Here is a 122655-nt window from a genome sequence, read left to right on the forward strand (position 1 = left end):
TTCTTTCTCTTGCCTGATTGCCCTGGCCAGAACTTCCAATACTATGTTGAATACAATTGGTGAGAGAGGGCATTCTTGTGCCAGTGTTCAAGGGGATTGCTTCCAGCTTTTGCCCATACAGTATGATGTTGGCTATGGGTTTGTCATAGATGGCTCTTACTATTTTGAGGTATGTTCCTTCAATACCTAATTTATTAAGAGTTTTAACATGAAATGGTGTTGAATTTTATTGAAAGCCTTTTCTCCACCTCTTGAGATAATCATGTGGTTTTTGTCTTTGGCTCTGTTTATGTGATGAATTGCATTTATTGATTTGAATAATATTGAACCAACCTTGCATCCCAGGGTAAAGCCTACTTGATTGTAGTAAATAAGCTTTTCGATGTGCTGCTGGATTCAGTTTGCCAGTATTTTGTTGAGGATTTTTGCATCAATATTCATCAAGGATATTGGCCTGAAGTTTTCTTTTTTTGTTGTGTCTCTGCTAGGTTTTGCTGTCAGGATGATGCTGGCCTCAAAGAATGAGTTAGGGAGGAGTCTCCCTTCTCAATTCTTTTTTTTTTTTTTTTTTTCTTCTTCTTTTGAGACAGAATCTCCCTCTGTCACTCAGGCTGGAGTACAGTGGCGCGATCTCAGCTCACTGCAACCTCCGCCTGCCAGGTTCAAGCAATTCTCCTGCCTCAGCCTCCCAAGTAGCTGGGACTACAGGCGTGTGCCACCAGGCCCAGCTAATTTTTGTGTTTTTAGTAGAGACGGGGTTTCACCATGCTGGCCAGGCTGGTCTTGAACTCCTGACCTTGCAATCTGCCCGCCTCGGCCTCCCAAAGTGCTGGGATTACAGGTATGAGCCACCGCACCTGGCCCTCAATTCTTTGGAATAGTTTCAGCAGGAATGGTACCAGCTCTTCTTTGTACAGCTGGTAGCATCTAGCTGTGAATCCATCTGGTCTGGGCTTTTTATGGTTGGTAGGCTATTCATTACTGACTCAGTTTCAGAGCTTGTTATTGGTCTGTTCAGGGATTCAGTTTCTTCCTGATTCAGTCGGGAAGCTGTATGTGTCCAGGAATTTATCCGTTTCTTCTAGAATTTCTAGTTTATGTGCACAGAGGTGTTCATCATATTCTCTGATGGTTATTTGTATTTCTGTGGGGTCAGTGGTAATATCCTCTTTGACATTTCTGATTGTGTTTGTTTGTTTGTTTTTTGAGACAGAGTCCCACTCTGTTGCCCAGGCTAGAGTGCAGTGGCATGACCTTGGCTCACTGCAACCTCCATCTCCCAGCTTCAAGTGATTCTCCTGCTTCAGCCTCCCAAGTAGCTGGGATTACAGGCACGTGCCACCACGCCCAGCTAATTTTTGTATTTTTATCAGAGATGGGGTTTCACCACATTAGCCAGGCTGGTCTGAACTCCTGACCTCAAGTGATCTGCCTGCCTCGGCCTCCCAAAGTGCTGGGATTACAGGCGTGAGCCACCATGCCTGGCCCTGATTGTGTTTATTTGAATCTTCTCTCTTTTCTTCTTTATTAGTCTAGCTAGTGGTCTGTTTTATTAATTTTTTCCAAAAAAAAAGCTCCTGGATTCATTGATCTTTTGAGTGTTTTTTCATGCCTCAATCTCATTCAGTTCAGCTCTGATTTTGGTTCTTTGTCTTCTGTTAGCTTCGGGATTGGTGTGCTCTTGGTCTCTTGTTCTTTTAGCTGTGATGTTAGGTTGTCAAATTGAGATATTTCTAACTTTTTGATATGGGCATTTAGTTCTTGTTTTGTTTATTTGTTTGTTTGTTTGTTTGTTTGTTTTGAGACAGAGTCTCTCACTCTGTTGCCCAGGCTAGAGTGTAGTACCGTAATCTCAGCTCACTGCAACCTCCCCCTGCCAGGTTCAAGTGATTCTCCTGCCTCAGCCTCCTGAGTAGCTGGGACTACAGGCACGCACCACCATGCCCAGCTAGTTTTTTGTATTTTTAGTAGAGACAGGGTTTGCCATGTTGGCCAGGCTGGTCTTGAGCTCAAGTGATCTGCCTGCCTCAGCCTCCCAAAGTGCTGGGATTATAAGTGTAAGCCACCATGCTCAGCCTGATTCGTTGTATAAATTTAGTTCTATAAATTTCCCTCTTAACGCTGCCTTAGCTGTGTCTCAGAGATTCTGGTATGTTGTATCTTTGTTCTCATTAGTTTCAAAGAACTTCTTGATGTCTGCCTTGATTTCATTCTTTACCCAAAAGTCATTCAGGAGCAGGTTATTCAAATACCATGGAATTGCATGGTTTTGAGTGAATTTCTCAGCCTTGATTTCTAATTCGATTGCACTGTGGTCTAAGAAATTGGTTATTATGATGTCAATTCTTTTTTATTTCCTGAGGAGTGTTTTACTTCTGATTATGTGATGATTTTAGAGTATGTGCCACGTGGTGATGAGAAGAATGTATATTCGGTTGGTTTTGGCAGAGAGTTCTGCAGATGTCTATCAACTCCATTTGGTCCAGTGCTGAGTTCAGGTCCTAAATATCTTTGTTAATTTTCTGTCTCAATGATCTGTCTGATATTGTCAGCAGGGTTTAAAGTCTCCTACTATTATTATGTGGAAGTTTAAGGCCCTTTGAAGGCTTCTGAGTACTTGTTTTATGAATCTGGCTGCTCCTGTGTTGGGTGCATATATATTTAGGATACTTAGATCTCCTTGTTGAACTGAACTTTTTACTGTTATGTAATGTCCTTCTTTGTCTTTTTTATCTTTGTTGGTTTAAAGTCTGTTTTGTCTGAAACTAGGATTGCAACCCCTGCTTTTTTCTGTTTTCCATTTGCTTGGTAGAGTTTTCTCCATCCTTTTATTTTGAGCCTATGCCGTCATTACATGTGAGATGGGTCTTTGATGACAGCATGCCAATGAGTCTTGATTCTTTATCCAGCTTGCCACTCTGTACCTTTTAATTGGGACATTTGGCCCATTTACATTCAAGGTTAATATTGATATGTGTGGATTTGATTCTATTATCATGATGTTAGCTGGTTATTTTGGAGACTTGTTTATGTGGTTCCTTTATAGTGTCACGGTCTGTGTACTTTAATGTGTTTTTTCTGGTGGCTGGTAATGGTCTTGCCATTCCATATTCAGTGCTTCCTTTAGGAGCTCTTGTAAGGCAAGTCTGGTGGTAACAAATTCCCTCAGCGTTTGCATGTCTGAAAAGGTGTCCAAAAAGGATCTTATTTCTCCTTTGCTTATGCAGCTTAGTTTTGCCAGATATGAAATTCTGGGTTGGAATTTCTTTTAAGAATGTTGCATATTGGCCCCCAGTCTCTTCTGGCTTGTAAGGTTTCTGCTGAGAGGTCTGCTGTTAATCTGATAGGCTTCCCCTCCTAGGTGACCTGGCCTTTCTGTCTACCTGCCTTTACCATTTTTTCTTTCATTCCAGCCTTGGAGAATCTGATGATTATGTGTCTTCAGGATGAACTTCTTGTGAAATATCTTACTGGGGTTTTCTGCATTTCCTAAGTTTGAATGTTGGCCTCTCTAGCTGGGTTGGGGAAGTTCTCATGGATGATATCTTGAAATACGTTTTCCAAGTTAGTTCTATTCTCCCCATCTCTTTCAGGGACAACAATGAGTCATAGATTTGGTCTCTTTTACATAATCTTATATCTCTCAGAGGTTTAGTTCATTCCTTTTCATTCTTTTTTCTCTATTCTTGTCTGACTGTCTTATTTCAGAAAGCCAGTCTTCAAGCTCTGAGATTCTTTCCTCTGCTCGGTCTATTCTGCTATTAATACTTGTGATTGCATTATGAAATTCTTATAGTATGTTTTTCAGTTCTATCAGATTGATTATTTTCTTTTCTATACTGGCTATTTTGTCTGTCAGCTCCTGCATTGTTTTATCATGATTTTTAGCTTTCTTGGATTGGGTTTCAACGTATTCCTGCAGCTCAATGATCTTCATTCTTATCCACATTCTGAATTCTATTTCTGACATTTCAGCCATCTCAGCCTTGTTTAGAACCTTGCTGAAGAGGGGATGCAGTCATTTGGAAGAAATAAAGTACTCTGGCTTTTTGAGCTGTCTCGCACTAATTCTTTCTCATATTTGTGGCCTCATCTTCATTCAATCTTTGAGGTTGCTGACCTTCGTATATATATTTTTCTTTTATCCTATTTGATGACCCTGAGGATTTGATTGTGGTATAAGGTGGATTCCGCTGACTGGCTTTGTTTCTGGAAGATTTTAGGGGCCCAGTGCTCAGCCTTCAACTCCTGGACTGTAGGCTCTAACTCTAGGGGACTTGTATTGGGCCCTGACTTTCTTCTCTGGCTCCTCAAGATTAGGAATTCCTCTGCACTGTAAGGGGGTGGGGTGAGGTGCTCTTGGACCACTGGTCACTACACTCTGATGGATGGTGTCAGCCAAAGCATTTAGTAGTGCAGTGACAGCAGATCCATCCTCATCTGCACATGCCGGTAGCAGTGGTAGCGGCAGCTGTGGCAAAGAGCTAGCAGATGCTAGGGTGTCTGCCTCCCCGCAGGCATTCACCACAGTGGTGGAGGCAACACAGCTGGGGATGTGCAGGGGGCCTCTGCTGGTGACTGTGCATGTGGTTGTGCTGGAGGTGGTGTTGGCTTGGGGGCAGAATGCTGGCAGGTGCAGGTCTGGGTACCTTCTCTGTGCCCCACAAACAGGAGTGGTCACTTAGGGTGAAGGAGGATCTGCTCTTCTCTACACGGTGTTAGTGCAAGGGTGAGGTGCTGACAGGGGCTGGGCTGGCTGGCTCTGTGTTCGCCAAGGCTCCGATTGCAATGGTGATCAGTGGGGGAATGGGAAGTGGCTGCATTCCCACACTGGCAGGGCGAGGAATGCAAAACCCACCCAGGCAGACACGTGCCAGCAAAGTGATGTGGGGAGCTGCCGCGGACCCCGGGGAAGCTGCAGTTTGTGTAGGGAGTGTGTGGGCTGGTGTGTGGCTGTAGGGGCCACCCCTCTGGAGCTCTCCACCAATCACACACAGTCCACCAGCACAGAATCTATGGTGTGGGCCCCCAGGGCACCTGAAGCTGACTTGCAAGCAGACGTAGCCAGGCTGGGGCCCATCAGACAGTGCCAGCAGATCAAGGAGTGCTCGGGTCCAACTGGCCCTGTCTGATGGACAAGACCGCCCTGCAGAATTCAGGTCCATCAGTTCCCCTAGGGCAGAAGTCTCTTATGGGAGCAAGTTGAATCTAGGGGGATGGACATCCTGGCCATGCTGTGCTACAGATGCTCCCACATGAAACCTTTTGGGCTCCACATCAGCTGGTGTGCTGCCCCTATCACTTCTCTAAGCAGCTCTCCCTGCCAAATTGAGTATCTGTGGTGGTCCAGGGGTCTCCTCCTGCCACGGTTCCAGAGGCCCACGGTGAGAGTGGATTGCTCCTTGCCAGTTCAACTCACCCATTCCCCCAGAGCTCTTGGGGGCCAGGAAGGAGCCCAGGTGTGCTTAGCCTTGTGTAGGGTTCCCAGCTTTCTCCTGCTTCAGCCCAGCTTTTGTATTTTCTTTCCACCCACTCAGTGCCTTCCCTCACAGCAAGGGTTTTCAGTTGCTATCATTGAGTGTCACAAAACATGACAAACGTCCATTGGTATCCTCTTCTTCAGGACCGTGTTTAGGGTCACAAAGTTGGGATGTTGACCCAGTTTAAATGTTCTAGGCTTAAAACATGGAGGGACAAAGGCAATGTGAAGGACAGCAAATACTTTGTGTGTAGATCTGCTCTCATCCCCCAAACACACAAAAGCAAGCTTTGCATACAGGCCCCCAGCAGCAAATTTCTAGTCATCGCTCTGCCACTTCCTTTTCCACATGAGCCTTCCAGATCACCTAGCTACCCCTCACCTGAAATATATACAGGGCACCAGAACCAGGCCCTCCAATCTGAACTACTCACCACTGCAATCTTGTCACCCAGGCCAGGGTGCAGTGGCACAGTAACAGCTCACTGCAGCCTCAAACTCCTGGGCTCAAGTGATCCTCACGCTTCAGCCTCCCAAGTAGCTGGGACTACAGGAACGCGCCCCTACTCCCAGCTAATTTTTAAATTGTCTGTAGAGATAGTGTCTCCCTAAGTTGCCCAGGATGGTCTTGAACTCCTGGGTCTTGAACTCCTCACTCAAGCAATCCTCCCACCTCAGCCTCCCAGAGTGCTGGGATTACGGGCATGAGCCATCATGCCCAGCCTCGCTCATGTTGCTTCTGGCTCGAAAAAGATTTCAGTGGTTGCTCATTGTCTATATCAGCCACTCTTTTTTTTCTCTTTTCTGAGATGGAGTTTCGCTCTTGTTGCCCAGGCTGGAGTGCAATGGCATGATCTTGGCTCGCTGCAACCTCTGCCTCCTGGGTTCAAGCAATTCTCCTGCCTCAGCCTCCCGAGTAGCTGGGATTACAGGCGTGCACCACCACGCCTGGCTAATTTTGTATTTTTAATAGAGATGCAGTTTCACCATGTTAGTCAGGCTGGTCTAGAACTCCTGACCTCAGGTGATCCACCCGCCTCGGCCTCCCAAAGTGCTGGGATTACAGGCGTGAGCCACTGTGCCAGGCCCAACCAAGCTCTTTAGCTTGATTTTCAGGAACTTTATAGTCTGGACGCAACTCGTGCTGGCTTGGAATGCATCTCAACTATATTTCCCTGTATTCCTTTTCTTGTATGTTTCCCATTAGGAAGGGCCATGAGGAAGATTCTTGGGAGATTTGAAGGGCACAAGGGAAGCAGCAGCCAAGCCTGAAATTTCTTTCCCTTGGATCTTCCTTTAGCTTCTCCAACTCTTAGGACAGGTTTAAGTGTTCAGTTATTTGACAAAGGGCCCTAGCTTCTGCAGAATAGCCTTGACACCAAGATCAGAGACAAGAAGAACTGACACATCTTTTAGTTAGTTCATCCTTGTAGGTTTCTCTCATCCAAGAGAATTCAGGATTTCACTGGCCTCTGAGGAAACTCATAAGATGAAACATTTCCGTTTTATTCCTAAATAAACATGGATTTTAAAGTTCAGGCAAGAGTCAAGCAATCACAGTTTTTCACTAACCAAACCATTGTCATTATGTCCCTTCCAGGTACACGCTTCTAAGAACCGCAGGGCAGATACTGAGACCCGCATAGAGGCAATGGAGGAAATGAGAGGCAGGCTTGCTGGGATCTTAAAGTTGAGAGAGCTTCAAATGGTGATGGCGAATCACTGAGGCTCCAGTAGTATTTAGTGTTTTCATTTCACAATGAAAGAAAGATTAAATAAGGTGTAATAATTTTTATGCTAAAAGTTTATAAACAAATGCAAAAGTAGACTGAATGGTCTCCTGTCCGTATACCCATCTCCCGACTTCTACAATTATCAACTCAAGGCCAGTCTCATCTCATCTATACCCTATTCATTCCCCATGATCTGCATGTTTTTTTTTGAGACAGGGTCTTGCTCTGTTGCCCAGGCTAGAATGCAGTGGCTTGATCACAGCTCACTACTGCCTCAACTTTCTGGGCTCAAGTGATCCTCCCACCTCAGCCTCCCCAAGTGCTGGGATTACAGGTGTGAGTCACGGCGCCCAGCCAATATGCATAATTTTGATGCAAATCTCAGATATCATAACATTTGATTTGTAATATTTCAGGATATGCCTCTAAAAGAAGGGGGCTCTAGGGGGAGAACTTATAATACCATTAACTCACCTACAAAATTAAGAATAATTCCTGAATATCTTCACATATCTAGTTTGTATTTACATTTCCCTGGATGTTTTATACATTTTTTTTAAGAACATAAACTTTATTCAGCAAGTTAATTGATTCCGGCTTATGTTTCCGATTTCCTAGTAAATTATTAACTGCTTGAGCCGAGGGACTGTTTGGTTTATGCCTCCTTCTGAGTGCTTTGCCCGTATGTATGCCCAGATTTCACAGCAAAGGTAATTAATTAAATGTATAATAAAATAGCTCTTTAATAACTTTTTATGAAACTACACATTCACAAATTAGGAAAAATTATCACACTACCTGTTCACATTTTGATATTGAAAACAGGGATAATATAGATCCTTAATTTCTTGAATTAAATTGGCATGAAAATGGCGCATGTAGTATAATTAGGTAATTGCAAATCTGAAAGATCTGGCTATTAAAAATCTCTCATGTGGCTATCCTAATTTCTGACTACTTGAGAAATTGATTTTCCAAAGAGTGACGTACTGTGTCAGTTTGGGCACAATATCTATCGTCATCAAAGAAAAGTAGGGGAACATTTCTTTTAGGAGAAAGATGAATTTTATAAATCGTAATACAAAAATTGAAGATTTGCCTTGGATTAACTCAAGATAAATAACTTCAAATATCTACACACATGCTGGATGTTCCCTTTTGTACCTCCCTCTACCTGTTTCTCTTGTCCATTTCTCCTCCAATCCTAGTTCTTTATTAGAGTGGACAAATACGGGTTTGTAGAAAAAAAAAATTGAGAGCCAGGCACAATGGCGCATTCCTGTAATCCCAGCACTTTGGGAGGCTAAGGTGGGGGATCACTTGAGCCCAGGGGCTCGAGACCAGCCTGGGCAATGTGGCGAAACCCCATGTCTACAAAAAATGCAAAAATTAGCCGGGTGGGGTGGCACACACCTGTAATAGTCCCAATTACTAGGGAGGCTAAAGTGGGAGGATCACCAACCCCAGGAGGCAGAGGTTGCAGTGAGCCATGATCACACCACTGCACTCCAGCCTGGGCGACAGAGACCCTGTCTCCAAAAAAAAAAAAAAGGCAAAAATGAAGTAAAATATAATTTTCTCTCATTAAATCTTACTTCTCTTTTTGCTTAAAATAATATACTATGCTATAATAATACTATAACTTTTTTTTTTTTGAGACATAGTTTCACTCTTGTCGCCCAGGCTGGAGTGCAACGGTGCTATCTCAGCTCACTGCAACCTCCAACTTCCGGGTTCAAGTGATTCTCCTGCCTCAGCCTCCCCAGTAGCTGGGATTACAGGTGAACGCCACCACACCCTGCTAATGTTTGTATTTTTAGAAGAGACCGGGTTTCACCATGTTTGCCAGGCTGGTCTCAAACTCCTGACCTCAGGTGATCTACTTTCCTCAGCCTCTCAAAGTCCTGGTATTACAGGTGTTAGCCACCACATCTGGCCACTATCACATATTTAATAACATGTCCTTAAACATTTAGGCCTTTACTATATATTTTCTGAATATATTTGAAAATCATTCATTCATTAGCTCATTCAACAATTATTTATTGAAGACCTATTTCATCCAATGAGTATTTTCCCTAACTTAGAAAAGGGCCAAATGATTTCTTAAATTATGAAATATAACAAGTATACATAAAAGTGCAAAAACTAGGCCAGGCACCATGGCTCATGCCTGTAATCCCAGCACTTTGGGAGGCCGAGGCAGGTGGACTACCTGAGGTCAGGAGTTCTAGAGCAGCCTGACCAACATGGTGAAACCCCATCTCTTCTAAAAATACCAAAAATTAGCCGGGTGTTAGTGGCGGGTGCTTGTAATCCCAGCTACTCAGGAGGCTGAGATTGGAGAATCACTTGAACCCGGGAGGTGGAAGTTGCAGTGAGCCGAGATTGTGCCATTGCACTCCACCTGGGCAACAAGAGCGAAACTCCATCTCAAAAAAAAAAAAAAAAAAAAAGCAAAAACCCAAGTGTGCAGCTTAACAGATTGTTGTGAAATAACCCCCTGCGTAGTCACCTTCCTACCTAGGTCAAGACACAGAACATCACCAGCTCCCCAGAGCACCAACACTTTCATTCCGGACACTACCCCTCCCAGCCCTCCAGTGGTCACCAGGACACAGGCCTATGTTCCATGATACTCAGGAACCTCCAGGACCCCTGCTTGTATGGGCCCCTTCCAAGGCCCTGGTCATCTGATTTTTGTAAAATTTTAAAAGTAAACATTCTACCACATTTGGCTAAGCCTGCCTTGTACTTTCAAAACTATTTTTCTATATGTCACTTCACACTCTTTTTCTTAAATAAGTTCTCCCCAAACTGTATAAGCTTCAGGACCTGCAAAACCTGGATGTGCCTCTGGAATTACTTTCCTGTTAAGTATTCTTTGCTTCTAGAGGGATTACACAATCTGAAACTTCATTTTCCAATATGAAGTGTTCCAACTATTTCCATGGGCGCTAACCTTTGGCTGATCAGGTTGCTACTTGGAGAGAAGAGCTGACTTACCTTTCATGGGGCATGGAAAGTAGTTGGTGGTTGAGTTTCCCAGCAGTGGACCACCAGAGCTGGGTGATACCTCAGCTTGGCTTGCTGCTTTGTTTTTATTTTCCCCATCTGCCCCTTCACCCTGTGCACCTTTCCCGTCCTTTCTGTGTAATTAATTGAGGAAGGGAAAGAGTGGTAGTCTCTGTAGAAACCTGTTTGGAGACTGTGGGTTCCACAGCATGTTAGATGACTGACATGAAATCTCAGATACTCCTCTGGATTTAATTTGACAGCAATGAAATACTCAATGGTGTTTTGAAAGCAAAGGACCTGCCGGGCGTGGCAGCTCACGTCTGTAATCCCAGCACTTTGAGAAGCCAAGGGGGGCGGATCACAAGGTCAAGAGATAGAGACCATCCTGCCCAACATTGTGAAACCGTGTCTCTACTAAAAATACAAAGATTAGCCAGGTGTGGTGGCGCACGCCTGTAGTCCCAGGCTACTTGGAAGGCTGAGGGAGGAGAATCGCTTGAACTCGGCAGGCAGAGGTTGTAGTGAGCGGAGATCTTGCCACTGCACTCCAGCCTGGGGGACAGAGGGACAGAGTGAGACTACGTCTCAAAAACAAAAACAAACAAAAAACAGAAAGCAAAGGACTCTTGGGGAAAGTGTCCAGGGGAGAGAAGGGAACTCTCATACATAAATTAATTCTTATGAAAACCCCAGAAGTAAGTAATAGTGTTATGGGAAAGGGGTTCCAATCCAGTCCCCAAGAGAGGGTTCTTGGATCTCGCACAAGGAAGAATTCAGGACGAATCTATAAAATGAAAGCAAGTTTATTAAGAAAGTAAAGAAACAAAAGAACCAGTACTCCATAGGCAGAGCAGCCTTGGCTTGCTCCTTTGTGAGGGTGGCCCACGGAGGGGCAGCAAGGCTGGTGAATCACCTCCCTGGCTAGTTCCTCCAAGGCAGAGCTGCCGACCAAGGCCAACTTGGTTCAGCACACAGAATATTTACCACGAATCTAAGAGTTTGCCAAAATTTCAAAATCAGGAGATTTCATGCAAAAAGTTGGAAGATGTGACCGCCCTGGGCCCACATTACCGCCTGGCCTGGCACTAGCTGGGTGAGGCTGAGGAGTAGCTGCTCTCCAAGAGCCCTGCTCGCCAAACCTCTCCTCCCCTTTCCCCCATGCTACCTCACTCACTGCTGTCTGTGTGCTTGTCCCTTTCACATTTGCATTTGCAAAGCCTGTTCTAACCTAACGTGGCTTCCGTAGTGATCTTTAAACATTAAATTTGAAGCTAACAAGGAACAGCTTCCCTCAAAACACCCCAAGATGAGTTTCTAGCCAATATTCCCTGAACTCTTTACAAAGTGGCCAGCAAGGCACCTCCCCAAGTGGAGTTAAACTATGTAAATGTACACAAAACAAGTAAGATTGGAAATATCCAAATGTTCATCTCCAGTGAAATAACTTTCCAGCCAGAATCAGTAAGAAGCAGCTAAGCCTAACTAACTACAGATCTGATCTGTGGTTCTTGATTTTTCATACGTATAAAAATCTCACCGGACGTCTTGCTGAGCCTCACCCCCAAGATTCTGATGCAGGAGATGTAGGGTGGGGCTGAGAATTTGCATTTCTAATAACTTTGCAGGTAGTGCTGCTGCTGCTGGCCCTGGACTACCTTTTGAGAATCACTGATGCATGCCACTCAAAATGCAGTCCTCAGGCTGGGCACGGTGGCTCACACCTGTAATCCTAGCACTTTTGGGAGGCCGAGGCGGGCAGATCACCTGAGGTTGGGAGTTTGAGACGAGCCTGACTAACATGGAGAAACCCCGTCTCTACTAAAAATACAAAATTTGCCGGGCATGGTGGTGCATACCTGTAATCCCAGCTACTCAGGAGGCTGAGGCAGGAGAATCGGTTGAACCTGGGAGGCAGAGGTTGCAGTGAGTCGAGATCATGCTACTTCACTCCAGCCTGGGCAACAAGAGTGAAACTCCGTCTCAAAAAAAAAAAAATTAAATTAAATTTTAAAAAAAGCAGTCATCGGGCTGCAAGCCTGGCGGCTTGTTAGAAATGGAGACTCTCTCAGCCCTTCTCTAGACCAGTGGAATCGGGGGGCTGCAGGTGATTAGTAAGGAATGTGAAATTTTCAGATGCACTAGACCAACTCATTGTTCCCAAACCTTCCTGTTCAAAACAACTTGGGGCATTTGTTGAGTCTACAGAACGCCAGGCCTTTCCCTTAGAGATTCTAATTCAGAAATCTACTTTTGGCAAGCACTCCAGGTAATTCCTGTCATCAGGGAATTTTAGGGAAAACAGGCTAATGGTATTAATACATCTAAAGAAAGAATATGTCAACAAAATGGAGATGAGCAAGTGAAGGAGAAAGATGGGAAATCTGAGGGGAGAGAACTCCTAGTGTGTGTCTTCAACCTGTAGCCCCCGTATGCGTTCCTTTTGCAGAGAGAGATGTTATCAAATTGTCGTATCCTCTGCAGAACCAAACCATACACCGTATTGCTTTTATTCGGGCCCCTTCTCATCAAGGAACCTCGTCATTATAATTTGGCTTCCATCCTCTTTTCACCCCAGGGGAAACACGCAAGTCAGAGCAATATAAATATTCTGATTTGAGTGAGAGGTACATTTCTCCCTGTGAATCAAAAAATCATAAAAAGGCCAGGCACAATGGCTCACGCCTGTAATCTCAACACTTTGGGAGTCCGAGGTGGGAGGATCGCTTGAGCCCAAGAGTTCAAGACCAGCCTGGGCAACAAAGGGAGACTACAAAAATAAATAATAAATACATAAAAATTAGCTAGGCATGGCAGTGCATGCCTGTGGTTTCAGCTACTTGTGGGGCTGAGGTGGGAGGGCCACTTGAGCCCAGGAGGCTGAGGCTGCCATAAACTGTGATGATGGCCACTGCACCCTAGCCTGGGTGACAGAGCAAGACCCTGTCTAAAAAAAAAAATAAAAGTAAAAAAGAAGAAATCATAATTAAATGTTACATTATACTGTTGATACATTATACTGTTTGTTTTATTGGTGTATCTAAGAAATCAAGCCACTTTTGTTTTAACAGCAACATAAAATTTCTGTTTGAGAAAGAGACAAATACTTTTGCCCATAAAGGGGTTTCTTAAATGTGCATTCCACTGTACAGTTTTTAACTTCTTTAAACATTCATTTAAGCAAGTCATTTAAGCATTTTTTTTGGAAAGGAGAATTACATTAGCAAATAATAAAAATGTGCAAAAAATGCAAGAATAAAAACATCTGAAAAAGCAGGGTTGATGATAAAAGTTTCTAAACTAGTATATTCTTTCAGTGTTTATAAATGTAATATTGCCCTTGGTGAGTCACATCTTTCCCATTAATCCATCTCCCTAATGTTCTAGGAGGAGGGTGAAATTTTGTCCTTGTGTATATAAGACCTAAACTGTTACTGACCCCACCTCCTAAGTACATTTCCCCAAATTTCAGATATTTCCAAAGTCCTTTCATGAAATGCAAATCTCTGAATGTTGGCCCTCACTGTCTGTTATTCTATTCACCACCTAATCCCAGAATTTTCGTCTGGGAAGTTAACAAATTCCTCAGCAACGTTGAAACATATTATTTCTATTAAGGTTTCAAGTGATTAGTCTTCTTCTGTAAGTTAAACAGAGGATCAGTTAGTCTGGAGAAATGTTTTAATAAAAGTCCCATTCTAAATAGATTTTTTTTTTTTTGAGACAGAGTTTTGCTCTGTCACTCAGTGGCACGATCACGGCTCACCGCAGCCTCAAACTCCTAGGTTCAGCCAATCCTCCCATTTCAGCTTCCCAAGTAGCTGGAACCACAGATGCCTGCCACTATGCCCAGTTAATTTTTTAAATTATTTGTAGAGATGGGGTCTCCCTGTGTTGCCCAGGCTGGTCTCAAACTCCTGAACTCCTGGGCTCAAGCAGTCCTCCCGCCTCGGCCTCCCAAAGAGCTGGGATTACAGGTGTGAGCCACTGCTCCCAGCCTGGCTGTTTCACCTTCTTATCATTTGTGTGTTCACTGGAGTAGCACTTTTAACTGCCTGCTTTCAATAATGGAAAAAACCATAATGCTTTTATGACATAGTTGGTCATGATGAAGGAATAACTGGGAAGAGGGAGAAGCCCCAAATTACCCTGTTTTTGTTAGTGGTTTTTTGTTTCTGTGGGAAGCTGGTTTTGGAATAAGAATTATATCTAATCTAATCTAACAGTTTAGCGAAATGGTAACGAGGGGTGGTAGATACAGAGAATGACGTCAGCCATTCTTAGCAGGGAGGGAGTTGACGTCTGTGCAGTGGCTTGGAGGTGGCAGAGGAGAGTGCACACTTCACTTGGAACTCGCTGCAGGAGACTGAGCCAGTTAGAGGCACCAAGGCATTCTGAGTCCCCAGGGATCCAGCAAATGGGAGACAAATATCAGGGTGACAAGGTAATCATTGGTATCAGGGTTATAATCTCCTAAAGGCCCAGGCACCCCTTGGTCCAGAAGGCATGGTGTCCCCAGGGACATTCCCAGGGGTTGGGGGAGGGTGGGCAGTGTTTCCACTCAGCCTGTGGCTTTGAGAGCTGACAGCTGTGGGCAGGGCCTCTTGTGATGCCCTATACTCCCAGTCTGGTGGGGAAAAACTACTAACCTCTAGGGGCAGCACCCTGGGGTCAGCCCTGAGGGAACAGTATGTTATTAGCAGGAGGGGACTGGTACCCTAAGGTTCTCCGCACTAGGCAAGGAGCAAAGCATTTGGGGACAGCCATCTCCTATTCTACTACACAGTTTAAATCACATTTTCCTCTTCTGGGGTATTTTGAAGCCTAGTGTGAATATCTAGAAGTGTTTTTTTTTTTTTTTTTTTTGAGACAGAGTCTTGCTCTGTCACCCAGGCTGGAGTGCAGTGGCACAACCTAGGTTCACGGCAACCTCCACCTCCCAGGATCAAGCAATTCTTCTGCCTCAGCCTCCCGAGTAGCCAGGACTACAGGCTCCTGCCACCACGCCCGGCCAATTTTTGTATTTTTTTTAAGTAGAGATGGGGTTTCATCATATCGGCCAGGCTGGTCTCGAACTCCTGACCTCAGGTGAACCACCTGCCTCGGCCTCCCAAAGTGCTGGAATTACAGGTGTGAGCCACCGCGCCTGGCCTAGAAGTGCTTTTTTGAGACCCTCTGATGAAAGATGCAATAGACGTGCAAACATGACTAACAACACTGTGAATATTTTAATGACAACAGCAGAAGAGCCCTGGCTAGGCAGGGCACAGATGCACATTTCACCTTCTAATATTCCTAAGAGGACTAGTTGAGGGTTAACAGTAAGTGTGCAGGAGTGAGAAGTTGATTGTGGAGGGGGAAAAGGGGGAAAGAGTTCAGCTAAATGAAAGACCACCCTACTCTGCTGTCCGGCAGCAGGTATGATGCCTGCCCACACTGAGGCGCAAGCCACACAGGCTTCCCCTCCAGCACCAGCTACACACGTGACAACTGATGTCAGCAGGTGGAGCAAGTCCGGACCCAGCCTTCATACAAGTGAGTTGTTCTAGGTGAGTTGTTCCAAGTGAGTTTTTCCAAGTTACCCAGCCTTCATGCAAGTGGGCGGGCCGCTGTCCCACCAGCACACAGCTCTAGCTACTGACGGAGGCTTCCCCCGACAGTCCGGCAGCAACACAGTCTGTTAAGTGGTTGACAGGTGCCTGGGTCACACCGGAGCAGGCTACAGCTGGGGAAGGGAGGGGAGAGAGGGGACAGGGTGATGCATATCCAGGCAGGATTTTTCACCATCCTGGGACCTGGGATTTTTCCTGGCAAGAGTAACCAGCTAGTCTGAATCTACAGCAGTTTCTTAATTGCTCCCTAGCAAGAACCAGAGTTGGCAATAACTACCAGGGAAGTATAAATGATTTTCCAGGTACAATGCTAAAGGCAACCTCTACATTTTCTCCTTTAATCTCCAAAACAAGCCTGTGAGGTAGTGCTGCCACCTCAATTTTACAGATAAAGCTCGGAGAGGTTAAATGACTTGCCCAAGGCAATACAGCTAATAAGTGACAAAGCTAGGGTCGGAATGCAAGAATTTTAACCGCTGTATTTCAGCTACAATGCTATGTGTTCTCCCCTGTGATCAAAAAGCAATCATTGGGGCTCTTAAATGTTGTTGTTCTCTTGGTTATTAAATACCTGAGCCATGCTGCTGTCAAAAAGAAGGTAGCAAGCTGCTTTTTCCCCAACTAATGACTGTTTTGGTCCATGCCTTTAATGGGTCTTATCCAACAGAGAAGTACTTTTAAGTCAAGATGTGCACCAAAGTCTGTTTTCCCCACTCTGACCTGTACTTTTTCTTGTCTATTTTTTTTTGAGACAGGGTCTCACTCTGTCGTCCAGGCTGGAGTGCAGTGGCATGTGATCACAGAGCAATGTAACCTCAAACTCCTGGGTTAAATCGATCCTCCCATCCCAGCCTCCCAAGTAGCTGGGACTACAGGGATGCACCACCATGCCTGGCTAATTTTTAAATGTTTTGTAGAGACATGGGGCAGGCGGCGTGGGGCTGGTCTCCAACTCTTGGCATCAAGTGACCCTCCAGACTCTGCCTCCCAAAGTGCTGGGATTATAGACTTGAGCCGCTGCAGCCAGCCTGGCCCACATATCTGGTGTCTGTTTGGGACTGTCTCCAGCCTCTCTCCACTTTCCGGCCTGTACTCCAGACTGTGGACATTATACAACGTGAAAAACTTAAGTTGGTTGAAAATCTCCAGCAGCTCCTCACTGCCTCCAGAATGAAGTCCTCTGGGACAAGAGAAGGCCTTTTATTGCTAGGCAGCTGCGTCCCTTGCTTGCCCTTCTCTGCCTAGTGGCCCAGGCCATCCACTCTGTGCCCTGAATACATTGCATGCCTTCATGCCTTACTGTTCTAGACCTTGCCAGTCCTTCTGCCTGCAGTGGCCTTGGACTCACCACCTTCTTTCTCCATCTGGCAAACAGCTATCCTCCAAAGCCCAGTTCAGACATCACTGCCTCTCCCTCTGCCTCCTGACCCAAAGCAGAATTTAGTACCTCACTCACCTCACCGCACATGGCACCTAGTAGACTGGTATATTATACCACTTACTGTCAATTATATTACCTTTTTTTTTTTTTGAGATGGAGTCTCGCTCTATTGCCCAGGCTGGAGTGCAGTGGCGCAATCTTAGCTCGCTGCAACCTCTGCCTCTGGGGTTCAAGCAATTCTCCTGCCTCAGCCTCCTGAGTAGCTGGGACCACAGGCATGTGCCACCATGCCCAATTAATTTTAGTAATTTTAGTAAGGATGGGGTTTCACCATGTTGGCCAGGCTGGTCTCGAACTCCTGACCTCAGGTGATCCACCTGCCTCGGCCTCCCAAAGTGCTGGGATTACAGACGTGAGCCACCACACCCGGCCTATATTACATTTTTCTATGCAGCTGGATCCTGTTTCCCATTAGATAGGGCAAGGGCAGAAATCATTTCTTACCATCTCTGTTCCAGAGGCCCTAGTGTAGAGCAAATGCTCTGTAAGTGTCTGTAGCACAAACAGATGCACTCATGTGCAAAATAACTCTGCTCACACAGCACCAGAACTGGCAAAGATCCTAAAGAAAGAATTCTACCAATATGTGGGTAATTGGGCTAGCTGGCTTCGAATTCCTTCAATACACATATCCCCAACACAGTCACTTAACAATGAAACAGTGAACTCAACCATGTTCCACTGAAGGATACAAACAGCATTCTCCGAAAGGGGGCAAACAGCAATGTGAAATTTCCATCACAGCACCTTTTGCTTTTCCCTCTTTTTTTTTTTTTTTTTTTTTTTTGGGAGACAGAGTCTCACTCTGTTACCAGGCTGGAGTGCAATGGCATGACCTCGGCTCACTGCAACTTCCGACTCCCTGGTTCAAGCGATTCTCCTGCCTCGGCTTCCCAAGTAGCTGGGACTGCAGGCACGCACCACCATGCCCAGCTAATCTTTTTATATGTAGTAGAGACAGGGTTTCACCACGTTGGCCAGGATGGTCTCCATCTCTTGACCTTGTGATCTGCCTGCCTCAGCTCCCAAAGTGCTGGGATTACAGGCGTGAGCCACCGCGCCCGGCTGCTTTTCCCTCTTTTAAACAGAGAAAGTTTTGTTTGGAAAGGGGAAACGGCACCCTTGCTAAAACTGTAACTTTCGACATTGTCATAGACTGTGTTGCATTGCTGAAAGAGTATCACAGACTGGATAATTTATGAAGTAATTTATTTCTTACAGTTCTGAAGTCTGGGAAGTTCAAGATCAAGGGGCCGGTGTCTGGTGAGGGCCTTTTTGCTGTGTCATAACATGGTGGAGGGCATCACATGGCAAGAGGGCAAGAGCGAGCCAGCTCAGGTCTCTCTTCCTCTTTTAAAGCCACCAGTCCCACCATGGGGGCCCCGCCCTTATGACCATATCCAATCCTAATTACCTCTCGAAAGTCCTACCTCTAATCAACACATGAACTTGGGGATTAAGTTTTTAACACGTGAAATATAGGGGACCCATTCTAATCATAGCAGACATGATTTATGTGTTACTTTTCCAATTATAGGCATCTTAAAGTACGGAGACCATCTTTTATATTTCTCTGTATTTTCCACAACATTTAGCATAGTCTTATGTATTCAGCAAGAACTCAATTCAACAAATATTTAACACTTCAATGAATATATAAAAATGCAAAGGGCTGCACATCTGTTAGTAAAAGTAACACAGAATCTAGACAAAAGTAAACTGAATGGTTTTTCTTCATAATGAAAAAAGTATTTCTAAAAAAAGCATTCAGCAGGTTCAGGCTTTTAACTCTTACCAACTTTTTCTGTAAAATTATGCTTTTCAAATTTACCAAAATGTTATATTAAATATTAATATATTTTAGCATGTAATAGATATATAATACATATATTTTTATAAGCTTAGAAAGTACAATAAAGGCAGAGGCAATCTAGTTAGAAACTTTCCAATCACAAACACTAGAAACAATATCCATGTCTTTACTTATTTATATTTATGTATTTGTTTTGAGATAGCGTCTCGCTCTGTCACCCAGGCTAGAGTGCAGTGGTGCGGTCTCGACTTACTGCAACCTCTGCCTCCCAGGTTCAAGCAATTCTCCTGCCTCAGCCTCCCAAGTTGCTGGGACTACAGATGTACACCACTACACCCAGCTTATTTTTTGTGGAGACGGGTTTCACTATATTGGCCAGACTGGTCTCGAACTCCTGAACTCAAGTGATCTGCCCGCCTTGGCCTCCCAAAGTGCTGGGATTACAGGCGTGAGCCACCATGCCCGACTAATATCCATGTCTTTTAAACTACCTAGCAAGTTGCTTTTTGGCCAGACAAAACCTTAGTTGTTGAACTCCAGGGCACCTGTCTCTGAAACATATTACTGCTCATTTTCATCATAACAGCAACTGGAAAGTAATTCATTTAATTAAATGTCCTTTTCTCTTCCCCCCTTCCTAAAAGAGACTACCTTGTAAAAAATTTGAGGCAGAAACAAACATTGGCTTCCAATAAAAAATAATTCAACTTTATTAGTATGAAATATTTTGAGATAATTAGTGACCCAAATGCATGATTCTCCAATATGAAAGGTGTTCAGCACAAGCATACAATCATTTAGTAAAACTGCTCTTTATGAGACCCCCAGAAAAGCTGGAGGCACTTCCTCTTTTTGGTGGAGAGAGAAGACACTACTTAATTGGCCATTTCCTTGCTGGAGTTTATTCCGATTCCCTTTTGTCTGATTCTTCCTCCTCAAACTCGACTAAAGGAGTGTGTCTGTTGGCCTGAGCACCTTCTCTGTAGAACACTTTCTTTACTGTGCCATCCTTTGGAGACTTTATGGTATGCTGCAGAGACACATGACAGGACAAATGATAGCTGCAATACTAATGAGGACTGAGTATACACCAAGTCAAGAAAGGGAGACCAAAAATGAAAACTGTAGCCAACTTTGATGTTTTGTCATCTCTCGGTGCTTTCCAACGCTTTGTTGTTGTTGTTGTTTTTATTTTTAACATCACAGCACACAGGGAGAACAGTAACAAGTTGAGAGGAATGAACACTGGGACACAGCAGTAACCTTTCAACGATATGACTGGGAAGCTCTGGTGTAGCTCACAGTTCTCAACTTGAGCTTCACATGAGAATTGCACCTAGGAAGCTTTCAACAGTTTTTTGTTTGTTTGTTTTTGTTTTGTTTTTTGTTTTTTGTTGTTGTTGCTGTTGAGACAGAGTCTCACTCTGTCACCCAGGCTGGAGTGCAACAGCATGGTCTCAGCTCACTGCAACCTCTGCCTCCCGGGTTCAAGCGGTTCTCCCACCTCAGCCTCCCAAGTAACTGGGACTACAGGTGTGTGCCACCACACCTGGCTAATTTTTGTATTTTTAGTAGAGACGGGGTTTCACTATGTTGGCCAGGCTGGTCTTGAACTCCTGACCTCATGATCCACCCACCTCGGCCTCCCAAAGTGCTGGGATTACAAGCGTGAGCCACTGCGCCTGGCCTTGTTGTTTGTTTTTTTAAATTGAGACAGAGTCTCGCTCTGTCACCCAGGCTGGAGTGCAGTGGCAAGATCTCGGCTCACTGCAACCTCTGCCTCCCAGGTTCAAGCAATTCTCCTGCCTCAGCCTCCTGAGTAGCTGGGATTACAGGCATGCACCACCATGCCTGGCTAATTTTTGTATTTTTAATAGAGATGGGGTCTCACCATGTTGGCCAAGCTGGTCATGAACTCCTGACCTCAAATGATCCGCCTGCCTCTGCCTCCCAAAGTGCTGGGATTACAGGCATGAGCCACTGCGCCCAGCCTTTCAAAAGTATTGATCCTTGGGCTCTACTCCTGGAGATTGCAATTCAATGGGTCTGGGGAAGAATTTTTTCAAATCTCCCCAGGTGATTGTACACATGCTCCTTGACTTACAATGGGGTCAGGTCCAGATAAATCCAATGTAAGCTGAGGAGCATATTCAACGTGTATGGTTTTGCACCATTGTCAAGCTGAAAAATCCTTAATTGAACCACTGTTAAGTTGAGGACTGCCTGCAATATTCAGCCAGTGCTAAGAATCACTGACCTACCATCTGAACCATCTAAAAACCTAAACAGCTAATTTAATTTGATTGAGGTTTTCACTTTGAAACTGATGCCTGGCATCCTTGGTTCGGCCTTAGAACCAAGATAATACCAACAGTTAACATTAGAAAATACCAACAGTTAACATTCCAGAAATACAAACAGTTAACATTCAGTTGGATTATCTTAGAAAATACCAACAGTTAACATTCAGTTGGATTATCGCCTGATTCCAAGCTATTGATAATTTCATTAATTTCAGAATCAGAAATGACAGGTGCAATTTCACAAAGTTAAAGTAAAACTCTTTTCTACAAGAATGATAGTTTGGTTTTGTTTCCTACAATTAATGCTTCGTCAATCATGGCTTTTCATATTTAAGGTGGTATTAACTTACAAAATAAGGCAAAAGAACCATTAGGTATGATTGCTCCCAAAGTCCTCATAGCAAATGAACTCATGATTTCCTTACCTCCATCTTCATGGCGATCATAACCATGAGGGAATCTCCCGCTTTTACTTTGTCTCCAGCTTTGACAAACACCTTGAGATTCAGTGTGACAGGTTAATATTTGAAAACACAGAGGTCCTAGATATGTTAATCTGCTTCATTATAGTAACCATTTTACTGTCTATATATACTCATAACATCATGTTGCAAACCATGAATATAAACAATAAAACATAAATTAAAAGAAAAAAAACAACACAGAGGTCCTTTGTGGTCCATAGATTTGGTATATAAACTTACAGAGCAGAAGTAGAGCCCATGTGGTTGTGCCATCTGCCAAATGCACTGGTCAAATCAGAGGCCTACAGCCCAAATGTACTGGTCAAATCAGAGGCCTACAGCCCAAATGCACTGGTCAAATCAGAGGCCTACAGGTCAAATGCACTGGTCAAATCAGAGGCCTACAGCCCAAATGTACAGGTCAAATCTGAGACCTACAGCCCAAATGTACTGGTTAAATCAGAGGCCTACAGCCCAAATGTACTGGTCAAATCAGAGGCCTACAGCCCAAATGCACTGGTCAAATCTGAGACCTACAGCCCAAATGTACTCGTCAAATAAGAGGCCTACAGTCCAAATGTACTGGTCAAATCAGAGGCCTACAGCCCAAATGCACTGGTCAAATGAGAGCCCTACAGGTCAATCTGGCATTGCTGGCACTGTCGTCCATGGGTAGCACTGCTTAGTCCCCTGTCCCCACCCCCAAAACCACTTAGTTTTGCTTGAATCACATGAATATACTCCATGTATTTTGAAATCCTTTCATTTTTTTCAAGAATGTAGAAACAAGACACATTGCCAGTAGGGAAGGACTAATATACTTAAATGTCTTCCCCAGAGAGGGAAGAGGGATGAGGGTCTTGACTGGTTTTCTTGTTTTGGGGTTGTCTAGGGCTAAGTATAGTAAGTGTGTTTGAAGTCTTCAGAGCCCTGTGTAGTAAATGTGAAGACAATCTTCATGCAACAGAATCAAACTTATTAGCAACCCCAGAAAGAGATTTCTATTTTCTTTTGTATACATATAAATGGACTCATAGATCCTATATGGTCTCACTTTCGTTTTGGTTAACATGGCTACTAAGTGGGAGACTAACGGAGTTGTGCAGAGATGCCTGCACTATGAGAGGCCTGTGGGAACTGAAATCAAATGAGCTAAAGGCAGATCCAGGTCTCCTAGCTCATACCCACTTCGGGTAAATATTTCCAAAGGAGAATAGTGGCTGAAATCACCCACACTATTTAAGTAGCTATTTTCTTCTTCTTCTTTTTTTGTTCCAAGCATATACAGTTGAGTTTTTATGACTTAAGTGTATTTGAGGAGACTCTACTGTATTCAAGTATATAAAAGGAGACTACGGATACTGATCTATCACCATTTGATGTTATATCAGTATGTGCTAGGGTCTAAATGTCTATATCCCTCCAGAATTCATTTGTTAAAATCCTGACCTCCAGGATGATGGTATTTGGAGGTGGGGCCTTTAGCAGGTGATTAGGTCATGAGGGATCTGGCCTCATGAATGAGATTAGTGCCCTTATGAAAGAGGCCTGAAGAGAGGTCCCTTGTCCCTTCCACCACGTGAGGACACAGAGAAAAAATGGCTGTTTATGAAATCGGTAAGTAGACTCTCAGCAGACACTTAATCTGCTGGTGATTTGATGGATTTCCCAGCCTCTAGAATCGTGAGAAATAAATTTCTATTGTTTAAAAGCCACCCAGTCTATGGTATTCTGTTCTAGCAGCCTGAACTGACTCAGACAGTATGGACTGCAACTGTGAATTATATACTGCATTCAACACCAAACCGTACTGTTCTTCACCGATACCAGCCTTTTACCTTAACACAGATGCAACTACATACACTAAAGAAAATATTATTTCATGAAAAATTTGCTGCTATTAAATTTAACATTCAAAACCAGTTTTTTTGAATAATGCTTAATGAATGCTCAGTTTTAATCATAAAAAGACAATTTAGATTATTTGTACTTTGATGCAAATGCCTGCCTTCAAAAACAGCAGTCTTTTTCATAAATTAGGTAAATGGGTATTTTCAGTGAGGACTGTAATAAACAATTTGAATCTGTAATAGATCCTCTTGTTTTTGTGAAGTGGATGCTTTCCAATGAGCAAGGTTTAGAAAGGGAAAAGGACATAAATGACAAGTTTAACAAAGCCACGTATTAAAACTTACTGAACATCATTCTACAGATGTCATGTGATTACCTTTTCAATGGTTCCAGTCATAGGAGCTAAGGGGCCGCCCTTAGTTTCTTGTGAGCTCACAGAAGATAAGTATTTGGGGACTGGAATGTCAATCTCAATACTTCCTTCCTAGAAACAGAAAACAAACTGAAAACCGAATCAACATCCTATCACTATATTTTTACTAATATACCTGAGGTAATAATTGTTTCCCAGCAATTTGTTAAATATTAGTCATCATGGCCAGGCCCAGTGGCTCACGCTTGTAAACCCAGCACTTTGGGAGGCTGAGGTAGGCAGATGGCTTGAGCCCAGGAGTTCAAGACCAGCCTGGGCAACATAGCGAAACCTCATCTCTACAAAAAATACAAAAATCAGCCCAGTGTAGTGGTACGCGCCTATAGTCCCAGCTACTTGGGAACTGAGACAGGAGGCTCTCTTGAGCCTGGGAGGTAGAGGCTGCAGTGAGCTAAGACTGCGCCACTGCACTCCAGCCTGGGTGACAGAGTGAGACTCTGACTCAAAAAAAAAATAAATTAGTCACCGTTAATACCAGGGTTCTAATCTAGCTTTATGACCTTGAGCAAATTATTAAACCTCTCTCAGCCTTGGTTTCCCATTGTAAAGGCGTAACGGTATACATGCCTCACAGTATATTAAAAGATTTAGGCTGGGCGCCGTGGCTCACGCCTGTAATCCCAGCACTTTAGGAGGCCAAGGTGGGCAGATCACGAGGTCAGGGGATCGAAACCATCCTGGCTAACATGGTGAAACCCCATCTCTACTAAAAAATACAAAAAATTAGCTGGGCATGGTGGTGGGCGCCTGCAGTCCCAGCTACTCGGGAGGCTGAGGCAGGAGAATGGAGTGAACCCGGGAGGCAGAGCTTGCAGTGAGCCGAGATGGCACCACTGCACTCCAACCTGGACAACAGAGCAAGACTCCATCTCAAAAAATAAAATAAGAATAAAGCATTCACTGTAGACAACAAGTAGCCACTGCCTGGAAGCCATTTTCAGTAGCATCCCCACTCTCAGATGCACAGTATGCTAGGAACTATCTTTAACACACACATCATGTCGTGAATCATCACAACTCTATGAGGAAGGTACTGTCATTATTATTATTTTTTAGAGGCAGGGTCTCACTCTGCCACCCAGGCTGGAGTGCAGTGGCACAATCATAGCTCACTGCAACCTTGAACTCCTGAGCCTATTAATCCTCCTGCATTAGCCTCCTGGGTAGCTAGGATTACAGGCAAACACCACCATGCCTGGCTAATGTTTAAAATTTTTTGTAGAGATGGGGTTATGTTACCCAGACTGGTCTCAAACTCCTGGTCTCAAGCAATCTGCCTGCCTTGGCCTCCCAAAGTGTTGGGACTACAGGCACAAGCCACTGCACCTATTATTATTACTGTTACTGCTGTTATTATTACTGTTTATAGATAGGAGAACTAAAGCCCAGAGAGTTTAACGGCCAAGGTCACATGGCTGTTAAGTGGCAAGGCAGAATTTGAACCAAAGCAGCTTCACATTTTAGAACTTGAGTTCTTCACCATTCCATTATACGGCCTCTATCATCATATTACTGTAGCGTAATTGGCTATGGAAAGGAATGCCTGGCAAAGTGGGATCATCCTCAACTCCATATATAGTAGTTTAATTACTAGATTACTAAAGGAATCACATCACAAAGCACTGTGAGGCCACAGCATATATGATAATGCATTATCCTCTTTCTGCCCAGGCAGAAGGTTAAGGACTCACTGGGCAGCAGGCTTCTAACCAAAACCATGCAAAGCCTGCCTCGGCTATCCTTTGACTGTCAAGAGACCACCAGTAATGCCATCCACCTTCCTACTGTCCACCTTCCCCACAAGGAACAACTGGTCCACAGACTCCTCTCTCAGTGGTCACCTCCTCCAAAATCACCAGGATTCCAGTTGTCAGGGGGATGGTGGGTGGGGAAAAGTGTTCAGACATCAAAGCCCTGAGATACCACCACCCACTGAGCAGGGAGATATGCTCTGACAAAGAAAATGGAAGGATTTGTTTCAGAATTCAGGAAGAAAATGGGTATGTGTCTATCAGTGAGCATCTGTGTGAACGAGAGAAGTGAATGGGAAACTACAGAGGGCAGGAATTTGGCAAAGAAACACAGAATGGTGCGGGAAACTGAGGGAAAAGGGTCACAGCAGTGGTCAAAGGAAGCTGGATCTTTCTAATCTCTTTCAGTGAAATGTCTCTGGTCAAACAGTTTTCTCCCATGCCCCAGGAGGGATATTATAAAGAAGAGACATTACCTTGGAAAATAGGTAAATAGTGTTTTCCAGGATAATCAGCTTCGCTTTACTAGCAACTCCATTAACAGAACATTTCAGGTAAGTGCAGTCTGCCTCTCTGTAAAGATTACCAAGGACTTGGAAAGTTTTATCTTCAATCTGAAAAAAATGAAAAATAAGATTTTTAAAATAAATGAACAACACTACAGAATTAATAAGATCAGAATCAATTCTTCACTATTGGTAGTTTTAAAACATAAAATATGTCTTAAACATATATAACATATATTTTTTAAAAAGTCATGGAACTTTTCCCCTATTCCTAACCAAGATACTTTACATAGAAATGACAGGAAGATAATTAAAAGGGAAAAAAAAGTTATATAACTTATCCATAGCACCATAATGCTATAGATAAAGGTTCACGTAAACATATAAAGATAGCATTAAAAATATGAAACAAAAATACAAACCAAGTTATGCAAAATTATTAAAATTCATTTGCATATATTACATGTTTGTAATATAAACTTATTTCTGAGTATTTGAAGTCAAATTTAGTTTTCCTGTGCCAAAGTCAGTCACCAAGAAAATGCCAGAATCACATAATTAGATGATATTCTTTTATCTTATCAACATGTAGGCCCAATTCATGGGTTTCAGTTATGATTTAAGAACATAAATTAGCTGGAGACTGGCCATAATTTTCTCACTCTCAGAGACCATATGCCAAAGAACAAAGTTCACAATGTTTCAAGGAAGCTGATAAAAGGACGTGGAACCTTTCTGTTTTAAAATTTCCCTGAGGTAAAAAATCCATTTACATCTTCTCTCTCTAGTCTTCCTTTCAATTCCCACAATGCTAGTGTAGAAGTCACATGGCTATTCTTTTCAAATATATTACGTAGACTAAGGTGAAATAGGTCACACTGCAATATTTACACATTGGTTCTCATCTATCCTAAGTTAAATATGACATTTTACTATGCTTTGTAACCTACTAAAACAGCCATTTGAATGTTTGTGGAATTCTTAGGACATAAAGGTTAGATTGAAAACAGTTTTGTTTAAAGATTCACGAAAACACATTTTAAAATTGTGAATGTAGTTCCATGAGCAGATTAGAACAAATTGGCAATCTACTTTACCAGCTAACAGGGACAAGAAATAATCTCAAACCAGAGGCATTAATATGTATTATAACCCTCAAACCCAAGTAGGCAGACTTTCCATGGTTTTTCTGAATCTCACAGAAAGAAAATCAATGTGTCTCAAAGTGTTGGGAGGTCTAATACATATCACTGACAAATCTGTTCTGCAGGATTTGACATCTCTTAGCTCATATTAAAAATGATTTATTCTATTCCCTGAAGTTGTACCTTACTATAGGAATTTGATTGAATTCCCACTTTTTAATAAACCATTTAAGCATTCCATTTTGCCAATGTAACGGTCTTCTTCTAATTGAGGATTACCATGAACTTTACACTAGAGGTTCTCAAAATATGGCCTATGTGTTCCTTGGGGTCCCTAATACCCTTTTAGGGCATCCACAAAGTCATAATAAGACTAAGAAGGCCAGGCGTGGTGGCTCACGCCTATAATCCCAGCACTTTGGGAGGCCAAGGTGGGCGGATCACCGGGGTCAGGAGTTCGAGGCCAGCCTGACCAACACGGTGAAACCCTGTCTTTACTGAAAACACAAAATTACCCGGGCATGGTGGTGCATGCCTGTAATCCCAGTTACTTGGGAGGCTGAGGCAGGAGAATCGCTTGAACCTGGGAGGTGGGGGTTGTGGTGAGCCAAGATCATGCCATTGCACTCCAGCCTGGGTGACAAGAGCATAACTCCTTCTCAAAAAAAAAAAAAGAAAAAAAAGATTAAGATATTATTTGTTTTTTATACTCTCATTCTCTCATAAGTACACAGTGGAATTTTCCAGAGGCTACTGAACGTGTGATAATGTTATCACTCTGATGGCTAATGGAATGTGTACTTGTGATTAGGTTTTACAATTTTTTCAATTTATCCTACAACTTAACAACAACAACAAAACAATTAGATTAAGAAATTGGCAGAGGACTCGAACAGAGATTTTTCTAACAAGATATACAAATGGCCAATAAGTAAATGAAAAGATGCTCAACATCATTAGTCATTATGGAAATGCAAGTCAAAGTCACAGTGAGATACTACTACCTCACACTCATTAGTATTGCTATTATAAAACAAAAAAAAAAAACCCCAGAAAATAATAAGTAGTGGCAAGGATGTGAAGAGATTGGAGCCATTGTGCACTGTTGATGGGACTGTAAACTGCTACAGCTGCAATGGAAAACAGTATGGCGGTTTTTCAAAGAATCAGAATCACTATATGATCTAGCAATTCCACTGCTGGATATATATCCAAAGGACAAAAAACAGGGTCTTAAAGAAGTATTTGTACACCCCTGTTCATAGCAGCATTATTCACAATAGCCAAAAGCTAGAAACAACCCGAATGTTCATTAATGGCTGAATGGATAAAGAATATGTGGTATATACATACAACAGAGTATTTTTCACCCTTAAAAAAAAAAAAAAAAAAAGGAAATTCTCACATATGCTACACCATGGAAGAACCTTGAAGACACTGTGCCAAGTGAAATAAGCCAATTACAGAAGGACAAATACTACATTATTCCGCTTATATCAGGTACCTAGAGTAGTCAAATTCATAGAGACAGAGAGTAGAATCGTGGTTCTCAGGGGATGGGGGAAGAAGGAACGGAGTGTTAACTGTTTAATCAGTGAGTAAGAATTTTAGTTTCACAAGAAGAAAGAAGTTCTGGAGATGGATGGTTGTGATGGTTACATATCAACTTGAATGCACTGAATGCAAATGGTTAAAATGGTAAATTCTACATTATGTGTATTTCACCACAATTAAAAAATTAGAAATTAAATTTTCTCAGTTAAATTGTCTAAATGGTAAATATCAAGAGATATAATTAACACAAACCAAAGTGCTCTGGTGGGTATTTTAAAGAGTGTACAGTTCCTGAGACAAAAAATTTGAAAACTGCTGCTTTTGATGTAAATACATGCACACACTTTAGGGGCTTGTGAATGTCTGATTTGAGCTTTTACTTTTTGCCAAGTTTTTATTCTTAAAGGAATCACAGCCCAACTGAGTAAACAATCAGTTAGAAACTGTATAGGGGGTAATTTCCCCAAATTGGGTCTGAAATAAAAGCATAAGATATTCTCTTAACTACAGTCATAATAGTCAAAGGCTTAAGGGAAACCAGAGAGTGAAAGACCCTATTCAGTATAAAAGCGGTCAGATTCAGCTCTGCACTGTAGAACAAAACCAGTAAGGCTTACCTGCATGCTATAAGACCCATCATGGTTATACGTTACAGCTATGGCTACATCTTTATGGAAAAAGGGAAAAAAATGAAGAAAAATTAGAAGACATTCATTTATTTAATAACCGAGATATAAAGAATCTCACTCTCAACCTAAAGACAACCAACTATTCAAAGGAAAATCAACAACTTTGAACTTCTTGGAAATGAAGTATTTTGTTAGAAAAGCATCTGTCAAGCTAGTACCAATAAAGATGAATTTCAAACTTTTCTTTTTTAAAATGGAATTTCAGGGGTTTTATTTTTATTTTGATTTATTTTTTAAGACAGGGTATCACTCTGTCACCCTGACTGGACTGCAGTGGTGCAATCACAGCTCACTGCAGCCTTAACCTCCTGGGGTCAGGTGATCCCCACACCTCAGCCTCCCAAGTAGCTGCGACTACAGGCGTGCCACCACGCCCGGCTAATTTTTTGATTTTTTGTAGAGATGAGGTTTCACCATATTGCCCAGGCTGGTCTTGAATTCCTGGACTCAAGTGATCCATCTGCCTGGGCCTCCCAAAGTGCTAGAATTACAGACATGAGTCACCACATCCAGGCTTGAGTTTTAGATATTTTAAGGTTGTCGAATATTTTACGTATTTTTCCCTCAACAAAAAGGCTGCAGTATTATAATTTTAAAAATGCAGGCCAGGTGCGGCGGCTCATGCCTGTAATCCCAGCACTTTGGGAGGCAGAGGAGCGGGGATCACGAAGTCAGGAGTTTGAGACCAGCCTGACCAACATGGTGAAACCCGGTCTCTACTAAAAATACAAAAATGAGCCAGGCATGGCGGCACGTGCCTGTAATCCCAGCTACTCAGGGGGCTGAGGTAGGAGAATAGCTTGAACCTGCGAGGTGGAGGTTGCAGTGAGCTGAGATCGCACCACTGCACTCCAGCCTGGGTGACAGAGTGAGGCTCCATCTCAAGAAAAAAAAAAAAATGCAATGAATTGGTAAAGAGAAGTTTTTGGTTGAGAATGGAATCTGCCACCTGATCACCTCTGTCATCTTGACTCACTAAATCTCCGAGCCTTGATTTTCTGAGCCATTAAATGGGTATAAAAATGTAACAATTATTAAACAAATATGAAAATGCTTTAGAAATGGTAAGACTATATACACCTAATAAATTATTCATGTTACAGGCACATCTCACTTTATTGCACATTCTGCAGATGCTATGTTTTTTACCTATTGAGTTTGTGGCAACACCATGTCAAGCATAATTTTCCAACAGCATGTGCTCACTTCATGTCTCTATGTCACATTTTTGTAATTCTTACAATATTTAAAACTTTTAAATTATTATATCTGTGATGGTCATCTGCGATCTCTGATATTACTACTATAATTGTTTTACGGTGCCTCAATCTGCGCCCATGTAAGATAGAGAACTTCCTCAATCAATATTGTGTGTGTTCTTACTGCTCCACTGACCAGCCATTCCCCTGTCTCTCTCCCTCTCTATGGGTCTCCCTATTCCCTGAGGCAATACAATATTGAAATTAGACTAATTAATAACCCTACAATGGCCTATAAGTGGTCAAATGAAGAGTTACATGTCTCCCACTTTAAATCAAAAGCTAGAAATGATTAAGTTTAGTGAGGAAGGAATGTCAAAAGCTGAGATAAGACAAAAGTTAGGCGTCTGATGCCAAACCACCAAGTTGTGAATGCAAAGGAAAAGTTCTTGAAGGAAGTTAAAAGTGCTACTCCAGTAAACACATGAAGGATAAAAAGGTGAAATAGCTGGGCTGGGAGCAGTGACTCACGCCTGTAATCCCAGTGCTTTGGGAGGCCAAAGCAGGACTGCTTGAGCCTGGGAGTTTGAGACCACCCTAGGAAACAAAGCAAGACCCCATCTCTAAAATAATAATAATGATAATAATAAATACTGTGAAACAGCCTTGTTGCTGATATGGAGAAGTTTTAGTGGTCTGGATAGAAGATCAAACCAGCCACAACATTCCCTCAAGCCAAAGTCAATCCAGAGCAAGGCACTAACTCTCTTCAATTCAATTAAGGCCAAGAGAAGTGAGGAAGCTGCAGAAAAAATATTTGAAGCTAGCAGAGACTGGTTCATGAGGTTCAAGATAAAGCAGAAAGTGCTGACAGAGGAGCTGCAGCAAATTATCCAGGAGATCTAGCTAAGATAATTGATAAATGTGGCTACAAAAAACAACAGACTTTTAATGGAGACAAAACAATCTTCTATTGGAGGAAGATGCCATCTAGGACTTTCATAGCTGGAGTGGAGAAGTCAATACCTGGTTTCGAAGCTTCAAAGGACAGGCTGACTCTCTTTCTAGGGGTTAATGCAGCCAGTGACTTTAAGTTGAATTAAATGCTCATTTACCATTCTGAAAATCCTAGGGCCTTTAAGAATGATGCTAAATCTACCTGTGCCCTATAAATGGAACAAAGCCTGGATGACAGCACTTCTGTTTACATCATGGTTTACTGAATATTTTAAGCCCACTGTTGAGACCTACTCAATAGTGCTCAGATAAAAAGATTCCTTTCAAAATATTATCACTCAATGACAATGCACATAGTCACCACCCAAGGGCTCTGATGGAGACATACAAGGAGATTAATGTTTTCATGCCTGCTAAGACAACATCCTTTCTGCAGCCCACGGATCAAGGAGTAATTTCAACTTTCAAGTCTTATTAAGAAATATATTTTGTAAGGCAATAGCTGCCATACATTGTGAGTCTTCTGATGGATCTAGGCAAAGTAAATTGAAAACCTTCTTCATGCCATTAAGAACATTTGTGATTCATGGAAGGAGGTCAAACTATCAACATTAACAAGAGTTTAGAAGACGTTAATGACTCATGGATGACTTTTAGGGGTTCAAAACTTTAGCAGAGGAAGTAACTGCAGATGTGGTAGAAATAGTAAGGGAGCTAGGACTAGAAGTGGAGCCTGAAGATGTGACTGAACTGCTGCATCTCAACAGCACTGCATGCTGCAGAGAAATCTTTCATGAAAGGAAGAGTCAGCGGATGCAGCAAACCTCCTTGGTGTCTTATTTTATGAAAACTGCTACAGTCACCCCAATCTTCAGCAACTGCCACTATAAATCAATCACAGCCATCAACATTGAGGCAAGACCCTTTGCCAGCAACAAGATTACATCTCACTGGAGGCTTAGATAATCATTAGCATTTTTTTTTTTAGCCATAAAGCATTTCTTAATTAAGGTATATACATTGTTTTTATTTAGACATAATGTTATTGGTACACAATAAAGTATAATATAAACACAACTTTTATATGCATGAGGAAACCAAAAACTTTGACTCACTTTATTGTAGTGGTCTGGAACCAAACCTGTAATAACTCCAGAGTATGCCTAGATTACATGAGTATGGAAATGGTTGATTATCCGAGGAGATGAAAACCTAAAGTTTTGTGGGGTAGAATATATAGGTCAAAATCAATTTGTCTGCTTCTGATACTTCAATGATCATTTTGATGCTGCCAGCTCAAATCTGTTTCCAGCCCTGACATTCCTTCTCCAGGTGACCTCCGATTATTATCGTTACCAGCTGGATGCTCCACTGGTGACTTAAGACGAACATGGTGGGGCCAACAAATCATCTCCCTCTACCTTCTTCTCCAGACCTGTGAGCTCCCTGACTGGCATCCCTATGCTCCTTGTCATCCAGGCTTGAAACCTGTCATCCTTGCCTCATCCTCCTTTGTTTTCCACATGCAATATCCATGCCTCGTACTCCTTCGCTTTTCACATGCAACAGTTTCCACTGCTGGGTTCTGTGAAACATGGCCTCTAGTAGCAAAGAATAGCTTGCAAGCCTTGAATACTTAAAATAGTTGGTCATTCTCACTGAGGTCACTAGAAGTTGCTTCTGCTTTAGACTCATAAATGCTTCTGGCATCTTATTTTTTTTTCCTTTTTAAAAATTTTTATTTTATAAATAGGGACAGTTACTACAAAGCTGCCAAATTCTTCCCTGTCCCATGCATCTCTTCCTTCCATTCCTACTGCTCTACCCTGCCTCAGGCCCCACTGCCTCAGGCCTGGCTGAATCTGAGGAGGTCCTCTGGGGTCTTCCTGCTTCTCATCTCAATAGTCAGAGCTGATGTTCCGACCCCATTCCAAATACTTGGCCTGATATTGGAGGCCCCACCCTCTCAGTCTTATTTCCTACCATTCTCCTCCATGGACGGCCTGATGCTCCACCCAAATAGGAAAGTGGGACAATTAACATTCTCTAGGCCCGGGGAGGTGGCTCACACCTGTAATCCCAGTACTTTGGGAGGCCGAGGTGGGCGGATAGCCTGAGGTCAGGAATTCGAGACCAGCCTGGCCAACATGGTGAAACCCCATCTCTACTAAAAACACAAAAATTAGCTGGGCATGGTGGCACACACCTGTAGTCCCAGCTACTTGGGAGGCTGAGGCAGGAGAATCGCTTGAACCCGGGAGGCAGAGGTTGCAGTGAGCCGAGATCATACCACGGCACTCCTGCCTGGGCAACAGAATGAGAGACTCCGTCTCAAAACAAAACACAAAAAACCAATACACACAAAAAAACATTCCCCATGTATGCCCCCAGCTTTCCCTGCACTATGGCTCTGTGCTCACGCTTCTCCTTCACTACGCTGCCGGTGCCCTGCCACAGCACAGAAACCCCATTGCCCATTCACATCAGCCTCACTGTCCTTGGGAAGAGTTGGCCTGGGCAGCTTAATTTCTCCCTCCTCTGAACATTTAGCCTTCTGCATACAAAACACCCACTATGATTCTCTCCTCATCCTGGTTTACAAAGAGTGATTTTCCTCTCTATCAGTTGTTTCAGAAAAATTATCAAAATAAAAATGTTCACAAAAGTCAAATACTAAAGTACAGGAACTCCAGGGCCCGCACTCTTGACCATTATGCTCTCCAGCTTCTCAACATACACACTTCCAAATGGCAAATTCCTTAACAGAAAAAAAGCAGGGACAAAGACATTTCCTTCTCTTCTCCACATCACTTGGCATATCTATTTTATCAAAAACTTTGTATTGAATGTATGAATGAATAAAACTCTCCACCCTATATCATGTCAACAGGCTTTTACTCTTCTTATCAGAAAGTGCCTCCAGTTACACCACAGCCATTTTCTTTGAATTTATAAAATACGACATGTATTTAACTGGCGCGAATGCCAACAGATCACAGTAAAGACACTACCAAAAAAACTCCTACCCTAGATATCTCTTGTCACGTACAAGAGGACCTTAAACATCCTCTCATGCATTTAAGAAGGTATCAAGTGTGGCACCTGCAGTATTAGGTCAGCACGTGTATCCTGGAGTGTGGGTTCAAACCCTGACTCCACCAATAACTTCTGGTGTGACTTTTGGACAATTACTAATCTCTCTGAGCCTTGACCTTGGCTCAGAGAGATTAGTAATTTATAAAGTTCACACTAACAATAACACCAATCTCATTGGCCTGTTCTGAAAATGCAAATGAAACAATCTTTGGAAAGTGTTTAATACAGTATCTGACATAAACCAAAAACTCAATAAATCTTAGCTATTATTATCATTGAGTTTGGGCAGGGTTCTGTGAAACGTGGCCTCTAGTAGCAAAGTAAGAATAGCTTGCAAGCCTTGAATACTTAAAATAGTTGGTCATTCTCACTGTGGTCACTATAAGTTGCTTCTGCTTTGGACTCATAAATGCTTCTGGCACCTTTTTTTTTTTTTTTTTTTGAGACAGGGTCCCGCTCTGTCGCCCAGGCTGGAGTGCAGTGGTGCGATCTCGGCTCACTGCAAGCTCCACCTCCCAGGTTCATGCCATTCTCCTGCCTCAGCCTCCTGAGTAGCTGGGACTACAGGCGCCCACCACCATGCCTGGCTAATTTTTTGTACTTTTTAGGAGAGACAGGGTTTCACCATGTTAGCCAGGATGGTCTCCATCTCCTGACCTCGTGATCCACCTGCCTCAGCCTCCCAAAGTGCTGGGATTACGGGCGGGAGATACCGTGCCTGGCACTTCTGGTATCTTATTTTTTTTTTTCCTTTTTAAAAATTTTTATTTTATAAATAGGGACAGGATCTCACTATGTCACCTAGGCTGATCTCAAACTCCTGCCCTCAAGCAATCCTCCCGCCTTGGCCTCCCAAAGTGCTGAGATTACAGGTGTGAGCCGCTGTGACCAGCCTGGTCTCTTAAGCTTCCTGTTTCATGCATTCTATTTAATTGTGGTCATTGCTTATTAGCATTTTTTGGAGACTTAGCTATGTAACATTTTCTGAAAGCTCTTACATACAGACTTGGATTATTTTCATAGAATACTGCCAAAAGGGTGTAGTGAACAGCAATCATGTTGGCTTTTCAATTATGTATTTATTTTTTCATGAAAACTTTTTTTAATTCCAAAAAATGCAACATACTTCAAATCAGTGCTTGGTGCTTTAGTGAAGAGCCATGCCAAATAACACAGTTGGCCTATATGAATTACAATCACATATGTAATTCTTCTGTTCAATTCAGGTTGAAGAAGCCAGTGAAACTTTACCGCTTTTGATATTTGCATTTAGCATACAGGAGTCTAGAATAAGATACTTCCAGATTTGGGGGGTTGTATTTTTTAGGATGAAATGAGCATAAATGGATGGGTTAACCATTTGCAGAATGCTACTATATAAAGATGTTTGCAAATTTTCATTATAAAGGCTTGACAATATGCCCAATGCACTTAAGATAATGACCATCTAGGCTAAGGATTGAAAAATAACGAAGAGCTGTAACCCAATAAACTTGTGTGAACAAAATATTTGTTACTGGCTGGCATGGTGGCTCACGCCTGTAATCCCAGCACTTTGGGAGGCTGAGGTGAGTGGATCATGAGGTCAGGAGATCGAGACTATCCTGGCTAAAACGGTGAAACCCTGTCTCTACTAAAAATACAAAAACTTAGCCAGGCGTGGTGGTGGGTGCCTGTAGTCTCAGCTACTCGGGAGGCTGAGGCATGAGAATGGCACGAACCCAGGAGGTGGAGCTTGCAGTGAGCCAAGATCGTGCCACTGCACTCCAGCCTGGGCAACAGAGCCAGAGTCTGTGTCAAAAAAAAAAAAAAAAAAAAATTTGTTACTGGGTGAGTGTCTTCATAGAGGTGAAGTAAAAGAGATTTTCCTCTGTCCAAGGAAGAGCGTTCTGTGATCAGCTGGCGAAAGTATTCTGCTCTACCTGGGAGGCATATTTTTATAACAGAACTGTCACAGTTCAATGACATGTCACATTCAAGGTTAGCCAGGATTCTGAGCTCTGACTCTGCCCATTGGGCCTCCCACGCAAACTGTCTCACAGCAGAAGGGATACAGTGACCAGCTATTGTAGAATTCTGGTCCTGCTGCTGCTCCAGCCAAAAGTTTATAAACTGCCTTCTGGCTTAAGCGTCAGCCTCTTTTGACATCAGTTAAAGAAAATCAGTCCCTAAGTCGAGCCAACTCAAATTAGTTTACAATCAAAAATCAATTTTCTACTGGAAAAGTGGTGGAAACAGCCTAAGAGTCAATGTCACAAAGAGTGGGTGTGAATCCTAGTTCTGCCACTCACTAGCCTTGACTAAACTACTTCACTTCTGTGCCTTACCATCCATGCTTTCATCTTCCATACGTGGGTATAACAGCGACTCCCCCTCATTTACGTTGTGAAGATAAAAACTTACATCAGATAAGGCACTTAATAAATTACAGCTCTGCAGTGACCCACTTCCACCTGAAACCCCTGAAACACTGCATGGGCAGTGGGTAATCGTCCCTCTCTGACATAGTTTTGAAAACTGTTTTTCTTATTTAAAAGTAATACATTCTCGCTGCAGAAAAATTGCAAAGCAAAAAAAAAGTACAAAGAATTGGGGAAAAAGAGGTTTTTTTGGCATATTTCTAACATTCTGGCATATTTCATTTCAGCTGTTTTGCTATGTTTATTTTATGACATATTTTTAGAATATTTACAAAATTTTTAAAAAGTGTAAAGAAGAAAAGCAAATACCATCAACTCTACTACCCAGAGCCAATCAATTCTATTATATTGGCATATTTCCCTCCAATGTTTAGCCTAGGCATTTAAAAAATGTAACTGACTGATCATGGCCAGGCTGGAATCCTCTTTTTCAGATTAATGTGATACATTTCTATGACTCACATTTCTCTTTTAATGAAACATTACTTACTGTTTTTACCATCTTTAAGAGTCATGTTTCTGGTATAAGAGATATTCAGTCTTCTTCCACTGCTAGACGAAAATGGAGAGAATTGATCTAGAAAAAATTTAAAATTCAGTAACAAACTTATGAGTATCAAGCCTATGAAATTTACACCTTACAAAAGAAAACATAAAATGCAAGTGCTGGCCGGGCACAGTGGCTCACGCCTGTAATCCCAGCACTTTGGGAGGCCAAGGCGGGCGGATCATGAGGTCAGGAGATCGAGACCATCCTAGCTAACACGGTGAAACCCCGTCTCTACTAAAAATACAAAAAAATTAGCTGGGCATGGTGACGGGCACCTGTAGTCCCAGCTACTCTGGAGGCTGAGGCAGGAGAATGGCGTGAATCCGGGAGGTGGAGCTTGCAGTGAGCCGAGATTGCGCCACTGCACTGGATCCAGCCTGGGCGACAGAGCAAGACTCCGTCTCAAAAAAAAAAAACAAAAAAACACACATCCTAAACTGGCAGCTCAGATGTGCTTTTTTTGTTCTTCTTGTTGTTTTAAGTTTAAAGGGATAGTTTTGTTTACATCTTTTGAAATTTCATGTGAAAAATTCTAGCTTCTATTGAAGAATCTGAATATTTGCAATCTAAACTCTAATCCCATAGTGGCATAAACTGTACCACAGTCACCACCTTTTGATGGGGCAAATTCATTCCAGGTCACCAGTCTCTACTATTCACTATTTTTCTTTCACCTGGCCTCTTTTACTCTTTTATGTTTTTATGTTGTTGGCCCAGCCCTTATAGGCTTTTTTTTTTTTCTTTTTTGAGACGAGTCTCGTTCTGTCGCCCAGGATGGAGTGCAGTGGCATGATCTTGGCTCACTGCAACCTCCACCTCCTGGGTTCAAGTGATTCTCCTGCCTCAGCCTCCAGAGTAGCTGGGATTACAGGTGGGTGCCATCACAGCCGGCTAATTTTTCTATTTTTAGTGGAGATGGGGTTTCACCATGTTGGCCAGGCTGGTCTCAAACTCCTGACCTTAAGTGATCCACCCACCCTGGGCCTCTCAAAGTGTTGGGATTACAGGCATGAGCCACCGCGCCTGGCCCCTTATAGGCATTTGGGTGTGTATCCTCTATTGGACAATATCCAGGAGCTTCAGCATAGCTAAGCTGACGCAATTTATTCTGAACCTCATATCTGTACCAATTATAAACTTTCAAAAGGAAGGTCACAGTAAGACAACGCTCCATTCTAAAAACGTTAAGTTCAGGCTCAGGAATACCACATGGGACATATTTAGATGCATTTTCATTCAATGTAAAAGGATAAAATGAGGATAGAGCACAAATCTTCTAAAGATGCAGTTTTTGGGACTTAAAACATTTTACATTTTAAGCTTTCAATACAGCTATCTTGAATGAATCTAAATGAATTCAGAAATTAAAGATTCTAATGATAGGATCCTATAATAATACGGGTTCAGTATCACTTACCCAAAATGCTTGGGACCAGAAGTGTTTTGAATTTCAGATTTTTTTTTTTTTTTTGGATTTTGGATTATTTGCATTATATTTAACTGGCTTAGCATCCCTGATCCAAGTATCTGGAATCTGAACTGTTCCAATGAGCATTTCCTTTGAGCATCATGTTAGTGCTGAAAAAGCTTCCGATTCTGGAGCATTTTGGATTTGGGGATTTGGGATGCTCAAACTGTATAGGGTAATATAATAATTACCAATAAAAGAGAAAAATAGATCAGATTTTTTAAAATTCTGTTTGCTCCGAAAGTCAGAGCTAGCCTGAAATGCAAAAAGTATGCGAAAGCTGAGATTTTGTATCAATTTAAAGGGCAGAACTTTTTTTTTTTTTAAATACTTTAAGTTCTAGGGTACATGTGCACAAGGTGCAGGTTTGTTACATATGTATACATGCGCCATGTTGGTGTGCCGCACCCATTAACTCGTCATTTACATTAGGTATATCTCCTAATGCTATCCCTCCCCCCTCCCCCCACCCCACGACAGGCTCCGGTGTGTGATGTTCCCCACCCTGTGTCCAAGTGATCTCATTGTTCAATTCCCACCTATGAGTGAGAACATGCGGTGTTTGGTTTAAAGGCAGAACTTTCTAATGGAGAACTGACTGAAACTATAAGCTACCTGATGAGGTAATGAACTTCCAGTTTCCCAAGGTGTTAGGAAGAAGTTGGGCAACAGCTTAGTGGGTGTGCTGGGGTAGGGATGCAATGCATATGTGTGGTAGCCAGGATGAACCCCACTATGGCCCTTCCTATGCTTGGATTCTATGACACTATGAAGTCTCTAAGTAGACATTCAATCACAGGATGGAAAAAGCGGAAGTAATTCGACAATAAGTCATGGGTAACCCTAGGGAATCTAAGTCTCCAGTCTTAGATTGTCTTGAGACTCTGGGACAAAGGGAGTTGCTGCAGGTACAGAGGACAAAACAAAGTAGGGCTATGAGGAGTGGCGAACAAAAGAAGTGATAAGAAATTAGTGTAGGATGCGGGGAGAACAAGCGTTTGACTGAAAAGAGATCCATTTCCTTTTTTTTTTTTTTTTAGATGAAGTCTCACCCTGTTGTCCAGGCTGGAGTGCAGTGGCGTGATCTCAGTTCACTGCAACCTCCGCCTCCCGGGTTCAAGCGATTCTCTTGTCTCAGCCTCCCGAGTAGCTGGGACTACAGGTGCGTGCCACCATACCCAGCTTATTTTTTTGTATTTTTAGTAGAGACAGGGTTTCACCATGTTAGCCAGGATGGTCTTGATCTCCTGACATCATGATCCGCCCGCCCCGGCCTTCTAAAGTGCTGGGATCACAGGCACGTGCCACCACGCCCAGCTAATTTTTTGTATTTTTAGTAGAGATGGGGTTTCACCGTGTTAGCCAGGATGGTCTTGATCTCCTGACATCATGATCCAGCCGCCCTGGCCTCCCAAAGTGCTGGGATTACAGACGTGAGCCACCGCGCCTGGCCAAAGAGATCCATTTCTACAATGTTAGGTGATTAGTTACACTCAGTTAATGGGTTAAACAGTGTTTATATGGGTGCATCCATGGTAAGTGAAGAGCTTTCCTTCATACTAAAAAACACATCTGCAAAGAATGGTGTCAGTCACTGAGAGGAGAAAAGAGAGGTCAGTGTGCCATACAGAAAGAAAAGCATGTTCAATGATGATTTGCAAAACTTGACAAGCAGAGGAAAGAGAAAAGCCTTCCATACCATGTGCCTGAAGAGTGAAAGCGTCGGTCATGGCTTTCTCCTTGAGGATGAGACCCAGGGCTGCCTGGCATAAAGACTCTTTGGCTGCAGCCTTCCGACTGAGCAACAACTGTTTGTGGTGTTGAGGGATGAAATCAGTGTGCACGTTCCCAGCTTCAAACTCTGGGTGGCCAGACAGGTTGAGTAAGAAGTCAATGTTGGTGTGCAGTCCAACAATCTAGGAAGAGAATAAACCCCCAGTTCCTGCTGAGTGGGGAAAACAATATGTTCAGAAAACCATCTGCTGTTTTTATCTAAGTATTTTCTACTGTGAACAACTCTTAGGAAAAATAAAAAACCTACTAAGGTACCATGTGGCAACAGGACAATTCTCAGGAAAAAAAACACAAAAAACCATCTCACTATCACTATGTCCATCCACTATTACTATATCCATCTGGACTTGACACTAAAAATTACATTTTAATATGACAAAGAGGATGCTGGAAATACCGAGGCACTTACTTGACTCAGGTTAGGAACATAATAAATGTTAAGAAACATAAATGAAATTCATTTGCAAGGTATCGAAGACTTGCTGCTCAGAACACTTCCACAGAATAGGAAGACTGCAAACAGCAAGCTGGATTGCTATACTGGGGAGAGGATAGGATTAAATGCCCTCAAAAGAGCTTCTTTCCAACAATAAAATCCAAATTTTATATACCGATACAAAAATTTTAAAAGGTATAAAATTAACCCAAATACACCAATAAATGGGATCAAAAGTAAAACCAGCTATCTGAGCTTTGGGTTCATTCATTTACTCATCCATTCCTTCATTCATTTAACAGCCATTTCCTGAGCATCTCTTAAGTGCCAGGCTCTGATCCAGGCACTGGGGACATAGTGAGGAACAAAACGTATGATGTCCCTGCCTTCACAGTCTCTGCTTACATTCTAGGGCAACAAGTAACAATATCTGTAAATAGGTATTGAATATAATGTTACATGCTATGAAGAAAATGAAGGCTGGCTAAGAGGATAAAGAATAACAAAAGGTCATACTTTAAATGGGGCAGCCTGGGAAAGGGCTCAGAGCAGGAGAGCAGGGTAGTCAGGAGGGAGCCCTGCAATCATGTGGGGGAAGAACATTCTGGAAGATTGGACAGGAATGCATGGCTCCATGCTGAGTGAGTCTCAGAAGCGGTGAGGCGGCCAGTGTGGTTGCAGCCACAGAGACCAGAGCTTTGATCAATTATTAACAATAAGTTGAATAACTGGGTTAATAAATCCTTCTATGAGCCAAATCAATGTGGTATGGGACTTTCTGCACCAAGGAAATTAATGTTCTACAGAAAAATAACAAACTCTATTAAAGGGATGAAACTGAACATAATTATTTTACTTTAGAGAAAAACTACTGGACTGTAGGCATACTGGGTAGCGAAAACAACATTCAGGAAAACATCTGCTTTTATTTCCTAAGTATTTTCTACTGTGGACAGCTCTTAGGAAAAATAAAAAACCTACGAAGGTACCATGTATAGCTGGCCTTATCTACAGAGTGAATAGGATTTCACCGAAGCATAGCACTGACACTAACAATTTTACTTCTGCAATCTTTCTTTTGTAACTGAAATGAAGAAGTCCTCAAACCCTGTTCTGGCCCACGCAAAATTCTCCCATATGAAACTATTTTGTTTGGGCAATTGATGGAAATAGAAAATATGCTGACGAGACCAAGGCCCTGCCAAAGACAAAGGCTGACCTCTGGTGCTGACCAAACACATCAAGGTCACTGGCACGGTCTCAGATCACTCACATTGTACTGACGAAGGCTGTACCTCAGTTTTGTCAATGCCGCCTGGCGATCTGCTGCCCACACGACCAGCTTCGCAATCATGGGGTCATAATGCACGGAAACTTCGTCTCCTGAAATTGAAAACCACGGTAACCTCTTCAAGTCAAAACAAGAAGGAATAAAATACAACGAGCAAGACATTTTGTTATGTACATTTCACGCTTAATCCTCATAAACCCCTGCATGATAAATAACAACAACACAAATTTATTCATGAGGACCCTGAGGTTCAGAGGGCTTTGAAAACTCGCCAGGTGTAACGAGGTGGGCCACCCAACAGCACCAGGCCCTAACGTGGTGATTCAATGGCACACAAGCTGGCTTTCCCTGTCCTATCTTCTTCTGAAGCTTCTTTTCCCTTCTCATTTTCAAAGTCAACACAATCTCCCTCCACCCTCTCACATTCCCCTCATTTCTGCCCTTAGCATTCCCCTCCCCTCCACTCTTTCAGTTTCCGTACTAGTCAAGCAAGTTTAATAATTCCTCTGTCCTGCAGGGTTGCTGGGAGGAGTGACAATAAAGTGACAAGTGCCATACCTGGCAAAGCTGATAAACCAATGGCAGCTATCATCACTGGGATGGTTACAGTCCTAGAGAACAAGAATCTGAACCAGGGCACATTCCACTGGTTAGAAATGGTTCAAGTAGAAAGGATGTGGTGTGTTGAAAAGAACATTGTTGCAGGGTCTTTCCATGATTTTGGCAGGTCACTTGACCTCTTTGAACCCCAGAGTCCTCGTTGATAAGATTAGAGGTGCCTACAGGTGGCTCACGCCTGTACTCCCAAGACTTTGGGAGGCCGAGGTGGGCAGATCACAAGGTCAGGAGTTCAAGACCAGCCTGGCCAACATAGTGAAACCCTGTCTCTACTAAAAATACAAAAAATTAGCCGGGCGTGGTGGCGGGTGCCTGTAATTCCAGCTACTCGGGAGGCTGAGGAAGGAGAATCATTTGAACCTGGGAAGTGGAGGTTGCAGTGAGCCAAAATCGTGCCATTGCACTCCAGCCTGGGCAACAAGAGTGAAACTCCATCTCAGAAAAAAAAAAAGAAAAAAAAAGAAAAGGAAAGAACCGGTGGGGCAAGCAGAGTTAAGATGCTTTGCTAAGTTAAAAAGTCTACTAACTACCAAATCTTGCTGTGGCTTATCCAGAGCTCTCAAAATGCTGCCAATTTATTTTTAAGAAGACCTAAATCCTCATTTTGGCTTTCAGGACACTAGGATTTGCCTTCAACCCATGTCTCCAGTCATATATTTTCTTACTATTCTTCAAACATACCTTTTTCTCTTTTCTTCACTCTTCATTATGCTGTTTAAATCTACCTATCTAAATCCATTCCAGACATCCTCTTAAAAACTTGTCCTGGCCAGGCATGGTGGCTCACCCCTGTAATCCCAGCACCTTGAAAGGCCAAGGTGGGCAGATCACTTGAGGCCAGGAGTTTGAGACCAGCCTAGCCAACATGGTGAAAACCTGTCTCTACTAAAAATACAAAAAAAAAAAAAAAAAATTAGCCAGGCATGGTGGTATACACCTGTAATCCCAGCTACTAGGGAGGCTGAGGCCTGAGAACTGCTTAAGTCAGAGAGATAAAGGTTGTAGTGAGCTGAGATCACACCACTGTACTCCAGCCTGGGCACAGAGTGAGACCTTGTCTCAAAAACAAAAACAAACAAAAAAACAAACAAACAAAAAACTTGTCCTAATTATATCAGTCTAGTGTGACCTCTTACCCCTGAGAACTGCTATATCCCATCACTGTATAACTTATTCCAGCAATTGAAATTAAGATGACAGGAGACCGTGGAGACTCAGAGCACTGACTCTGGAGCCAGACTGCCTGGGTCTGAATCTTGGCTCCAAGGATGACCTTGGACAAGTCACTTAACTCTTCTGTGCTCCAGTTTCCTCATCTAGAAAACAGGGATGATAATAATGCCTACTTACAGGGTACTTCTCATGGTGAAAGGAACACAAGTAGAAAAATCACCTAGAGCAGTGCCTGTAAGTAGGAAGTCCTAAATAATCACTAGTTATGACCACTGTTATTAATCATATGCTGAACTGTGATAGCTCTTCCACTGTTTCTTTACTGTAATTTTTTTATTGTTTAGCTTATACTAAGTTTATGTGTTAATTCTCCAACTTGACTTTATGTCCTTTGAAGGCAGTCTGCCTTGTGCATAGCAGATATCAGTCATCTTAAATCATTTTCGGAATGAGGCAAGGTCAAGAACAGTACACACAAAATATTTCCTGGTTAGGTTTGACCAAGTACTGCTGAATTTCAAAAAAAAAGGAGTCCGTTGTTGAAAAATACTCGTTATTCTTTAAAAATAACAATTCCAGAGGCAAAAAGTAATGGTTACTGAGAAATCACTTAAATTCTTTATTTTAAAATATGCTAGACAGTTCTGTAAGACTCAGGGATAAGAATGTGTCCAAAAACAATAATGTACTAAAAACTTAAAAAGAGTGAGACTTTTCATTTTCTTTCACTTTACCTTGCCGTACTCCAGTTTCAATCCTGGTGGAAGGGTCTGCTCGAGGAGTAGAGAGGTGCACTAATGGGCCAGCCACAGGCATGAAGTTATTGCTAGGATCTTCTGCATATATTCTAGCTTCGAAGGCATGGCCCTGCAGAGTTATTTCTTCCTGGCTCAAAGGAATCTTCTCTCCTGCTGCAATCTGGCAATAGAATAGTGTTTCTTATGAAATCTACCGTATAGCGGCTACCAGACTTAGTAAATCAATGGTCTTGCTTTTTTTCTAGGTAAAATGTACATTTAGGTTTTGCAATGCAGCCAAATAAAAACTATTATTTTGTCTACTCATTTGAGTATTGGGCAAAACAAAAAATTAAAAAACAGATGCAGCTTGGCAACAGTCTATCATTTGGGGTATCGGAGTTTTTAAATGGCAAAAGCAGGCAAAGTGATGGCTAACTTACAAATATAAAAATCAGTGTTTGTTCAATATAATCAAAACCAAAACTTCTTACTGGCAACACACTCTCAGTTTTCATTTAAAACATTAGCACTTAATTCCCAAATCAATTTTTTTAAAAAAATAGTATATTATTAGTGTTTAGGACTAGATTCACAGCCAAGCAAAAAGTGTAGCTGACATTGTCATCCTACGCTGTAATCTTCACCAGTAAGTGGGTGATAAAGCAAAACAGAAAGGGGAAAATGATGGTTTTTCAATTTTGTTATGTTGATATGTACTGCATGATACCAGATTACAAACAGGGTGATCACTATTGTTTGTTGTTACTATAATTATTACTATTTTAGTTATTATGTACCAATACAACAAATCACTCTCTTCAATTAACTAGTATAAATTGGAAATGGCTATTGGAGGACACATTGCACTTTCTCTCTTTACTCTTAAGTTTTTTTCCAAGATGAGAAAATGACAACCTGAGAAAGCAATATAGATACAGGAAAATCTAGACTCTAAGTAACTTAGCATGACATTGAACTAAACCGGTAAGTATAAAACAGAAGCAAAAGTTTCATTTTTCTGAATCTGTAAATATGAAAGATCAGGATGCACAGCAGTTAAGAATGAAAGGAAACGGAACTAAGTTAAATGCCTTTATGGCAGTATATTTTGAAAACACCTCAGGCTCTGCAGCCAGATTGCCTAGGTTCAAATTTTGTCTCTATACTTACTTTGTCATCTAGACAAGTTTCTTAAGCTTTCCATGCTTCAGAGAAAAGTGTCTGGCATACAGTCAGCACTATGTTACCTATTATCATTCCATCCTTAGGATCTAGAACCAGAAATACCATTTGACCCAGCAATCCCATTACTGGGTATATACCCAAAGGATTATAAATCACTCTACTATAAAGACGCATGCATGTGTATGTTTATTGCAGCACTGTTCACAATAGACTTGGAACCAGTTTTTTAACGTTTTAATAAATAATTCCGGGTCGGGTGTGGTGGCTCATGCCTGTAATCCCAGCAATTTGGGAGGCCGAGGCAGGCGGATCACCTGAGGTCAGGAATTCAAGACCAGCCTGGCCAACATGGTGAAACCCTGTCTCTACTAAAAACACAAAAATTAGCCGGGCATGGTGGCACACGCCTGTAATCCCAGCTACACGGGAGGCTGAGGCAGGAGAATTGCTTGAAGCCGGGAGGTAGAGGTTGCAGGGAGGTAGAGGTTGCAGTGAGCTATCACGCCATTGCACTCCAGCCTGGGCAAAAAGAGCAAAACTCTGTCTCTTGTGTTCACCTTGACTTGTCTTTGCCTGTCCATTTTCCTCCAAGCTTGGCTTCCACTTGAGCCCAGAAAAGACAGGCCCCAATCACGCCTCTGGGTCTTTGGAGATATGTGCCATTTGAGTTCTCTCAGGCTGACACTGGCTCTCCGGAACCCCTAACCTTGACATTTTCACCAGCTTTCCCTGAACACTGTTAACTATCTGTATCTGCAGCCTGAACCCAGGACACTTACATCAGTCATCATTCAACCCTTGTTCTAGGAAGGCTTGACTGCACAGGCAGGTCCTCGAGCTTAGACTCTTGACTCACCAAATGGTGAGCCCCTTTGTTTTACCTCTGTTTGAAGGCCAGATGCCAAATGCCTTGAACTCTATAAACCAGGTCCAGCAGCTTCCCTAAGTTCTAGTGTCCCTCCCCAGATGATAAAAGCTGGCTTCTCTTTCTGAAGAGCCTTGACAAGCTCTTACAAGAAATAAATGTCTGCTGGTTTCCTTAATACCCAAAAGCTTTCTCCTTCCTTAATCCTTAGAAACCTTTTTTTCTCTTATGATTTCCAAAGTTGAAACTCTCTTGATTTACTGCTTCAGAAAAATTATCCTCCTTTTCCTTGAATTCTGGAAATATAAATACTCCTTCCAGAAGTTTCCAAAGCCACTACAGTTTTTCTTGACACTCACTAAAACTTACTAGCTTGCTGTGCCTGGTTTTCATTAACACCCTAGGATATAGAGCCCTAGAAGAACCTTTTGGCTCAATTAAAACCACCAATCACCCCCAAGGAACCAACAAAAGGAGTATCATATTATTATCTACAGAAGTTCTGAAAAGATAAAATTACCAAAATAATCAAGATTTTAGCGTCACACCATGAAAAAAACAATTTAGATGCAGGATATATAAGGAACCAAGAATCCTACATATATCAGGACCGTCTATATTACTTAACAAATTTTTTTCATGTTAGGAAAAAGAAGGCTAAAGTAAAATCTATTGTTCTTATGGGAACAAAAACAGACTAAGCTATTATTAATATTTGAGAAGTATGTTTTGTGGAATTCTGGTTTATACCAGTGCTTCTCAAACTATCCATAGTAAAAGAACAGTTATAAACTTACATGTTTGAAAAATACAGTAGGCATGTCATAGCAATGCCAAAATGCTTTAAAAGTTTCCAAACATTTACTCTGAATGAACATTTACTCATGGGCCGGCAACAGCCATAAATCCGCACTTTACTTGGATCATTCTAGACCATCTCCTTGGCTCTTCATTCCCAACTCTGCCTTAGCTCATTTCATCTTGCCTAGTATCTGCCCTGATCTGAAACCGAATGATGGCCTGGCCCAGAATGCTGTGGCCTTAGGTAGACCATGAGGCTTTGACCTTGAGGTGATGTGGTTGTGAGCAAGCCCCTGTGACACAATCTCACCTGCTGGCTGGCCGGGCCTAGGGGGAAGTGAATCTGAGTCCCTAAAGTGCCAAAAAAAAGCTACAGCATCAAATGTGGCTTCACTTTTAACCTCCCATCTTCCTGTCCTCATAACCACCAAGAACTGAACCCCGTCCAAAATGACACCTGTTTTAGGAGGCCAGAAGGTAGTAACCTATTCTCAAGACTGTTTTGTTGTTGTTGTTGTTGTTGTCATTGTTGTTGAATTATAGATTCAGGTGGTACACGTGAATGTTTGCTACATGGGTATTTTGCATAATGCTGGGATTTGGGCTTCTGATGAACCCATCACTCAAACAGTGAACACGGTACCATTTAGGTAGTTTTTCAGCCCTCACATCCCTCCCATCAAGACTGATCTTTTTTTTTTTTTTTTAAGATGGAGTACCCAGGCTGGAATGCAGTGGCGCGATCTTGGCTTACTGCAACCTCTGCCTCCCAGGCTCAGTGATTCTCCTGCCTCAGCCTCCTGAGTACCGGGGACTACAGGCACCCGGCACCACACCCGGCTAATTTTTGTATTTTTGGTAGAAACAGGGTTTCACCACATTGGCCAGGCTGGTCTCGAACTCCTGACCTCAGGTGATCCACCTGCCTTGGCCTGCCAAAGTGCTGGGACTACAGGCTTCAGCCACCGCACCCAGCCAAGGCTGATTTTTAATAGAAAAAATATTCTCACTCTAAGCTGCCACTCCACCAAGTCAGTTCCTGTGATCATCTCAGTAACAGGATGTTCCACTTGCAGCCTTGTATTCATCTCCATGAAATAGAAATTATGTTTCGAGTCCATAATAAACTCCACAGTCCCTAAAAGGTAAAAAACAATGGTCATATTCAATAGTGTATAATCAGTAGCAAACCAAAATCTTCCATGATGCATCACATCAAGTTTTACCGCTGTCTTCATTCAATGGTAACACTTTGCATTTCATGAAGAAAACATCTCCCATTTGCAGCAGCATATGAATCTTAGTCAAAAATAGAGAGCTGCATGAAATTTGGCAACGGAAAAGTATATTTGGGGTTGTGAGCAAATGGTAAGCCCAAATTATGAATCCGTTTCAGCTTGTAACAGTGAGAACAAGGGTGGACCACATGTTACTGCCTCAGAGCACCAAGATCCTGGGAGCCTCATACCATGACATCCCATCTCACCCTAACCCCATGGAGAAAAAGAAAACTTTTTTTTCCCTGATTGTGGGCTCCTAGGAATTTCTTTTTAAAGTCCTTTTGCTGGTAACCCATTGAAAGATTGTTTGGCAACTAAACCTTATGTTAATATCTATTGGCATTCTATTAAGCTCTAAAAAATTTCCCCTAACTTTATTAAGGTTTAATTTTAGACAACAAACTGTAACTATTTTAAGTGTAGACATGTGATTTAGCAATTGAATACAATCACAGAACCACAATGAAACTACAGAACATTTCCATCATCCAAAAAGTTCCCTTGTTCCCATTTGGAATCAGTCCCTTCACTAAACCCTGGGATCCAGGAAACCACCAATCTGCTTTCTGTCACTATAGTTTTTCTAGAATTTTATATAAATGAAATCATATAGTTTGTAGTCTTCTGTGTTTCTGTGTTTTTCTCTTAGCTTAAAGTGAATACAATGTAAAGTTGTTTTTAAAAGTGTGGTCACAATCCATTAGTGGATTTTAAAATCAATTTTTTTTTTTTTTTTAAGACGGAATCTCACTCTGTCATCCAGGCTGGGGTGCAATGGCGTGATCTTGGCTCACTGCAACCTCTGCCTCCCGGGTTCAAGCGATTCCTCCACCTCAGCCTCCTGAGTAGATGGGACCACAGGCGCACACCACTATGTCCAGCTAATTTTTTTGTATTTTTAGTAGAGATGGGGTTTCACCATGTTGGCCAGGCTGGTCTTGAACTCCTGACCTCAAGTGATCCACCTGCCTCAGCCTCCCAGAGTGCTGGGATTACAGGTGTGAGCCACTGTGCCCAGCTTAAAATCAATTTGAAAATCAATCTGATCCGGCATCTAAGGAGCTTAGAAGCTGCCACTCTGTCCTATCAAGTAAAAAGCTGAACAAGCTGAAAATCAACAATTTTTAAATTTGTCAGAGAAATCAGGTCACAGGGCAAGCTGCTTGTCCTCAGAACCAGGGAGACAGACAACTGACAGGCAGATACAGAGATGCCATGAGGAGAAGCCTGAGCTGTAATTGACAAATTCCTGGTAGCTCAGTGTGGACAACTCTGAGAGTTAAAAACTCCAAGGCGACCCAGTTACAGGAGGACCTCACACTTTTGTGAGTTTTACCTCCAGGAGCTCTACCAGGTCTTCACAGTGAATATCAGAGAAAAATCCTCCCATGCTTCCAGCTCAGAAGGGAAATGAAACCACTTTGAAATACACCAAAACATTCAAGGTTTACCCTTGAGAAAAACTATTTTATCAGAGCCTAAACGATTGGGATTTTATCAGAGCCTAACCTCACTGGGGGAGGAGAAATACCCAACTCCAGCCTTTGCCAGACATCCTGTCCACCCTAAGGGGTGGGGGAAAACAAAACAAAAACATACCAGGAAGCACTGGTGAAGTTCACACACCAGGGGCACAGGCTCAGCAAGACTGAGATCTGATCATGGGACAATAGAACATGCCCCCTCCAGCCTTATCACATTACCAAAGGCCTGTTTAGCAAAATTCTCTTTACCCAGTACACCATGTCCATCTTTCAACAAAAAATTACAAGGCATACTAAAAGGCAAAAAACACAGTTTGAAGAGACTGAAGAAGCATCAGGTATGGCAGGAATGTTAGAATTATCAGACACAGAAATTCTAAACTGTGATTAACAGGCTAAGGGCTTTAATGAAAAAAGTAGACAACATGCAAGAACAGATAGATAATGTAAGCAGAGAGGTGAAAATTCTAAGAAAGAATAAAAAGGAAATGCTAGAATTGAAAAAAAAAAACCATAACCCTAATAGAAATGAAGCATGCTTTGATGGGCTCATTAGTACATTGGGTATGGCAGGGAAAGAACCTCTGAACTTGAGGTTATGACAACAGAAACTTCCAATTCTGAAAAACAGTGAGAAAAAAAACCTTAAACAGAACAATACCTAGCACTGCAAGACAACTACAAAGGGTATTAACTACGCAGAACGAGAATACCAGAAGGAGAAGAAAGGAAGGAACAGAAGTAATATTTGAAACAATAATAACATGTTACTGCATACTGTAGGCAACTGTAACACAGTGGTATTTGTGTATCTACATATATCTAAACCTAAAGAAAGTAATGCATTGCACTATGATGTTACAGTTGCCACAATGTCACTGGATAGGAATTTTTCAGCTGCATTTTAATCTTATGGAACCATTGTTATATTGAATAAAATGGTGTTATGCAGCATATGACTGTACTTGATATGCTAAAAAAGGAGAGGAAATTGGATCATAGAAGATGCTCAATTAAAACCATGAAAGGCAGAAAAAGTCTGAAAGATAAAAATAGGAACAAACAAGGGGAATAAATAGAAAACAATAATAAATACGGTAAATATTAATCAAAGTATATTAACAATCACTTTAAATGTTGATGTCTAAATATACCAATTAAAAGACAGAGATTGTTGGAGTAGATTAAAAAACAAAAGACAAATATATGTTATCTACAAGAAATCCACTTTAAAGACTTATAGACTTAAAGTAAAAACAGACAAAGAATATGCTATCACCAAAGAAAGTGCGAGTAGCCATCTTAATTTTAGAGCAAACTTCAGAGCAGGGAAAGTTATCAGGGATAAGGAGGGGCATTAAACAATGATAAAAGGGTAGACATAACAATTTTTAACATGCATGTACCTAACAACAGAGCATAAAATATATGTAGCAAAAAAGAATTGTAAGGAGAAATAGATTAATTCACTATTACAGTTGGAGACTTTAACACCCATCTGTTATTAAATAGATATGGATGATCCGGCAGGCAGAAAATCACTAAGGACATAGTTGAATTCAACAACACCATCAATCAACTGGATACAACTGTCATCTATAGACTATTTCATCCAACAACAGCAGAACACATTCTCAAGCTAGAAAGGAATATTCACCAGGATAGACCACATTCTGGACCATAAACCACATCTTAACAAATTTAAAAGAATATAAATCATAACAGTGTCTGCTCTCAGAACATAACAGAATTAAACTAGAAATCACTAACAGAAGGATATCTGGAAAATCCTAAGATATTTGGATATTAAACAACACACTTCTAAATGACACCTGAATCAATAAAGAAATCTCAAGAAAAAATTTAAAATATTCTCAACTAAATAAAAATACAACTTTCAAAATATGTAGAATGCATCAAAAGCAGTGCTTAGTGGGAAATTCATAGCATTGAATGTATATATTAGAAAAGAAAATACCAAAATCAAGAATCTAAGCTTATATTTTAATTAATGAGAAGAGAACAGCAAATTAAATCCAAAGTAAGCAGAAGAAATAATAAAAATTAAAGCAAAAATTAATGAAATTGAAAATGGAAAATCAATAGAAAAAAATCACCAAAACACAAACCAGTTCCTTGAAAAGATCAATAAAATCAGTAACCTTGGCCACAGCGGGCAGCTCAAAAGGTCAAGAGATCAAGACCATCCTGGCCAAGATGGTGAAACCCATCTCTACTAAAAAAATATAAAAATTAGCTGGGTGTAGTGGCGTGCACCTGTAGTTCCCAGCTACTCGGGAGGCTGAGGCAGGAGAATTGCTTGAACCCAGGAGGCGGAGGTTGCAGTGAGCCAAGATCTCACCATTGCACTCCAGCCTGGCGACAGAATGAGACTTTGTTTCAAAAAAAAAAAAGAAAAAAGAAAAGAAACAAAAACACAATAACCTTTAGCCAGGTTAACTAAGAAAAAAAGAAGAGAGAAAATACAAATTGCTAGTAACGGAACAAAAAGAGGTCTATTACTACAGGTCCCATGGACATTAAAATGATAATAAAGAAATATTATGAATAATTCTATGCCCACAAATTTGATAACCTAGATGAAATGAACCAATTCCTTCAAAGACACAATCTGTCAAAACTCCTACAAGAAAGAGAGAACCTAGGGCCAGGTGCAGTGGCTCATGTGTGTAATCCCAACACTTTGGGAGGCCAAGGTGGGAAGACTGCTTGAGCTCAGGGGTTTGAGACCAGCCTTGGCAATACAGGGGGACCCTGTCTCTACTAAAAAATTTAAAAATTAGCTGAGTGTTGTGGCACATGCCTGTAGTTCCAGCTACTTGGGAGGCTGAGGTGGGAAGATCACTTGAGTCCAGGAAGTGGAGGTTGCAGTGAGCATAGGCCAGGTATGGTGGTTCACGCCTGTAATCCCAGCACTTTGGGAGGCCATGGCAGGAGGATCCCTTGGGGCCAAGAGTCTAAGACCAGCCTGGGCAATACGAGACCCTGTCTCTATAAAATTAAATTAAAAAAAGAGAATCTGAATAGCTATATTTATTAAAGAGATTAAGTCAATAATTAATAACCTTCCAAAACAGAAAGCACAAGGCCAGCTGAGTATAATATAACCTAGACAAGCTTGAGTATGGTGATGACTTTTTATATACAACACCAAAGGCATGATCTACAAATAATTGATATACTGGACTTCATTAAAACTTAAAACTTCTGCTCTGTGAAAAGGAAAGTCGGCCAGGCGCGGTGGCTCAAGCCTGTAATTCCAGCACTTTGGGAGGCTGAGGTGGGCGGATCACCTGAGGTCAAGAGTTTGAGATCAGCCTGGCTAAAGTGGTGAAACCCCGCCTCTACTAAAAATGCAAAAAAGTAGCTGGGTGTGTGATGGCACGTGCCTGTAATCCCAGCTACTCAGGGGGCTGGGACAGGAGAATCATTTGAACCTGGGAGGTGGAGGTTGCAGTGAGCCGAGATCACACCATTGCATTCCAGCCTAGGAGACAGAGTGAGACTCTGTCTCAAAAAAAAAAAAAAGAAAAAGAAAAAGAAAGGGAAAGTCGAGAAGTGAAGACAAGCCTCAGACCGACAGTGTTTGCAAAGGCACATCTGATAAAGAACTGTCATTCAAAATATACAAAGAACTCTTAAAACTCAACAATAGGAAAACAAACAACCTGATTAAAAAATGGGTGAAAGACCTGAACAGACACTTCATCAAAGAAGATATAAAGATGGCAAGTATGCATATGAAAAGATGTTCAACACTGTATGTCATTAGGGAAGTGCAAATTAAAACAATGAGATACCAAATGGCCTGAATCCAAAACACTGACATCACCAAAAGCTGGAGAGGATTTGGAGCAACAGGAAACCTCTTTTGTTGCTGACAGGAATGCAAAATAGTACAGTCACTTTAGAATAGAGTTTGTCAGTTTCTTCCAAAACTAAATATTCTTTTACCATGTGACCCAGTAGCACGCTCCTTAGTATTCACCCAAATAAACTAAAAAATTATGTCCATACAAAAGCCTGTTTGTTTTCAGGGTGTTTATAGCAGCTTTATTCATAATTGCCAAAACTTGGAAGCAACCAAGATGTCCTTCAGTAGCTAAATAGATAATAAACTCTGAGACATCGAGACAACGAAATATTATTCAGCATAAAAAAGAAATGAGCTATCAAGCCATGAAAAGACATGGAGGAAACTTAAATGCATATTATAAAGAAGCCAATCGGAAAAGGCTACATACTGTATGATTCCAGCTATCTGAAATTCTTGAAAAGGCAAAACTATGGGGGCAGTAAAAACATGAGTGGCTGCCGGGGTTTAGGGGGAATGAAGGGATGAATAGACAGAGCACAGAGGATATTTAGGGCACTGAAACTATTCTATACCATAGTACAATGGTGGATACATATCATTATACATTTGTCAAAACTCACAGAATGTACAACACCAAGAGTGAGCCCTAATGTAAACTATGGACTTGGGTGATAATGATGTGTCAATGTAGGGTCACTGACTGTAACAAACGTACCTCTCTGGTGCAGGGATGTTGATACTGTGGGAGCTTGTGTGTTGGGGGGTATCCGAGTGGGGGACAGGGGGTATATGGGAATTCTCTGTACCTTTTGCTCAATTTTGCTGTAGGCTTAAAACTGCTCTAAAAGAGAAAGTTTATTAACCATAAAGAAGTAAAAAAATCAATCTAGTGATTTTAAAATAGAATACAAAATATCAAAACTCGTATAATTAAGACAAGTACTGTTTAATGAAACATTTGTTTCAAATATATATGTATGTAAAAATAAACATTTATGTGTATATACTAAGTCTCAATATAAAATGTATTTCTTACTGTGAATATGGTCAAAACAGCTTGAAAGCAACTGATTTAAAAGTTGTGTTTCTCTTGCCTTCTAAAACATAAATTAATCACTGTTACGTCTCTTCCATTAGAAGCAAATCTTAACCTACCTGCTCCAACATAATTTACAGCTTTAGCAGCTCTGACTGCAGCTTCTCCCAGCTTTTTTCTTACTTCAGATTTAATACCAGGCTATGAAAAAAATATATAAATAAATCTCCATTAGTAGCTTGCCTTACCAGAAATTCCATTAAAATTCAATTCAGTCAGGTGCCACATAATGATGTTTCTCAGTCAACAACAGACCACATATACAACAGTTGTCCCATAAGATTATAATGGAGCTGAAAAATCCCTATCACCTAGTGACACTGTAGCTGTCATAACATCACAGCACAGTCATTACTCATGTGTTTTGTGGTGAGGCTGGTGTAAACAAAACGACTTCACTGCCATTATACAAAAGTATAGCACAATCGGCCAGGTGCGGTGGCTCACGCCTGTAATCCCAGCACTTTGGGAGGCTGAGGCGGGCGGATCACAAGGTCAGGAGATTGAGACCATCCTGGCTAACACGGTGAAACCCCGTCTCTACTAAAAATACAAAGAAAATTAGCCAGGCATGGTGGCGGGCGCCTGTAGTCCCAGCTACTCAGGAGGCTGAGGCAGAAGAATGGCGTGACCCTGGGAGACGGAGCTTGCAGTGAGCCGAGATCACGCCACTGTACTCCAGCCTGGGTGACAGAGTGAGACTTCGTCTCAAAAAAAAAAAAAAAAAAATACAGCCCAATCATGTGCCGTATATAATACTTGATAATACAACTACGCTATTGTTTTTTTAATTTACTATACTATACAATTTTTATAGTTATTTTAAAGTGTATCCCTTTTACTTAAAAAAAGTTAACTGTAAAACAGCCTCAGACAGTTCCTTCAGGAGATATTTCAGAAGAAAGCATTGTTATCATAGAAGATGACAGCCCCATAGATGTTATTGACCCTGAAAACTTTTATTGGGACAAGATGTGGAGAAAAGACAGTGACACTGATGATCCTGATTCTGTTTAGGTCTAGTCTAATGGGTGTGTTTGTGTCTTCATTTTTAACAGAAAAGGTTAAAAAGTTAAAACAGGTCGGGTGTGGTGGCTCACCCCTGTAATCCCAACTTAACAGAAAAGGTTAAAAAGTTAAAACAGGTCGGGTGTGGTGGCTCACCCCTGTAATCCCAACACTTTGGGAGGCCGAGACGGGTGAAGCACTTGAGCCCAGGAGATTGATACCAGCCTGGCAAGAATCAAACCATGGAGCAACATGGCGAGACCCCGTCTCTACAAAAATAAAAAAATTGGCCAGGCATGATAGCACACACCTATAGTTCCAGCCACTCAGGAGGCTGAGGTGGGAGGATCACTTGAGCCCAAGAGGTCAGGGGTCTAGTGAGCCATGTTTGTGCCACTGCACTCCAGCCTGGGTGACACAGCAAGACTCCATCTCAAAAAATTTTAATTTAATTTAAAAATTTAAAAATAGGGGCCAGGCACAGTGGCTCATGCCTGTAATCCCAGCAGTTCAGGAGGCCAAGGTGGGCGGATCATGAAGTCAGGAGTTTGAGACCAGCCTGGCCAACATAGTGAAACCCCATCTCTACTAAAAATACAAAAATTAGCCGGGTGTGGTGGCAGGCGCCTGTAGTCCCAGCTACTCTGGAGGCTGAGGCAGGAGAATCACTTGAACCCAGGAGGCAGAGGCTGCAGTGAGCCAAGACTGCACCACTGCACTCCAGCCTAGGCTACAGAGTGAGGCTCTGTCTCAAAAAAACAACAACAACAAAAAAAAAATTAAAAAATAGGAAAAAGCTTATAGAATTAAGGCTATAAAGAAATTTTTTTTTTTTTTTTTGAGATGGAGTCTCACTCTGTTGCCCAGGCTGGAGTGCAGTGGTATGATCTCGGCTCATTGCAACCTCTGCCTCCCAGGTTGTTTTAAGCAATTTTCCTGTCTCAGCCTCCCGAGTAGCTGGGATTACAGGCGCCTGCCACCACACCCAGATAATTTATATATTTTTAGTAAAGACAGGGTTTCAGCATGTTGGCCAGGCTGGTCTCGAAGTCCTGATCTCAAGTGATCCGCCCGTCTCAGCCTCCCAAAGCCCTGGGATTACAGGTATGAGCCACCATACCCAGCCAAGAAATTTTTTTTTTTTTTTTTTGGAGAGGAGTCTTGCTCTGTCGCCCAGGCTGGAGTGCAGTGGCGCGATCTCGGCTCACTGCAAGCTCCGCCTCCCGGGTTCAGGCCATTCTCCTGCCTCAGCCTCCTGAGTAGCTGGGACTACAGGCGCCTGCCACCATGCCCGGCTATTTTTTTTTGTATTTTTAGTAGAGACGGGGTTTCACTGTGTTAGCCGGGATGGTCTCGATCTCCTGACCTCGTGATTCACCCGTCTTGGCCTCCCAAAGTGCTGGGATTACAGGTGTGAGCCACCACGCCCGGCCTAGAAAAAATATTTTTGTATGTCTGCATAATGTGTTTGTGTTTTAAGCTAAGTATTATTAAAAAGAGTCAAAAGTGAAAAAAAATTTTAAAGTTTATAAAGCAAAAAAGTTATAGTAAGCTAAGGCTAATTTATTAAATAAAAATATTTTTTATAAATTTAATTGGCTGTAAGTATACAGTGTTTACCAAGTGTACAGTGATGTACTAGGTCTTCACATTCACTCACTGTCCCACCCAGAGCAACTGAAAATCTTGCAGGCTCCATTCATGGTAAGTATTCCATATAGGAGGTGTATCATTTTAATAATCTTTTATACTGTATTTTTACTGTACCTTTTCTACGTTTATATATGTTTAGATACACAAATACTTACCATTGTGTTACAACTGCCTACAGTATTGAGTACAGTAACATGCTGTATATAGGTTTGTAGCCTAGGAGCAACGGGCTCTACCAGCAGCCTAGGTGTGTGGTAGGCTTTGCTATTTAGGTTTAAGTACACTCTATGATGTTCACACAATTACAAAATCACCTAAGGACGCATTTCTCAGAATGTATTCCAATTGTTAAGCAATGCATGACTGTATTATATTTCTGTGTACCAAATTCTGCATTAAAAAGGATAAAAAGTTGGCCGGGTGCGGTGGCTCAAGCCTGTACTCCCAGCATTTTGGGAGGCTGAGGCGGGTGGATCACGAAGTCAGGAGTTCAATATCAGCCTGGCCAAGATGGTGAAACCCCGTCTCTACTAAAAAATACAAAAAAAAAAAAAAAATTAGCCGGGTGTGGTGGTGGGTGCCTTAATCCCAGCTACTTGGGAGGCTGAGGCACAGAACTGCTTAAACCCGCGAGGCGGAGGATGCAGTGAGCTGAGATCGCGCCACTGCACTCCAGCCTGGGTGACAGAGCGAAACTCCATCTCAAAAAAAAAAGGATAAAAAGCTAATATTATATACTTCATTAAAAACTGTCCTATGATAGTTTAACTGTCAATATACCAAAGTTTAATGATTCTGCTACTAATTTCTATGCATTGCAGATGTTACTCAGCATAATTACGTATCTTTGTCCCTTGTATCTACATGACAGCTTTCATAACTATATGTCCACTTAAAATTATATGTTTCAGGCTGAACACAGTGGCTCGGGCCTGTAATCCAAGTGCTTGGGAGGCTGAGGTTAAAGGATCACTTGAAGCCAGAAGTTTGAGACCAGCGTGGTCAACACAGTAAGACCCCATCTCTACAATACATTAAAAAAAAATTAGCCAGGCATGGTGGCATGCACTTGTAGTCCCAAATACTCTGGAGGCTGAGGTGAGGATTGCTTGAGCCCAGGAGTTGGAGACTGCAGTGAGTTATGATCATGCCACTGCACTCCAGCCTGGATGACAAAGTGAGACCCTGTCTCAAAAAAACAAAACAAAACTATACGTATCAATATGGTAACTTTCAACAATCCTTATTTTGTTTCAGGATGATAAGCAATCTGAGTGACATGCCTAATGATTATCTTAAAATAATGGGAAACCTTGAGATTCCAAGTTAATAAGAAAGGTACATTAAAATAAATGTATGTCTGGAAGTAAACAAAGTTTTTAACTTTTTAAAAACAGTGCTATACAGATATAAATTTAAGTAATCACTACTTGAAAATAAGGCTTTACTGCAATTTCTATTGACATTTAATATGTCAATATTCATGGCATAACATATTCTGGTATAATATATAATGGTATAATATATTCTACAACATAAGTTAAATATATTCTGCAACATAAATTAAAATTTGAATATGGTATAAGAAAAATGTATTGATTAACCAGAAACCTCTGATCCCTGACTTTTTGGAAATAAATATACATTGAAAAAAAATCTATATAACGTTGAACAAGAACCCATGGCAGTAGCAACCTCCACAGAAATGTAAATCCAAAAATAGGTAGTCCTAGTAGTAGGCTTTGACCCAGATAATCACCTAAACCAATCAAGAGTAAGGCTCAAAGAGATATAAACAAATGTTAAATGAGCAAACGCTGCCAAACGAGAGACTCTCTCTTCTCTATAATATAACCAGTAAGGCAGGAAAATCTCTCACATATTTTGAGAACATCTGAAATGGTAATTAAAAAAGGCTTTTCCACAAAAAAATAGATTCAATTAACCAGATCATTCCATTCCAGTAATTAATTCTAGTTCATTATAATTTTCTGTTTTTTTGTTTGAGACAGAGTTTTGCTCTTGTTGCCCAGGTTGGAGTGCAATGGGGTGATCTCGGCTCACTGCAACCTCCGCCTCCCAGGTTCAAGCAATTCTCCTGCCTCAGCCTACCCAAGTAGCTGGGATTATAGGCATGCGCCACCAAGCCCGGCTAATTTTGTATTTTTAGTAGAGATGGGGGTTTCTCCATGTGGGTCAGGCTGGTCTTGAACTCCCGACCTCAGGTGATCCACCCACCTCGGCCTCCCAAAGGGCTGGGATTACAGGCGTGAGCCACCGCGCCTGGCCATTCATTACAATTTAAAATGTGCGTTGAAACCTCACTAGACAGCTTTTCGCTGTAAATCAGATAGGTGAATCAGAGTAGATTTTCCCATATTTTATCCAGAAGGAACATGACCCTGTTGTGTCTACCCCCAGAACATCAATCTCCTCCTCATCCCCAATACCACAGGAGGTCTTTTCACTACACTGCTATTAGGCAACAGTTGTCCAGCAGGAGTTTGAGGGGTGAGAGACACCAGATTCACAGATTTCTGATGTGAAAATCAGAGTAAGATTCACATTACGGAGAAGCTTACAAATTTCTTTCCAAGGTCCTTACCGCTGGGGCCTCCTCAATGATCTTCTGATGTCGCCTCTGCACACTACAGTCTCTTTCAAACAAGTACACAGCATTGCCATGGTGATCACCAAACACCTGGACTTCTACATGCCTATATAAAAGCAAACATGTATGTTAATATATTTGTTAGGGGTGATAAATATCACATTCGTTAAGCTAAACTGTTAGGCACAATCACCAGGATTTCTCCGTTTTTACTTCCTTTAAGTAAGATCTGATATTTTGACCTCAAATTAGAGGTTATGGACTTAGAAAAAGAACCACAGGCCAAATGAGATGGCTCATGCCTATAATCCCAGCACTTTGGGTGCCAAGGCAGGCAGAATGCTTGAGCCCAGGAGTTCAAGACGAGCCTGGGCAACATGGTGAAACCCCAATCTCTACAAAAAAACTAGCCAGGCATGGTAGCACATGCTTGTAGTCCCAGCTACTCAGGAGGCTGAGGTAGGAGGATCACCTGAGCCCAGAAGGTTGTGGCTGCAGTGAGCTGAGATTGTGCCACGGCATTCCAACCTGGGTGACAGAGTGAGAGACCCTGTCAAAACAAAGAAACTATTATCTTGTAAAACTCAATGAAAATGTTACCATTTGTAGGATGAATATTAAAGAGAAAAAATCTCTCTACATAAAATGGCAATTAAGACACTTCTCCAACCTAAAGGAGAATGAATGAATGAATGAATGAATATTTTTAAAAGACAGAAAATAGAGACTAAAGTAGGGATACGTAACAAAAAGTAGAAACTGTCAAAGAAAAGACTGATAAATTTGACTACATCAAAATTACAAATTACAGTCACTTCATATATTGTCAAAAGACCAATGAAAAATTTTTTATGACTTTTTGTTTTTAAGCAACTCTTAGAGTTTATGAATATAGAAGACTGAAATTAAAATGGCTCATCCAGAAAAGTTAAATGTATTAAATTAATATGGACCATTAGTATCTCAGAACTACATGAATGATAAATCATAATAAAACCCAAAAAAGGGCCAGGCACAGTGCCTCACACTTATAAATCCCAGCACTTTGGGAGGCCAAGGCAGGAGGACTGCTTGAACCCAGGAGTCCAAGACCAGCCTGGGCAACATAGTGAGACTCTGTTTCTAAAAAAAAATTTTTTTTTTATAAATTAGCCAGGCATGGTGGTACATGCCTGTAGTCCTAGCCACTCAGGAGGCTCAGGCGGGAGGATTCCTCAAGCCCAGGAATTCAAGGTGGCAGTGAGCTACGATTGCGCCACTGCATTCCAGCCTGGCTGATAAAGTCAGACCCCATCTCTAAGGAAAAAACAATAACAACCAACAAAGGTACTTACATGTTGATTATAAAATAGTAAAATTATGACAAATCATATTAAGAGTGAATGCACATAACCTTTGTGGAAATAAGGCTAATATGGACTATTTGGTGAACATGAAATTCTTCTCGGTAGGTTTGTGATATGGTCACACTGTAGTTCACTTCACCTATTCACCACCATAATACGCCATAATACAGAAGTGATCAGCAAATATGTTTTCCTGTTGATTTTTTAAAATAAAAACTGTCAAACATAGAAGAGACAAAAAAAGCCAGGAAGTCTTATAAATGTATTGCTTCAGTACAATAGTTCATTTCTATTCTTGTTTACTTCATGAAGTATTTTATTTAACCACTTCAAAGAATTTGTCTTCTTGCTGGGCACGGTTGGTGCACACCTGTAATCCCAGCACTTTGGGAAGCCAAGGCAGGCAGATCACCTGAGGCCAGGAGTTCGAGACCAGCTGGGCAACATGGTGAAATCCTGTCTCTACTAAAAATACAAAAATTAGCCAGGCGTGGTGGTGCACACCTGTAATCCCAGCTAATCAGGAGGCTGAGAGGCATGAGAATCACTTGAACCTGGGAGGCGGAGGCTGCAGTGGGCCGAGATCGTGCCACTGCACTCCAGCCTGGGTGACAGAGTGAAACTCCGTCTCAAAAATAAAAAGAATTTATCTTCTTGATATATCATCTTTTCTGAATGTTCCCATTTTGAATTTTCCAACCTGTCCAATACATTCTCTTAATAAAATTCTTGGAGCTGATTTTTTCTTTTTAGATTTCTTGCCTTGCTGACTTTTCCTCTTTATCCACAAGCTATATAATCACCAAATACGTTATTGCCATTATTTTAAACAAACTGTTATCTGTTAAATCAATTCAAAATAGGAAAATATTCCCATGTTAGGATAGGAAAATATTTTACTTCTACCTATTCCTTCTCTAATTCTTTTCTATTATGTAGATCCAAGTTTCTGACCTAAAACATTTTATTTCACTCTAAAGAACATCTACTAATATGACCTGCAAGACAGGTCTACTGGTGACAAAGTCTCTTCATTTCTGTTTGTCTAAGGAAGTCTTTATTTCTCCTTCATACTTGAAGCATAATTTCACTGGATACAGAAGACTAGGTTAGTAGTTTTTCTCTGAACACTTTATATCTCACTCCACTCTCTTCTTGCATGGTTTCTGATAAGATTTCTTATTTTTATTCCTCTAGTATTTTCCTTCCTTGTGGCTTCTTTCAGTATTTTCTATTTGTCCTTCTTTTCCTGCATTTGAAGGTGATGTGCATAGATGTATATATTTTGGTATTTATTCTTCTTGGTGTCCTCTGAGTTGCCTGGTTCTATAGTTTTGCATCTGTCAACAATTTCGGAAAATTCTTGGCCATTACTACTTCAAATATCTCTCCTGCTGCTTTCTAATTCTTGTGGTATTCAAATAACGTGTTACATCCTTTTAAATTGTCCCACAGTTCTTGGATATTCGGTTCTCTCTTTTTTCTTTCATTTTTATTTCTCCTTGCATTTCCGTTTGGGAAAGTTCTATTTATCTATGTTCAGGATCACTGATTTTTGTTGTTGTTGTTGTTGTTCACAAATTTGTATTTATTTGTCCCATCATAGTTGTACGAAATCTTTGTGGCCTTGCATAATCCACAATGGAAAGTTGAGGTCTGAGTGGCACATTCTAAACCTTACCTTTTACATAACAAAATTATAGGAAAAAGAGATACTTAAGAACAGAGGGGTAGATAAGTGAAATAATTACAGTATCTTCTTATTGCTAAGTATAGGAAGCAGACAGAACAAAAGTGAGAAGAAAGCCATTGACATAACACAAATCAGCTATTTTGCTATATGACTGAAATCCTTTTCATTGTTTTTTCCATGTTTTCCAATATGTTTGCAAATACACTTATAGTTTTTTTTATTATACTTTAATTTCTAGGGTACATGTGCACAACGTGCAGGTTTGTTACATATGTATACATGCGCCATGTTGGTGTGCTGCACCCATTAACTCGTCATTTACATTAGGTATATCTCCTAATGCTGTCCTTCCCCGCTCCCCCAACCCGATGACAGGCCCCGGTGTGTGATGTTCCCCTTCCTGTGTCCAAGTGTTCTCATTGTTCAATTCCCACCTATGAGTGAGAACATGTGGTGTTCAGTTTTTTGTCCTTGTGACAGTTTGCTGAGAATGATGGTTTCCAGCTTCATCCATGTCCCTACAAAGGACATGAACTCATCCTTTTTTATGGCTGCGAGCATCTATTAATATTATGTAGGAGGCTCCCAACTAGTGCTGGGTGTACAGAGGTGAGCAGAGACAAAGTGCCTGCGCTCACTGAAGCCAATTCCATCCATCAGGGCAGAGCACAGAGCACTCAGGACCTAATAACCTGCCAAAGGCCCCAACCTCTTAATACTTGGGGATAGCAGGTTAGGTTTCAACATGTAAATTTTGGAGGGATACAAACATTTAGACCATTGCAACATGGTGGTAGCGTATGGGGGAGGGAAAGCATTCTATAAACTTGTGATTAAATCTCAAGTCTTTTAGTGGTCCTGTGTTTGTGCTGCCAAGTATTTCTAAGTTGTTTTTTTTTCCCCTCCCCTTAGGTGAAATGGGAAGACTAAAGGGGGTTGTGGTTGGCTAACTACCTTCCCCCTGAACAAAAAAGGTTCTGGCAACATCTCCCTTGGAGTTAGGATTTCTTCTGTTAGGGAGAATAGAATGCTCTGGATCTCTTTCAAATTGGTTACTTTTCCCCTCCCACTGCTGTAAAACATGAGGGATTTTTTTTCTTGGATTTTTACTGTGGGAACTTGGTGAGGTTCCTGGAGGCAAAACCCATGAAAGTGGGAGGTCCCTCTAAGACAGGGCCCCAAGGAGTTTCTCACTTGCACACTGGCCCACACTTAGCCTCAGCCATTTTTCAAAATTCCCATGTAAGTGTTAGGGCTCCAGCAGGTAAACTGATCTGGCTGTGACTCACTATACTTGCATGCTTGTCCAGATTTTAGAGTGAAGGCTTGCCCCATGGCCTCAATTCTCTGATGGTTCTAAAACCACTGACTTTCATTTTGTTTAGCCTTTTTCTTGCTTTTTGGATATGACTGATAACTTTCAAGCTCTTTACATGTTGGAGCTGAAGTGTTTGTTTTTCTAATTCCAATTGTAAAGTTCTACCACGATATGGTTTGGCTGTGTCCCCAAGCAAATTTCATCTTGAATTGTAGCTCCCATAATCCCCATGTGTGGTGGGAGGGACCCGGCGGGAGGTAACTGAATCATGGGGGCAGGTTTTTCCTGTGCTGTTCTTGTGATAGTAAGTCTCACGAGATCTGATGGTCTTATAAAGAGCAGTTCCCCTGCACAGGCTCTCCTGCTTGCTGTCATGTAAGACACACCTTTGCTTCTCCTTCACCTCCTGCCATGATTGTGAGGCCTCCCCAGCCATGTGGAACTGTGAGTCCATTAAACCTCTTTCCTTTATAAATTACCCAGTTGCAGGTATGTCTTTATTGACAGCATGAGAACAGACTAACACATACCACTTCTGACTCTCCCTCATCTTTTAGGTGCTCCAGGTAAGAGGAAACACTAGAGCAGGGATTCCAGGTTATGAAGGGAATGTGTGGGGGCCACATCAAGAGCACAGAGCAATTCTTGCCTGAGTTTTGTTTTTTCAGTTTTTTTTTTTTTTTTTTTTTTTTTGAGATGGAGTCTTGCTCTGTTGCCCAGGCTGGAGTGTAGTGGTGCAATCTCAGCTCACTGCAACCTCCACCTTCCAGGTTCAAGCGATTCTCCTGCCTCAGCCTCCCAAGTAGCTGTGACTACAGGCACACACCACCATGCCTGGCTAATTTTTTGTATTTCAGTAGAGACAGGGTTTCACCGTGTTGCCCAGGCTGGTCTCGAACTCCTGAGCTCAGGCAATCTGCCCGCCATGGCCTCCCAAAGTGCTGGGATTACAGGCGTGAGCCACTGTGCCCAGCCTTGTCTGAGGTCTTAGAAGTTGGAAACACTTTTCCTTTGGCTGCTTATAAGGGAAGTTCAGTGAAGATCTGTGTTCTGTTATGATTTCTGTAGTCATTAAATCAGTCTTATTTACCTTTTTCTGATTGACCCTTTTCTGTGCAGCTTTATCTAACTTAGAGTTTCTGGAGCATAGTGTCTATAAGTGTCTGAGAACCAGGAGGTGCATCAAATCCCAGCTGCCCTAATTCAGCCACTGCCAGAGTACGGCCAGAGAGACAGACAGATGCAGCTGAGTCCTATCATGAGCGCCTTGATATTTTCTAAGAGTCCTAACATATCCATTTTCCTATTTACATTTTTTTTTTTAAGACAGAGTCTTGCTCTGTCACCCAGGCTGTAGTGCAGTGGTGTGATCTAGGCTCACTACAAGCTCTGCCTCCTGGGTTCACGCCATTCTCCTGCCTCAGCCTCCTGAGTAGCTGGGACTACAGGCGTCCACCACCACACCTGGCTAATTTTTTGTATTTTTAGTAGAGACGGGGTTTCACTGTGTTAGCCAGGATGGTCTTGATCTCCTGACCTCGTGATCTGCCCACCTCGGCCTCCCAAAGTGCTGTGATTATAGGCGTGAGCCACTGCGTCTGGCCCCATTTACATTTTTAATCCATCTAGAATATGTATTATATATGAACTGAGGAAGAAATCTGATTTCTGTTTTTTCTTCCAAAATAGTATACTTTAAAGGTGGTTTCTTATCCCAGTCTTTCAGATACACTAAATAGTTTTGATAAGATTTGTGTAATATCTTGATATTGACTCTTCTCAGTTATCAGCACTATTTTGACAATCTTCTGGCACTCCATTAGTTCAACAGGTAATTATTTAGCAGGACATAAAGAATACACAGTATGATTATCAGGATATTTAAATGTTATTACTAGAGGCTGTTCTCTCTATGGAGTAGCCATTCTTTATTCCTTTACTTTCTTAATAAACTTGCTTTCACTTTACTGTATGAACTCGCCCTGAATTCTTTCTTGTGTGAGATCCAAGAATCCTCTCTTGGGGTCTGGATCAGGACCCCCGTCTGGTAACATCTTTCTGGTGACCACAGAAGGGACAATACTAAGGAAATCCCGACCCAAAGCGGTGGGGTCTGGTAACGTCTTTCTGATGAACTACGGAAGGGACGATACTGAGGAGACCCTCCAACCCAAAGACTGCAGCACTGATTGGCCAACTTTGGGTAAGCGGGGTGCATACACCCGGGCAAAGGATAGGATTGGGTTACAGGCCCAACTTGGTGGAGTTAAAGTCTCTCCTAAGACAGAGTGGGTTAAAGACCCCTCTCAATAAAAGGCAAGGATGCTTGACTGAACTTGGGTTTGAAGCCCAACTTAGGAAGGTTAGATTCCTTCCTAAGATTTAGGGGCTCCTCTCAGCAAAATCCCTCTCGGCTAAGAATGGGTTTGGCACTATGGATGTTAACTGCTATTCTGTTTGAATTAATCTGCCTTGCACTCTTTGCTGACGGCGGTCGGTGATAGGATTAGGCATGTACAGGATGGTGGGACATGGGGAGCTTTTACCTCCCTAAAAGGAGAAACTTGAGAGCTGATGGGACTGCTAGAAAAGATCCCCCTTTTTTTTTAATTCCAAGTGATAACTCTGTATTCCCACAAGTGGTATATATCGTAAATATTAAAATGATCATTGTTTTTAGTTGGTAGACATCGACAAGTAGGAAAATTTGCGAGGTCCGAGAAGGACTGCAGGAAACGCCTCCCTTCCTGGCTTCCCTCGCTCCAGGAGACGCTTGGTGGGCACCCAGGAAGCTCCGTAAAGGCTTCTGGGACGGGCAGAAGCCCCGCGCCCCTGCCTGCACCCCGCGCGCCTGCTCATGGCACGCCACCAGCACGGGCCAGGCGCACAAGTGCAGCACCAGCGGGCTGCGCGCCAGCTCCCCGGTTCGCCGGCTGCGGTACGCCTTCTGCGCGTTGCCGAAGTCCACTGCGGGCACCGGCGGCCACACTGCCTCCGCCGACCCACGTCCTGGCATGGCTGCTGGGCCCACGGCAGGCTGTTCGCGGGCAGCCGGCTCCGTGGACAGCGGGGCGAAGCGGGGAATGTAGGGGTGCAGCACAGGCAGGAGGCGCCTCAGAGCCATGGCGGGCAAAAGATCCCTTCTTAACTGACAAGTGGCCACCTGAACTTTTTATTTAGTGTCGGTTGCAATGGGCGGGTCTTTCTCTGGTCTCTCTGAGCACCTTGCTTTCCCCATCCTGCCACAAAGCAATGCTTTTCTCCCTTCCCTTCCCTTTCTCTCTCTGTGCAAACTGGTTGAATGAATGGCAAAAATCACTGTTTATCTCCTCTGTAAAGTTTTGATTAATAAAAAAAGGATTTGTGAGGCTAGTCTTAAGCTGTAGTGAATCTGGTGTGCTTTGCATGTCTTTCTGAATTGTTCTGTCATAGAGATGGATACCTTAGGATAAAACACAGGCTTAGAACCCCATAAGCCCACTGTTTAAGATGGCCCAGCAAACTAGTCAGTTATAAACTTTGCTGCAGGTCCCTGAAAAAAAAAAACTGGATGAGGTTTCCCCTCTTGTCTTGTATGTCCTTGGGAGCTTGACCTTGTAACCATGTGGCCTAGCTTTGTCTTTTCACAATGGTAGCCCGGGTTCAGGATTCAGTTCCTGGCTTAGGGAATGAGTCCTTTTCTTCTGTTTGTCTGTGTATTTATATGTGTTGTGTGTGTGATATGAAAGAGCTTTGGTTAACTGGTTTAAAAATAAGTGCTTATATCAAATATTTTGTCGGAAAAGTAAAAAGTATAATGCCTTTAATTTATGTGATTTAAGTAATCTTTGAGAAATTGAAACAATTCTACATGTAAGGTGTGTAAGGAAAGTGAAATGCGTTTTTTTTGTTTTGTTTTGTTTTTGAAATGCGTTTTTGGTAAAAGATTATAAGAAGGCACAGGAATGTGGATTTTTTTTTGTCTAGATTAAAAAGTTAAAGGATTGTTTTAAGTTAAATAAGATAATGCTTAAGGTTTAAGCAAGTTGTGGAAGGTTTGTAAAAAAATTAATCTTGTAAAAGAAATTCTGTGTGTGAACATATTGTCTAAAGTTAAAGGGGTATTCAGTTTTTCTGTAAATTGAACATTGGAATAAAAGCACAACAGGTTCTTCTTAAGGCACTGATCTGCTCTTTAACAAAAATTTGTAAAGGGTTATAAAAGGTTTATGAGAACCTCACCTTATGGTCAAACATTAAAATTGGGTAGATATGTCTATAAGGTTTTATTGAAAATTGGGTTTAACATTAATAGTACCGTTATGTAAAGGTGAAATTTGGCTTATTTGGCATAAGAGTCATACAGGAAGCAGTGTCAAATGTGAAATAGTGTTTAGCTTTCTTTGGGCTATATTTATATAAATATGTTGTTAGTATGTGTTCCAAAATAATGGGAAACTCCTATAATTCTGATATGACTTAGTGTACATTATCAGTATAATTATAACTGTTACATAAAACCATTGTATGCAACAGAGGTAACCAAATTTCTTTGTCAATTGTGTTTTTAACTGTGGCTGCCCTAAAACTTTTTGCCATCCACAGACAATTGTCTTGTTTTGATCCTCTTCAAAAGGAGATTTATTATTATTATTATTATTATTTTGAGACTGAGTCTCACTCTGTCACCCAAGCTGGAGTGCAGTGGTGCAATCTCAGTTCACTGCAACCTCCGCCTCCCAGGTTCAAGTGATTCTTGTGCCTCAGCCTCCCAAGTAGCTGGGATTACAGGTGCATGCCACCACGCCTGGCTAATTTTTGTATTTTTATTACAGACAGGGTTTCACCATGTTGGTCAGGCTGGTCTCAAACTCCAGGTCAAGTGATCCACTTGCATCAGTCTCCCAAAGTGCTGGGATTACAGGCATGAGCCACCAAGCCCCAAAAGGTGATTTATAATCAACTATACAACTCTAATAGGTGTTCTTGAATGCAGGTTTCATTTAACTTTGGAGATTGTGACATTAGAAAAGGGAAAAAGAAACTTTCAGGACTCTCATGGAAAGTTGAAATGTTCATGTATATCAAGCAAAACAGGAGTTAACTGTACAGACTAAACTAATAGAAGTCTGAAGTAATCTTTTTTGACTTTTTGCTTAAAACATTGCTGATCCTCTGTTTTGTTCTTCAGAGTCAAGGAAACTTTTCTTTTAAGCTATTGACAGCTTTTTAAACAATTAAGTAATGTGCACACTCATAAACAAAATTTGGAGCATATTTGTTTCTCTCTATCTGATTTCTCCAGAATTTGGAAATTATTTGTGACTATCTTAACTTACGGCAATATAGTTATTTGCATAAATGCAATAAAAATCTGCTTTCTTTTGCAATGGGACACAACTGGAGAAACTGGTTATTTTACCAAGGCTTTGACTGGAATGGCATGCTTTCCTTTAAGGAATCAAACTTGACTTGTAAAGCCAATAAAAGCCCCTGGGGAAAACTGGCCTCGTTCCTTGTCTACACAGTCTCTATATAGGGTTCCTAACCTGTAGTAAGTAAAGAATGTCACTTTCTGAAAGACTCAGGAGCCCCAAGTTATCGTGAGACCTCAAGAGGAGAAAAATTTACCCAACTCATAGGTATTTGAGGGTATAAACCCATGGCTGGGCTTGGCTTAAATACAAAAAAGGTCTTCTCTGACATTCCTTATGGAAGAGTTATATCAAAACCAATTTTAAAAGCCTGTATGGCAAATAATTATTCTTGCTGCACTTTGTACAAATAATCAGGCCATGTATAATAAAGCAAATCAGTCTTACCATGATTTGTCTTTAGTAAAAATGGGAAACCGGAGAGAGAAAAATTATGTTTCAAGAACTATGGCACATTTGTTATTAAATTTTGGTCTCATCAGTTGTTTTTGAGATTTCCTACAATTTAGACTAACCCTGCTTATTCCTGTGGACCAACCAGTGATCCCTGGATGCTGCTCAGAAGAAACAGGAGGGACTGGTAATGCAAATATCTGAATCAATATTCTAATCCTGGGCATGTATTGGAATCACCTAGCAACCTCATATCGGCTTGGTTCCAACAGTTGCCCAGTTAGTGGAAAGCCTTCTAACTTAGTTAACTTGGGATAATCTTGCTTACTTTGCTCTACTGTTGTGGAATATATTACTGTTATACTCTTTGTGTAGAAATGCAGGATAAGCTTACCAAATTTTTTTTTAAAAATACATATTAATCTTCCAGATATCACCTTTTGTCGGAACTCATGAGTTATAAGTGGCCCTCAACATACCGATGCTTTCTAACTAAGCTCCTCTCTCTATACTGAACACAAGAGATCCTAATAGTTAGGCAGGAATATCATCACCCCATTCAGCCTGAAGAAGTTACAGAAGATGGATCTTTGTCCCTCTGCAACCCTTAGGATTAAGCGTGCTCTTACAAAAGGGAAAAGGGAAATGTCAGAGGCATTTGAACCAGAGCAACTCCCATCTTGAATAGGAGCTGGGTAAAATAAGGCTAAGACCTGCTGGGCTGCATTCCCAGTAGCAAGTTAAGGCATTTTTAATCACAAGAAGAGATAGAAGGTCAGCAAAAGATACAGGTCATACGGACCTTGCAGATAAAACAGGTTGCAGTAAAGACGTTGGCTAAATCCCACTAAAACCAAGATGGTAACAACAGTGACCTCTGGTCGTCTTCACTGCTACACTCCCACCAGCACCATGACAGTTTGCAAATGCCATGGCAACGTCAGGAAGTTACCCTATATGGTCTAAAAAGGGGAGGCAAGAATACTCCACCCCTTGCTTAGCATATCATCAAGAAATAACCATAAAAATGGCAACCAGCAGCCCTTGGGGCTGCTCTGTCTATGGAGTAGCCATTCTTTATTCCTTTACTTTCTTAATAAACTTGCTTTCAATTAAAAAGAAGTTATTACTAGAAATACAGAATAGAAATAGAGTCACACAATGTGCCACACAATGACATTCCATCAATGCCAGACTGCATATAGGATGGTGATTTCATAAGATTATGATAGAGCTGAAAAATTCCTATCATTTAGTGACATAATAGCACAATACATTACCTTTCCTGTGTTTTGAGATGTTTAGATACACAAATACCACTGTGTTACAAATGCCTACAGTATTCAATACAGTAACGTGTTGTACAGGTTTGTAGCTCAGGAGCAATAGGCTATACCATAGCTTAGGTGTGTAGTTGACTATACTATCTCAGTTTGTGTAAGGACACTCTATGATGTGTGCACAACAATGAAATTGCCTAACAATGCATTTCTCAGAATGTATCTCTGTCATTAAGCAACACATGACTGTATATAGAAATATTAATAATAATTAGGAGAATACAATTATGGGTTGTTTTCCATCTTCTGCATTTTCCAAAAATTTGTAATGTATTCATATTACTTCTATAGTTCAAAAAATATTACTGATGCCTATTACAAGGAAAGTAGTATGCCAGGCAATATATACAAAAAATAAAAATGTATATACTACCAGGTCTTTGATTCCCAGGGGCTTTCCAGCTATTGGGGGAATAAATTATAATGTGACGCAACGTATGGCTAACATTTCATAAGTAAAGAACTTACATATTCAAAAAATGTTGCAGGCATGGAGTTACATAATAACTCAAATAAGCTATTGATGTCTCTGAAATAAGTTACTGAAATAAGCTATTGATGTCTCCACAATTCTAACTTAAGAGCATGCTGATTTGGATGGCTAGCCTATTCTTTCTTGAAAGGAAGCCTTCAATGTACCTTAGAAATGCCCCCCCCCCTTTTTTTTTTGCCTTAATTGAATTTCATTTACTATGCCATGCTCAGGACAGTTGTTTTATAGGGCCTGAAACAAAAAACAATTTGGGGGTCTTCTTTAAGGAGAAGAATACAAAACTGCAAATACAAAATTAGGTCAGGGTCTTGGAAGAGATTAATGTCAAAGAAGGGCCTGAAGTTTCAAGTCTGTTACCTTCAAGGTAAATCTCTTTCCAGTCATGGTTCCCAAATAAATTATTCTTTTCACTTGACTTACAGGTCACACACATATATATATATAATTTAACAATTGTCATAAAAATCTATGAAATGAGAAACTTTATAATCAGCATCTTAAACAACAAACATGAAAATAAAATTCCAGAAAAAAAAAATAGGGATTCACACTGCATTTGCTATAGTGGTACCCAGAGAAGTAGCTTAGTGAAGTGGCTTAGATATGAACTCTGGAGTCAAAGTGCCTGGGTTCAAATCTCAGCTTTACTACTTAACAGCTGAGTGACCTCAGAAAAGTAACACAACACAACCATTCTGTTGCTTAGTGTCCTCACCTGTAAAATGAAAACAGTACTTACCTAATGAGGTTGTTGTAAGAATTATATTAGAATTAGAAGGACAGCAAGATTATTTAGCATGTGTAAAATATTTAAAATCTGGCACATGGTAAGTGCAATGTAAGTGTTAGCTCTTATTAACAGCATATCACTTGTAATTCAATTTAGAAAATTACTTCCATTTCCTGAGCATCTCAACTGACAGAGTTCTATAAATACAGCTGAATTTATTACAATAATTTGCTAATATTGAAAAAAAAAACCCTAAATTTCATCAACAAGAAACATACTGAATGAATTAATGGTATATCAAGATCATAGAACCGCTAGGTCACCAACAAAAAGAATGAGGCTGATCTACAATTACTGACATGGAAATATGTGATATAATATTAGTGTATAAGATTCTATTAACTGGCCGGGCACAGTGGCTCACACCTGTAATCCCAGCACTTTGGGAGGCTGAGGCAGGTGGATCACGAGGTCAGGAGTTTGAGACCTGCCTGACCAACATGGGAAAACCCCATCTCTACTAAAAACACAAAAATTAGCCAGGCATGGTGGGGCATACCTGTAATTCCAGCTACTTAGGAGGCTGAGGCAGGACAATCGCTTGAACTCGGGAGGCAGAGGTTGCAATGAGCCGAGATCGTGCCACTGCACTCCAGCCTGGGCAACTGAATGAGAGACTCCATCCAAAAAAAAAAAAATTCTATTCACTGTTCTTAGGTATGTATTTTGTTTGCTGTATGTATATGTATATAGGTTTCTATTCACATAGAAAATGGCTGGAAGAATGCATACCATCCTACAATCAGTGGTTACATCACAGGACAGAACTGGGAAACTTGTAATAATATACTTATATACTACTACAGTTTTATATTTTATAGAATGTGCATGCATTATTTTTATAATTTAATTTTTAAACTCTGAGTCAGAAAAATAAGGTCAACCCACCTCGGTGTGTCTACAAACTTCTCGATCAGCATAGCATCATCATTGAAAGACTTCTTAGCTTCTCTCCGTGCTGACTCTAACTGTTCTTGAAATTCTTGTTCTGATCTAACAATCCTCATTCCCTAACAGAGAAAAGATGATTATGACTACAACATAAATAAAACAAAGAAGACAAGCCTGAATTGGCAAACACAAGCATGCACAATCTTACTTTTCCTCCTCCACCCCGGACGGCTTTAATCATGACAGGATAGCCAATTCTCCTGGCGTGTTCCTTCAGGCACTGGTCTGATTGGTCCTCACCATGATAACCCTCCACAACAGGTACTCCAGCAGCAGCCATTATGGATTTGGATGTGCTTTAGAGTGGGAAAGAAAACAACATGCCCCAAATTCTACAAATTATTTCATTCAAGACAAACATAAATATAGCCCAGTCTATAAATTACAATGGAACACTTTAAAGAAAACATCGAGTCTGAGAAGACAAAATAATACAAATTTAATATGTCTACTAGTTAGTTTCCCTCATTTCATGTGGTAGCTCATCTCACCCTATTTTTTAATCCCCAAATACTAATATATTGATTAGAAACATTAAGTATTTTCTGTAACTCAATAGAATTTCTCTATGTCGCAGATAAATAACTTATGCCTATGACAACAGAAGGGTAGAATTAAAATATTATAGGTAAAACAAACTATTTCTTTTTTTTTTTTTTTAAAGAGACAGGGTCTCACAATGTTGCCCATGCCAGAGTGCAGTGGTGCAATTATACCTCACTACAGCCTTAAACTTCTGAGCTCAAGTGATCCTTCTGCCTCAGCCTCCTAAGCAGCTGGGACTACAGGTGTGTGTCATCATACCCAGCTGAATTTTTTTTTTTTTTTGAGATGGGGTCTTACTCTGTCACCCAGACTGAAGTATGATGGTGTGATCACAGCTCACTGCAGCCTTGATCTCCTGGGCTCAAGCAATCCTCCCACCTCAGCCTCCCAAGATGCTGGACCCACAGGCACGTGCCACCATGCCTGGAATTTTAAAAAAATTTTGTAGAGACAGGGTCTCCCTGTGTTGCCCAGGCTGGTCTTAAACTTCTGGGCTCAAGTGATCCTCCCACCTTGGCCTCCCAAAGTGCTGGGATTACAGGTGTGAGCTACTGTGCCCAGGCCTGGCTGATTTAAAAAAAAAATTTTTGAGAGACAAGGTCTCACTAAGTTGCCCAGGCTGGTCTTGAATTCCTGGCCTCAAGCTATCCTCCTGCCTCAGTCTCCCAAAACACTGGTGTTACAGGCATAGCCACATGCCTGGCCCAAACTATTTCAACTGACCTTCATACAGTTATAATTTAAAAGATATAAACTCATACCTCTTTATACCCATGTCTCTAATTGCAGATGGAGGAGGGCCTATAAAAATCATTCCTTCTTGCTTACAAAGTTCAGCAAATTCCATGTTTTCTGAAAGAAAACCGCATCCTGGATGGATAGCCTAGAAATGAGAAATAAAATAAAAAATTTACTCATCAGTGCTCAACTGGCAACACCTTAATGCAGGTGAAGCTGTCTTCCTCTGGGAGGCCTCTCCCTACACTGGTAATAGTATGGTCTCTATTAAAATCTGTTTCCAAAGAAATATCTGAAATATTCATATGAAAGCTCTGAAGCCTTACCTAAACCAGATGAATCTATATTTCTTTTTATTGTGATAATATATACATAGCAAAACACTGACCATTTTAGTTACTTTCAAGTATGTAATTCAGTGGCATTAAGTACACTCACAATGTTGGGCAACTGTCATCACCATCCATCCTCAGGATGTTTTAATCTCCAAACATAATTCTCCATTCCCTCCCTTTCCTTAGTCCCTAGTAACCAGCATTTTACTTTCTGTTTATGAATTTCTCTAGCCAAAGTACCTCATGTAAGTGGAAGCATATAATAATTTGTCTGAGTTTGGCTTATTTCACCTAGCATAATGTTTTCAAGGTTCATTCATGTAACATGTATCAAAATTCCATTTGTTTTTAAGGTTGAATAATATCCAGTTTGTACACATTTTGTTTATCCATTAATCTCTTGATGGACATTGTGTTATTTCTACACATTGTGAATACTGCTGCTGTGAACAACAAGTATTGGTATACAAGTATCTGTTTTGAGTCCCTGCTTTAAATTCTTCTAGCTGTATACCAAAAGTGGAATTGCTGGATCATATGGTATAGAAGTTCCTATATACTTAAATTTAAAATAATATTGCAATTAGGGTAGAATGTCAAGAAGTAAAGGGCTTCAGAGTGGTAAGGGGAATTTGTCTATTCTGTCTCTGTGTAAAACTGGCCTAGAATTGAAATCATGGCATCCAAAAGCCCCAAACAGAACACTAGCTCAATAAATACCTCACTTATCTTCAGGTCATCAATGTCATCTTTCCAGAAAAAAAGCTAAGAAGCAAATGAAAGTCATGTATTAAAGTCTACAGGAGTGCCCCCTTATCCAAGATCCCTAGTGGATGCCTGAAACTATGAATACTACAGAACTGGACTGATACCAATTTGACCACGCTTCTGTTCATGTCTTCCAATCACAAATGTAATGCCTTTCCCATCTTAACTAAGTACTTGCCATGCCCTGTGGCCATAAGTTTTGCAGTTTGAGGTGCAACAGGAAAATGACATGAATTTGTTTTTCCGTCTTCACAATTTCACAGATAGAAACTTGGTCCTTACCAAGAACCAAGAAACCTCAACATACATATTTTTTTCTTTCCTTGAGAATGTTCACCTTTTCACTTAAAAGAAGCATTTCATGGCTTCTCTTTAGCATAAGTGAATTGTCACCATCATTGCTCTTGCATTTTGGGGCCGTGATTTAAATAAAATAAGGGTGATTTGAACACAAGCATGGTGGTACCATGACAGTCGATTTGATAACCTAGATGGCTCCTGAGTGACTAACAGATGGGGAGTGGAGACAGCGTGGAGACACTGGACAAAGGGACAATTCACATCCTGGGAGGGACAAAGCAGACTGTGCAAGATCTCACTGTGTGACTCAGAATGGCGTGCAATTTGAAACTTATCAATTGTTGATTTCTGGAATTTTCCATTTAATATTTTCACACCATAGTAGACTGCAGGTAACTGAAACCACTCAAAGCAAAACCGTGGATAAAGGGGACAACTGTACGTGTACTTTCAGTGAAAAGGGCATCCCTCAGACTTCAGCCTAGTTACTTCCAGTGTACTCAGAATTTTAACAAACATACTTACTGGGATTTTAGCCCACAGAAGAGGAAATTCAGTAACTGAAGGACAGCAAGATTTCTAAAAGTAAACACGCTGACAGCAAAAAGGGAAGAAACAGAAGGAGGCAAAAGGCAGAGAGGACTTGGATGATTTAATGAGTGATGAAGCCACACCCTCTCCAACATCAGTAGCCCTGAGGGGATTTGTTCTTCTAAAATGTGAGCGAGTATTATAATTATGACCAAAACAATGTAAAAACACAAAGGCTCAGCCAATCCTGTTTCAAAATAGTTACACTCAAAGAACATTTCAAAATTAAAGGGGTAAGCTTCACATATCTGGGAAACTCATACGAATAGAAAAACCCACATCCTAGTGACAGGAAACAATGCAATGCCAGATACAGATAAAATGCTGGATACTCATATGTTGCAGCCAGTTTAGAGTTTTATATCTTTTAAACCAAAGTTCAATTTTATTTTATTAACTTTTATTTTAGGTTTGGGGTGCATGTGAAGATTACACGGGTGAATACATGTCACAGGGGTTTATTGTACAGAGTTCGTCACCCAGGTATTAAGCCCAGTATTCAATAGTTATCTTTTCTGCTCCTCTCCCTCCCACCTTCCCCACTCAGGTAGACCCCAGTGTCTTTTGTTTCCTTCTTTGTGTTCTTAAGTTCTTATCATTCAGCTCCCACTTCTAAGTGAGAACATGCAGTTTTGGTTTTCTGTTCCTGTGGGAGTTTGCTAAGGATAATAATAATAGCTTCCAGCTCCATCCATGTTCCCACAAAAGATGTGATCTTATGCTTTATTATGGCTGCATAGTATTCCGTGGTGTATATGTACCACCTTTTCTTCATCCAATCTGTCACTGATGGGCATTTAGGCTGATTCAATGACTTTGCTATTGTGAATGATGCAATGAACATACATGCACATGTGTCTTTATGGTAGAATAATTTATATTCCTCTGGGTATCAACCAGTAATGGGATTGCTGGGTTGAATGGCAGTTTTGCTTTTAGCTCTTTGAGGAATCACCCTGCTGCTTTCCACAATGGTTGAACTAATTTACACTCCTACCAACAGTGTATAAGCGTTCCCTTTTCTCCACAACCTCCTGACATCTGTTATTTTTTTGACTTCTTAGTAATAGCCATTCTGACTGGTGTGAGATGGTGTCTCATTGTGGTTTTGATTTGCGTTTCTCTAATGATCAGTGATACTGAGCTTTTTTTCATGTTTGTTGGTCACATGTATGTCTTCTTTTGAGAAGTGCCTGTTCATGTCCTTTGCCCACTTTTTTTTTTTTGAGACGGAGTCTCGCTCTGTCACCCAGGCTAGAGTGCAGTGGCATGATCTCATCTCATTGCAACCTCTGCTTCCCAGGTTCACGCCATTCTCCTGCCTCAGCCTCCCAAGTAGCTGGGACTACAGGTGCCTGCCACCACGCCCTGCTAATCTTTTTGTATTTTTAGTAGAGACAGGGTTTTACCATGTTAGCCAGGATGGTCTCATCTCCTGACCGTGTGATCTGCCCGCCTCGGCCTCCCAAAGTGTTGGAATTACAGACGTGAGCCACTGTGCCCGGCTGTCCTTTGCCCACTTTTTAATGGGGTTGTTTTTCTCTTGCACATCTGTTTAAGTTCCTTATAGATGCTAGATATTAGACTTTTGTCAGATGCAAACTTTGCAAATATTTTCTCCCACAATTTGAGTATTTTATATAAAATGGTCAAACATCTATACTAGGCAAATGAAACAGGTCTATGTCCTAGTCCTCCCTGGTTTGGGTTTTCTTTTGAGATATGATTTATAATACATAATATTCATTCATTTATAGTTTGGTGAATTTAGTAAATCTATACAATTGTGCAACTACAATTGGATCACTACAATCCAGTTTGAGAACACCTGCATCACTTGAAAAAGTTCCCATGTGCCCACATGCAATCTGTTCCCAATACCCAAGCAACAACTGACTTGTTGTCTCTATAGTTTTGCCTTTAAAAAAATTCATATAAACAGAATCATACAGTACATAGTATTATGTGTCTGGCTTCTTTAACTTCACATAATTTTTCAAGGTTTATTCATGTTGTGGAGTGTGTCAGTAGCTCATTTCTTTTTATAATATGGATTCTGTTACATGGATATACCACATTTTGTTTACCCATTCATTTGAATTATTTTCCAGTTTGTGGTTATTATGAATAACGGTGTTATAAACATTCACAGACAAGTCTGTGTGAACATATTTTTCATTTCTCTTGGGTAAATACCCAGGAGTGCAATTGTTTGGTCCTAATATGGTAAGAATACATTTAACTTTTCTAAAGTGATGATTTTATTTTGCATTTCTACCAGCAATTTATGATGCTTTAAAGTGTGTATCCATATCCCTGCCCACATGTTGTACTATCAGTCTTTCTGATTTTGGCCAATCTAGTGGGTGCATAGTGTTACTGCACTTTTTAAACATAGTTGTTGAGATATAATTCATATACCATAAACTCGGCCAACCCAATGATTTTCAGTATACTCAAAGTCGCACAATTATCACTATAATCTAAAATACTAAGATCTAATAATGTAAGTTTTTAACACTGCAAAAAGAAATCCTGTGCCTCTTAGCCATTCCTCACTCCCCATAAACCCCCAGCCCTAGGCAACTGTGAATCTACTGTCTCTATAGATTTACCTATATGAACATTTCATATAAATGGAATCATATAATACATGCAGTCTTTTGTGACTGGCTCTGTCACTGAACGTAATATTTTCAAGGTTCATCCATTTTTTGTTTAACACAAATCAGTACTTCATTCCTTTTTGATGGCAAAATAATACTCCATTGTATGGCTATACTGCATTTTATCTATCCACTCATCAGTTGATAGACATTTGCATTGTTCCTACTTTTTTGGCTACTATAAATAATGCTGCTATGAACATTCAGGTATAAATTTCTGTGCGGATGTGTTTTCATTTCTTTTGGGTATATACTGAAGAAGTAGAGTTACTAGTTCATAAAGTAACTCTATGTTTAACGTTTTGAGAAACTGCAAAACTGTTTTCCAAAGTGGCTGCTCCAGTTTACATTCCCATCAGTAACATAGAAGGGTTCCAATTTCTCTAAGTCCTCACCAATACTTGTTATCATCTCTTTTTGATTATAGCATCCTAGTGAGTATGAAGTGGTATCTCACCAAGGTTTTGATTTGTATTTCCCTAACAGCTAATATGTTGAACATCTTTTAATGGGCTTTCTGGTCATTTGTATAACTTCTTTGGTGAAGGATCTATTCAAATATTTTGCTCATTTTTTTAAAAAATTGGGTTTCCTAGCAACAGTTTCAAGCTTTGAAGTCAATTTTATCATTTTTTTTCATGAACCTTTCTTATAGTATTATGTCTAAGAAATCTTTGCCTAATCCAAGGTCTCGAAGATTTTCTCCTATGTTTTCTTCTAGAAGTTTTATAGTTTTAGCTCTTACATTTAGGTCTGTGATATATTGTAAGTTAATTTTTTTTGTTTAAGGTGTGAGGCAAGAGTCTAGGATCTAGACTTCAGGTTCATCTTTTTACAAAGAGATGTCAAATTACTCCAGCACTATTTGTTGAAAAAACTCTCCTTTCCTCTATTGAATTACTTTAGCACCTTTATTCAAAAATCAATTGACTACATATGTGAGTTTATTTTTGGATTTTCTATCCTGTTCTACTGACCTATGTTTTTATCCTTATACCAATACCACGCTGTTTTGGTTATTGTAGCTTTATATATATATTTTGAGACACAGCCTCGCAGTGTCTCCCAGGCTGGAGTGCAATGGCATGATCTTGGCTCACTGCAACCTCCACCTCCTGGGTTCCAGCGATTCTCCTGCCTCAGCCTCCTGAGCAGCTGGGATTACAGGCACCTGTCACCATGCCTGGCTAATTTTTGTATTTTTAGTAGAGACAGGGTTTCACCATGTTGGCCAGGCTGGTCTTGAACTCCTGACCTCAAGTGATCTGCCCACCTTGGTCTCCCAAAATGCTGGGGATTACAGGTGTGAGCCACTGCACCTGGCATAATGAGTTTTGAAACAGAGTCTAAATCCTACAAAATAGTTACATAAGCTTTTCAAAAATTGTTTTAGGTATATATTAGGCTTTTTGGCTATTTTAGGATTAGCTTATCAATTTCTATTTTTTTTAAAGCCTGCTGGGATTTTTATAAAGACTGCATTAAATATATAATGCCACCTTAATAATATTGAGTGTTCTGATGAAATATCTGTTTATTTAGAACTTCTTTAGTATCGCTCAGCAATGTTTTATAGTTTTCAGTAAATATGTCTTGAACTGCTTTTGCTAACTTTATTCCTAAGTATTTGATTGCTATTGTGAATGTAACTGTTTCCTTAATTTCATTTCCAGAGTGTTTGTTACTAGTCTCCTTTCTTTTTAACAGATTCTGAATTTGATGGAACTTTTTGGTGTACTAGACAAATGCTCTTCTTTCATAACTGTATTAGTCTGTTTTCACACTGCTGATAAAGACATATCCCAGACTGGGCAATTTACAAAAGAAAGAAGTTTATTGGACTCACAGTTCCACATGGCTGGGGAGGCCTCGCAATCATGGCAGAAAGCAGGGAGGAGGAATTCATGTCTTACATGGATGGTGGCAGGCAAAGAGAGAGCTTGTGCAGGGAAACACTCATTTTTAAAATCATCAGCTCTCGTGAGACTCATTCATGACCATGAGAACAGCGCAGGAAAGACCTGCCCCCATAATTCAATCACCTCCCACTGGGTTCCTCCCACGATACATGAGAATTGTGAGAGTTACAATTGAAGATGAGATTTGGGTGGGGACACAAAACCAAACCATATCATTCCGCTCCTCGTCCCTCCTAAATCTCATGTCCTCACATTTTGAAACCAATCATGCCTTCCCAACAGTCCCTCAAAGTCTTAACTTATTTTAGCATTAACTCAAAAGTCCACAGTCCAACGTCTCATCTGAGACAAGGCAAGTCCCTTCCGCCTATAAGCCTGTAAAATCAAAAGCAAGCTAGTTACTTCCTGGATAAGATGGGGGTATAGGCATTGGTTAAATACAGCCTCCAAATGGGAGATATTGGCCAAAATAAAAGGCTCCATGCAAGTCTGAAATCCAGCAGGGCAGTCAAATCTTAAAGCTCCAAAATGATCTCCTTTGACTCCATGTCTCGCATCTGGATCACATGGATGCAAGAGGTGGGTTCCCATGGTCTTGGGCAGCTCCAACCTTGTGGCTTTGCAGGGTATAGCCCCTCTCCTGGCAGCTTTCACAGGCTGGTGTTGAGTGTCTGTGGCTTTTCCAGGTACATGGTGCAAACTGTCGGTGGATCTACCATTCTGGGGTCTGGAAGACAGTGGACCTCTTCTCACAGCTCCACTAGGCAGTACCCCAATAGGGACTCTGTGTGGGGGCTCTGACCCCACATTTCCCTTCTGCACTGCCCTAGCAGAGGTTCTCCATGAGGGTTCCACCCCTGCAGCAAACTTCTGCCTGGCATCCAGGCGTTTCCATACATCCTCTGAAATCTAGGCGGAGGTCCCCAAACCTCAGTTTTTGACTTTTGTGCTCCCAGAGGCTTCACACCACATGGAGGCTGCCAAGGCTTGGGGCTTCCACCCTCTGAAGCAACAGCCCAAGTAGTACCTTGGCCCCTTTTAGTCACAGCTGGAGCAGCTGGGACTGAGGGGACCAAATCCCTAGACTGTACACAGCAGTCTGGCCTGGCCCACAAAACCATTTTTCCCTCCTGGGCCTCCGGGCCTGTGATGGGAGGGGCTGCCATGAAGACCTCTGACATGCCCTGGAGACATTTTCCCCATTGTCTTGGGGATTAACGTTTGGCTCCTTGTTACTTATGTAAATTTCTGCAGCCAGCTTGAATTTCTCCTCAGAAAATGGGATTTTCTTTTCTACCACATTGTCAGGTTGCACATTTTCTGAACTTTTATGCTCTGCTTCCCTTATAAAACTGAATCCCTTTAATAGCACCCAAGTCGTCTCTTGATTGCTTTTCTGCTTAGAAATTTCTTCCGCCAGATACCCTAAATCATCTCTCTCAAGTTTGAAGGTCCATAAATCTCTACAGCAGGAATAAAATGCTGCCAGTCTTTGCTAAAACATAACAAGAGTCACCTTTGCTCCAGTTCCCAACAAGTTTCTCATCTCCATCTGAGACCACCTCAGCCTGGACTTCACTGTCCACATTACTATCAGCATTTTGGGCAAAGCCATTCAGCAAGTCTCTAGGAAGTTCCAAACTTTCCCACATTTTCCTGTCTTCTTCTGAGCCCTCCAAACTGTTCCAACCTCTGCCTGTTACTGAGTTCCAAAGTCACTTCCACATTTTTAAGTATCTTTTCACAGCACCCTACTCTACTGGAACCAATTTTCTGTATTAGTCTGTTTTCATGCTGCTGATAAAGACATACCTGACACTGGGCAATTTACAAAAGAAAGAGGTTTAGTGGCTGGATAGGCCTCACAATCATGGTGGAAAGGCAAGGAGGAGCAAGTCACAACTTACATGGATGGCGGCAGGCAAAGAGAGAGCTTGAGCAGGGAAACTCCTGTTTCTTAAAACCATCAGACCTCATGAGACTCATTCACTATCATGAGAACAGCGCAGTAAAGACCCATCCCCATAATTTAATCACCTCCTACTGGGTTCCTCCCATAATACGTGGGAATTGTAGGAGTTGCAATTCAAGATAAGATGTGGGTATGGACACAGCGAAACCATATCAATAACTAAAAACAAAAGGAGCCATCTCCTTGTGAAAATAAAATTCAGTCGTACACTCTGGGAACAGCCTTAAGAAGTTTAACTAATTTCTCTTAGGAAGAACAATTTAATATAACCAAACCATGATGTTCTTGAGCATTTGAATGGATTAAAAGGGAAAACAACAGCACCACTACTATTACCAGCGGGCTAATTCCCTTGCTTCAGGCATGTATTGAGCTGCCACTTCACCCTGGTGGGTCATAGGATTGCAAACCTGTTGAGATTGTTCATTGCACGGTACTAACATGCCTTTATTAGTAAACACAGAAAACTAGTATCTCTTGTCCTCCTTAAATCTCTGCCAAAATAATTTCTTCCAACCTTTTAGTTTGTATTTACTTTGCTCTGTAACTTGTTCAAGAAGACACACACAAGCAAAGTTGTTGGTTCTACCCTCAAGCAGAGTTTGACAAAAAACTGGCTCTGCCTTCAAGCAAAAATGAGAAGTGTCCTTTCCATGGTGAAGCGGACAAGTCATGGTCTTTAAATTCTTATTACCAAGTGTAAGGTACATGGATGTGCTTTGGTCAAGGAATAGGCTGAGGTGGACATCCAGACCTGCATGACTCAGCAAATTTAGGGCACAGGCACATACTGCACTTGTTATATAACCTGTTTGTGTAAGCTCATATGCCACTATTGTCTGTAAAAGGTATAATTGCCCTGCTAATGCTGTTCAGGGGCTCTTGGGGCTCAACTCGGCTCAACATGGCTTGACATGGTGGGAGCGCTGGCACCCAGAGAGAGTGCCAAAGTTGTCCATCTTGCAGCCGGACAGGTGGGAGCCAGGACACAGCTTGGCTTGCTCATGCCCAGAGAGAGAAAGAGTTAAGCTGCTGACCCTGAAGGCAAGGGAGAGCCAGCTGTGCAGCTGCGGGCATGGGAGTGGCAGGAACCACAGAGCCAGAGCAGACAGCTAAGATAAAGGTGAACAGTATGAGAGAGCTAGTCTAACTAAGCTGCTAATAAGAGCTGCTGCTGAAGAAAACCATATTCACCTGCCTACGGCCCCCCAAGTGTTCTTTCTGCTCATCCACACACTCTCCTCAGACATCAGCATGGGCTAGACAGACCCTGGGACCGGACACCAAGAATTTCCTACCTTCGTCTGTGATACTTAAAACATATGGGTTTCCTTTTGGTCAACCACAGAGTAGCTGTATTTAGTAAATGACTTGCTATATGCATTTAAGTTACTTGTCAGTGATTTTCAAGTACCTGTAATAAAGTTCCTAACTCTTGGTAGCACATGAAAAAAAAATGGAGCACTTTTATAAAACATTCATGCTCAGGAGCAACTTCAGATAACTGAGGGGACTAAAGTATAATACACATATAGAAAAGCACATTTGCCCTAAGTGTACAGCTCTTAAGTCCATTGTTTACTTAAACTGAATACACCTGTGCAGCCAGTGCTCAGCTCAAGAATCAAAACATCACAAGCATTCCAGAGACTGCTTTACGCTCCCTTGCAGTTAGGCCTCTTCCGCAAGGCAGTACAACAGTCTCTTTAAAAGCTCAGGTGGTTCTAATCTGCAGACAGGGTTAACTACAACCTCTTTCCCAACCAGAGAAGACTGAAGACAACTGGCAATCGAGAGAACGAGTGTGGCCAGGGCGGTGGCTCACATCGGTAACGCCAACACGTAGGCTGGCCAAGAGAGAAGGATCACTTGAGCCCAGGAGTTTGAGACCAGCCTGGGAAACATAGTGAGACTTTGTTTCAAAAACAAACAAACAAACAAAAAATTAGCTGGGCATAGTGACATGTGCCTACAGTCCCATCACAGCTACTTGGGAGGCTGAGGTGGCAGGATCACTTGAGTCCATGAGTTCAAGGCTGCAGTGAGCCATGATCACACCACTGCACTCCAGCCTGGGAGACAGAGTGAGACAACGTCTTAAAAAAAAAAGGCTAGCCTAAAAAATATTTACATCTTCTTGAGTTTCTCAATATAGCCATATCACCAGACATCACCAGAAATTTTGCTCACTTGTAAATTTTACTTTAATTTCTATAAAAGTATGTCAAAATGGCCACATTAAGAACAATTCTAGACTTTTAGAAAAGTTCAAATCACTATACAAGTGTTATTCAATGTCCTTTACTAGATGGCCAATAAGTTTCTTCTTTAAAGTCAACATTAAAGGAAGGTTTGCTCTCCTAATCGGCAAGTATCTTTTTATTAGAGGAGAACTTTGTAAATTATAACCCACCAAATTTCCTTTCTGATCAGGTCTGCCCCAAAGAGCTAAACAGCTTTACTTAGGCTAAATTTTCTGATTTAATTCCAATGTTCATTCACTCATGTTACTTGGCTTTTGCTCTTTTATCCTTTATTTTCACCACTAATTTTTGCAAGCCACCCCAAATCTTCAATATCCAGGCAAAATGATTATTTTTTGAAAATATTTTATTCTTTTAAAAATACTGTCTGAAAGTATTTTATTCTTTTCAAACATTCTTTGAAATATACTTCAAAATAAGTATTATTCCTTTCTCATTGTGTTACAGCAACTAACATGATACTATTCTAAATAGGTACAAGCTTGATAAAGTCCCTGGAATTAGCATATCATACATTTGCTAGAAGGTTCTTATTTAAACTAAAAAATGGTCTTTTTAACTTTTTCGTTAAAAAGAAAGTGGATTTTCAACTCTTCAGGAGGCAGCTTAGAAAAGAAAGCAATAATAAAACAAAAAGGAAGCTCATTGGCCTACAAGAAGTAATTTTTAATTAATAAAAATTTCTAATTAAACAACACCTTCCCTTTTTCCAAAATGCAGGGCAAGAAAGTTCTACTGCTCAGTCTGGTCCAATGAATAGGGAATGGGGCTGGGAGTCAGAATACTCTTGTTTAATCCTTTCTCTTTCAATGATTAGACAAGTTTTGATTTCAGATCACTGGGGGATCTTGATAAAAGTGCAAATTTTGCATAAATGCAAATTACAGTGGGTTTAGGGTAGGACTTAAAGGCTGTTATTGTTTTTTATTCAGAGATGGGGTCTTGCTATCTTCTACAGGCTGGCCTGGGTTCAAGCAATCCTCCTGCCTCAGCCTTCTGAGTAGCTGGGATTACACATGTGAGCCACTGTGTCCAGCTTAAAAGTCTGAATTTCTAACGAGCTCATAATGTCAAACCTGCTGTCCATGGACCACACTTTGAGTAGCAAGATTTAGATGCTTTGGAATAACATCATGCAACCTTCTGTGCATTAGATGTTATGCCCATAAGATGAAGGTAATACTACCATGGCATTTATGCTTAAATACATGATAAATACACAAACTGATATTTATGTTAAAGGGCCTGAACTCCTAAGGACATGTGAGATACATATGTATATCTCCACGTACTATTATCATCTCCTTACCCTCCTAAGGACCTTTTACTTCAAGCTGTAACCAAAAAAGCTTCATAAACAAGCATATTTTAAATATGCATTTGTATAAATTAATACCTATTCAGTTTAAGAACTCTATTCTAAAGAAGAGACACATCAATACAAAACAACTATACATATTCACTAATTTAGTTAAGGACTTGGCTGGGCGCAGTGGATTACACTTTTAATCCCAACACTTTGGGAGGCTGAGGTGGGAGGATCACTTGAGGCTAGGAGTTTGAGACCAGCCTGGGCAACACAGGGAGGCTCCATCTCTATAAAAATTTAAAAAATCAGCTGGGCATGGTGATGCAAGCCTGTAGCTCTAGCTACTTGGGAGGCTGAGGTGGGAGGATTGCTTGAACCCTCACTGCTGCACTCCAGCCTGGATGATAAGTGAACCCCTGTCTCAAAAAACAAAAATAAAAACAAATTGAGGACTATGTACAAGCTCACTGGGTTGCTAGGAGGTATGCTTAAAAAAATAAAAAGGTGTCAGATATGAGTTCTTCCCTTAGGAAAGCACAAAGGAATTATGGAGGAGCCAACATCTACATTAAACTCGTTAAACAAAGCACTAATTAAGTATAAATATGACTAGAACAAGAAATCAAATGCAGAATGATCAATGTGCTAGAGGAGACAACGAAGAATTTCTAAGGAGAAGGAATTCAGGTGAGGGTGATGGGCAACACTACGGCAATTTACTTTTAATTGTTTTGCCTTCTTTCAATGTTGTTGTCCCTATCTTTGCCCCCACTTCAATCATCCATTTCCCCACCCAGAAGCCACAGCGATTTTATTAAAAAGTAAAGCAGATGGCTTTACTCCCCAGCTTTAAAAAACCTCCCAATGGCTACTCAGAATGAAATACAAACTCCTTATCAAGACCTATAATGTTCTCACTTTGGGAACTGAGGCAGGCAGATCGCTTGAGCCTAGGAGTTCAACACCAGCCTGGGCAACATGGAGAAAGCCCATCCCTACAAAAAATAAAAAATTATCCAGGTGTGATGGCATGCGCCTGTGGTCCCAGCTACCTGGGAGGCTGAAGTGGGAGGATCACTTGAGCCTGGGTGTTGGAAGCTGCAGCGAGCCATGATTGTGCCACTGCACTGCAGCCTGGGCAACAGAGCAAAGACCCTGTCTTTAAAAAAAAAAAAAAAAAAAAAAAGAATGTTCTAAATGATGCTACCCCTACCTCTCTCTGCTCCATCGTCTCCTACCACTTTCCTCCTGTAAGCTGGTTCTCCCAGCTGCAAACCCAGCCTTCTATGTGGTGCCTTGTGAAGGGGCTCTGCCTGTTTGCCAGTGGGCTTCCTGTTAGATTTCACCAGTAGGGGTCACTGTAGGGAAACTTGAACAAGGAAGCTTTCCTTCTCCTCATGGGAAGCGGCCATTGGTTCCAGTCTTCAGGTTCTTTTGGAACTCCAAGAACCAGCCTCATTAAGCCCCCGGCAGCCAGGCAGGGCACCTCCACAGATCTGAGAACAGCTGCAGAAAGTCCCTCCCCCAGTCTCTCCTTCAGCCCAAAGGGTGGTTGTCAATTTCTGTTATTATTAAAGGGTAATTTCAACATCCCCACCCCGCCTTCAGCTCTCTAACACTGGTGGAACTAATTCCTAAACTAAGTTCCTTCTGCTGAAACGTCAAATGGAATTTTGGTTTTACTGACTATACCTGAATGACACAGCCCCTTACTGCCTTCACTCCAACCACACTGAACATTCTTCTCCCTTGAACACCAAGCTTGTTTTCATCTCAGAGTCTTGGCAATTCCATTTGCCTGAGTTGTCTTCCTTAAGTTCCCTACGTGGCCCTAGAATGAGACTGGGAAGTTGGGGTGGAAATATATTTCTTTCTTGCTTATATTTTACCTTGTAATTTAGAGCCCTACCTACCTATTTCTCCCAAAGGATTTGAGCTTGTAGTTTTGAGGATAGAAAGCTGAATTCTCTCCTAATTTTAACTTGTAATTTAGACCCTCTTTCCACCTATTTCCCAAAGGATCTAAAGTACACAGGATCCAGTAAAAAGGCAGACTGGCTGAGAAATGAGATGGGACATGCCTAGTTTACAATGATAATCCAATAATCAAATGTAAAGATCTTGGGAAAGGCTAAAAATAGAAAATTTCTATAAGTAACTTTGCATCAGTTGCACAAAACGTATTCCTTTTGCACTGCAAATCTCTTCACAACCCTCACCTGTGCAGCAGAGGTCTTGGCCACTTGAATGATTTTCTCCATAGATAGGTAGCTCTGCTGGGAGGGAGCGGGGCCGATGGAATATGCTTCATCTGCCTGTTTAAGAAACATCACATGCTTAAAAGACTTTGTGGCTAGTACATACTCATACACTATACAGAACTGCTTCAGGGTCATTTTATTATTGTAAATAAAAATGCCACTCCCTCAAGAACAGTGCAAGAATTGAAAAACTGAAGTACCAATGTATGTCTACACTATAAAAATAAGCCAGTCTTAGAATCTTTTGCATGAAGAGGGTAACAAAACTTGGTTTTCATGCATAAGCCACACACTGGTGTGAAACTAAAGTGTCTCAGGATAGAAAGCAACAGACATTAGTCATGATATTATTACTAAAACAATAATAACCTTAAATGTATTCAAGGCCAAAAATTTATATTTGATAATAGAAACAAAATATGTGACAGACGTACACAAAGAAAAAAGCTTACAAAGTTGATTAAAGTTTATATAATTATCAGAGTATGATAATGCTTTCATACATTTGTGAATTATTTTATATTATTCCTTAAAACTTTCACAAAATCATAGCATCCCTTGAAGTAGACCATTTAGAGCACATCATTCATTCATTCCAAGACTTACTGAAGGCCTACTACGTGCCACACTTTGAGGTGGGAGCTGCCTGTACCATAGTGAACAAGACAAGTGTCCCTGTCTAGGGGGAGAGACAGACATTAAAAATACATTCACACACTTAATGACAACTGTGATGAACGTCATGGAGGAAAAACCAAGGGCATAAATGCTGTAGGAGGAAGGCCTGATCTGGTCTGAAGGTGATCAGGAAATGCCTAGGAGGGAAGTCAGGGGAGGCTCCTCAAGGATGATCAAGACTGGCCAGGCACGGTGGCTCACGCCTGTAATCCCAGCAAGGCCAAGGCGGGCGGATCATGAGGTCAGGAGATTGAGACCGTCCTGGCTAACACAGTGAAACCCCATTTCTACTAAAAATACAAAAAAAAATTAGCTGGGCGTGGTGGTCGGCACCCGTAGTCCCAGCTACTCAGGAGGCTGAGGCAGGAGAATGGCGTGAACCAGGGAGGCGGAGCTTGTAGTGAGCCGAGATTGCGCCACTGAACTCCAGCCTGGGCGACAGGGCGAGACTCCTTCTCAAAAAAAAAAAAAAAAAAAAAGGATGATCAAGACTTTGCCTGGCAAACAGATCAAGAATGTGGAGCTGAGAACAGGAATGGAGCTGAGGGTGAGGCTCTCAGGCAGAGAAAACAACCTACATAAAGGTGGGAGGAAAACTGGTCCAGTTGAGTGACCGAAGAAGGCTTGTGTGGCTGGAACACAACGAGCAAGGGGTCCAGGGGCCAGAGAGGATGCTGGACAGAAAGCTGGGCACAGATTTCAAAGGGCCTGTGAGAGGTTAAAAAGCTTTGGGCTTTCTCCTAAGGGAGCACACAAAGAGACCATTTTAAATGTTTTGTTGTTGTTGTTGTTGTTGTTGTGTGTTTTTTTTTTTTTTGAGGTAAGTCTTGCTCTGTCGCCCAGGCTGGAATGTAGTGGCGCGATCTCGGCTCACTGCAACCTCTGCCTCCCGGGTTCAAGCGATTCTCCTGCCTCAGCCTCCCGAGTAGCTGGGATTACAGGTGCACACAATCACGCCCAGCTAATTTTTGTATTTGTAGTAGAGACAGGGCCTCACCATGTTGGCCAGGCTAATCTCAAACTCCTGACCTCAGGTGATCTGCCTGCCTGGGCCTCTCAAAGTGCTGGGATTACAGGCGTGAGCCATGGTGCCCAGCCTGTTTTTTACTTTTAACTCCACAAAACACAAATCTATTCTCATTCTAAAGACAGTGAATTATAATACAAACGCAAAGTAGCCCTTTGGTACTCCCCCCATTGCAGTCTCCTTCCAGATAGAACATCCACTATAATAAACCTGGGACATATTGTTCCATATCCATATTCCTAACTAGTCATATATGTTTATATAAACACATGCAGTTTTAGTTCTTGTTTTTACATAAATAGGATCATACCATATAATTATCTTCTGCAACTGCTTTTTCCATTAACGGTATGTCTTGGGAACTCTTTTTCTTGCTAGTACACATGTCTATACCTCATTTTGTATAACATTTGCAAACTATTCCATAGTATGGCGGTATCATAGTTCATTTAATCATGTATCTCTTAATGCGCACTTAGGTTATAACGGCAAAAAACTGGATGCAGGCAAGGCTAAAGCAGACATTCCTGTACACGCTTCTCTTAGCACAATATATGTGAGCACGTCTGTGGGACAGAAACCTACAGGAATGTTTGCAGGGTTGGGTTGAAGGATATGCATAGTTTAATAGCTCCTGGTTAATCAGCCTTGAAATGGTTTTACCAATATATATTTCCATCAACATACCAGTTTCTAACCACCCTCATCAACACTGAATATTATCCACCTTTTACATTACTGATAAGCTGGTGCACCCTATAAAGGTTTAAAGCATTTAAGAAGAGGAGTAACTTAAGTACATTTTTATTTTATACTCTCAGTCTGGCTGAAAAGCAGAAAATAGATTGTTGGCTGGGGGTAGGGGACAGTTAAGAGTGGAGGTGGAGAGGCTACTTAGGAGGCTACAGCATTTGGTCAAGCAAGAGGTGATAGTGGGGCTGGGCATGGTGGCTTATGCCTATAATCCCTATAATCCCAGCGCTTTGGGACAACATAGTGAGACATCATCTCTACAAAAAATTTTAAAAATTAGCCGGCTATGGTAGCAAGTGCCTGTAGTCCCAGCTACTCAGGAGGCTGAGGTAGGAGGATTGCTTGAGCCTGGGGGGTTGAGGCTGCAGTGAGCTGTGACTGTGCCACTGCACTCCAGCCTAGCTGACAGAGTGAGACCCTGGCTCAAAAAAAAAGGTGATTGTGGCTTTGAGTTAAGTTATAGGTGGGAGGGGGTGGAAAGAAGTGGAAAGAAATGTTTGGGAAATACAATTAACAGTACTTGGTCATTTACTAGATGAGGGGGGAAGGATCTAGAGTAGGAAAGAAGAGAGAAAAATGCTCAAAGACTTCTAGATCTCTGACATTATTGTTTTTATTAGCAATGGTGTTGTCCTCTACGGGGTTAGGGAATTCTGTAAGAAATGCAGGTTCAGTACAGGTGAAAGGTCATGAGTTCAATTTCAGTCACACTAGTTTGGTACCTGTGACAATATTGAAGTGGAGATGTTGAATGGGCAGTTGGATATATATGTATCATGCTCAAAAGAAAGTCTGGACTAAAAATAGAAATTTGGGAGTTTTTCTCAAAGCTATAGGAGTATATAAAATGATCCAGAATGAGAGCGCACACTGAGAAAAGAGGGCCAAGGACCAAGTCCCAAGAAACTTCAACATAAGGGTCTGGTAGATGGGTAGGGTCCAGATAAAGGACACTGAGAGAAGACAAGAAGGCAAGAGGTTGAGAATGCCATGAGAAGAATTTATTTCTAAAAGAAGAGAGCAGTGTACTAGGATGCTAAATGCTGCTGAGGGGTCAAGTCAGCTCAGCCCTGGAGACTCCACTGGATTTAGGGACGTGGATAGTATCAGTCTAGTAGAGAGTGGTTGAAGACACATCATTGAAAAATAGATCCTTTTCTTTTTGACACAGGAATGTCTCATTTTGTTTTATGTTTTATTAATACTGTTAACTGACAAATCATAATTGTATGCATTTATGGGGTACAATGTGATGTTTTGCCACATGCACACAATGTGGAATGATTGAATCAAGCCAATTAACCTAGGCATCATCTCACTTACCTAATATTTTTTCATGGTAAGACATTTAAAATTTACTCTCTTATTTTGGGAAAATTCTTTTTTTTTTTTTCTTTGAGACGGAGTTTTGCTCTTGTTGCCCAGCCTGGAGTGCAATGGCACGATCTCAGCTCACTGCAACCTCCGTCTCCCGGGTTCAAGCGATTCTCCTGCCTCAGCCTCCTGAGTAGCTGGGATTACAGGCATGTGACACCACGCCCAGCTAATTTTGTATTTTTAATAGAGACGGGATTTCTCCATGTTGGTCAGGCTGGTCTCGAAGCCTGACCTCAGGTGATTCATCTGCCTCGGCCTCCCAAAGTGTTGGAATTACAGGTGTGAGCCACCGCGCCCAGCCGGGAAAATTCTTAAAAAGACAAGAGAAGGGATCCAGAGCACTGACCTTCGATGGGAAAGATGGATGCAGACATAACTAAGTCAGCAGATTCTGTGGCAGGAACCTCAATTTTATTTTCTCTGTGAAATCAAGATCATCCTGCTGCAAAAAGGTGGGTAGAGGGAGAATTGGAGGTTGGAATGAAGCGAAACATGTTTGAAATACTCATTGCACAGAATGAGAAAAACAGTGGCTAGAGAGCCACAAGGGCCTGCTGTACAGTGATAAAAGCCCAGGTGAGGCTGCTCATCATGAATTGATGCTAGTGCTTGGAGTCTTACTGCAGGCATAATGAAGTCCAACAGTTGGAGTCACCTATGCTTGGAGTTATTTCTGGTGGATAAAAGCTAGTGATAGGCTGGGTGCAGTGGCTCACGCCTGTAATCCCAGCACTTTGGGAGGCCAAGGTGGGTGGATCACTTGAGGCCAGGAGTTCGAGACCATCTTGGCCAACATGGTGAAATCCTGTCTCTACTAAAAATACAAAAAACTAGCCAGGCGTGGTGGTGTGTATCTGTAATCCAGCTACTCAGGAGGCTGAGGCATGAGAATCACTTGAACCTGGAAGGTGGAGGTTGCAGTGAGCCAAGAACACGCCACTACACTCCAGCCTGGGCAACAGAGTGAGACTCTTGTCAAAAACAAAAGCAAAACAAACAAAACAAAACAAAAAAAACTAGTAATAACTCACTCGTAACATTCACAAACTTCAGGGAGTTGGGTCTTATTAGTTATAATTTTACAGATGAAGCAAGGCTCAGAAACATGAAGTGACTTGGCTAAGATCACTCAGCCAGTAAGTAGCAGGTGCTAAGAATAGAGCCTGGATTGGCTAGGCACGGTGGCTCACGCCTGTTTAGCACTTTGGGAGGCCAAGGTGGGCGGATCACGAGGTCAGCAGATTGAGACCATCCTGGCTAACATGGTGAAAACCTGTCTCTACTAAAAATACAAAAAATTAGCCGGTCGTGGTGGAGGGCACCTATAGTTCCAGCTACTCTAGACGTCGAGGCAGGAGAATCGAGGCAGGAGAATCGCTTGAACCTGAGAGGCGGAGCTTGCAGTGAGTCGGGATTGTGCCACTGCTCTCTAGCCTGGGCAACAGAGCGAGACTCAATCTCAAAAAAAAAGAAAAAAAAAAGAATAGAGCCTGGATCTTTCTCCTTGTATATACGGAATCTGGACATGAGCTACTCAAAGTGTAGTCAGTGGATCAGCAACATTCTGTGAACCGTTTTAACCAATCCTCAAGGAGATAAAGACCTTGCCTGTAAATCAACTGTTCTACTAAGCACACCGCTTAGTTCAACTGATGTTATATCTGAAAAATGTTCCCAAGAATTAGCAGTGAGCAGTTTGAACTTACCTACTTCAACTCTGATAACACCAGCAAATATCAACTGTCATCATAAAGAACTAAAATACTGACACAGTAAACGAATAAACGTAAGACGTGGCTTCCAATTTTTAACACATACCATATCTACATGCATGGAATTTCTGTCAGCCTCACTATAAACCGCCACAGTCTGTACACCCAGTTTTTTGGCTGTGCGCATCACCCTGCAGGCAATTTCTCCTCTGTTTGCAATGAGGACCTTGGTAATGTTTCTTCCTGTTTAAAACACCATGAAAATCACACAGAAATGTTACTGGAGAGCAAAGAATGAGAATGAGAATACGATCTTAACTGGCTGATAAGGACTCGACTGATAAGTTCAAGCTTTTTGGTAAAACTAGCATAACTGAGCCCAAAATGACCACTTTAACTAATATTAGACAGCGCACTTCTTTTCACTTAAATTCAAGATACTCATTAACATAAATTACTCAGCTTTTTAAACTTAAAATACAAAGCAACATAAAATAAAATTAAAAGATGCTTTGTTATGCCAAGGATCAAATTATAATAGTGTCAAATTGTCATCATTAATAACTACTCTTTTATGTATTTATTTATTTACTTATTTATTTATTTTTGAGACAGTGTTTCGCTCTCGTCCCCCAGGCTGGAGTGCAATGGTGTGATCTCGGCTCACTACAACCTCTACCTCCCAGGGTCAAGCAATTCTCCTGCTTCAGCCTCCTGAGTAGCTGAAATTACAGGTGCCCGCCACCACGCCTGGCTAATTTTTGTATTTTTAGTAGAGACGGGGTTTCACCACATTGGCCAGGCTGGTCTCGAACTCCTGACCTCAGGTGATCCACCTGCCTTGGCCTCCGGAAGTGCTGGGATTACAGGCGTGAGCCACCACACCCGGCCAATACTAACTAATCTTTAATAAGCACTTTCTGTGCCTCAGGTCCTGTGCTAAAGACTCAACATCGACTTAAATTTTCACAATAATCCTAATGAAATAGATACTATCATTGTTATCTCAATTTTAAAGATGAAGAAACTAATGCTGAAAGAGCTATTATTTTCCCAAAATTACACAGCTAAAGAAACAATCCGGGACTTCAACCTAGATCTGCGTCACTCCAGAATTTAAGCTTTCAGTCACTCTGCTCCTCTGCCTCTATCCCTATGTACATAGGTGTGTGTGGTTCTCTTGCAACACAAGTGACTCTTGTACCAGTCTACTGGCATGGCACCATAATGACAAGCTACTGCATATATAAAATGTACTTCTAATATCACACGTGAAATAAATGTTCTTTGACAGTTCATAATAAAGTTATTTCTTCAATAGAATCCATAGGCTCAACATAATAAAGTTATTTCTCCTTTTAAAAAAAAATAAGGTTGCACCTAATTTAAAAGTGTTTTTCCATGGGGCTCTATAGAGCCTAAGAGTTGTCACAGGGGCTGATGGATGACGTATGTATGAGTGTGGGCAGGTGAAGGAGAGCACGGTAGGTAGAGGGCTATATCCAATCAGCTAGAAGTTATACTTTATCACACTTTTATATGATTCATAGTTGGGAATTCCATGTTAAATTTTATTTGGAAAAAAAGGTTTTGCTACTTAAAATAGCTTTTTCAAAGAACTGCTTTAGACCATCGTAGTTATGATTTTCCAATCCAATACACTAAGAGGGTCAAATGGACAGAAAGAACAAACGAATATAAAATGTTCTCCATTATTGCCCTCTGTATTTTATTTATTTATTTTTACTTTTTTTTTTTTTTTTTTTTGAGACGAAGTCTTGCTCTGTCGCCCAGGCTGGAGTGCAGTGGCGAGATCTTGGCTCATTGCAACCTGCGCCTCCTGGGTTCAAGCAATTCTCCTGCCTCAGCCTCCCAAGCATCTGGGATTACAGGCACCCGCCACCACGCCCAGCTAATTTTTGTATTTTTTAGTAGACACAGGGTTTTGCCATGTTGTCCAGGCTGGTCTCGAACTCCTGACCTCAGGTGATCCACCCACCTCAGCCTCCCAAAGTGCTGGGATACAGGCATGAGCCACTGTGCCTGGCTGCCCTCTGTATTTTAGACTTAACAGCAAGAGAGATTTGATACAAAAGAGGTGAAAACCATGACTTAACACTTCCTAGAAAATTATCATGAAAATCCAAAATTTATGATAACTAATTCTATTATGCATATATTAAGGGATTAAACATTTCCCTTTCTTAAACACTTCCGGTCTGAAGCAAAATCAAATAGAACAACAAAGTCTGTCAGTACCTGTGGTTGTTGTGTACTTCATGGTTCTTTGCCTCCACACCCATGTCCTATAACATAAATCCAAAAGGAATTACAATTAAACAGAATAGGCAACACAATTGTTCTTTCAAAAGAATTTCAGTTTCTTAAAACATGAAACCTTAAGCCAACTAACAGTGCTTTAGTAAGACTTTCTTAGTGGGTAGAAAACTAATCTAGAACTCAAGAGTTAGAGTTCTGGCTGTTTTCCCTCGTACTACCTGTCCTTGAATGAGTCACCTAGCCTGCTTGTTCCTGAGGCTGGCATAAGACCACAGTCAGAGATGATTAAACCACCAAGGTATACCAACATCATCTAGTTTAGCTTTTTTGAAACCTTTTTGGCTACAACTCACAATACAAACTACCCAGGACACACACTTAATGAAAACAGATGTTTTGTTAAAAATGACTCATTCTGCCTTGGCCAGGCACGGTGGCTCACACCTGTAATCCCAGCACTTTGGGAAGCCAAGGCAAGCAGATCATGAGGTCAGGAGATCGAGGCCATCCTGGCTAACACGGTGAAACCCTGTCTCTACTGAAAACATAAAAAATTAGCTGGGCATCATGGCGGGCACCTGTAGTCCCAGCTACTCGGGAGGCTGAGGCAGGAGAATGGCGTGAACCCAGGAGGCGGAGCTTGCAGTGAGCCGAGACTGGGCCACTGCACTCCAGCCTGGGTGACAGAGCGAGACTCCGTCTCAAAAAAAAAACAAAAAAAACAAAACTCTTTTGGTTCTTTCAGGTGTATCCTATTTTATTAAAATATGCTGGTCAATCTACAGTTTGAAAAATACCAATCAAGTTTAAACATGAGACATGTTTAAAAAGTAAGACCAGAGAAATAAATGGAAGTTAAACAGGGGCAACAGAAAGAATGTTGGCTGTGGGACCAGAAAAGCTGCACTTCTCATCCGAGTCCTTCCAATGACCAGCTTGCCCAGGGTCGAGTCACTTTACATCAGTGTTTCTCCAACTTTTTTTTCATTATTACCCTCCTAATGAGAAAACTTTTAAAAGATTTTATTCCTTGTAGGAAGGGTGGGGTAAGGTTGAGCTTTGGAAAGCCGTAAACCATGACAAAATCTAAGATTTCCTGGCTCTCCTAAGAATCAATTTCCACCCTTTAGCGGTGGTATCATCCCAGTTGAGGATGCAAGATTTAATAGCTTGGGCTTCAGTGTTCTCACACACGAGATGAGACTGTAAGAGGTGATCTTGAAGGTACCTCTCAGATTTAAAAGTACTATACAATTCTATTCCAAGTCCTTGTATTTAAAAAAATGGAGAAATGGGGAGACAAAATGACTTGAGGTATTTTAATGAGGTAGAAGTCTCAACAATTTTTAAGTTTCGTGATACCTGTGTATAAAATAAAGTAACCAAGAGCTGACAGAAAACAGGCCAGATTCACTTTAGGAACAAAAAAGTATAACGTCTATTAAGTTTCAGCTAAAGAGGATAAGTGGGCTGGGTGCGGTGGCTCACGCCTGTAATCCTAGCAATTTGGGAGGCTGAGGCGGGGGGATCACCTGAGGTCAGGAGTTCGAGACCAGCCTGGCCAACATGGTGAAACCCCATCTCTACTAACAATACAAAAATTAGCCAGGTGTGGTGGTGCGCACCTGTAATCTCAGCTACTTGGGAGGCTGAGGCAGGAGTATCACTTGAACTTGGGAGGTGGAGGTTGCAGTGAGCCAAGATCGTGCCACTACACTCCAGCCTGGGTGACAGAGTGAGACTCCATCTCAAAAAATAAATAAATAAATAAATAAAAAGCATAGGCAGGGAAACAAACAAATTACAGAAGCAATTCCACCTATCTTTTTGTCTATACCTGGAAGATGTGGTTATAAAGGACTAACTAACCATTTTAGATTATTCACAAAGCACAAGATAAAAGCACAGCGTGTGCATTAGAAACTATGTAACTAGGCAGTAGTATATACATATTATGTATATGACTATGTACTTGAGCAGGACTAGTATTTCACTGGAGCGGAGATGCAGTAGACATCTACACATCTATATGCGTCTATACACTCATTGCCCTACAATGCACACTCAGATGCTGCCATCCATGAGGAGCTGCTGGGAAGACCCACAGCTTTGGCAGGAGAGTTCTGTGAGCTAGCTTCCTCACGAGGCTGCTGCTTTCCCACACCTTTCCATTTCAGCTGACCTTACCTTCTTGATCCTGAAGGAGGGGGATCATCTTTCCTGATCTTTATGAGGTATTTTCTAGCTCATAGCATCGTCTTCCCTTTACATTCTTCAGATAGGCTTCTGATAAGTTTCAAGGCCTATTCTGGGCAGATGTATCTATTAAATGGTTGCTTGTTGGTAAAGCTAGCTTAAGACTGATTCGGTTTCAAGGCTACTGTTGACCTAAAGCTTTCTTCTGCAATCTTCTAGTGAAGACAGAAGAAGGGAGAGAGGGAAAAAGAGGGAGAAAGAGAGAGAGAGATCCCACTTAACTGTAATCCACTATCCCAACAATGTTCTGATCATCTATTCCATTTTTCACAATTATCTAAGCTGCAACTTAAAAGCAATGGCTTAAACAAGATTAAGAAGCTGCTTCCCTGATTCAAGGTAGCTCTATACCAGCTTATTGTCATGTCTATAATTCTGCCACCAGAGATTATTTTCTCTGAGCTACTAAAGATTCATAACATAAAAATAATGTAAACTATCTGTACTGTTAAGATGTTTTTGTTTTATTTGAGATGGGACGTCACCCAGGATGGAGTACAGTGGTGTGATCATGGCTCACTAAGGCCTGGAACCCCTGGACTCAGGCCGTCCTCGCCCTCCTCATCCTCCCAAGTAGCTGTGACTACAAGTGTGTGCCACTACGCCTGGCTAATTTTTTAATGTTTTGTAGAGATGAAGCCTCACTGTGTTGCCCAGGCTGGTCTTGAACTCTTGAACTCAAGCAATCCTCCCACCTTGGATCCCACAGTGCTGAGAAACTGCTGAAAATACAGGCATGAACCAAGTCTCCTGGCAAAGAGTTTTACTTCTATAAGCCATTAACAACTCTAACACTCTCCAGAGTGACATACTTGAGGACAGTTCTTTAGACAATAGCTAAGCTTTGAAAGGGAAGACAGGAAATGGGTCTATGGTACTATCCTGAAGAGCCCTGGAGGCCTAAGAAAAGAAAAACCAGAAGAACAAGAAGAACATTAACATTACTTACACCAAGTTGTTTTTTTTTGTTTTTTTTTTTGTTTTTTTTTTAATTTGAGACGTAGTCTCACTCTGTCGCCCAGGCTGGAGTGCAGTGGCGTGATCTTAGCTCACTGCAAGCTCCGCCTCCTGGGTTCACGCCATTCTCCTGCCTCAGCCTCCCGAGTAGCTGGGACTAACAGGCGGGACTATAGGCGCGTGCCACCACGCCCGGCTAAATTTTTTGTATTTTTTAGTACAGACGGGGTTTCACCGTGTTATCCAGGTTGGTCTCGATCTCCTGACCTCGTGATCTGCCCGCCTCGGCCTCCCAAAGTGCTGCGATTACAGGCGTGAGCTACCGCGCCCCGCCAACTTTCAACAACTTTCTTATGTTTCTCTGGGGCACTCCTACAATTAAGTAACTAAAAAGGGCATCTACAATATTTCTGGAAAATAAAAGCAAGCAAACGTTCATATAAATGGTTGAGTTTGCATTTATAGACTGATCTTATGTACCAGATTGTGCTTAAACCTCATTCCATGAATTCATTTAATTTTCACAACCCAAGGTACTCGTATCATCTCCAAGGTGAGGAAATTAAAGAAGAAATATTAAGTAACTCACCCAAAGTCACACACCTAGTGAGTAGCTAACTAAGCTAAGACCCTAGCCTTGACTGCAGAGTCTGTGCCCTTGAACACTAAACTGTCAATCTTTCCAGAATGATGAAGGATGATAACGATGAAGCAAAAGAAGACAAAGAAGCAAAGCTATCTACAAGCCTGAGGGTTTTTTCACTGCCAGAGTTATTGCCACCAAAGCTTAGAGCTCAAAATTTGAAACAGAGCTGGAGTCAGGTGAGCTAGACTGAGTCATCTGATAGCGTTGTTCAAACTTGGGTACAAGAGTTTTTGACAAAATAATTTCCCAGCTCTGTGGAAGGTACATTTGCTCTTCTTGACAACTTCACTCTTCTGACAGTGAGAAGGAACTCCAGGAGTCTTTCTCTGAACTGGACACCTGATGGGGCACAGCTGAACTGAAAAATGGCTTTGAGGGCATCCCGGCCCCATTTCTTACTAGCTGTGTTTCGTTGAGCAAGTCGTTGATCCCTTTGGGCTTCCCCGGAACCGGATTATAACAACGCTCCCACCTAAGGGGTGCTGCGAAAGCCCGATGTAAACGGCTACGAGCTGCAGCGACGGCGAGGGGAGCCTGGAGGATGGCGGGCCCAGTCCTCAGAAATGGAAAAACAGAAGCCAAAGGCGCGCTGAAGCGTGGATGTGCGGAAGCGGGGAGAAAGGGAAGGGCTGGTGGGGATGTCTTCCTCCCGACGCCGTGACTGCCAGCAGAACCCCTCCGAAAGTGGCTGGGGTTTTCCTACCGTCCTCCCCACCCCGACCCTGGGTTCCGCCGCACCTCCCACCGCTCACGCGGGTCCGTGCACCCCTCGCTCCCGCCTCTGCCCACTGAGCCACGGCCCCTCCACCCACCTCGGCGGCAGGAGCAGGCTCGGGAGACGATGCCACCGGTTCCTCTCCGCCGCCACCAGCAGCACCGACACCGCAGAGGCCGCCGCCATGTCCCTGGAGCCCGGCCACTCCGCGACTACCCAGTACAGAGGCAGCTGCGTCCCACACGCCAAACCCGTCCCTCCTCCACTACGAAGCCTCGTGACCCCCGCCGGCCACCGTCGGAGCCTGAGCCTACTTTTGGGCTGATCCAAGAATGTGAGGGCGTCTCCACAAACACCAATCAAAGACCAGAGCCCGGCTTCAGTAGCGACGATTGGGCAGTCTGGCCACGTGCTCGTGGGGGTGTGGCCTTTGTTTCTGCGCCCCCGGGGCCTGCGCCGACTAAGGCAAGGGTTTTCTCCATCCTCCGCCTCTTGGTTGCCTGTCACTGTTTCTTCCTGCAGCCCGTGGGGTTCCTTCGCTCTCGTCACCTTCTGGGAGAAGAACCCTGGGGAAGAAGCCAAATGCGGATGGACAGCAGGATACACAATTCTCTAGTGCTCTCAGGGATGAAAAAATAAATAAGCTAAAGTGAAAATCTTTAAACCACCTGAGCTTAAAACAGGTATTCTAACTGACTATTGGGAAAAAGAGGAAATCAAAGAGCAAACTGAGGAACATCTAGAGAATAAAGAAACTGTAAACACTACATGTAGATGCTTCATGAGGAAAGCAGGAGGGAGAAATTAGGGAAAATTAAGGAAGAAATAAATGAATTCAGGAAACCAGTGTCAAAGGACTAATAAACCCACAGGTTCACAAAAAATAAAATAGTTATCTAATCAGAAATAGAGAAAAATGCACATTTGACATGATTTAAAAAACAAGCGGGGGAAAATCGCAGACACAGGAAACAAATTATAGATTTGTAAGATGCTAATTTTGCTTAACTTCAAGTGAACTTAAAACTCTGGATGAAATGGATGATGTTACAAGAAAATACAATTTATCAAAATAGATCCTGGAAGAGACAAAATTTAAGCAAACCATTACCATAGAAAAAATAGAGAAGTTTATCAAAGAACTATCCTTGCTACCACCATTGCCCACTTTCACCTTCACCTTCACCCCTAAAAGTTACAAAAGCCCTCCATGTCTTGCAAGAAAATTCCACACAAATGAGTAATTGACTCAAATGCTATTAATTCTGTCCCAGAGCACAAAAAAGATGGAAGTCTTCCAAACTCTTTAAAAAGTAAACATAACTTTGATACCAAAATCAACAAAGATATCATGCACACACACACACGACAGACCAATTTCACATATAAGTATCAGTGGAAAAATTCTAAATAAAATATTAACTACGCTGGATGCTGTGGCTCATGTCTTGTAACCCCCCATTGAGAGGTGACAGCGTGCTGGCAGTCCTCAGAACCCTCGCTTGCTCTCGGCACCTCCCCTGCCTGGGCTCCCACTTTGGTGGCATTTGAGGAGCCCTTCAGTCCCCCACTGCACTGTGGGAGCCCCTTTCTGGGCTGGCCAAGGCCGGAGCCCACTCCCTCGGCTTGCAGGGAGGTGTGGAGGGAGAGACACGAGCGGGAACCGGGGCTGTGTGCGGCACTTGCGGGCCAGCTGGAGTTCCGGGTGGGCGTGGGCTTGGTGGGCCCCGCACTCGGAGCAGCCAGCCAGCCCTGCTGGCCCCGGGCAATGGGGGACTTAGCACCCGGGCCAGTGGCTGCGGAGGGTGTACTGAGTCCCCCCAGCCCTGCTGGCCCACCGGCGCTGCGCTCGATTTCTCGCCGGGCCTTGGCTGCCTTCCCACTGGGCAGGGCTTGGGACCTGCAGCCCGCCATGCCTGAGCCTCCCACCCACTCCATGGGCTCCTGTGCGGCCCGAGCCTCCCCGATGAGCGCCGCCCCCTGCTCCACGGCGCCCAGTCCCATCGACCACCCAAGAGCTGAGGAATGCGAGCGCAGGGTGGCGCAGGACTGGCAGGCAGCTCCACCTGCAGCCCCGGTGTGGGATCCACTAGGTGAAGCCAGCTGGGCTCCTGAGTCTGGTGGGGACGTGGAGAGTCTTTATATCTAGCTCAGGGATTTTAAATACACCAATCAGCACCCTGTGTTTAGCTCAAGGTTTGTGAATGCACCAATCGACACTCTGTATCTAGCTGCTCTGGTGGGGCCTTGGAGAACCTGTGTGTCCAAACTCTGTATCTAACTAATCTGATGGGGACGTGGAGAACCTTTGTATCTAGCTCAGGGATTGTAAACGCACCAATCAGCGCCCTGACAAAACAGGCCACTGGGCTCTACCAATCAGCAGGATGTGGGTGGGGCCAGATAAGAGAATAAAAGCAGGCTGCCCAAACCAGCATTGGCAACCCGCTCGGGTCCCCTTTCACACTGTGGAAGCTTTGTTCTTTTGCTCTTTGCAATAACTCTTGCTACTGCTCACTCTTTGGGTCCACGCTGATTTTATGAGCTGTAACACTTACCGCGAAGATCTACAGCTTCACTCTTGAGCCCAGCGAGACCACGAGCCCACCGGGAGGAACGAACAACTCCAGACACGCTGCTTAAGAGCTGTAACACTCACCGCGAAGGTCTGCAGCTTCACTCCTGAGCCAGTGAGACCACGAACCCACCAAAAGGAAAAAACTCCGAACACATCTGAACATCAGAAGGGACAGACTCCAGACGCGCCACCTTAAGAGCTGTAACACTCACCGCGAGGGTCCGCGGCTTCATTCTTGAAGTCAGTGAGACCAAGAACCCACCAATTTCGGACACACCATCACTTTGGGAGGCCGAGGCAGGAGGACTGCTTAAGCCTAGGAGTTTGAGACCAGCCTGGGCAATATAGTGAGACCCGCATCTGTACAAAAATTTTTTTTAAAAAACTGGGCGTAATGATGCACACTTGTAGTCCCAGCTACTCGGGAGACTGAGGCAGGATCACTTGAGCCCAGGAGTTTGAAGCTGCAATGAGCTCTTATCATGCCACTATACTCCAGCCTGGGTCACAGAGTGAGAGAATGTCTCCAAAAAAAAAGCAAAAAAAATTAACTGAAGTATCCTGTAGCATGTGAAAAGAATAACACACTGTAAATAAGCAAGGTTTATTCCAGAAGTGTAAGGATGATTCACTATTAAGAAATCAATTAATAAAATGAATCTTATTAATAGTTTAAAAGAGAAAAAATCTTATATTCACAGATGCTTAATATAGGTCATTGACAAAATCTGACGTTCATTCTAGATTTTAAAACTCAGTAATGCAAGAAGTGATTGGGACCAGTGATTAGCCCTCTGGAAAAAAAAAGCTGGCTCCCTGCTCACTTCTTACAGCTAACACCAAAATATTCCAAGTAGATGAAAGATTAAATATAAAAGATGAAAGCATAAAAGTTCTAGAAGACATTATGGGAGGTCTTAGAGCAGAGAAAGTTCTTTCTTTTTTTTTTTTTTTGGAGACAAAGTCTGGCTCTGTTGCCCAGGCTGGAGTGCAATGGCATGATCTCGGCTCACTGCAACCTCCACCTCCCAAGTTCAAATGATTCTCCTGGCTCAGCCTCCCGAATAGCTAGGATTATAGGCATCCGCTACCGCACCTAGCTCATTTTTTGTATTTTTAGTAGAGACGAGGTTTTGTGTCTGGAATTGGTGGGTTCTTGGTCTCACTGACTTAAAGAATGAAACCGCAGATCCTCGCGGTGAGTGTTACAGCTCTTAAGGTGGCGCGTCTGGAGTTTGTTCCTTCTGATGTTTGGATGTGTTCGGAGTTTTTTCCTTCTGGTGGGTTCCTGGTCTCGCTAGCTCAGGCAGGAGTGAAGCTGCAGACCTTTGCGGTGTTACAGCTCATAAAGGCAGTGTGGACCCAAAGAGTGAGCAGTAGCAAGATTTATTGCAAAGAGCGAAAGAACAAAGCTTCCACAGTGTGGAAGCGGACCCGAGCGGGTTGGCACTGCTCGCTCTGGGCAGCCTGCTTTTATTCTCTTATCCGGCCCCACCCACAATCTGCTGATTGGTAGAGCCCAGTGGTCTGTTTTGACAGGGCACTGATTGGTGCGTTTACAATCCCTGAGCTAGACACAAAGGTTCTCCACGTCCCCAGCCTGGAGACGTGGAGATTAGCCTAGATTAGCTAGATGCGGAGTATACACAAAGGTTCTCCAAGCCCCCACCAGAGCAGCTAGATACAGAGTGTCGATTGGTGCATTCATAAACCCTGAGCTAGACACAGGGTGCTGATTGGTGTGTTTACAAACCTTGGTGTATTTACAATCCCTGAGCTAGACGTAAAGGTTCTCCACGTCCCCACCAGACTCAGGAGTCCAGGTGGCTTCACCCAGTGGGTCCGGCACCGGGGCTGCAGGTGGAGCTGCCTGCCAGTCCCGCGCCGTGCACCCGCACTCCTCAGCCCTTGGGTGGTCGATGGGACTGGGCGCTGTGAAGCAGGGGGCGGCGCTCATTGGGAAGGCTCGGGCCGCACAAGAGCCCACGGAGCGGGGGGAGGCTCAGGCATGGCGGGCTGCAGGTCCCGAGCCCTGCCCCGCGGGGAGGCAGCCAAGGCCCGGCGAGAAATCCAGCACAGCGCCGGTGGGCCGGCACTGCTGGGGGACCCAGTACACCCTCCGCAGCCGCTGGCCCGGGTGCTAAGCCCCTCATTAACCCCGGGCCGGCAGGGCCGGCCGGCTGCTCCGAGTGTGAGGCCCACCAAGCCTACGCCCACCCGGAACTCCAGCTGGCCCGCAAGCGCCGCGCGCAGCCCCGGTTCCCGCTCGCGACTCTCCCTCCACACCTCCCTGCAAGCTGAGGGAGTGGGCTCCAGCCTTGGCCAGCCCAGAAAGGGGCTCCCACAGTGCAGCGGTGGGCTGAAGGGCTCCTCAAGTGCCGCCAAAGTGGGAGCCCAGGCAGAGGACGCGCCGAGAGCGAGCGAGGGCTGTGAGGACTGCCAGCACGCTGTCACCTCTCAGTTTCACCATGTTGGCCAAGCTGTCTCGAACTCCTGACCTAAACTGATCTACCCGCCTTGGCCTCCAAAAGTGCTGGGATTACAGGCATGAGCCCCTGTGCCCAGCCAGAGAAAGCTTCTCTAAGTATAACACAATACTCAGAAGCTGTAATGGAAAAAAAAGGAAGGATAGCTTCAACTACATGAAAAAGTTTTAAAATCTGCACAGCAAAACATACACATAGAGAAAGTCAAACAGCAGACAGAATAATTTTGCAACTCTTATCACAGATGAAGGGCTACTTTCCTTAATATATAAAGAACTATAAACCGATAAGAAAAAAGATCTGTAATGAAAGAGAAAATGGTCAAAGAATATGAGGAATTCACAGAATAGAAAAAGTAAGCAAATATAAAACATACTTAATCTCACACCAAATAAGAGAAATACAATAATACCACCATACTTCACCTATCATATTAGCAGATAACATAAAGTTTAGCACACTGTAATTAGTGAGGGGTGTGGGAATATTATCACACTTTACTGTTGCAAGTAAAAATTGGCACAACCATTCTGCATAGTACTTTTACTATATTTATCAAAATTGCAAATCCACAAACTCTTTGACCTAGCAAAAGTATTTCTTGGAATTCACCTACAGATATACCCAAAGATGTTTGAAATGATATATGATTAAGGAAATTTATTATAGCATTGTTGGAAATAGCAAACTGATTAAAGAAACTAATTAAATAATGTACATGCAGGCCGGGTGTGGTGGCTCACGCCTGTAATCCCAGCACTTTGCCCGAGGCAGGCGACTCACCTGATGTTGGGAGTTGGAGACTATCCTGACCAACATGGAGAAACCCCATCTCTAGTAAAAATACAAAATTAGCTGGGCGTGGTGGCATATGCCTGTAATCCCAGCTACTTGGGAGGCTGAGGCAGGAGAATTGCTTGAACCTGGGAGGTAAAGGTTGCAGTGAGCTGAGGTCACGCCATTGCACCCCAGCCTGGGCAGCAAGAGCAAAACTCTGTCTCAAAATAAAAAAAAGTACATGCAGAAAAACAATGAATTACTATGCAGTCATTAAAAAAGAATGAGACAGAGCAATATGTACTCATAAAACACACTGATGAGTGAAAAAAGCAAAATAAAAAACCGTGATTATTATTTCATCATTTATGTAAAAATAGGAGAAAGAAAATTCCCATATGCTTACATATGTAGAAATATCCTCTAGGCAAGAAAAGTTGTTGGCTTGAGGACAGAGATGATGGAGGTGAATATTTATTGTACACCCTTTTGCATCTTTTGCGTTTCGTACCTTAGGCCTGTATTAGCTATTGTGAAAGTTGTCATAATCAAAAAGGAGTCACTAATGGTAAAAAAGAAGAAAGAAAAAAAAAAACTCTTACAAATAGAGCTGGACAGGCTATGAAGACAGTGTTTTCAGGCTTGTATTCCTGATAACAAAAAGTGTCACAAAAGACTGCCAAAATTGGCCTGGTGCGGTGGCTCACGCCTGTAATCCCAGCATTTTGGGAGGCTGAGGCAGGTGGATCACGAGGTCAGGAGTTCAAGACCAGCCTGGCCAACATGGTGAAACCCTGTCTCTACTTAAAAATACAAATATTAGCCGGACATGGTGGCTGGTGCCTATAATCCCAGCTACTCAGGAGGTTGAAGCAGGAGAATCACTTGAACCTGGGAGGGGGAGGTTGCAGTGAGCCCAGATCGCGCCATTACACTCCAGCCTGAGCAACAGAGAGTCCGTAAAAAAAAAAAAAAAAAAAAAAGACTACCAAAACTACAACCTTGCACAAAGGCCATCACAACTTTACACAAAAAATACTTCTGCAAGAACATGTGTCCAGCAACTGCCTATGGAACCCTGGACTGGCATCACCCATGTTATTCATCTTTGTAGCCAAGGATAATTATTTCAAAACAATTACATAATACTCCTCATGTTTTCCTTTAAAAAGCTTACTCCCATTGCAATGGCTTATTCCAAAATAAATATCTTTTTCTTTTATAGAACCTCTCTCTGTTCCTTATTTAGGCTGATACTATAGAAAAATACATAATTTTAAAATGTTTTGTTTTGCTATAACTTCAAACTTACAGAAAAGCTGCAAGAATAGTACCCTTCACCTAGATTTCCCAAATGTTTCTTTGTTCTTTTCTTTCTTTCTTTCTTTTCTTTTTCTTTCTTTTCTTTCCTTCTTTCTTTTTTTTTTGAAACAGTCTCGCTCTGTCGCCCAGGCTGGAGTGCAGGGGTGCAATCTCAGCTCACTGCAACCTCAGCTTCCCAGGTTCAAGCGACTCTACTGCCTCAGCCTCATGAGTAGCTGGGATTGCAGGCGCTCCACCGTACCAGGCTAATTTTTGTATTTTTAGTAGAGACGGAGTTTCACCATGTCGGCCAGGCTGATCTCAAACTCCTGACCTCAGGTAATCCACCCACCTTAGCCTCCCAAAGTGCTGGGATTACAAGTGTGAGTCACCACACCCAGCCCAAATGTTTCTATTTTATCGCATTTGCTTTATCTTTCTCTCTCTCCCTCTCCTCATGCAGATATAGATATATATGTGTACACACACACACTCACACGTGCATACACTCACATTTTCTTTTGGAACCATTTGAAAGCAGGCTGCAGACATGATGCCCTTTTTTTTTTTTTTTTTTTTTTTTTTTTTACCTCTAACTATGTCACTGCATATTTCCTAAAACAAGGAGATTTTATCACTTGCCCACAGAATATTTTTGAAGATTGTGAAGTTAACACTGATACAAACTATTATTTATTCTACAGACCTACTTTGACTTTCAACAATTGTTCCAAAAGAAAACACTGTAGTGGCCAGGCGCAGTGGCTCACGCCTGTAATCCCAGCACTTTGGGAGGCTGAGGCGGACGGATCATTTGAGGTCAGGAGTTTGAGACCAGCCTGGCCAACATGGTGAAACCCCATCTCTACTAAGAATAAAAAAAAAATTAGCTGGGCATGGTGGCATGCACCTGTAGTCCCAGCTACTGGGGAGGCTGGGGCAGGAGAATCGCTTGAACCCAGGAGGTGGAGGTTGCAGTGAGCTGAGATCATGCCTTTGCACTCCAGCCTGGGCAACAAGAGCGAAACTCCATCTCAAAAAAAAAAAAAAAAGAAAAAAGAAAAAGAAAACACTGTAGTACACATTGCATTGACTCTTAGGTCACTTAATTTGTATTGATCCCTCTGTTTTTATTATTATTATTATTATTATTATTATTATTATTTGTTGTTGTTGTTGTTGTTGAAATGAAGTCTCACTCTGTCACCCAGGCTGGAGTGCAGTGGTGTAATCTTGGCTTACTGCAACCTCTGCCTCCTGTATTCAAGTGATTCTCATGCCTCAGCCTCCCAAGTAGCTGGGATTACAGGCGCATGCCACCACGCCTGGCTAGTTTTTTTTCTTTCTTTTTTGTAGAAACGGAGGTTTCACCATGTTGGCCAGGCTGGTCTCAAACTCCTGACCTCAAGTGATCCGCCCGCCTCAGTCTCCCAAAGTGCTGGGATTACAGGTGTGAGCCACTGCACCCAGCCTGATTCCTCCGTTTTTAAAAAGATGCTGATGATGCTGATATTTTTTATGAATACAGGCCAGTTGTTTTGTACAATATCCTTGAATTTGGGTTTGTCAAAAATAAAATCAGATTAAATTTAAATTCTTAAAAAGATTATTGAGCATACAAAATAACAGTTCCCAAACTAGAGACCTCTGTGCAGCTTCCTAAATGAGGAAGTACGTTGATCTCTGTTGTGCAAATAAAGCTGCATAAGCTTGTTTGTATTGGCTTAATGTTATTACGCTGACAAGGAAGAAAAAGTGTGTTATGGTTAGGGCTAGCATTTTCAGGGAAATCAGGATAGTTTAGGTTTTGACTACACATGGCTGTGGGTTGTTGGCCTAGGGAAATATCCAAACTGTGGCCTCCAATTTTATTTTTCTTTAACCTGTTCATCTGGTATTTCCTCATGATTAGATTTAGGTTATTAGATTTAGGTAATTAGATTCCTCCCTTTTGGCAGGAATACCACAGAAGTGATGTCATACCCATTTCAGTGCATCATATCTGGAGCTACAAAATGTGAGTTTGTTCCATGATGTTAACTTTATCACTTGATTAAATTGGTGTCTGCCAGGTTTCCTCACTGTAAATATTTTTTTTTGACATTCCATATGGTTTTGTCTCCGAGAGGTAGAATTGTGTTTCATTCTCCGCCACTCCTTCTCAACATTACTTCTTAATAATTTTCTGCACTTCGCAAAGTTCTACAAGAAACAGACATGACTTTAACAAGAAGTAATGTTTAAATCTGATTGAAGAAAATACTGGGGGGAGGAAGTGGAAGTGGAGGTACAGAGTTAGAAGCTGGTGTGCTGTTCTCTCTATAACTCCACCCACTGATCCTGTTCTAGAGCAGGCATGATTATTTCCAATTTCTGGGGCAAGGGCAGTTATATTGATCCATCATCCTCGCACTTGCTCCAACCGAAGTGTAGAACAGCCCCAGTAGCCTCTTTGGTGTTCAATAGGTATATCTGGGATAAAACTAAAGCCCAAAGGAATGACCCATTACAGCATCATATGTATTGAAGGACTTTGATATGCTGGGTTTAAAAAAAAATTTTTCTTTTAGGTTCGGGGCTACACAGGCAGGTTTGTGGGGTTTTTTGTTTGTTTGTTTTGTTTTTGTTTTTGAGATGGAGTTTTCCTCTTTGTTGCCCAAGCTGGAGTGCAGTGGCGCGATCTCGGCTCACTACAACCTCCGCCTCCTGGATTCAAGTGATTCTTCTGTCTCAGCCTCCCAGGTAGCTAGGATTACAGGCGCCGGCCACCATGCCCAGCTAATTTTTGTATTTTTAGTAGAGACGGGGTTTCACCATGTTGTCCAGGCTGGTCTTGAACTCTTGACATCAGGTGATCCGCCCACCTCGACCTCCGAAAGTGCTGGGATTACAGGCGTGAGCCACCGCGCCTGGCCATGTGTAGGTTATTTATATGGGTATATTGCATGCTGCTGAGGTTTAGCGTACAAATGATCCCGTCACCCTGGTGAGCATAGTACCTGATAGTTCTTCAACTATTGCCTCCCTCCCACCATCTCTCCTCTGGTGGTACCCAGTGCCTATTGTTCTAATGTTTGTATAGATGTGTATTGAACGTTTAGCTCCCACTTGTAAGTGAGAACATGTGGTATTTGGTTTTCTGTTCCCATGTTAATTCGCTTAGGATAGTGGCCTCCAGCTGCATCCATGTTGCTGCAAAGGACATGATTTCTTTCTTTTTTATAGTTGTGTAGTATTCCATAGTAAATATGTACCACATTTTCTTTTCCAGTCCACTGTTGATGGGCACCTAGGTTGACTCCGTGTCTTTGCTATTGTGAATGGTGCTGTGATGAACATATGAGTGTGTGTGTCTCTTTGGTAGAATGATTTATATTCCTTTGGGTATATATCCGGTAATGGGATTGCTGGGTCATATGGTAGTTCTGTTTTAAGTTCTTTGAGAAATCTCCAAACTGCTTTCCACAGTGGCTGAACTAATTTACATTCCCACCAGCAGTGTATAAACGTTCCCTTTTCTCTACAGCCTCACTGTCTGTTATGTTTTTGACTTTTTAATAATGGCCATTCTGATTGGTACAAGATGGATCTCATTGTGATTTTGATTTGTATTTCTCTAATGATTAGTGATATTGAGAATTTTTTTCATATATTTGTTGGCTGCATGTATGTCCTCTTTTGAGAAGTGTCTGTTCATGTCCTTTGCCCATTTTTAATAGGATTATTTGTCTTTTGCTAGTTTAATTAAGTTCCCTATAGATTCTGGGTATTAGACCTTTGTCAGATGCCTAATTTGCAAATATTTTCTCCCATTCTGTAGGTTATCTGTGCATTCTGTTGATGGTTCTTTTGCTGTGTAGAAGCTCTGTAGTTTAATTAGGTCCCACCTGTTGATGTTTGGTTTTGTTGCCATTGCTTTTGGAGACTTAGTCACAAATCTTTTGCCAAGGCTGATGTTCAGAATGGTATTTTCTAGGTATTCTTCCAGGACTTGTATAATTTTAGATCCCTTTAGTCACATTTTTTTTTTTTTTTTTTGAGACAGAGTCTCACTGTCACCCAGGCTGGAGTGCAGTGCCGCGATCTCAGCTCACTGTGAGCTCCGCCTCCCAGGTTCACGCCATTCTCCTGCCTCAGCCTCCTGAGTAGCTGGGACTACAGGCACCCGCCACTACGCCTGGCTAATTTTTTGTATTTTTTAGTGGAGACGGGGTTTCACTGTGTTAGTCAGAATGGTCTCGATCTCCTGACCCCATGATCCGCCCACCTCAGCCTCCCAGAGTGATGGGATTACAGGCGTAAGCCACCGCACCCAGCCTAGTCACAAATTTTTTCCAAGGCTGATGTTCAGAATGGTATTTTCTAGGTATTCTTCTAGGACTTTTATAGTTTTAGATCTTATATTTAAGTCTTTAATCCATCTTGGGTTAATTTTTGTGTATGGAGAAAGGTAGGGATCTAGTTTCAATCTTCTGCATATGGCTAGCCGGTTATCACAGCACCATGTATTGAACAGGGAGTCCTTTCCCTATGGCTTATTATTATTAACTCTGTTGAAGATCAGATGATTGTAGGTATGCAGCTTTATTTCTGGATTCTCTATTCTGCTCCACTGGTCTATGCATCTGTTTTTGTACCAGTACAATTTGACATGCTTTTTAATGATGATAAAGATGTTTACATATGTATTATATCATCAGGACTGCTGTTTGCTTGTGTCTCTTTGGGAAAATTATATAAGAGTTCCTTATTCTCCTGGAACAGGCAAACTCAGGACAGGATACACAGCATGGTAAGTCGAGTACAAGTCTGGATTTCCGCTTCTGTCAACCCCTTTGGCTGGGAACCCCAATGCAATACGCAGCACCCTGTATTTGTTACCTTACAGGGTCATTGTGAAGATTAAATAAGTTATGTCAAATGACCTTTTTTTTTTGTTTTGAGATGGAGTCTCACTCTGTCGCTCAGGCTGGAATGCAGTGGCGCAATCTCAGTTCACTGCAACCTCTGCCTCCCAGGCTCAAGTGATTCTCCTGCCTCAGCCTCCCGAGTAGCTGGGATTATAGGCGCCTACCACCACGCCTGGCTAATTTTTGTATTTTTAGTAGACATGGGGTTTTGCCATGTTGGCCAGGCTGGTTTCGAACTCCTGACCTCAGGTGATCTGCCCGCCTTGGCCTCCCAAAGTGCTGGGATTACAGGCATGAGTCACCGCGTCCAGCCTTCAAATGACCTTTGAAGACTATAAAGTGATACATGCATGTGAGTTATTCTTAGGCCTATTGCAGGAAAGACCAGGAGGTCCAGAAGGGCTGTTAACCCAGGTTTTGCATTCAAAAAGGGTTTTAAATTTAAACCTTCTCCAAATGAAGTCATTCATATAGTCCCAGCAACACAGTGATCAGACGGACAGAAATTTGAACCTGTCCCTCAGTGCGGGACCACACTCCCTACACTGTGCCATGAATTGATATTTTATTTTTATCTTATAATTATCCTATGAATAGCCACAACTTTGCATTGTAATTTTTGTGTTAAAATGTTATTTTGTTACATGTCAACATGTAAAATATATTGCCATTTTTGAAACATTGTTTTGGCTTTCCTAAATTAAAAAAAAAAAAACATTCCTCAATAAATGGAAGTGCTCTGAGTCTCTCTGGTCTTCTGAAAATCCATTTTGTAAAATAGAGCAGGGTTCAGTGATTCTGAAAACAAATGTATGCCAGCTCAGCTTTCTAATACCTAAAAAGGGTCCAGGCATTTTCCTCATCATCAATCTCATCATTTTAAATTAAGCTCTATGACTCCGTTAATCCTACAAATTTCTTGTTGTTCCCCATGTCAATTAAGATGTTTTTGCCTATAAGCCACAGAACATCCAACTAAAAATGAGGGAAATTTATTTCACATAACAGGGACAGAAGGTAGGGTGTTTCCAGGACTGGTTAACTCAATAGCTCAATGTTATCACCAAGGATGTGGCCATGTGCTTTCTATCCTGCTCTACCATTTTCAGCAAGTGTCAAAAGAAGGCTGCAGTGGCTCCTGCCATCACAGCAGACACAACATCAAGCAAAGACAAGACATTTTCTCTCATGCATATGAGTTTTTCTCCCCTGGTTTAAAAAACCTTTTATTATGGAAAAGCTTTACCATTACAAGAGTGGGTAGAATTATATAATAAATCCCTGTACACATTATACAATTTTAATAATTATCAACTCACGATTAACCTTTTTCATCTATATCCCACCTATCACCACTTCCTATCAGATTTTTCTGAGGCAAATTTCAACCATCATTTAATTTCATCCATAAATATTTCAGCATGTATACCAGCATGCAAACCGTTCCAGACTTTGCCCTATGTATCTCTTCATCTGTCTATTTGTATACTTTAAAATATCCTTTGAAGGCTGGGCGCATTGGCTCACACCTGTAATCTCAGCCCTTTGGGAGCTTAGGCAGGAGGATTGCTTGAGACCAGAAGTTGGAGACCAGCCTGGCAATGTAGTGAGTCCCCCATCTTAAAAAATAAATTAAAAAAAAAAAAATTGGCCGGGCACGGTGGCTCACGCCTGTAATCTCACCACTTTGGGAGGCCAAGGCCGGCAGATCACGAAGTCAAGAGATCGAGACCATCCTGACCAAGATGGTGAAACTCCGTCTCTACTAAAAATACAAAAATTAGCTGGGCGTGGTAGTGGGCACCTGTAACCCCAGCTACTCGGGAGGCTGAGGCAGGAGAATCGCTTGAACCCGGGAGGCGTAGATTGCAGTGAGCCGAGATGGCGCCACTGCACTCCAGCCTGGTGACAGAGCGAGACTCCATCTCAAAAAAAAAAAAAAAAAAAAAAAAAAATTAACTGGGCTTAGTGGTGGGAGCCTGTGGTTCCAGCTACTTAGAAAGCTGAAGTAGAACAGCGAACTATCGCAAGGACAGAAAACCAAACACCGCATGTTCTCACTGATAGGTGGGAATTGAACAATGAGAACACTTGGACGGGAAAGGGAACATCACACACTGGGGCCTGTCATGGGGTGGGGGGAGGGGGAGGGATAGCATTAGGAGATATACCTAATGTAAATGACGAGTTAATGAGTGCAGCACACCAACATGGCACATGTATACATATGTAACAAACCTGCACATTGTGCACGTGTTACCTAGAACTTAAAGTATAATAATAAAAATAAATAAATAAAAAATAAAAAAAAGGAAGCTGAGGTGGGAGGTTCCCTTAAGTCCAGGAGGTCAAGGCTGCAATCAGCTGTGATCACACCGCTGTGGTCCAACCTGGGTGACAGAAGATGACTCTGTCTCAAAAAAAAAAAAAAAAAAAAAAAAAAAAAAAAAAAAAAAGGGTCCTTTATAATAAACTGGTAAAAGTGTTTCCTGGAGTTCTGGGAGCCACTCTAGCAAATTAATAGAACCTGAGGAGGGAGTTGTGGAAACCCTGATTTTTAGCTGGTGGGTCAAAAATACAGGCAAAATAACCCAGGGCTTGCAACTGGCATCAGAAGTGCAGAGCGGGTGGGGAGCTGTCTTGGGGAGTGAGCCCTCAACCCGTGGGTGTAATGCCCAACCTTGTTTTTTCCTTATTCACCAGGCCTTGTTTCTCCCTTAGCTAAGAGAACAAGACAAACTCCATCTTGGCTCTTTCACTGGCAGCCTCTTCCTCAAGGACTTAACTTGTGCAAGCTGACTCCCAGCACATCCAAGAATGCAATTAACTGATAAGATACTGTGGCAAGCTATATCCGCGGTCCCCAAGAATTCGTCTGATTGATAACGCCCAAAGCCCTGTGTGAATCACCTTGTAATAGTCTTAAAGCCCCTGCACCTGGAACTGTTTACTTTCCTGTAACCATTTATCCTTTTAACTTTTTGACTACTTAACTTCTGTAAAATTGTTTTAACTAGACCCCCCGCCCCCCTTCCTAAACCAAGATATAAAAGTTAATCAAGCCCCTTTCTTGGGGCCGAATTTTGAGCGTTAGCCGTCTCTCGGTCGCTGGCTAATAAAGGACTTTTAATTCATCTCAAAGTGTGGCGTTTTTCTAACTCGCTCAGGTACAACATGGGATCTGATGCTGTCTCCAGGTAGTGTCAGAATCAAATTGAAGGAAGCCATCTGGTGTCCACTGCAGAACTGATGGCTTGCTCGGTATTTGAGGATGGGGAGAAACATACACATTTGATCACAGCAGTTTTCTGTGTTGATTGTTATGGTGTGAAAGAAGAAGTAAGACAGTATTTTCCTCTCAAGTCCCTTTGGGGGAAGAAGGGGGAGAATCTTCACAGGCTCTTCCTCCTAGAGAGCAAGCCACTTATTCAGACAGTGGCTCCAGATCTAAAAATTGCCTCGGTTCTGGAAACCGAGCAAGGAATCGTGGTGTTTTATTGGAGTGACCACCCTTAGCCTCCTGCCTCTCCACTGTCTGTTGTTGTCGCTGTTGCTTTAGATGTTAAGCAGGACCCATGCTGGCTGCCCCTGTATTTTGCTCCTAGGGATTCCCTGCTCCATTAACCACATCCACAGTCCTGCAAACCAAGCTCCTTTGGATGCCCCTCTACCTTGCCAGTTGTTATGGTAATGACAGTCTCCCGGCTCCGTGGTGCTAAATGCTGCCGCCTGGCTTTGTTTCAGGGGACCCATCATTCCCACAGTCCCAGTTTTGGGACCTCTCTCTACCAACTGTGTTACAAAAAAGAGCCACACCAACGTGCTCAGGGATGCCGGCACCCCTCTGATGGCCTTGATAAAAGATGTATCCTAAGCCCTCTCATGGAAAACAATCCTCTAGCATGTCTTCGGACCTTACTAAAACACATCAATTCAACACTCTCCTCAACCTCCTTATTCCTTCCTCTGCCATCTGCCAGGGCCACCCAGGCATCTCTGCTTTGCTTAGAATTGGCTATCATTTCTTCCAGGTTTCTAAGAGCCATCTCAGCAAGTGTCCATTCCCTGGAGTTCTTGCTGGGTGTTAAATACCATGTTCAAGAATCTACCCTGAGGTCAGTGAATTCTTGCTCACCCAGATTTACGTTTTGGCTCTATTGACCAAGCACCTTCAAAATCCAACCCCAGGAGTACTCACCTGGGTCCAGCCTGTCCGTGCCAGCGGATTCTTGCCATTTTGTGTGTGTGTGTTGTCTCTTCCCCTACTTATGTTACCAGATAGAAGGTCCTAAATGCTGCCAGGTGCGGTGGCCCACGCCCGTAATCCCAGCACTTTGGGAGGCTGAGGTGGGTGGATCATCTGAGGTCAGGAGTTGGAGACCAGCCTGGCCAACATGGTGAAATTCCATCTCTACTAAAAATACAAAAATTAGCTGGGCATGGTGTTGGGCGCCTGTAATCCCAGCTACTCGGGAGGCTGAGGTGGAAGAATCGCTTGAACCCGGGAGGCGGAAGTTGCAGTGAGCCGAGATCACGCCACTGCACTCCAGCCTGAGTGACAAGAGCAAAACTCCATCTCAAATTAAAAAAAAAAAAAGTCCTAAATGTGATGTCCAGGTTCTTGGCGTATTGGACAAATAGTTGAACACAACACCACGGAGTGGGCACAGATTTATTGAAGACAGTCACAGAGTGGGAGTGGGCTCGAGCAAGCAGTTGCTGAAGAGCCCCCTCAATTAGGGTTTTTTTTTAATTAAGCTAGAAAGAACCCAGCAAAACCCCTAGGAAACCCTCAGAGGCCTCCAATTGGCCACACCCCATGAAGGACTGGCCGGCGGCCAATGGGGGGCTGAAGTGGCTTGTTGTCATGGGAGCGAGGATGTGATCTATATGCTGCACCTGCGGCTCTTCTGCCCATGCGCACTGACTGCACCTGCTGTTCCCCTACCCATGCGCATTGGCTGCACCTGCTGTTCCCCTGCCCGTGCGGACTGGCTGCACCTGCTGTTCCCCTGCCCATGAGGACTGGCTGCACCTGCTTTTCCCCTGCCCGTGCGGAATGGCTGCGCCTGCTGTTCCCCTGCCCGTGCGCACTGACTGCGCCTGCTGTTCCCCTGCCCGTGCGGACTGGCTGCACCTGCTGTTCCCCTGCCCGTGCGCACTGGCTGCACTTGCTGAAACCCTGCTAACCCCAATTTCTCGATTCTCCTGCCTCAATCAGGCCCAGCATGTGTTCAGCTGCATTTTCATACTAGTTCTCAGCCTGGCAAGGAGGAGAAGAGGTGAGGCAACTCCTGAGGGGTCACCTCTTGCCTTGTGAGAGAGGCTTCAGTAGCATCTTCCAGAAAACTGATGTGCTAGCACGAAGTAGGGAAGGCTGGGCTACATCTGAAATCCCAGAGGCTCTGGGCTTTTGCAGAGTCAAATATCACTGGCGGAATCCATCTCAGTGCCCCTGAGCTATGGTTCAGGATCCCGGATTTCCCCACCAGGGCCCTGCACTTTGTATACCAGACCTGCCTGCACCAGACACTCAAATCTCTTTGAGGCTCTGTAGACTTGCAATTTTTTTTTTTTTTTTGAAACAGGGTCTTGCCCTGTCACCCAGGCTGGAGTGCAGTGGTGAGATTACTGCTCACTGCAGCCTTGATCTCCTGGGCTCAAGCTATCCTCCCACCGCAGCCTCCCGAATATCTGGGATCACAGGTGAGCACCACCATGCCCAGCTAATTTTTTAACTTTTTGTAGAGACAGGAGTCTCTCTATGTTGCTCACACTGGTCTCAATCTCCTGGGCTCAAGCAATCCTCCCACCTGAGCCACCCAAGGTGCTGGTATTACAGGCATGCGCCATCAAGCCCAGCTTGCAATTAGATTTTTGACCAGCTGTTCAAAACCGAGTCTGTCTTGCCACTGCGGAAGATAATGCCTGTTTTGTAAGCTGCTCCCAAGGCTCTCCTACTCTCATACTTGGTGATTCACTGCTTGTTAACAGCCCTCAGTCTGTTATTCCCCTGCAGGGCCATCAACACAATTTAGTAGGACAGCCCATTCTGCTGTCTCGGTAGGCATTGTTCTCCCATATTGTTAAATGCTTGTGAAATCACACCTGCTACAGCATTCCCCTCCGAAAGCATCTTTTCTCAGGTCACCACCAATGAAATCGTTAGCAACTGAGCTGCCACCCAGGTCCAGGAACTATCTGCGTCCACCTATCAACCAGGACAGTATCCCCTCATCTGCTGGGAGATGGGTGAGCCAGTTCCAAATCCCCTTCCTACTGCCTCTTTTCTTGGGGCACTTTCAGCACCACTTACGTTAGTCTGGGACTTTAAAGAAAAAGATGCCAAGATGGGATTAACCATGCCAGACTTTATCAGGTGAAAACTCTGTGGGAGAAAATGGTGAGGGAGCCAAGGTGCTGGAGAGTTTTCAGACCATGATGCCAGCTTGAACTTGCATGAAGGAGAAAGGGAAAGAGCACTGGGCAGAAGCATTTCTGCCATGCAGTCTGGGGAAGTTCTGGCAGTTGAGAAGTCCTCGAGCCAAAGTCAGCTGTCAGATGAGGACAATGTGTCCCGGGAATGGTTTCACCTTAGTATCCCTGCATGCTCAGTCATTGTCTGGGAGCTGCCTGTGGAAGATGCTTGTGGCTTTGGGGCAAACGTGGCAATAGCTCTCTCTCTTTTTTTTTGAGATGGAGTCTCGCTCTGTCACCCAGGCTGGAGTGCAGTGGCACTATCTTGCCTCACTGCAACCTCTGCCTGCCAGGTTCAAGCAATTCTCCTGCCTCAGCCTACTGAGTAGCTGGGATTACAGGTGTGCACCACCATGCCTGGCTGACTTTTTTTTTTGAGACAGTCTCACTCTGTTGTCAGGCTGGAGTGCAGTGGCACTATCTTGGCTCACTGCAACCTCCGCCTCCCGGTTTCAAGAGATTTTCCTGCCCCAGCCTCCCGAGTAGCTGGGACTACAGGTGTGCACCACCACACCCAGCTAATTTTTGTATTTTTAGTAGAGACGGGGTTTCCCCATGTTGGCCAGGATAGTCTCGATCTCTTGACCTTGCGATCCACCCGCCTCGGCCTCCAAAAGTGCTGGGATTACAGGTGTGAGCCACCACGCCCAGCCGGTAATGTCTTTTAAAACTGTCCAATTAAAAGTGTCCATCCAATAGCTAGTGAAGCTACAGAGGCAGGTGAGTATAGAACAAGCTTGTAATCAGAGCTATCTTAACAGGAAGTGTGGGTAGGGACTCCTGGCAGGTGGTGAGAATAGACGGAGGCCAGGAGATCCTGCTGCCTTGAAAGATTCCTCTTGCTAATCTTGTGCTCAGGCCTAAAACCTCACACATAAAACTTTATGCCTTTGTTTTGTTGTCGATGTTGAGACAGAGTCTCACTCTGTCACCCAGGCTGGAGTGCAGTGGCGCCATCTCAACTC

General features: G+C 42.3%; 1 protein-coding gene across 2 annotated transcripts; it reads right to left on the minus strand.

Annotated features, from left to right (window-relative positions):
• Positions 1–19774: 19774 nt before the first annotated feature.
• On the minus strand, positions 19775–103558 carry MCCC1 (methylcrotonyl-CoA carboxylase subunit 1). 2 transcript variants are annotated; one of them, XM_516898.7, is made up of 19 exons: positions 103258–103558; positions 98566–98612; positions 96413–96549; positions 90718–90813; positions 76398–76519; positions 75239–75386; positions 75028–75149; positions 61347–61458; positions 56140–56221; positions 49393–49520; positions 45526–45709; positions 42983–43092; positions 41179–41395; positions 37952–38038; positions 29718–29767; positions 26372–26509; positions 24088–24195; positions 21822–21893; positions 19775–20123 (listed from the first exon to the last, which is right to left on the minus strand). In XM_516898.7, the coding sequence occupies exons 1-19, from the start codon at positions 103344–103346 to the stop codon at positions 19995–19997; spliced, it is 2178 nt and encodes a 725-aa protein (XP_516898.3). In that variant the 5' UTR covers positions 103347–103558; the 3' UTR covers positions 19775–19994. The 2 variants fall into 2 exon arrangements, with proteins under 2 accessions (XP_516898.3, XP_009445187.1); XM_009446912.3 differs by lacking the exon at positions 96413–96549 and having other exon boundaries at positions 103258–103528.
• Positions 103559–122655: the final 19097 nt, after the last annotated feature.

The sequence above is a fragment of the Pan troglodytes genome, chromosome 2 (assembly GCF_028858775.2).
Source record: "Pan troglodytes isolate AG18354 chromosome 2, NHGRI_mPanTro3-v2.0_pri, whole genome shotgun sequence".
Classification (NCBI taxonomy): Eukaryota; Metazoa; Chordata; class Mammalia; order Primates; family Hominidae; genus Pan; species Pan troglodytes.

What these genes read in the sequence shown, in the direction of transcription:
- MCCC1 (XM_516898.7), bottom strand. Translation starts at nt 103,346, where the DNA reads ATGGCGGCGGCCTCTGCGGTGTCGGTGCTGCTGGTGGCGGCGGAGAGG. An exon ending in TCCGGGGTGGAGGAGGAAAA is followed by an intron (nt 75,150 to 75,238) that starts GTAAGATTGTGC and finishes TTTCTCTGTTAG; the next exon opens with GGAATGAGGATTGTTAGATC. An exon ending in ACAGCCTTCGTCAGTACAAT is followed by an intron (nt 41,396 to 42,982) that starts GTGAGTGATCTG and finishes TTCTCTTCCTAG; the next exon opens with ATTGTTGGACTGCACACCAA.